Source organism: Cherax quadricarinatus, chromosome 26, assembly GCF_038502225.1.
Source record: "Cherax quadricarinatus isolate ZL_2023a chromosome 26, ASM3850222v1, whole genome shotgun sequence".
NCBI classification, from domain to species: domain Eukaryota; kingdom Metazoa; phylum Arthropoda; class Malacostraca; order Decapoda; family Parastacidae; genus Cherax; species Cherax quadricarinatus.
The window spans coordinates 34233224-34377402 of record NC_091317.1 but is presented as its reverse complement, the minus strand read 5'-3'; the positions used below and the strand labels follow the sequence as shown (position 1 = coordinate 34377402).

General features: G+C 45.0%; 2 protein-coding genes across 4 annotated transcripts in view; both read right to left on the bottom strand.

Moving 5' to 3' along the window:
* LOC128691730 (bestrophin-2) overlaps nucleotides 1–19106 on the bottom strand; it is a 64410-nt gene extending 45304 nt beyond the window's left edge. The window contains exon 1 of one of the 2 annotated variants that reach the window (XM_053780631.2): nucleotides 18866–19106. The gene's annotated coding sequence lies outside the window, so the exon portion shown is untranslated. The remainder of the gene's footprint in view (nucleotides 1–18865) is intronic. The other variant, XM_053780632.2, reaches the window with a different exon arrangement.
* A 17823-nt stretch (nucleotides 19107–36929) lies between these two features.
* On the bottom strand, nucleotides 36930–143572 carry LOC128691729 (bestrophin-1). 2 transcript variants are annotated; one of them, XM_053780629.1, is made up of 9 exons: nucleotides 143468–143572; nucleotides 143111–143158; nucleotides 51488–51898; nucleotides 51268–51378; nucleotides 47986–48157; nucleotides 46260–46389; nucleotides 42779–43017; nucleotides 41448–41681; nucleotides 36930–40662 (listed from the first exon to the last, which is right to left on the bottom strand). In XM_053780629.1, exons 3-9 carry the CDS (start codon nucleotides 51547–51549, stop codon nucleotides 40492–40494), a joined length of 1119 nt encoding a protein of 372 aa, XP_053636604.1. In that variant the 5' UTR covers nucleotides 51550–51898; nucleotides 143111–143158; nucleotides 143468–143572; the 3' UTR covers nucleotides 36930–40491. The 2 variants fall into 2 exon arrangements, with proteins under 2 accessions (XP_053636604.1, XP_053636605.1); XM_053780630.2 differs by lacking the exon at nucleotides 143111–143158 and having other exon boundaries at nucleotides 143468–143555.
* Between the last annotated feature and the right edge of the window lie 607 nt (nucleotides 143573–144179).

Genomic DNA, 144179 nt, shown 5'->3' with positions numbered 1-144179 from the left:
AATGTTAGGTCAAGAGGGGTAGTAAGTGTACAGTGCGTTACTATCCTATATCTTGTCTTACACAGTAACACTCATATACCCACACCCACACACACACCACTACCCACACCCACACTCACGCACCGCTACTCACAGCCACACTCATACACCGCTACCCACACCCACACTCATACACCGCTACCCACACCCACACACACACCACTACCCACACCCACACTCATACACCGCTACCCACACCCACACTCATACACCGCTACCCACACCCACACACACACCACTACCCACACCCACACTCATACACCGCTACCCACACCCACACTCATACACCGCTACCCACACCCACACACACACCACTACCCACACCCACACTCATACACCGCTACCCACACCCACACTCATACACCGCTACCCACACCCACACACACACCACTACCCACACCCACACTCATACACCGCTACCCACACCCACACTCATACACCGCTACCCACACCCACACTCATACACCGCTACCCACACCCACACTCACACACCGCTACCCACACCCACACTCTCACACCGCTACCCACACCCACACTCATACACCGCTACCCACACCCACACTCATACACCGCTACCCACACCCACACTCATACACCACTACCCACACCCACACTCACACACCGCTACCCACACCCACACTCATACACCGCTACCCACACCCACACTCACACACCGCTACCCACACCCACACTCATACACCGCTACCCACACCCACACTCATACACCACTACCCACACCCACACTCACACACCACTACCCACACCCACACTCACACACCACTACACATACCCACACTCACACACCGCTACCCACACCCACACTCACACACCGCTACCCACACCCACACTCACACACCGCTACCCACACCCACACTCATACACCGCTACCCACACCCACACTCACACACCACTACACATACCCACACTCACACACCGCTACCCACACCCACACTCACACACCGCTACCCACACCCACACTCACACACCGCTACCCACACCCACACTCACACACCGCTACCCACACCCACACTCATACACCGCTACCCACACCCACACTCACACACCACTACACATACCCACACTCACACACCGCTACCCACACCCACACTCATACACCGCTACCCACACCCACACTCACACACCGCTACCTACACCGACACTCACACACCGCTACACAGCCACACACACACACCGCTACCCACACCCACACTCACGCACCGCTACTCACAGCCACATTCATACACCGCTACCCACACCCACACACACCGCTACGCACAGCCACACTCACACACCGCTACCCACACCCACACTCACGCACCGCTACTCACAGCCACACTCACACACCGCTACTCACAGCCACACTCACACACCGCTACCCACACCCACACTCACACACCACTACACACACCCACACTCACACACCGCTACACACATCCACACACCTCTACCTACATCCACACACTATACCCACACCCCCACACTCACGCACCTCTAACCACACCCACACACCACTACCCACACTCACACACCTCTAACAACACCCACACACCACTACTCGCACTCACACACCTCTAACCACACCCACACACAACTACCCACACCCATACACCTTTACCTACCCCCCACACCATACCCACACCCGCGAAACTCACCTCTAACCACACCCACACACCACTACCCACACCCAAATACCTATACCTACTCCCACACACCACTACCCACACCCAAATACCTCTACCTACTCCCACACACTGCCATCCACACCCACACTCAAACACATCTATCCACACCCACACAACATTACCCACACTTACATATCACTACTTATATCCACACACCACTACCCACACCCACACACCGCTACCCACACACACATATAGCTACCCTCACACACCGGTACCCATACTCACACACAACTACCCACACCCACACACCGCTACCCACACTCACATATAGCTACCCTCACACACCGGTACCCATACTCACACACCACTACCCACACCGACACAACAGTACCCACATCCGTACACCATTACCCACACCCACTCCCACACAATACTACCCATATCCACACCCACACAACACTACCCACAGCCACAAAACACTACTCAAATCCACACAACATTACTCACACCCACACAACACTACTCACACCCATACAACACTATTCACACCCACACAACACTACTCACACCCACACATCACTACTCACACCCATGCATCACTACCCACACCCACACAACATTACTCACACCCACACAACACTACTCACACCCATACAACACTACTCACACCCACACAACACTACTCATACCCACACATCACTACTCACACCCATGCATCACTACCCACACCCACACAACATTACTCACACCCACACAACATTACTCACACCCACACAACACTACCCACACCCACACAACACTACTCACACCCACACAACACTACTTACATCCACACTACACTACCCATACCCACACAACACTACCCACACCCACACAACACTACCCATACCCACAAAACACTACCCATACCCACACAACACTACCCACACCCACACAATACTACCCACACCCACACAACACTACCCACACCCACACAACACTACCCACACCCACACAACACTACCCACACCCAAACAACACTACCCATACCCACACAACACTACCCACACCCACACAACACTACCCATACCCACACAACACTACCCACACCCACACAACACTACCCATACCCACACAACACTACCCACACCCACACAACACTACCCATATCCACACAACACTACCCACACCCACACAACACTACCCATATCCACACAACACTACCCACACCCACACAACACTACCCATACCCACACAACACTACCCACACCCACACAACACTACCCACACCCACACAACACTACCCACACCCACACATCACTACCCACACCCACACAACACTACCCACACCCATACAACATTACCCATACCCACACAACACTACCCACACCCACACAACACTACCCATGCCCACACAACACTACCCATGCCCACACAACACTTCCCACACCCACACAACACTACCCATACCCACACAACACTACCCACACCCACACAACACTACCCATACCCACTCAACACTACCCACACCCACACAACACTACCCACACCCACATAACACTACCCATACCCACACAACACTACCCACACCCACACATCACTAACCACACCCACACAACACTACCCATACCCACACAACACTACCCACACCCACACAACACTACCCATACCCACACAACACTACCCACACTCACACAACACTATCCACACCCATACAACACTACCCACACCCACACAACACTACCCACACCCACACAACACTACCCACACCCACACAACACTACCTACACCCACACAACACTACCCACACCCACACAACACTACCCACACCCACACAACACTACCCACACCCACACAACACTACCCACACCCACACAACACTACCCACACCCATACAACACTACCCACACCCACACAACACTACCCACACCCACACAACACTACCCACACCCACACAACACTACCCACACCCACATAACACTACCCACACCCACACGACACTACCCACACCCACACAACACTAACCACACCCACACAACACTACCCACACCCACACAACACTACCCACACCCACATAACACTACCCACACCCACACGACACTACCCACACCCACACAACACTAACCACACCCACACAACACTAACCACTCCCACACAACACTACCGACACCCACACAACACTACCCACACCCACACAACACTACCCACACCCACACAACACTACCCACACCCACACAACACTACCCACACCCACACAACACCACCCACACCCACACAACACCACCCACACCTACACAACACCACCCACACCCACACAACACTAACCACACCCACACAACACTAACCACTCCCACACAACACTACCCACACCCACACAACACTACCCACACCCACACAACACTACCCACACCCACACAACACTACCCACACCCACACAACACTACCCACACCCACACAACACCACCCACACCCACACAACACCACCCACACCCACACAACACCACCCACACCACACAACACTACCCACACCCACACAACACTACCCACACCCACACAACACTACCCACACCCACACAACACTACCCACACCCACACAACACTACCCACACCCACACAACACTACCCACACCCACACAACACCACCCACACCCACACAACACCACCCACACCCACACAACACCACCCACACCACACAACTATCTCACTGGTATATTACAAGAACTTCCGGACAGTGAGACTGGTGAGTGGAATGGTGTTTTAGTGAAGGTGACTCCAAACATGTGTTCAGAAATAGACATGAGTGTTGAATCACGTCAGTCAGTCCAACGTAAGCAAACCCGGTGAGGTTTACACCCCCACGACCCCTTCACTCACCCCCACCCGATAACCACCCCCTCCCCTTCAACCTCCACCACTCGCAGCGCACACTGAAATAGGTAACCTTATACAACCGTCACCAACAACATGGGGCAGGGAGAGGACCTAGTAGCAATCAGCGAAGAGGCGGGGCCAGGAGCTGTGAATCGACCCCTGCAACCACAAATAGGTGAGTACATACACACAATAAACATACAGAAAGGTCTCGAACAAACCGGAATTGTGGGGTGCACCAACAAGTGCTGGACACAATACACACCTCCGAGGAGGAGGTGAAGAACCTGCTAGTGAGCAAGATACCTCAAAGGGGGTGGGACTGGTCAATATCTCTCCGTGGGTCCTGAGATAGGGAGCAGAGGCACTCTGTGTACCACTAACAACAATATTCAACTCATCTGTCTAAACAGGGCGACTACCTGAGGTGTGAAAGACACCAAATGTAGTTCCATTCTTTAAGAGAGCAGGTAATTATAACAGGAAAGGCACTACAATATATCAGAGAATACCTGACAGGAAGGAAACAACAAGTCATGGTACGTGACGAGATGTCAGAGTGGGCACCTGTGACGAACAAGGTTTCACAAGGGGTCAGTTCTAGGGCTGGTGTTGTTTCTGGTATATGTGAACGACATGACGGAAGGGATAGATTCAGAGGTATCCCTGTTTGCAGACGATGTGAAGCTAATGAAAAGAACTGAAGCGGATGAGGATCATGAAGAACTACAAAGGGTTCTGGACAAGCTAAAAGCCTGCTCCAGCAATTGGCTCCAGGAGTTTAACCCCGCCAAGTGTAAAGTCATGAAGATTTGGGTAAGTCAAAGAAGACCGCAGACGGAGCACAGGCTAAAGGGCTAAAGGCTGAAAACCTCCCTCAAGAGAAAGGATCTTGGGGTGAGTATAATACCGAGCACATCTCCTGAAGCGCACATCAACCAAATAACTGCCGCAGCAAATGGGCGTCTGGAAAACTTAAGAACAGCTTTCCGATACCACAGTAAGGAATCGTTCAAGACACTGTACACCGTGTACGTCAGGTCCATATTGGAGTATGCAGCACCAGTTTGGAACCCACACCTGGTCAAGCACATCAAGAAATTAGATTAACTGCAAAGGTTTGCAATAAGACTAGTCCCTGAGCTAAAGGGTTAAGGGAAATCAACCTGACGACACTGGAGGACAGGTTAAGTCATGCTAGGAATTGGCAAGGTGAATAGGGCTAGAATGTTTCAGAGATTTGACACAGTAACAAGAGGTCACAATTGGAAGTTGAAGACACAGATGAGTCATAGGGATGTTAAGAAGTATTTCTTCAGTCATTGAGTTGTCAGGAAGTGGAACAATCTGGAGAGTGATGTAGTGGATGCAGGATCCATACATAGCTTTAAGAAGAAGTACGATAAAGCTCGTGGAGCACGGAGAGATTGGACCTAGTAGCGGCCAGCTAAGAGGCGGGGCCAAGAGCTGTGAATCGACCCTTAAAAAAAATAGGTCACAATACACACACACACACACACACACACACACACACACACACACACACACACACACACAGTACTGATCTTCCAATACCATGTGCAAGTATACACTGAGTGATGGACACCAGGCACAGCAGGTGGGGTACACCAGGAACAACAGCAGGGGTACACCAGGAACAGCAGGTGGGGGACACCAGGAACAGCAGGTGGGGTACACCAGGAACAACAGCAGGGGTACACCAGGAACAGCAGGTGGGGGACACCAGGAACAGCAGGTGGGGTACACCAGGAACAGCAGGTGGGGTACACCAGGAACAGCAGGTGGGGGACACCAGGAACAGCAGGTGGGGTACACCAGGAACAGCAGGTGGGGGACACCAGGAACAGCAGGTGGGGGACACCAGGAACAGCAGGTGGGGTACACCAGGAACAACAGCAGGGGTACACCAGGAACAGCAGGTGGGGGACACCAGGAACAGCAGGTGGGGTACACCAGGAACAGCAGGTGGGGTACACCAGGAACAGCAGGTGGGGGACACCAGGAACAGCAGGTGGGGTACACCAGGAACAGCAGGTGGGGGACACCAGGAACAGCAGGTGGGGTACACCAAGAACAGCAGGTGGAGGACACCAGGAACAGCAGGTGGGGTACACCAGGAACAGCAGGTGGGGGACACCAGGAACAGCAGGTGGGGTACACCAGGAACAGCAGGTGGGGACACCAGGAAGAGCAGGTGGGGTACACCAGGAACAGCAGGTGGGGGACACCAGGAAGAGCAGGTGGGGTACACCAGGAACAGCAGGTGGGGGACACCAGGAACAGCAGGTGGGGACACCAGGAAGAGCAGGTGGGGTACACCAGGAACAGCAGGTGGGGGACACCAGGAAGAGCAGGTGGGGTACACCAGGAACAGCAGGTGGGGTACACCAGGAACAGCAGGTGGGGGACACCAGGAACAGCAGGTGGGGGACACCAGGAAGAGCAGGTGGGGTACACCAGGAACAGCAGGTGGGGTACACCAGGAACAGCAGGTGGGGTACACCAGGAACAGCAGGTGGGGTACACCAGGAACAGCAGGTGGGGTACACCAGGAAGAGCAGGTGGGGTACACCAGGAACAGCAGGTGGGGTACACCAGGAACAGCAGGTGGGGGACACCAGGAAGAGCAGGTGGGGGACACCAGGAAGAGCAGGTGGGGTACACCAGGAACAGCAGGTGGGGTACACCAGGAACAGCAGGTGGGGGACACCAGGAACAGCAGGTGGGGTACACCAGGAAGAGCAGGTGGGGTACACCAGGAACAGCAGGTGGGGTACACCAGGAACAGCAGGTGGGGGACACCAGGAACAGCAGGTGGGGGACACCAGGAACAGCAGGTGGGGGACACCAGGAAGAGCAGGTGGGGGACACCAGGAACAGCAGGTGGGGTACACCAGGAACAGCAGGTGGGGTACACCAGGAACAGCAGGTGGGGTACACCAGGAACAGCAGGTGGGGTACACCAGGAAGAGCAGGTGGGGGACACCAGGAACAGCAGGTGGGGTACACCAGGAACAGCAGGTGGGGTACACCAGGAAGAGCAGGTGGGGGACACCAGGAACAGCAGGTGGGGGACACCAGGAACAGCAGGTGGGGGACACCAGGAAGAGCAGGTGGGGGTTGTTAAAGTGGTATTGTGTATTGTTCCAGTGATGGTATTGTTCCAGTGATGGTGTTGTTCCAGTGATGGCATTGTTCCAGTGATGGTATTGTTCCAGTGATGGTATTGTTCCAGTGATGGTATTGTTCCAGTGATGGTATTGTTCCAGTGATGGTATTGTTCCAGTGATGGTATTGTTCCAGTGATGGTATTGTTCCAGTGATGGTATTGTTCCAGTGATGGTATTGTTCCAGTGATGGTATTGTTCCAGTGATGGTATTGTTCCAGTGATGGTATTGTTCCAGTGATGGTATTGTGCCGTCTTGGTCTTTAAGAAAGAGGCTGTGAGGGAACCATGGAAGCAGAGACAACAAATTAGAAACGCTAAAAAAGCAATGAAGAACTAGAGGAAGTGAAGGAGAGAAGGAAGCAGAGGCAAGAGAGAGGAAGTGAAGGAGAGAAGGAAGCAGAGGCAAGAGAGAGGAAGAGCCAGACACCAAAATGCAAAGCAGAGGAGAGAAGGTGAGTCGTAGTTTGACCATAACAAACTGTAGCAACAATAACATAAGTCTGTACCAAGAGTGTTTTACTGTCACATCAGATAGAGACGACTAAACAATTAGGAAGAGAGAGAGTTTACGATAAACAACAAGAAAGTGTGTGAGGAGTTGAACACGATCTAAACAAGTGAACTCAGGGAACACCAGGAAAACATTAGAGTCAAAGAATGGGTGCATCAACAGGTACTGAACATCATACATACAATAGGGATACAGGTGAAAGAGCGTTTAAGTGAGCTGATGCATAAGAAGGCCATGATCATTATCAAGGTGTCACCACCTAGTGTGTGAGGCAGCAACAACATTATCAACACGACTACAGAATACCTTCAACAAGTCAGTGAACACGTTATAGTTGCTATAGATCTGGAAGATAATGAATGTAGTCCCAATACTGAAGAAACAGGACGGACAAGGAGAATTAAACTACAGACCAGTTTCACTGACATGCATTATCAGAGAGCGATAGAGCACTTACAGAGAGGTGCTTTAATAAACAATAACACGGGTTTAGAGAGAGCAAAACTTGTCTCCTAAACCTGCTGGAGTTTTGTGACACAGTAACAGAACTGAGACAGGGGAGAGGGATGGGTGGACTGCATATTCTCAGACTGCAAGAAGGCATTTCATACCACACCTCACATTATAATGGGATAAAAAAAAAACTTGAACATCAGACAAGAATACCAGGAAATACGCTACACAGGGTCACAGAATACCTTACAGGAAGGAGACAAAGAGTGTTTATCTGAGAAGGGTTGCCAGAACGGAGAAGTGCAGCAAGTGTTGCTCTACAGAGCATTAATATTTGAAGAAGTAATGTTTCTGGAATATGTGAGTGACATACTCTGTGAGAGAGACTGTCAGGTGTACCCCTGTTTGTAGATGATGTGAAATTAGTAAAGAAAATTAAAATAGATGAGGACAGGGTAAGGCTACAAATGAACCAGGACACACAGCAAAATTGGTCAGACTGTGTCCTCTCTTCCACGAGTACACACTCTTGGGAAAGTGGCTACAAATCTCACTCAGCAGTAAAGGCCTGGAGGTGAGCATAATGCCGAATATATCACTAGAGGTATACACCACCCACACCACCTACCACCCACTCACACACCACCCACCACCACTCACACACACACACCACCCACCACCACTCACACACACACACACACCACCCACCACCACTCACACACACACACACACCACCCACCACCACTCACACACACACACACACACACCACCACCCACACACACATACACATACACCACCACCACACACACACCACCACCCCCACACACATACACACACATACACACACACACCACCACCCACACACACATACACACACACACCACCACCCACACACACATACACACACATCAGGAGGAAGACAACAGTCAAAGACCAGGTGATCAGATTAAGAACAGAAGGTGGAGAACTCACAAGAAATGATCAGGAGGTATGTGAGGAGCTGAACAGGAGATTTAAGGAAGTTTTTACAGTAGAGACAGGAAGGGCTGTGGGAAGACAGCACAGAAGGGAACATCAAGAGGGAATATACCAACAAGTGTTGGATGACATACGAACAACTGAGGAGGAGGGGAAGAAGCTCTTAAGTGACCTTGACACCTCAAAGGCGATGGGACCGGACAACATCTCCCCATGGGTCCTTAGAGAAGGAGCAGAGATGCTGTGTGTGCCTCTAACCACAATCTTCAACACATCCCTTGAAACTGGGCAACTACCTGAGAAATGGAAGACAGCTAATGTAGTCCCCATATTTAAGAAAGGAAACAGAAACGAGGCACTAAACTACAGACCTGTGTCTCTGACATGTATCGTGTGCAAAGTCATGGAGAAGATTATCAGGAGGAGAGTGGTCGAACACCTGGAAAGGAACAAGATTATAAATGAAAACCAGCATGGGTTCATGGAAGGCAAATCTTGTATCACAAACCTCCTGGAGTTTTATGACAAGGTAACAGAAGTAAGACACGAGAGAGAGGGTTGGGTAGATTGCGTTTTCCTAGACTGCAGGAAGGCCTTTGACACAGTTCCCCACAAGAGATTAGTGCAGAAGCTGGAGGATCAGGCGCATATAAAAGGGAGGGCACTGCAATGGATAAGGGAATACCTGACAGGGAGGCAACAACGAGTCATGGTACGTGAAGAGGTATCACAGTGGGCGCCTGTTACGAGCGGGGTCCCACAGGGGTCAGTTCTAGGACCAGTGCTATTTTTGATATATGAGAACGACATGATGGAAGGAATAGACTCTGAAGTGTCCCTGTTCGCAGATGACGTGAAGTTGGTGAGAAGAATTAAATCGGACGAGGATGAGGCAGGACTGCAAAGAGACCTGGAGAGGCTGGACATGTGGTCCAGTAACTGGCTTCTCGAATTCAGTCCAGCCAAATGCAAAGTCATGAAGATTGGGGAGGGGCAAAGAAGACCGCAGACAGAGTATAGGCTAGGTGGACAAAGACTACAGACCTCACTCAGGGAGAAAGACCTTGGGGTGACCATAACACCGAACACATCACCGGAGGCACACATCAACCAAATAACCGCTGCAGCATACGGGCGCCTGGCAAACCTGAGAATAGCGTTCCGATACCTTAATAAGGAATCGTTCAAGACACTGTACACTGTGTATGTTAGGCCCATACTGGAGTATGCAGCACCAGTCTGGAACCCACACCTGGTCAAGCACGTCAAGAAGTTAGAGAAAGTACAAAGGTTTGCAACAAGGCTAGTCCCAGAGCTCAAGGGAATGTTGTACGAGGAAAGGTTAAGGGAAATCGGACTGACGACACTGGAGGACAGAAGGGTCAGGGGAGACATGATAACGACATACAAGATACTGCGGGAAATAGACAAGGTGGACAGAGATAGGATGTTCCAGAGAGGGGACACAGGGACAAGGGGTCACAACTGGAAGCTGAAGACTCAGACGAGTCACAGGGACGTTAGGAAGTATTTCTTCAGTCATAGAGTTGTCAGCAAGTGGAATAGCCTAGCAAGTGAAGTAGTGGAGGCAGGAACCATACATAGTTTTAAGAAGAGGTATGACAAAGCTCAGGAAGCAGAGAGAGAGGATCCAGTAGCGATCAGTGAAGAGGCGGGGCCAGGAGCTGAGTCTCGACCGCTGCAACCACAATTAGGTGAGTACAATTAGGTGAGTACACCACCACCCACACACACATACACACACACACACACACCACCACCCACACACACATACACACACACACACCACCACCCACACATACATACAACCCCCATATCACAAACCTCACCCCAACAGCTGTCCCTTATGGGCATTCTGACCCCACCCCCATCAACACATACCCCACCTACACCACAGCCCCATATAGGCCCCCACCAAGGCTCTCCCTCCCTCAACCCCAATATACTTGCATGACCACAATGATAGAAAAGAAACTAAAGGTTTGGTACACAAATGTGGATGGAATAATGAATAAACATGAGGAGTGGAATGAAAGAATCAGTGAAAAATCCCCAGACATCATAGCAGTCACAGAAACAAAACTCGCTGAGATAATAACAGACACAATCTTCCCAACAGGATATCAGATCCTGAGGAAAGATAGAAGGAGTAGAGGGGGAGGAGGGGTTGCACTGCTCATAAAACACCAATGGGGATTTGAGGAAATGGAAGGCATGGACATGATTGGAGAAAGAGACTACATTGTAGGTACAATTCAGTCCGGAGAACATAAAGTAGTCATTGGAGTGATGTATAACCCACCACAGAACTGCAGGAGGCCAAGAGAGGAGTACGAAGAAAACAACAGGGTGATGGTGGACACACTGGCTGAGGTGGCAAGAAGAGCTCACTCGAGCAGAGCAAAGTTACTGGTAATGGGCGATTTCAACCACAGGGAGATCGACTGGGAAAACCTGGAGCCACATGGGGGTCCCGAAACATGGAGAGCAAAGATGATGGATGTGGTACTTGAAAACCTCATGCATCAACATGTCAGGGACACAACCAGAGAGAGAGGGGAGGATGAGCCAGCAAGACTGGATCTTGTGTTCACCCTGAGCAGTTCAGACATCGAGGACATCACTTACGAGAGGCCCCTTGGAGCTAGCGATCATGTGGTTCTGAGTTTTGACTATATAGTAGAGTTACAAGTGGAGAAGGTAACAGGAACTGAAGGGGACAGGCCAAACTATAAAAGGGGGGACTACACAGGTATGAGAAACTTCCTGCAGGAGGTTCAGTGGGACAGAGAAATGGTAGGAAAATCAGTAAACGAGATGATGGAATATGTGGCAACAAAGTGCAAGGAGGCAGAGGAAAGTTTTGTTCCCAAGGGAAACAGAAATAATAGGAAGACCAAGACGAGTCCTTGGTTTACCCGAAGGTGTAGGGAGGCAAAAGCTAAGTGCAACAGAGAATGGAAAAGGTACAGGAGGCATAGGACCCAGGAAAACAAGGAGATTAGTAGAAGAGCCAGAAACGAGTATGCGCAGATAAGGAGGGAGGCCCAGAGACAGTATGAAAACGACATAGCATCGAAAGTCAAATCTGACCCGAAACTGCTGTATAGCCACATTAGGAAGAAGACAACAGTCAAGGACCAGGTGATAAGGCTGAGGAAAGAAGGTGGGGAACTCACAAGAAACGATCAAGAGGTATGTGAGGAGCTCAACACGAGATTTAAGGAAGTATTTACAGTAGAGACAGGAAGGACTCTGGGGGGACAGACCAGATGGGGACACCAACAAGGAATACACCAACAAGTGTTGGACGACATACATACAGATGAGGAGGAGGTGAAGAAACTGCTAAGGGACATCGATACCTCAAAGGCAATGGGACCGGACAACATCTCTCCATGGGTCCTTAGAGAGGGAGCAGATATGTTGTGCGTACCACTTACCACAATCTTCAACACATCCCTGGAAACTGGGCAACTACCTGAGGTATGGAAGACAGCAAATGTAGTTCCCATTTTCAAAAAAGGAGACAGAAAAGAGGCACTAAACTATAGACCTGTGTCATTGACGTGTATAGTATGCAAAATTATGGAGAAGATTATCAGGAGGAGAGTGGTGGAGCACCTGGAACGGAACAGGAGTATAAATGCCAACCAGCACGGATTCACGGAAGGCAAATCCTGTGTCACAAACCTTCTGGAGTTTTATGATAAAATAACAGAAGTAAGACAAGAGAGAGAGGGGTGGGTTGATTGCATCTTCTTGGACTGCAAGAAGGCCTTTGACACAGTTCCTCACAAGAGATTAGTGCAGAAGCTAGAGCATCAGGCGCATATAACAGGAAGGGCACTGCAATGGATCAGAGAATACCTGACAGGGAGGCAACAACGAGTCATGGTACGTAATGATGTATCACAGTGGGCACCTGTGACGAGCGGGGTCCCACAGGGGTCGGTCCTAGGACCAGTGCTATTTTTGGTATATGTGAACGACATGATGGAAGGGTTAGACTCAGAAGTGTCCCTGTTTGCAGATGATGTGAAGTTAATGAGGAGAATTAAATCTGATGAGGACCAGGCAGGACTTCAAAGAGACCTGGACAGACTGGACACCTGGTCCAGCAAATGGCTTCTCGAATTTAATCCTGCCAAATGCAAAGTCATGAAGATAGGGGAAGGGCACAGAAGACCACAGACAGAGTATAGGCTAGGTGGCCAAAGACTGCAAACCTCACTCAAGGAGAAAGATCTTGGGGTGAGTATAACACCGAGCATGTCTCCGGAAGCACACATCAATCAGATAACTGCTGCAGCATATGGGCGCCTGGCAAACCTGAGAACAGCATTCCGACACCTTAGTAAGGAATCATTCAAGACACTGTACACCGTGTATGTCAGGCCCATACTGGAGTATGCAGCACCTGTTTGGAACCCGCACTTGATAAAGCACGTCAAGAAACTAGAGAAAGTACAAAGGTTTGCAACAAGGTTAGTTCCAGAGCTAAGGGGAATGTCCTATGAAGAAAGATTAAGGGAAATCGGCCTGACGACACTGGAGGACAGGAGGGTCAGGGGAGACATGATAACGACATATAAAATACTGCGTGGAATAGACAAGGTGGACAAGGACAGGATGTTCCAGGGAGGGGACACAGAAACAAGAGGCCACAATTGGAAGTTGAAGACACAAATGAGTCAGAGAGATAGTAGGAAGTATTTCTTCAGTCATAGAGTTGTAAGGCAGTGGAATAGCCTAGAAAAAGACGTAGTGGAGGCAGGAACCATACACAGTTTTAAGACGAGGTTTGATAAAGCTCATGGAGCGGGGAGAGAGAGGGTCTAGTAGCAACCGGTGAAGAGGCGGGGCCAGGAGCTAGGACTCGACCCCTGCAACCACAAATAGGCGAGTACAAATAGGTGAGTACACACACACACACCACCACCCACACACACATACACACACACACACCACCACCCACACACACATACACACACACACACCACCCACTCACACACATACACACACACACCACCACCCACACACACATACACACACACACCACCACCCACACACACATACACACACACACACCACCACCCACACACACATACACACACACACACCACCACTCACACACACATACACACACACACCACCACCCACACACACATACACACACACACCACCACCCACACACACACATACTCACACACACCACCCACTCACACACACATACACACACACACACACACACACACACACACACACACACACACACACACACACACACACACACACACACACACACACACACACATACACACACACACACCACCACCCACACACACATACACACACACACACCACCACCCACACACACATACACACACACACACACACACACACACACACACACACACACACACACACACAAAAACCAAGTGTGCTAGGGAATGGAAGAAATATAGAAGGCAAAGGACCCAGGAGAATAAGGAGAACAGTCGTAGAGCCAGAAATGAATATGCACAGATAAGAAGGGAGGCCCAAAGACAATATGAAAATGACATAGCAGCGAAAGCCAAATCTGACCCGAAACTGTTGTACAGCCACATCAGGAGGAAAACAACAGTCAAGGACCAGGTAATCAGGCTAAGGAAGGAAGGAGGAGAGACAACAGGAAATGACCGGGAAGTATGTGAAGAACTCAACAAGAGATTCAAAGAAGTGTTCACAGAGGAGACAGAAGGGACTCCAGAAAGACGGAGAGGTGGGGCACACCACCAAGTGCTGGACACAGTGCACACAACCGAGGAAGAAGTGAAGAGGCTTCTGAGTGAGCTAGATACCTCAAAGGCAATGGGGCCAGATAACATCTCCCCATGGGTATTGAGAGAGGGAGCAGAGGCGCTATGTGTACCCCTAACAACAATATTCAATACATCTATCGAAACCGGGAGATTGCCTGAGGCATGGAAGACAGCAAATGTAGTCCCAATCTTTAAAAAAGGAGACAGACATGAAGCATTAAACTACAGACCAGTGTCACTGACATGTATAGTATGCAAAATCATGGAGAAGATTATCAGGAGAAGAGTGGTGGAACACCTAGAAAGGAATGATCTCATCAACAGCAGCCAGCATGGTTTCAGGGACGGGAAATCCTGTGTCACAAACCTACTGGAGTTCTATGACATGGTGACAGCAGTAAGACAAGAGAGAGAGGGGTGGGTGGATTGCATTTTCTTGGACTGCAAGAAGGCGTTTGACACAGTTCCACACAAGAGATTGGTGCAAAAACTGGAGGACCAAGCAGGGATAACAGGGAAGGCACTACAATGGATCAGGGAATACTTGTCAGGAAGACAGCAGCGAGTCATGGTACGTGGCGAGGTGTCAGAGTGGGCACCTGTGACCAGCGGGGTCCCGCAGGGGTCAGTCCTAGGACCAGTGCTGTTTCTGGTATTTGTGAACGACATGACGGAAGGAATAGACTCTGAGGTGTCCCTGTTTGCAGATGACGTGAAGTTGATGAGAAGAATACACTCGATCGAAGACCAGGCAGAACTACAAAGGGATCTGGACAGGCTGCAGAACTGGTCCAGCAATTGGCTCCTGGAGTTCAATCCCACCAAGTGCAAAGTCATGAAGATTGGGGAAGGGCAAAGAAGGCCGCAGACGGAGTACAGTCTAGGGGGTCAGAGACTACAAACCTCACTCAAGGAAAAAGATCTTGGGGTGAGTATAACACCAGGCACATCTCCTGAAGCGCACATCAACCAAATAACTGCTGCAGCATATGGGCGCCTAGCAAACCTCAGAACAGCATTCCGACATCTTAATAAGGAATCGTTCAGGACCCTGTACACCGTATACGTTAGGCCCATATTGGAGTATGCGGCACCAGTTTGGAACCCACACCTAGCCAAGCACGTAAAGAAACTAGAGAAAGTGCAAAGGTTTGCAACAAGACTAGTCCCAGAGCTAAGAGGTATGTCCTACGAGGAGAGGTTAAGGGAAATCAACCTGACGACACTGGAGGACAGGAGAGATAGGGGGGACATGATAACGACATACAAAATACTGAGAGGAATTGACAAGGTGGACAAAAACAGGATGTTCCAGAGATTGGACACAGTAACAAGGGGACACAGTTGGAAGCTAAAGACACAGATGAATCACAGGGATGTTAGGAAGTATTTCTTCAGCCACAGAGTAGTCAGTAAGTGGAATAGTTTGGGAAGCGATGTAGTGGAGGCAGGATCCATACATAGCTTTAAGCAGAGGTACGATAAAGCTCACGGCTCAGGGAGAGTGACCTAGTAGCGATCAGTGAAGAGGCGGGGCCAGGAGCTCGGACTCGACCCCCGCAACCTCAACTAGGTGAGTACAACTAGGTGAGTACACACACACACCACCACAATTAGGTGAGTACAATTAGGTGAGTACACCACCACCCACACACACACATACTCACACACACCACCCACTCACACACACATACACACACACACACACACACACACACACACACACACACACACACACACACACACACACACACACACACACACCACCACAATTAGGTGAGTACAATTAGGTGAGTACACCACCACCCACACACACACACATACACACACACACACCACCACCCACACACACATACACACACACACCACCACCCACACACACATACACACACACACACCACCACCCACACACACAGACACACACACACACCACCACCCACACACACACATACTCACACACACCACCCACTCACACACACATACACACACACACCACCACCCACACACACATACACACACACACCACCACCCACACACACACATACTCACACACACCACCCACTCACACACACACACACACACACACACACACACACACACACACACACACACACCACCACAATTAGGTGAGTACACCACCACCCACACACACACACATACACACACACACACCCACACACACACACATACACACACACACACCACCACCCACACACACATACACACACACACACCACCACCCACACACACATACACACACACACACACACACACACACACACACACACACACACACACACACACCACCACAATTAGGTGAGTACAATTAGGTGAGTACACCACCACCCACACACACACATACTCACACACACCACCACACACACACACATACACACACACACACCCACACACACACACATACACACACACACACCACCACCCACACACACATACACACACACACACCACCACCCACACACACATACACACACACACACCACCACCCACACACACATACACACACACACCACCACCCACACACACATACACACACACCACCACCCACACACACATACACACACACACCACCACCCACACACACACACACCACCACCCACTCACATACTATATCTGTCCGTCCAGCATCATCACCCAGACACACCCACCCAGCACTCACACACATTCTAGTATAATTATTGGTCTAGTATAGTCACTGGTCTAGTATAGTCACTGGTCTAGTATAGTCACTGGTCTAGTATAGTCACTGGTCTAGTATAGTCACTGGTCTAGTATAGTCACTAGTCTAGTATAGTCACTGGTCTAGTATAGTCACTGGTCTAGTATAGTCACTGGTCTAGTATAGTCACTAGTCTAGTATAGTCACTGGTCTAGTATAGTCACTAGTCTAGTATAGTCACTGGTCTAGTATAGTCACTGGTCTAGTATAGTCACTAGTCTAGTATAGTCACTGGTCTAGTATAGTCACTAGTCTAGTATAGTCACTGGTCTAGTATAGTCACTGGTCTAGTATAGTCACTAGTCTAGTATAGTCACTAGTCTAGTATAGTCACTGGTCTAGTATAGTCACTGGTCTAGTATAGTCACTGGTCTAGTATAGTCACTGGTCTAGTATAGTCACTGGTCTAGTATAGTCACTGGTCTAGTATAGTCACTGGTCTAGTATAGTCACTGGTCTAGTATAGTCACTGGTCTAGTATAGTCACTGGTCTAGTATAGTCACTGGTCTAGTATAGTCACTGGTCTAGTGTAGTCACTGGTCTAGTATAGTCACTGGTCTAGTATAGTCACTGGTCTAGTATAGTCACTGGTGCATTAACATTACTACAACACTCCAACAATACCTTCACAGTGATGGTGTCTCAACTTACGGAAATACTCCTGTATATCTCAGTGCCTCACCTCCGGTCTATACTCTTGTGCTTCACCTTTCTTCACATTGTTGCACGTCTCTAGTGTAGCGTAATGTTGACTTCAAGACATTGCAGGGCACACCAAGCCAAGAAACTGTGCAGAGGGAAGCAGTTGCAAGTTGCAAGAGTTGCTCTCCCTATATGACTCAAGGTACACTTGAGGGCTTCCACTTGCATCAAGCGTCTTGGCAACTCTGTGAAGCCTCAGCCAGTAAGAACCTCAATACTCTGCCAACACAACCTTCAAGCCAATGAAAAGAACAGGGACTCACAGCGTGTTCTTAGAATGTTATTTCTCAGTCACCATATTCCATCTTCCTGTCTATGCAGATTAGTTACTAGATGAATGACGCACTAGAATATCTAATTATATTTTTCTTCCATTCATTATGGGTCTGGTGTACAATACTTTGTGGTCTGGTGGCTAAAACTCCCGCTTCACACACGGAGGGCCCGGGTTCGATTCCCGGCGGGTGGAAACATTTCGACACGTTTCCTTACACCTGTTGTCCTGTTCACCTAGCAGCAAATAGGTACCTGGGTGTTAGTCGACTGGTGTGGGTCGCATCCTGGGGGACAAGATTAAGGACCCCAATGGAAATAAGTTAGACAGTCCTCGATGACGCACTGACTTTCTTGGGTTATCCTGGGTGGCTAACCCTCCGGGGTTAAAAATCCGAACGAAATCTCTCTCTCTTAAGGTAAATATCGTCTTCTGTTACGTAGGAATATGTTTGGATCAGCAAGGTTCACTTGAGGCTTCCATGACTGGTCATTAAAAGTGGTCTAGGGCCGTGGTCCAGTACAGGTTATGAGAAGCTGTAGCAGCTGTGGCAGCTGTGGCAGCTGTAGCAGCTGTAGCAGCTGTGGCAGATGAAGGATGTAAAGACAACTGACCTATCGCACTCTGAACGATACTTATGGTAAGACTGTAATGGAAGCGACGAAAACGTGAATCTTAGTTTATCTGTGACAAGTAGAGGAGGTAGGAGTGGCCAGCCATGTGCCCTGCCTACCCTGCTGATGCTGTTGTTGCTGCTGCTGTTTCTCCTGTTGTTGCTGCTGCTGTTACTGTTACTGCTACTGTTGTTGTTGCTTCTAATGCCACTACTTCATCTACATATCTACACTAAGGATGTATTGCAAAATAACTTGTGTCTCGGCTGTTTATCTATATTATTTAGATTTGCGTAAACTTAACTAAAAACGTATCACTAAAAATTTTCACAAGAAAGGTAGTAAGAAACATTGAAATAAATGACAACAAGAACAGTACAGTGAAGTCTGTGTGTTTACCAGCTGACATTAATACTGTAAGTGTTGCTGTTGCTTGACTGGCAACAGTAACAGTAACACAGGAACACATCATGTATTCTCGGCTTGGAGAACAATTATGGAACATTACGAGGGAAACAATGAGCTAGAGGATGAGTTGAGTCATGTAAGGGAACACTGTACTTGACAACAAGTTTACCTGGAGTTTACCTGGAGAGAGTTCCGGGGGTCAACGCCCCCGCGGCCCGGTCCGTGACCAGGCCTCCTCAAGTAGTGATAGTCACGTCAGGAAACACTGTACATAACAACAAGCAGTGATAGTCACGTCAGGAAACACTGTACATAACAACAAGCAGTGATAGTCACGTCAGGAAACACTGTACATAACAACAAGCAGTGATAGTCACGTCAGGAAACACTGTACATAACAACAAGCAGTGATAGTCACGTCAGGAAACACTGTACATAACAACAAGCAGTGATAGTCACGTCAGGAAACACTGTACATGACAACAAGCAGTGATAGTCACGTCAGGAAACACTGTACATAACAACAAGCAGTGATAGTCACGTCAGGAAACACTGTACATAACAACAAGTAGTGATAGTCACGTCAGGAAACACTGTACATAACAACAAGCAGTGATAGTCACGTCAGGAAACACTGTACATAACAACAAGCAGTGATAGTCACGTCAGGAAACACTGTACATAACAACAAGCAGTGATAGTCACGTCAGGAAACACTGTACATAACAACAAGCAGTGACAGTCACGTCAGGAAACACTGTACATAACAACAAGCAGTGATAGTCACGTCAGGAAACACTGTACATAACAACAAGCAGTGATAGTCACGTCAGGAAACACTGTACATAACAACAAGCAGTGACAGTCACGTCAGGAAACACTGTACATAACAACAAGCAGTGATAGTCACGTCAGGAAACACTGTACATAACAACAAGCAGTGATAGTCACGTCAGGAAACACTGTACATAACAACAAGCAGTGACAGTCACGTCAGGAAACACTGTACATAACAACAAGCAGTGATAGTCACGTCAGGAAACACTGTACATAACAACAAGCAGTGATAGTCACGTCAGGAAACACTGTACATAACAACAAGCAGTGATAGTCACGTCAGGAAACACTGTACATAACAACAAGCAGTGATAGTCACGTCAGGAAACACTGTACATAACAACAAGCAGTGATAGTCACGTCAGGAAACACTGTACATAACAACAAGCAGTGATAGTCACGTCAGGAAACACTGTACATAACAACAAGCAGTGACAGTCACGTCAGGAAACACTGTACATAACAACAAGCAGTGATAGTCACGTCAGGAAACACTGTACATAACAACAAGCAGTGATAGTCACGTCAGGAAACACTGTACATAACAACAAGCAGTGACAGTCACGTCAGGAAACACTGTACATAACAACAAGCAGTGACAGTCACGTCAGGAAACACTGTACAACATAACTCTGGTTATGCTACATGAAGTGTAGAGTGATTGTGGCAGTAGAGTGAAGAGGACGGTAGCCAGCAGTGATCCACCTTACCTGTCTATGTAACTACTGACTGTAACAACTCTCTCAGCTTGGTAAGATTATGTACTGGAGGATAAACACATTCTTTTGTCTCAGTTTATATATATATATATATATATATATATATATATATATATATATATATATATATATATATATATATTGTGTTGAAGGCTCTCTACTACGTCTCCAGAAACTAGAATGATCAGCAAAAATATAGATAAACTAAGAAATATTTATATTCAATATCATAAATTATTGTGTACTAGTTCTATTGTGTACTAGAAATATCGTGTATGGAAGGGAAATTAATTCACTGTTCTGTGTAATTCTGTTATCTATTTTATGTATTATCTTGTACAGCATGGAGAGTGCGAGCACTAACAGCCTGGCTGGTCACACATAGTTCCCTAACCGATGCCTCTGGCACTCTCTGCTGAATGACTTCCCCACTCGGGTTTAGCTGTCTTTGATTACAGATGAGGGTTCAGAGAGCTAAACCCTCACGGGTCATCAAGGCCAGCTTGTTACACCCTTTTGTTCATTTTAAGTACTGTTTATCACAATGGTATACTTTTACATGTTATTTTTGCTATTTCATTTAATATTATATTCAGGAGTAATTCCATTAGTAGCTAAAATGGATTTACTCGACTTTATAATATTATCTGGTCGTATTACTTAGTTTTGTATTTAGGTAGGTCGTTTAATTAGTGTCAACTGCTGGTGACCTGGCCAAGCACCAGTAGGTGTTTCGAGCTGCTCAACCCCTGTTCCGACCGAGACAAAGTGGGCTGGTAAAGCCTCACACAGTTCAGTTCATACCTTCCTTTGGACCAGGAAGGGTCGAGGGAAGTATCCACCTCTAAATCACCATTCGCCTCCCTAGAAAATCCCAGGAATTTTCGGGAGCTTACTGCTGAGACTTATCTCGGTTGGAGAAGGCGGTTGAGAAGCTCTTAGAGAAAGTGTAGCCAAGTGAGCAAGCCTCTGTAGTGTATGAGGACTTATTGTAAAGTGAACCCTATCATAAGAAATCTATTAATGTGTTCGAGTTTTTAAGCAACGCCTGTGCATGTGCCTATACTAATATTTCGTGACTCACTCAGAGCCATTTGTAAATACTAAACCCAGTACTGTGTTGTTTTAATGAGGAATGGTAAAAGTATTCTACTCATAGTGCAAAATATGAGAAGGTGAATTTAAGTGATTATTATGATTATTAATAAATTAAATAGAAACTAAGAAAATTCATTTTCCTCTGAAGTGAGTACCCAGACGTACTAAGTTTTTGTTACGAAAAGCACTGTAACCCAGGGACCAACTGACTATGTTCGTAACAAAGTGGGGGCCCGTCCGCGATTTGCTCTCTGATCCAAGGTGCTGGAGGAAATATCAGCCCTAGGAAGTAAGTGCCAATCCCATGAAAGTGAGCTGCTGTTCAGGTACCCATAAAATTAACTATGGAGGCTCAAATACAACAGTTAATATGTGAGTTAACCTTGGAGGATTTGAAGTCTTTAAAACTTCAGAAGTGCTGGCAAATTGCCGTACGATTAGGAGTGAAGTATAACAAATATTACACCGCCGAGACCACTCGATCTATTTTGAGCAACATGTTGTTTCCGGAACAAGGGGAGGTGGATGACATTGACGATACTGATGAGGCAAGTCTAATATCTCAATTTGAACACTTGGACCGACCGCTTGGAGCACAAGGACTTGATCTTGGTGGCCTTCCAACTTCCCTACCCTCTGGTGATGTGGCTTAGCCAGAATCAAAGGGAGCTGCTGGTGAGCAGACATCTCTGGGAGAGGTGCCTGAAATTGGGGCATCTAATCGCCCAGTTTCCGACCCTGGTTCACAAGAAGCACCCAGCGCAGGTGCTCGACCCAAGGAAAGACGGGAAAACTTGTATCCTCCAACTCCTCCACTACCGATTGGGCCCATATCACAGAGCCAGTTCGAAAGAATGGAGCGCCTTATTACTTTACAAATGGCCCAAATAGAAGCCCAAAGGAGGCTGAATGCAGAAGAGTTCGAGAGGGACACCATACTCTACGAACGTCAGCGGCAAAGGGAAGGAGTTGTGAGGTCCGAGGCCCCCAGAAATATTTTCGACATTCATAAAGCAGCATCTTTGGTGCCCAAGTTTTGCGAGTCTGATCTGGACACGTACTTCGATACGTTCGAAAATCAGGCTCGAGCTATGCAGTGACCCCAAAATTTCTGGGCTGTCTTGTTGCATACGACGCTGACTGGTAAAGCTCGAGAATGTACCGCGGCTTTGCCTTACGAAAAGTACATACAATATGACTCCGTCAAAAAGGTCATACTGGAGACCTATGATCTACTCCCTTTGAGCTACCAGCAAGCCTTCCGTACTCTGCAAAGGTTACCAGGGCAAACTTGGGTGGACTTCGCCAGGCAGAAGAAGGTAGCTTTCGAGAGGTGGCAAAGAGCCTCACAAAGCAACACCGTAAGCAGCTTAACCCAATTAATACTACAAGAGGACTTCTATAATTCTATATCTGGGGATTTGCGGAAGTTCCTGATCGACCGTCCAACACCTGATGTGATGGAGACCGCTGCACTGGCCGATCGCTACGAGATCTCCAGCCAGCTGATCCGTGATAGAACATCCAGAGAAGAAGCAGTAAAATTGGGCCAGAAGGTTCGACCAGTTAAGTCAAGAACAGAGCCTCGCCAAAAGTTTCCTTCAGAAGCAGTGACCTCTCGAACCCTGGATAAGCCATGCAATGGTGACCGGTTTCAACCACGACAGAACCGGGAGGTGTATAAAGTCAGGAAGAACTTGTCCTGTTCATATTGCCAAAAGAGAGGTCATGTGAGAAACCAATGTTATCAGCTGGAAAGGGATAGGAAATATAAGTATCGAGAAGGTGCTCCTGTGCAGATGGTGTCTTCAGTAGCCCACACGCAGGGATGTTTACAGGCGGATCTAGAGCCGGCAGGACCGAAGACTGCTTTACTGAGATGACCAGAGACGAGGGCCATCTCGGGGCAAGAAATTGTAAAGGCAATGAGCCCATATTTTTCAAAAGGAAAAGCTGGTATTGACGAGTGTCAAGTGGTGCCTGTTAAAACCTATAGGGATACGGGGAGTTACTTGACATTGTTAAAAAAGGGAATCCTCTCTTTGTCTGACCGCACTTATACGAAGATAGATGCACTTCTGGAGGCTTATGGAGGAGCCGTTTCTAGAGTTCCCCTCCATAGGATATACCTAGACCTGGGTTGCTATAAAGGATATGCGACTGTCGGTATATCAGATGAAGGATTTCCTATTAAGTCTGCTGACCTACTGATAGGAAATGACCTAAGCTGCGAAGGAATCAAGAAAGAACCTCTGGTAATAGAAAATACCTCGGGAGAGGATTACGTGATTGAGGCTCATAGGAAGGACCTATCATTATTTCCGCTGGGAGTTGTCACTAGGTCCATGGCAACGACCAGGTTACCTCCTGAATCAACAGAGGAAGAAGAGGACAAAGCTGATCTGGGTTTGAACCTATTGTTTAGTGCGACCCACTGGCCCGAGGATGCGATGTCTGTGTCTGCAGGGCTAGACTCAACTTTAGATTCTTTAGGTGCTAAAAAGTTTAGACCTGAAGATCTAATCCAAGCACAGATGGAAGACCCCTCGTTGGAGAAAGTAAGAAAGCTGTTGATAACGGAAGAAGAGGCCGAGAAACTAGAGGACTGTGTTTATTCTAGTAGGGGTATACTTATGAAGAAATCCACCAGAAGACATTCTCTAGGGGCACCTTTTGCCAAGGCCAAGCATGTATTAATCCTGCCTAGGATTTATCGTGAGCTTGCATTGAAGGTCGCCCATAATAGTCCAATGGGAGGACATCTGGGAGTAAGGAAAACAATGGTAAAGTTGTCAAAATACTTTTTTAGGCCTAGAATGCGGGAAACCGTGGTGGAACATCTTCGCAGTTGCCGGGTCTGTCAGACCATCGGTAAACCTGCTCATACCCCGCCTCCAGCTCCTCTCTGCTCTATCACCTCAGATGGCGAGCCTTTTTCCCGTTTAATCATCGATTGCGTAGGTCCACTCCCCAGGACCAAGGCGGGGAATCAGTACCTATTCACTATAATGGATTCTGCCACCCGTTACCCCGAGGCCATCCCCATGAGGAAAATAAATGCTCGCGCAATAGTCCGCGCTTTAATAAAGTTTTTCTCACAGGTAGGGCTGCCTCGTGAGATCCAGTCTGATCAAGGATCAAACTTCACTTCAAAAATCTTCAAGGAGGCCATGTCACGCCTTGGTGTAAGATCTATCCTCGCTACGAGCTATAGGCCCCAGTCCCAAGGAGCATTGGAACGGTTTCATCAAACATTGAAGGTGATGATGCGTTCCTACTGTGAACAATTCAGTAAAGACTGGGACGAGGGCATTCCTTTCCTTCTCCTGGCCGTAAGGGAAAGCGAGCAGGAAAGTCTAGGGTATAGCCCTTTTGAGTTGATATATAGTTATACGGTACGTGGACCCCTCGCAGTATTGAAAGATGTATGGACCGGAAGATGTACTCCGTCAGTTCAGGTATGCCCGGCTTTGATGCAGGAACACCTCACTTTCACGAGGAACCTAGCCGCAGAGAACTTGAAGAAAGCCCAGGCTAAAATGAAACTACGACATGATGAACATGCGGCCTCTCGCTCTTTCAACATCGGAGATAAAGTATTGGCTCAAAAATTCATGCCCGGACATGCACTGAAACCAAGATATGAAGGACCTTTGGAAGTCATTAAAAAACTAAGTGAAGTGAATTACCTGGTTCGTACCCCAGGGAAAAAGAAATCAGACCATACATACCACGTTAACCAATTGAAGAAATATTATGGAGGGTTAGCCCCGACCGCAGCCATTCTTCTAGAGTCCCAGCAAGACGCAGAGGATTTGGAGGACTGCTCCAAAGGAATAGAAGTCCGTCTTAGAAACACTCTAAGTTCTACGATCCCTGGACGATTTTTTAAAAGATCTGGCCTGTGACCGAGCCAAAGAAGTGAAAAATGTGATTTTGAAGTACCCATCATTGTTTGGCGATATACCTAAGCATTGCACGTTGGGGACACACGACGTGGATGTCCAAGGAGCTGCACCCATCAAGCAGTCCCCTTATCGCTTAAGCCCTATTAAACACCAAGCTCTAAAGGAGGAAATCGACTTTTTGCTGACCCATGGACTAATTGAATGAAGCAAAAGCCCATGGGCCTCACCTTGTGTGTTAGTCCCAAAGTCAGATGAAACCTATCGTATGTGTACGGATTATAGGAAGGTGAATTCCGTCACAGTTCCTGATGGTTACCCTTTGCCTAGGGTAGATGATTTAATCGATATGGTTGCCGGAGCCAAGTATGTGAGCCGGCTGGACTTACTGCGAGGCTACTATCAAGTGCCCCTGACGGACAGAGCTCGGGACATATCAGCGTTTACAGTGCATGGAGGCTTGTTCAACTACTCGGTTACCCCATTCGGGTTGTGCAACGCAGCATCCACGTTCCAGCGACTTATGAATGACCTTACTTATAACCTTGAGGGGGTTGAAGCCTACCTCGACGACCTTGTAGTCTTTAGTGACGAGTGGAGTTCACATTTAGTCCGTCTGGAGGCTCTTTTTAAGAAATTAGATACTTATAATTTTACCATCAATTTAGCCAAATGCAAATTTGGACAAGCAATGATTAAGTATTTGGGCTTCAATATAGGTCAGGGGACGGTGGCACCCATCAGTGCAAAAGTGAGAGCCATTGCAGACTTTCCTATACCAAGAGACAGAAAAGGGGTGCAGAGATTTTTGGGAATGGCTGGGTATTATAGACGATTCTGCCCTAACTTTTCACACATAGCCGCCCCCCTTTTCGCGCTAACTAGTTCTAAAATTAAATTCGCTTGGTCTGAGGAATGTAATATGACTTTTAATAGGTTAAAGCGATTATTGAACTCCTCTCCAGTATTGAAAAGCCCTGATTTTAACTTTCCCTTCCTGTTACATATAGATGCAAGCAGTTATGCTGTTGGATCAGTACTACTGCAGTCCTCCCACTCCTCTGATATTCTACATCCGATATGTTATTATTCCTCCACCTTAAAGCCACACCAAAAGAATTATGCAACCGTAGAAAAAGAAGCTCTAGCCCTGGTTATCTCTCTCGAGCATTTTGAAGTTTACTTGGGAACATCACCTCATCAGATTACAGTATACTCAGATCACAACCCTTTGACATTCATTAATACCATGAAGGCTAAGAATACCAGAATACAGAGGTGGGCCCTTAGAATTCAACCTTTTTCTATTAAAATCCTACATATAAAGGGCAAACATAATGTAATTGCGGATGTTTTGTCCCGCCCTTAAACCAGTTGCACCAATATGCCCTTGTTCTAACTTACGCCTAATATTTCCTTTTTTGCCTACAGTTATGTGAACGAGTGGTACTGTTTACAGTTTAGTTATGGAGGATGAAGCTTGGAGACCAGTTGCTGTGTCCTTACATTTTACTTGAGAGACAGCATTCGTGTCACCAAAGGCCAAGAGAGAAAACCCAATTCTGTTGAGGCAGATGTCTGTCGTCTCAACAATATCCTCCTTGAATACCTTCAGAACACATGAAGAAGATTGTCTGGGACGAATTGGCGGTGAAATGTATATCAGTCTTGCTATATTGGTATTTCAGTTCTTCTACTGTATCTTAAAGATTCAGGATTATTTTTGTCCTATTGTCAGTGCGACATTTGGTCGTGGGGAGGGGATGTTACACCCTTTTGTTCATTTTAAGTACTGTTTCTTATCACAATGGTATACTTTTACATGTTATTTTTGCTATTTCACTTAATATTATATTCAGGAGTAATTCCATTAGTAGCTAAAATGGATTTACTCGACTTTATAATATTATCTGGTCGTATTACTTAGCTTTGTATTTAGGTAGGTCATTTAATTAGTGTCAACTGCTGGTGACCTGGCCAAGCACCAGTAGGTGTTTCGAGCTGCTCAACCCCTGTTCCGACCGAGACAAAGTGGGCTGGTAAAGCCTCACAGAGTTCAGTTCATACCTTCCTCTGGACCAGGAAGGGTCGAGGGAAGTATCCACCTCTAAACCACCATTCGCCTCCCTAGAAAATCCCAGGAATTTTCGGGAGCTTACTGCTGAGACTTATCTCGGTTGGAGAAGGCGGTTGAGAAGCTCTTAGAGAAAGTGAAGCCAAGTGAGCAAGCCTCTGTAGTGTATGAGGACTTATTGTAAAGTGAACCCTATCATAAGAAATCTATTAATGTGTTCAAGTTTTTAGGCAACGCCTGTGCATGTGCCTATACTAATATTTCGTGGCTCACTCAGAGCCATTTGTAAATACTAAACCCAGTACTGTGTTGTTTTAATGAGGAATGGTAAAAGTATTCTACTCATAGTGCAAAATATGAGAAGGTGAATTTAAGTGATTATTATGATTATTAATAAATTCAATAGAAACTAAGAAAATTCCTTTTCCTCTGAAGTGAGTACCTAGACGTACTAAGTTTTAGTTACGAAAAACACTATAACCCAGGGACCAACTGACTATGTTCGTAACACTGCTCAAGGCTCGATCCTTCGTCCATAGACAAAGATCCTTGATTACGAGGATCGTTCGAGAATGACACACTTGTGCAACGTTTTTGGGATCCTCACTGAGGAGACGTTTCAGCCGCCAGTTGCTTCCTCAGTTCAAAACTGAGAATAACGGTTTCAGATGAGGTGGAGAAGATTGAGGTAATCAGTCCCAGAGCTGGAGTCCATCTGTCCTGTCCAGTTTTCAACATTTTAGAAAATTAAGCACTGAAGGCTCGATCCTACGTCAGGATATTGATTTTTGAACCTACCAGGCCACACTGTAGTGTAGGACCCTGCTATAACGACCGTGTAGTAGAAGTGAAGTGAGGAAAACATGATATAAGGTAGAAGTGAGTCTCAGGGTTGCCAGAAACTGCCTTTAAAATCTTATAAGGATCAAGTGGTAGCTGCCTCGGCTCACACACTGAGGGACCGGGGTTCGATACCCGGACGAGGCGAAGCATGATTCCTTACACCTGTTACTCCCTGTTCACCTAGCAGCAAGTAGGTACCTGGGTGCTAGGTGACTGGTGTGGGTCGCATCCTGGGGGACAGTATTAAAGAAAGGTAATAAAGAGTCGGGTAATCTGGCTTAGCTGGCTTATCCTGGGATACTTACTAACCCAGCGGGTTAATAATCCTAACCTGATTGCTAGGAAGTGAAACGAGATGGACTAGGAAGAAGTGAAAGAAAATTCCATACACAGTTTCAAGAGCAGATATGACAAGAGCCACAAGGCCAGTAATAGACCATGAAAGTTGGTGGCTATCTGAGAGGAGGAGACTCGACCCCCCACACTGAAGGGGAGAACACCACAACAACGAGACTCATCCCTGAGCCAGTACTGTGCCACCACTGTGCCACCACTGTGCCACCACTGTGCCGCCACTGTGCTGCCACTGTGCTACCACTGTGCTACCACTGTGCTGCCACTGTGCTGCCACTGTGCTGCCACTGTGCCACCACTGTGCTACCACTGTGCTACCACTGTGCTGCCACTGTGCTACCACTGTGCCACCACTGTGCTGCCACTGTGCTACCACTGTGCTGCCACTGTGCCACCACTGTGCCACCACTGTGCTGCCACTGTGCTGCCACTGTGCCACCACTGTGCTGCCACTGTGCTACCACTGTGCTGCCACTGTGCCACCACTGTGCCACCACTGTGCTGCCACTGTGCTGCCACTGTGCCACCACTGTGCTGCCACTGTGCTACCACTGTGCTGCCACTGTGCCACCACTGTGCCACCACTGTGCTGCCACTGTGCCACCACTGTGCCACCACTGTGCTACCACTGTGCCACCAGGACTCAAGTAGCACCAGGACTCAAGTAGCACCAGGACTCAAGTAGCACCAGGACTCAAGTAGCACCAGGACTCAAGTAGCGCCAGGACTCAAGTAGCGCCAGGACTCAAGTAGCACCAGGACTCAAGTAGCACCAGGACTCAAGTAGCACCAGGACTCAAGTAGCACCAGGACTCAAGTAGCGCCAGGACTCAAGTAGCGCCAGGACTCAAGTAGCACCAGGACTCAAGTAGCACCAGGACTCAAGTAGCACCAGGACTCAAGTAGCACCAGGACTCAAGTAGCGCCAGGACTCAAGTAGCGCCAGGACTCAAGTAGCACCAGGACTCAAGCAGCACCAGGACTCAAGCAGCATCAAGACTCAAGTAGCACCAGGACTCAAGTAGCACCAGAACTCAAGTAGCACCAGGACTCAAGTAGCACCAGGACTCAAGTAGCACCAGGACTCAAGTAGCACCAGAACTCAAGTAGCACCAGGACTCAAGTAGCACTAGAACTCAAGTAGCACCAGGACTCAAGTAGCACCAGGACTCAAGTAGCACCAGGACTCAAGTAGCACCAGGACTCAAGTAGCGCCAGGACTCAAGTAGCGCCAGGACTCAAGTAGCGCCAGGACTCAAGTAGCGCCAGGACTCAAGTAGCACCAGGACTCAAGTAGCACCAGGACTCAAGTAGTACCAGGACTCAAGTAGCACCAGGACTCAAGTAGCACCAAGACTCATGTAGCACCAGGACTCAAGTAGCGCCAGGACTCAAGTAGCGCCAGGACTCAAGTAGCACCAGGACTCAAGTAGCGCCAGGACTCAAGTAGCACCAGGACTCAAGTAGCACCAGGACTCAAGTAGCACCAGGACTCAAGTTGCACCAGGACTCAAGTAGCACCAGGACTCAAGTTGCACCAGGACTCAAGTTGCACCAGGACTCAAGTAGCACCAGGACTCAAGTAGCACCAGGACTCAAGTAGCACCAGGACTCAAGTAGCGCCAAGACTCAAGTAGCACCAGGACTCAAGTTGCACCAGGACTCAAGTAGCACCAGGGCTCAAGTAGCACCAGGACTCAAGTAGCACCAGAACTCAAGTAGCATCAGGACTCAAGTAGCACCATGTCTCAAGTAGCACCGGGACTCAAGTAGCGCCGGGACCCAAGTAGCGCTAGGACTCAAGTAGCACCAGGACTCAAGTAGGAGCAGGACTCAAGTAGGAGCAGGACTCAAGTAGCACCAGAACTCAAGTAGCACCAGGACTCAAGTAGCACCAGGACTCAAGTAGCATCATGACTCATGTAGCACCATGTCTCAAGTAGCAGCAGGACTCAAGTAGCACCAGGACTCAAGTAGCAGCAGGACTCAATTAGCAGCAGGACTCAAGTAGCGCCAGGACTCAAGTAGCGCCAGGACTCAAGTAGCACCAGGACTCAAGTAGCACCAGAACTCAAGTAGCACCAGGACTCAAGTAGCACCAGGACTCAAGTAGCGCCAGGACTCAAGTAGCACCAGGACTCAAGTAGCACCAGGACTCAAGTAGCGCCAGGACTCAAGCAGCATCAAGACTCAAGTAGCACCAGGACTCAAGTAGCACCAGAACTCAAGTAGCACCAGGACTCAAGTAGCACCAGGACTCAAGTAGCACCAGGACTCAAGTAGCACCAGAACTCAAGTAGCACCAGGACTCAAGTAGCACTAGGACTCGAGTAGCACCAGGACTCAAGTAGCACCAGGACTCAAGTAGCATCAGGACTCAAGTAGCACCAGGACTCAAGTAGCACCAGGACTCAAGTAGCGCCAGGACTCAAGTAGCGCCTGGACTCAAGTAGCGCCAGGACTCAAGTAGCGCCAGGACTCAAGTAGCACCAGGACTCAAGTAGCACCAGGACTCAAGTAGCACCAGGACTCAAGTAGCACCAGGACTCAAGTAGCACCAGGACTCATGTAGCACCAGGACTCAAGTAGCGCCAGGACTCAAGTAGCGCCAGGACTCAAGTAGCACCAGGACTCAAGTAGCACCAGGACTCAAGTTGCACCAGGACTCAAGTAGCACCAGGACTCAAGTTGCACCAGGACTCAAGTTGCACCAGGACTCAAGTAGCACCAGGACTCAAGTAGCACCAGGACTCAAGTAGCGCCAGGACTCAAGTTGCACCAGGACTCAAGTAGCACCAGGGCTCAAGTAGCACCAGGACTCAAGTAGCACCAGAACTCAAGTAGCACCAGGACTCAAGTAGGAGCAGGACTCAAGTAGGAGCAGGACTCAAGTAGCACCAGAACTCAAGTAGCACCAGGACTCAAGTAGCACCAGGACTCAAGTAGCATCATGACTCATGTAGCACCATGTCTCAAGTAGCAGCAGGACTCAAGTAGCACCAGGACTCAAGTAGCAGCAGGACTCAATTAGCAGCAGGACTCAAGTAGCGCCAGGACTCAAGTAGCGCCAGGACTCAAGTAGCGCCAGGACTCAAGTAGCACCAGAACTCAAGTAGCACCAGGACTCAAGTAGCACCAGGACTCAAGTAGCGCCAGGACTCAAGTAGCACCAGGACTCAAGTAGCACCAGGACTCAAGTAGCGCCAGGACTCAAGTAGCACCAGGACTCAAGTAGCACCAGGACTCAAGTAGCACCAGAACTCAAGTAGCACAAGGACTCAAGTACCACCAGGACTCAAGTAGCACCAGGACTCAAGTAGCGCCAGGACTCAAGTAGCACCAGGACTCAAGTAGCATCAGGACTCAAGTAGCACCAGGACTCAAGTAGCACCAGGACTCAAGTAGCACGAGGACTCAAGTAGCGCCTGGACTCAAGTAGCGCCAGGACTCAAGTAGCACCAGGACTCAAGTAGCACCAGGACTCAAGTAGCACCAGGACTCAAGTAGCACCAGAACTCAAGTAGCACCAGGACTCAAGTAGCACCAGGACTCGAGTAGCACCAGGACTCAAGTAGCACCAGGACTCAAGTAGCACCAGGACTCAAGTAGCACCAGGACTCAAGTAGCGCCAGGACTCAAGTAGCACCAGGACTCAAGTAGCGCCAGGACTCAAGTAGCACCAGGACTCAAGTAGCACCAGGACTCAAGTAGCACCAGGACTCAAGTAGCACCAGGACTCAAGTAGCACCAGGACTCAAGTAGCACCAGGACTCAAGTAGCACCAGGACTCAAGTAACACCAGGACTCAAGTAGCACCAGGACTCAAGTAGCACCAGGACTCAAGTAGCACCAGGACTCAAGTAGCACCAGATCTCAAGTAGCACCAGGACTCAAGTAGCACCAGGACTCAAGTAGCACCAGGACTCAAGTAGCACCAGAACTCAAGTAGCACCAGGACTCAAGTAGCACCAGGACTCAAGTAGCACCAGATCTCAAGTAGCACCAGGACTCAAGTAGCACCAGGACTCAAGTAGCACCAGAACTCAAGTAGCACCAGGACTCAAGTAGCACCAGGACTCAAGTAGCACCAGATCTCAAGTAGCACCAGGACTCAAGTAGCACCAGATCTCAAGTAGCACCAGGACTCAAGTAGCACCAGGACTCAAGTAGCACCAGAACTCAAGTAGCACCAGGACTCAAGTAGCACCAGGACTCAAGTAGCACCAGATCTCAAGTAGCACCAGGACTCAAGTAGCACCAGGACTCAAGTAGCACCAGATCTCAAGTAGCACCAGGACTCAAGTAGCACCAGGACTCAAGTAGCACCAGAACTCAAGTAGCACCAGGACTCAAGTAGCACCAGGACTCAAGTAGCACCAGATCTCAAGTAGCACCAGGACTCAAGTAGCACCAGGACTCAAGTAGCACCAGGACTCAAGTAGCACCAGAACTCAAGTAGCACCAGGACTCAAGTAGCACCAGGACTCAAGTAGCACCAGATCTCAAGTAGCACCAGGACTCAAGTAGCACCAGGACTCAAGTAGCACCAGGACTCAAGTAGCACCAGGACTCAAGGAACACGTCACTTCTCATGTCTACCAACAACATATAATTTTCCCAGTATAATCCACCTTGTCCATAATTATTATCGTATTAAGTTTGTTTCGTAAGGTGACGTCCACGATGTTGACTTAATTCATGGTATAACTTAATAAATCTATGACACTTAAGATAAGATAAGATAAGATAAGATTTCGTTCGGATTTTTAACCCCGGAGGGTTAGCCACCCAGGATAACCCAAGAAAGTCAGTGCGTCATCGAGGACTGTCTAACTTATTTCCATTGGGGTCCTTAATCTTGTCCCCCAGGATGCGACCCACACCAGTCGACTAACACCCAGGTACCTATTTGCTGCTAGGTGAACAGGACAACAGGTGTAAGGAAACGTGTCGAAATGTTTCCACCCGCCGGGAATCGAACCCGGGCCCTCCGTGTGTGAAGCGGGAGCTTTAGCCACCAGGCCACCGGGCCACCTGTGTTGTAGAACTCTTACCTTTGCTCACACCTCTACAAGTTATTGATATTAACATGACAGTTATATTAGTTATATTAACATAATATAAAAATTCATTTCTCTGAAACGGGTTGTTACTAGTGAACGGAAAAGTTAGGAGGTAGCCAGGAAGTTGTCAGTCCTCACTGGTGACTCCTCTCTGTCGTGCCCAGAATTGTTGGGGACTTTGTCTTTCTGGAGGTAATAGTGTGTTTTGCTTGTTTCTGTGTTTCTTCTATGTCTAAGGAGCGTCTTACTAGAACTTTGACCTAACCTAGTGGAAACATTTAAAATAACGGAAGGGACGGAGCTTCAGGAATGGGTACGACACTTATAACATTTTACTATGACATGTGGTGCTGTACATTCTATTTTTTTTATAATGATCATTTATTAGGTTTTTCTCAAAATTCCTTTGCGAGTTAAATTAATTTGTGTTTCTCAGGTTGTGATGATGTTGAGGACAGTGCCACTTAGTGCCACTTAGTGCCACTTAGTGCCACTTAGTGCCACTTAGTGCCACTTAGTGCCAGACTATGACTGTTGTAAGTTGTGAGTCAAACAGGATAGATGGGTGCTTAATGGAGTTTAAAACCCTACTATACGAGGGTCAATAAGACTGTATGTCACATGTATATCACCAGTCACTACACCAGGGTGATTAACCGGTAGTGTGTTACCTGTACACCACCAGTCACTACACCAGGGTGATTAACCGGTAGTGTGTTACCTGTACACCACCAGTCACTACACCAGGGTGATTAACCGGTAGTGTGTTACCTGTACACCACCAGTCACTACACCAGGGTGATTAACCGGTAGTGTGTTACCTGTACGCCACCAGTCACTACACCAGGGTGATTAACCGGTAGTGTGTTACCTGTACGCCACCAGTCACTACACCAGGGTGATTAAGACTGTGTTACCTGTACACCACCAGTCACTACACCAGGGTGATTAAGACTGTGTTACCTGTACACCACCAGTCACTACACCAGGGTGATTAAGACTGTGTTACCTGTACACCACCAGTCACTACACCAGGGTGATTAAGACTGTGTTACCTGTACACCACCAGTCACTACACCAGGGTGATTAACCGGTAGCACATAGATCCTTCGCTCACTGTCTGACACCGTGGCTGTGTCCTGGCTGTGTCCTGGCTGTGTGCTGGCTGTGTGCTAGCTGTGTCCTGGCTGTGTCCTGGCTGTGTGCTGGCTGTGTGCTAGCTGTGTGCTGGCTGTGTCCTGGCTGTGTGCTGGCTGTGTGCTAGCTGTGTGCTGGCTGTGTCCTGGCTGTGTCCTGGCTGTGTCCTGGCTGTGTGCTGGCTGTGTGCTAGCTGTGTCCTGGCTGTGTCCTGGCTGTGTGCTGGCTGTGTGCTAGCTGTGTGCTGGCTGTGTCCTGGCTGTGTGCTGGCTGTGTGCTAGCTGTGTGCTGGCTGTGTCCTGGCTGTGTCCTGGCTGTGTCCTGGCTGTGTGCTGGCTGTGTGCTAGCTGTGTCCTGGCTGTGTGCTGGCTGTGTGCTAGCTGTGTGCTGGCTGTGTCCTGGCTGTGTGCTAGCTGTGTCCTGGCTGTGTCCTGGCTGTGTGCTGGCTGTGTGCTAGCTGTGTGCTGGCTGTGTCCTGGCTGTGTCCTGGCTGTGTGCTGGCTGTGTGCTAGCTGTGTGCTGGCTGTGTCCTGGCTGTGTGCTAGCTGTGTCCTGGCTGTGTCCTGCCTGTGTGCTGGCTGTGTGCTAGCTGTGTGCTAGCTGTGTCCTGGCTGTGTCCTGGCTGTGTCCTGGTCGACTCAGTGACCAGCAGTGTGTGTGGAGGTTTGGATAAATGATACACAGGTGTGATAGTCACAGTTTATTACCACTGTCAGCTACATGTGTGGTAGACAGCGAGTGTTGCCTGAGTGGACAAGCGTCTCAGGCATCAGCAGGCACCTCCCTCCCTCTCCTACCAAATACCATGTAGCCAGATATTAACAAAACATAGAATAATCAGAACTGAATAATCAGAGCTGAAATTATAGGGAATTATCACAAGAAATAATTTGTTAATAATTTAAAAACAGACTTTTGTAGAGTTTAAATCAAATATTTTTCCTTTGTAGTTACTGAACCTTTTCGACTCTTCAGGAGGAAAGGGTTGAGTTGTATCTCTTGGTTCTCCCTCTAACGTCGCACAGCTTGAATTACAACAACAGTCGTACCTAGCCTTTAACCCCTGAAGGGAGTTTACTCTCTCAATGTTATTGTTACATTATTCTGCTGCTCCCACAACATGTTAACTACGTATTACCTAATATTCCTCTGGTTACTTTGGGTACGTTATGTTGAGTCATGTTCACTCTCCCTTGTCTCGTTGTATCTGTTCAGAATCTAGCCTGACTGTGCTCCATAGGATTTGTGTCTTATTCTCGCAGTATCTGTTCATATCTCAGGCATCAGTCTTAATGTTCTCCTGTGTCTTCTTGAGTACTTAGAAGTGTGTTATGGAGCCCTCGTCTGACGTCCACAATGGCGCTACGTGATCCAGTATGGGAGTCACTCTTCGGTAAAGTATTTAGGCGAACCTCTCGATGTTGTCAGGGAAGATAGGCCTTGGTTATTCCAAGGAATTTTCTTTATCTATTTCCACGGCCAGTTTTTCTTCCTAGGGAGTGTTCTCTCTCCTGTCTCCTTCATTATCCTCCGATTAAATCGTAATAACCAATTTTTCGACCACTGCTGTAGACTGTCCATTACTTTCAACAACCTTCTTTCACATTCTCTAGTTTATATTCTCCTCATTGTTTTGGCATCATTTGCAAAGAAATTTATGTAGAAGTGAACTTCTATAAGCAGCTACTATAATATTTCATTCCTATTACGAACACAGGTAGCAATTCATGGTCCGTTGCACCTGACCTTAACCACAGTCAGCAATACCGGAAGGAACCGGGCAAGACCTGGAGCATACCTGGCAAGGACTAGGCAGACACAGCAGGAGTTGTCTTTTCTGTAACCGTATATTCCTTCATCACTATGTACAATATTTACACAGTTATTAAGTTAGCAGCATAAATAATAAGACAGAGGAGAGAGCCACTCAGACCAGGAGTGGATTCAACCAGAGTAAGCTAGTGTCTTCCTCACAGCCAGGCAGGCAAGTGTGATGTCAACTTGGCTACAGAGCAGGCTCTCTCCTGATTGGTGGGTTAAACTGGACAATTAATACAGTAGTGGGGCCCCAGAACTGCTATACTCTAAATTATCAGTTGGGTGGCGGAGAGGGCGTGTCTATGGTTGTATTGAACGTCGAATGAAGTGTAACATACTCGACACAAGACACAATTCCTTATAGTGACTTTGTTTTCTAAAGTTTTTTTTTCCCTGTTCCATTCTAATACCTCTCTAGTTAACCTGTTTTCTCTCCAGTTTGCTAAGTAGTTTTCCATGTGTCACTGTATTAAAAGTATTCTTGCTGTTTAGAAACATGCAGTCTGCCTCTCTTTCTATTCCTTGATTGAGTTTCTGGTCTTCTTATCATCACAGTCATGTCTGGAGGACTACACTCTCCCGCCTACATATCGGACACTCACGTCTCACTCACAGGTATCTCATGGAAAAACGCTCAGCGCTACTCTGTGAGAAGTACCAAGTTCCGTTGTTATTTCACTATCTCTTAACAGACTGTCCTGTCTATCAGGTGGCACGCACAATACCTCAGACGTCGTCACCGACCTGACGCACTTACTTTACCTCACCTTCTCGCTGATACTCCCATCTTTAACGCAGACTTCTTTGACTCTTTTGTCAGCAATAGCTTTATTATATCGATTTCAATTATATTTTACCGTCAGCGCTGCCCACTACCCTTACTGACTCTGTCTCTTGCATTTCCTTTCAGTGTTCCGCCTTCTTTGTGTTTATGCTTGATCCTTTATTTCTCTTATTCTCACATGGCTCAAAATGTAGTTTTGATTCCGTTGTTGACTTCGTTGCAATGTCTGTTGCAAAGTGTTATCCACTTCCTTTCATGCGAGGATAATTGTTTGTGACTTCCCTGGCAGCTTCTCTGTTCCATGGCGTTAGGTACTCTTCGTACTTCTCCATGTTTCTGGTGAAGAACAGACGAGGTAAAGGAACTGTGAACTGTGTTCCTTAGTTTACTAAGACGTTTCTTGTCACCTGTGAACCTGTGTTTACAGAGTTTCTTCACTTCTTGTATGTACAATGTCCAGTTCGTACACCTTAAAATACCTCATTCCTTGCTAGTCACATTTCCTGTGCACAAATCTCTTGGATTCTGTAATTCTTCATCTGTTCTTTGGTTTCAGTGTCTACCAGGAAGCAAAGTGTCAACATAAGGTGATCGACCGCTGTGAGGTGTGCTGTATTATCAGTTTTCTCTATGTTGGTCTAGTTGTGGGCGAAAACAAGGTCCAGCCTCGCCAGTTTGGTATCACAGTGTGTGTAGTCGTAAGATTGTTTCTGTTATTATAAACTGTGTGTAGCCAGTCTGCAGACAGTCATTACAAAGTGTGTAGTGTGTGTATCACAAAGCGAGTGTACTGAGTAAAAATTTTGCAAAATCACGAAATAATAGAAAAAAATTGCACAGAATGAGGGATCTCTGGAACAAACCTAAAAAGTGTTTACATGAATCTTTTTAAATATATATGACACGAGATACCTGTGACACACGTCCTGTACACCACAATAGACTGCCTGTGATTTAAAACAGTATTCATATATATATATAAGAACAAGTCTACCAGTCGTGTTGCTTATTTGGTATCGATCCTGAGATGTTTATCTCTCATTAGTCACCTAAAATTACATTTAATGTAACAATATAGTCTACTACTCGTATTACTTATTTGGTATCGATCCTAAGATGCATTTATCTTTTATTCGTCAACTAAACTTATACTTATTATAATAATATAATTTAATATAAATATAATTTATTTCCAGTATCAAGGAGACACAACATTTCCTTGATAGATTTAGTTTGTTGGTTGTAAAGTGTATAGGGAGCACGACGGCCATTAACATTTCCCTCGTACATCTAAAATACAGAGTAAACACTATGTATTTGTATTAACGTTGATAGTATTACCAACAATATATCGCATTAGTTGCACTTGTGTCCTTTTGCTTAACAGTACAGTATTTGCACTAAGAGATATATATTCTAGATATTAACAAAGTGTGAGTGTGGAGGTGCTGTTGAGTTACACTGAAGACTAATCTCGGCGTCACCAGCTACATATCACTATGTGTCTCTTGGCTTCTCTTATTAATGGATTAATGGCCACAGTATCACTATTTTTTCTCATTTTGGCATCAACACCAAATATTCGTCTATATTTCACTATACTATAATGATAAAAATAACTGTATATCAGGTCTTTGGTAAGTTTCATTAGATAAGAGAATTTTTGAAGCGATCTTTGGCTGCCATGTTGTCGTTCCCTGAGGATCGGTTGGTCGACACGCCCTTCACAACGAACACTTTTCCGCTGGCGATGTTCTCTGCTTCCTCCATATCCGGGGGAAGGTCGCTGGGCATGGCATCACACAGCAACTTCGACATCTGCAACATTAACACAGGTGTGCAACATTAGACTCAGTGCAAGAGATAGTAACCCAACACAGTGTTGTAATCCTCATTAACACAAACGTAGATTACGTTTGTTAGCAGCCTCACAAACATACTCTACGTTTGTGAGGCTGCCAACAAGAACGACGCGAAGAAAACAACGTTCTTAAACAAGCCTTCATTGTAAATGGTGTTTTTCTCACCATTAGCAAGAGTCTACATTTAGACAGAGGTTCCCAAACTTTTTTATTTTGTTTGATATTTTCGTAGACACGTTACGTCCCATTACGCCCAAAGTTACGTAGGTGAAGGGGGAGGTACGACACTCAGGGGTGTTCCTACACACTCTTGTCAAGACGTTAGTCAAGACGCAAGACACTGGTCAAGACTTGTCAAGACGCTAGTCAACATATAAGACATCACAGACATACATTGTTGATGTCAACTTGATTATCTTACATCTTGATGTTTCAAAGTTATGAAAGTGGACAAGTGTACTATATTTAAGAGGTTCTGAACCAGGGTTCGCTTTGTTCTTTATTCCTGCCTTAATATTAACGTGATTTATGAATAAACACAAATTATGTGAATAATTTATTGTAATAAAACTAAAGAAAGTATCACACACACACACACACAAACACAGAGGAACCAGGAGCTGTGAATCGACCCCCGCAACCACGACTAGGTGAATACACACACACATAAAGTAACAGTTAACTAAACGAAGCAAGTAAAGCAAGGTTAAGACAGGTCAATTACCTTAGCCTAAGACCTACTTTAATGTTTCTTTCCAAATATGAGAGAAACTCGAAGTCGTGGTCATCATCGCCGAAGGGATTGAGTAGAGCCTCGGCCACCTTGAGCCAACCCAAGTAGAAGAAGAGTTGCAGCAGAGCGAAGATGGGGACGTAGAAGTCGACCAGTTGACCGTCGTAACCCTTGGTGGTGTCCAGGAACTGCTCACCCAGCAGTGAGAAGGTGAAGTAAGCGTACACTGCTATGGTCACCACCTGTAACAACCAGGTAACTTTTAGCTCTCAGCGTACACTGCTATGGTCACTACCTGTAACAACCAGGTAACTTTTAGCTCTCAGCGTACACTGCTATGGTCACTACCTGTAACAACCAGGTAACTTTTAGCTCTCAGCGTACACTGCTATGGTCACTACCTGTAACAACCAGGTAACTTTTAGCTCTCAGCGTACACTGCTATGGTCACCACCTGTAACAACAGAGAGTAATATAAAATTTAGTTGTCTATGACTGAATAGTAAACAACATCGACAAGATGAATAACTAGATACATGTACAACATCTGGGTATCTTATTTGTAGACGTTTCGCCATCCAATGGCTTTATCAGTACAAATTCAAGGACATAATAGGAAGACTGTAGAAGTATACACAAAAGACTAGGTAATCAGTCCCTCAGCCTTGGGGTTCTGTACGCCTTTTCTTTTCCCCTTGTTGGTTTTTGGTAATTTGATATGAAAGGTCAACTGAATTAAGATCTTTAGACAAAGTAGTACGAGCTACTGTGTTACATAAACTATGAACAGGACCACTGTCGGGATGGGAGGTGGTTCCTGGACTGGTAGTGTACGGATTTGTATATGACAAATATAAACCATCCACTAGTGGATGGGAACCATCCACTGGTGGATGAGAACCATCCACTAGTGGACAAGAACCATGCACTGGTGGACGGGAACCATGCACTGGTGGACAGGAACCATCCACTGGCGGACAGGAACCATCCACTGGTGAACAGGAACCATCCACTGGTGGACAGGAACCATCCACTGGTGAACAGCAACCAACCACTGGTGGACAGGAACCATCCACTGGTGGACAGGAACCATCCACTGGTGGACAGGAACCATCCACTGGTGGACAGGAACCATCCGTCTTCTTACTGTCTCGTAGGATCGGGAGGCACAGACGATCTCTCACCCACTAACACACATCACAAACGGTCTACGATAGGCTGGCTTAGGCTCTAAACCACTTGTAACCTCCTCCATTGAGAGTTGTTAGTGAGGTACCCTATTAACCTCGACTCTAGGGAGGCTGAGAGACTATGGACAAAATAAGGTGTTAAGTCTGACCTGTGTGTAGACGAGAGGAATGTTGTTGCCATAATAACCCAGGAGGCTCCCACACTTCAGTCTCAGGCTGAGAATTTCTTCGACGAGGGTTTGTAGTGCAATGTCTGAAGCGATGAGACCGTCCTGCCTGGCCTGTTGAAGTGTCTTGGTGGCCCACATGATGGGTACCCAGGCCTTGTGTTGGTCAGTCTGCTCATCCAGACGACGTAGTATCTGCATTTCTTTATCTGTTACGTAGCCTACCAACACAACAACACTGGTCAGTACACTTGATAAATGTTATTAGAGACATATACATTGACAGCACACACACACACACAGTGTGTGTGTGTACTCACCTAGTTGTACTCACCTAGTTGAGATTGCAGGGATCGAGTCCGAGCTCCTGGCCCCGCCTCTTACTGGTCGCTACTAGGTCACTCTCCCTGAACCATGAGCTTTATCGTACCTCTACTTAAAGCTATGTATGGATCCTGCCTCCACTACATCGCCTCCCAAACTATTCCACTTCCTGACTACTCTGTGGCTGAAGAAATACTTCCTAACATCCCTGTGTGTGTGGATTTAAGGGGGTAGATGTGTGGCTTTAAGGGGTAGATGTGTGTCTTTAAGGGGATAGATATGAACTTTGAGGGGGTAGATGTGTTGCTTTAAGGGGATAGATGTGTGGCTTTAAGGGGGTAGATGTGTGGCTTTAAGGAGGTAGATGTGTGGCTTTAAGGGGGTAGATGTGTGGCTTTAAAGGGGTAGATGTGTGGCTTTATGGGGGTAGATGTGTGGCTTTAAGGGGGTAGATGTGTGGCTTTAAGGGGGTAGATGTGTGGCCTTACATTAAGGAGCAGATGTGTGTAGCGCTGCAGTCAGTGTGGAAGCAGGAAGTTCATACTTGGTGCACCAGTTCACTTGTGTTCACATACTGTAGAAAGATTGTGCACTAAAGGCGGAACCTTGGCAAAAAAAGTCAGTAGAAGTGTGTACTAGTGTGTGTGCACTAGAGTGTGCACTAGTGTGTGCACTTGTCATGTGGGTTTTCGATACGGGATGGGTAAAAATACTCACGTAGGCTGGTAGTACGTATAATATATATCGGGAAGTATGGAAAGCGCCAACAGCCGACCTGTCTCTCTCTGCTGCCTACTACGACTGACCCATAGTGCCTACGGGTGAGGGTGTTTGAAATCCTGCTATGGTCAGCAGCAATATGAATACAGTCAATGATTCACACAGACGGTTGGTAGTGAGTCATCTACTGGTACACTGGTTACTGGTAACTGGTTGCTAGGAACTGGTACTACTACTGAGACAATAGTGTGTGCACTAGTGTGTGCACTAGTGTGTGTACTAGTGTGTGCACTAGTGTGTGCACTAGTGTGTGCACTAGTGTGTGTACTAGTGTGTGCACTAGTGTGTGCACTAGTGTGTGCACTAGTGTGTGCACTAGTGTGTGCACTAGTGTGTGCACTAGTGTGTGCACTAGTGTGTGCACTAGTGTGTGTACTAGTGTGTGCACTAGTGTGTGCACTAGTGTTTGCACTAGTGAATGCACTAGTGTGTGCACTAGTGTGTGCACTTGTGTGTGCACTAGTGTGTGCACTAGTGTGTGCACTAGTGTGTGCACTAGTGTGTGCACTAGTGTGTGCACTAGTGTGTGCACTAGTGTGTGTACTAGTGTGTGCACTAATGTGTGCACTAGTGAATGCACTAGTGTGTGCACTTGTGTATGCACTAGTGTGTGCACTAGTGTGTGCACTAGTGTGTGCACTAGTGTGTGCACTAGAGTTTGCGATCATGTTTTCATTTCTTCATCAGTTTGTTTCAAGTCGTGCCAATTTAAGATTTTGTAAGGTCTTAGGTGCCTTAATTGACACTGGTCACTTCCAGGTACACAGATATGTCAACCAGGTACAGAGGTAACACAGCCAGGTACCGCCACGTCTGAGGTCCTGGATGATAAACAAACGTACCTTCACGTCTGAGGTCCTGGATGATAAACAAACGTACCTTCACGTCTGAGGTCCTGGATGATAAACAAACGTACCTTCACGTCTGAAGTCCTGGATGATAAACAAACGTACCTTCACGTCTGAGGTCCTGGATGATAAACAAACGTACCTTCACGTCTGAGGTCCTGGATGATAAACAAACGTACCTTCACGTCTGAGGTCCTGGATGATAAACAAACGTACCTTCACGTCTGAGGTCCTGGATGATAAACAAACGTACCTTCACGTCTGAGGTTCTGGATGATAAACAAACGTACCTTCACGTCTGAGGTCCTGGATGATAAACAAACGTACCTTCACGTCTGAGGTCCTGGATGATAAACAAACGTACCTTCACGTCTGAGGTCCTGGATGATAAACAAACGTACCTTCACGTCTGAGGTCCTGGATGATAAACAAACGTACCTTCACGTCTGAGGTCCTGGATGATAAACAAACGTACCTTCACGTCTGAGGTCCTGGATGATAAACAAACGTACCTTCACGTCTGAGGTCCTGGATGATAAACAAACGTACCTTCACGTCTGAGGTCCTGGATGATAAACAAACGTACCTTCACGTCTGAGGTCCTGGATGATAAACAAACGTACCTTCACGTCTGAGGTCCTGGATGATAAACAAACGTACCTTCACGTCTGAGGTTCTGGATGATAAACAAACGTACCTTCACGTCTGAGGTCCTGGATGATAAACAAACGTACCTTCACGTCTGAGGTCCTGGATGATAAACAAACGTACCTTCACGTCTGAGGTCCTGGATGATAAACAAACGTACCTTCACGTCTGAGGTCCTGGATGATAAACAAACGTACCTTCACGTCTGAGGTCCTGGATGATAAACAAACGTACCTTCACGTCTGAGGTCCTGGATGATAAACAAACGTACCTTCACGTCTGAGGTCCTGGATGATAAACAAACGTACCTTCACGTCTGAGGTCCTGGATGATAAACAAACGTACCTTCACGTCTGAGGTCCTGGATGATAAACAAACGTACCTTCACGTCTGAGGTCCTGGATGATAAACAAACGTACCTTCACGTCTGAGGTCCTGGATGATAAACAAACGTACCTTCACGTCTGAGGTCCTGGATGATAAACAAACGTACCTTCACGTCTGAGGTCCTGGATGATAAACAAACGTACCTTCACGTCTGAGGTCCTGGATGATAAACAAACGTACCTTCACGTCTGAGGTCCTGGATGATAAACAAACGTACCTTCACGTCTGAGGTTCTGGATGATAAACAAACGTACCTTCACGTCTGAGGTCCTGGATGATAAACAAACGTACCTTCACGTCTGAGGTCCTGGATGATAAACAAACGTACCTTCTCGTCTGAGGTCCTGGATGATAAACAAACGTACCTTCACGTCTGAGGTCCTGGATGATAAACAAACGTACCTTCACGTCTGAGGTCCTGGATGATAAACAAACGTACCTTCACGTCTGAGGTCCTGGATGATAAACAAACGTACCTTCACGTCTGAGGTCCTGGATGGTGGAGAGTTTGTCCTTGACGACGGGAGAGACAGTGGCGAAAGTGATAGCAATACCGAGGTTGATGTAACGAAGAACACTATTCCTTACAGTCCGTGATCCCCTGTTCTGAAACACAGACACAGTCACTCTACTAGCTAGTATCACAGACACTACTAGCTAGCATCACACACACTACTAGCTAGCATCACACACACTACTAGCTAGTATCACAGACACTACTAGCTAGTATCTCAGACACTATTAGCTAGGATCACAGACACTACCAGCTAGCATCACAGACACTACTAGCTAGCATCACAGACACTACTAGCTAGCATCACACACACTACTAGCTAGTATCACAGACACTACTAGCTAGTATCTCAGACACTATTAGCTAGGATCACAGACACTACCAGCTAGCATCACAGACACTACTAGCTAGCATCACAGACACTACTAGCTAGGATCACAGACACTACCAGCTAGCATCACAGACACTACTAGCTAGCATCACAGACACTACTAGCTAGGATCACAGACACTACCAGCTAGCATCACAGACACTACCAGTTAGCGTCACAGACACTACCAGCTAGCATCACAGACACTACTAGCTAGCATCACAGACACTACCAGCTAGCATCACAGACACTACCAGCTAGCATCACAGACACTACCAGCTAGCGTTACAGACACTACTAGCTAGCATCACAGACACTACTAGCTAGCATCACAGACACTACCTGCTAGCATCACAGACACTACCAGCTAGCATCACAGACACTACTAGCTAGCATCACAGACACTACTAGCTAGCATCACAGACACTGCTAGCTAGCATCACAGACACTACTAGCTAGCATCACAGACACTGCTAGCTAGCATCACAGACACTACCAGCTAGCATCACAGACACTACTAGCTAGCATCACAGACACTACCAGCTAGCATCACAGACACTACCAGCTAGCATCACAGACACTACCAGCTAGCATCACAGACACTACTAGCTAGCATCACAGACACTACCAGCTAGCATCACAGACACTACTAGCTAGCATCACAGACACTGAAGAACATCAAAATGGTATACAATACCGACAGGTTGTTAGGTAAGACACATATGCAACAGTTAGACATCTTTATTCCGAAACGTTTCGCCTACACAGTAGGCGAAACTATCAGTTAGCATCACAGACACTACCAGCTAGCATCACAGACACTACTAGCTAGCATCACAGACACTACCAGTTAGCATCACAGATACTACCAGCTAGCATCACAGACACTACTAGCTAGCATCACAGACACTACCAGTTAGCATCACAGATACTACCAGCTAGCGTTACAGACACTACTAGCTAGCATCACAGACCCTACTGGCTAGCATCACAGACACTACCAGCTAGCATCACAGACACTACTAGCTAGCATCACAGACACTACCAGCTAGCATCATAGATGATACATCTATACTCAGTAAACATCAAATAATGTCTAACTAGAAGCAACACGGTAATGTAAACATCACAGACACCGAGTCTAACATCACGTACTGACTTTCTCTTGATAAATTAACCCTTATTCAACTAGAGAGAAAAATAATTTATAACATTCTTATATGGATATTTTCCAAACTATAATGTGTATATTACTTAGATAAGGTGAACAGAATATAATATTCAGCGTCTCGTATACAATAAGTTATAGGGGACTGACCGAGCCTGGTATATATGTGGAGGCGAGTATAGCCAGTGTGTCAGGCCATGGCATACTGCGGTATATATCCCACCAGCGACTGACCACCAGAGCTACGTAGAAACCCAGCACGAACGACACAGGGATGAGTGTCCGGTAGCGAGTGAAGCTTATCACTACTTTCTCAAACAATCTGTAACAAACAGGTGTGTTGTTAGATTTTAGAAGACCTGCCTCACGATCACAAACACACACACACACACACACACACACACACACACACACACACACACACACACGTCAGGCCCATATTGCAGTATGCAGCATCAGTATGGAACCCACGTATGGTGAAGAAATTGAAAAAAGTGCAAAAGTTTGCAACAAGACTAGTCCTGGCGCTAAGAGGTATGTCCTACCAGGAGAGGTTAAGGGAACTCAACCTGACAACACTGGAGGACAGGAGTGATAGGAGGAACATGATAACGACATATAAAATACTAAGAGGAATTGACAAGGTGGACAGAGCTACAATATTTCAGAGTTGTGACGCAGTAACAAGAGGACACAAGTGTAATTTGAAAGCTCAGATGAATCATAGGGATGTTAGGAAGTATTTCTTCAGCCTTAGAGTTGTCTTTAAGTGGAACAATCTGGAGAGTGATGCTGTGGAGGGAATATCTATACATAGCTTTAAGAAGAGGTACAATAACGCTCATGGAGCAGTGAGTGGACCTAGTATCGGCCAGTAAAGAGGCGGGGCCAGGAGCTGTGAATCGACCCCTGCAACCAGTTATGGGTAAGTACATATAAATTAGTGATCGCCTGTGTATTCTCCTGTGTACTCTCATATGTAATTTCATGTGTACTTTCATGTGTTCTTGCATGTGTACTCTCATGTGTACTCTCATGTGTACTCATACACATGCACACACGTTTCTCTATCATAATTAATGAACCACAACACCACCTGTGGGGACCCACCTGTGGGGACAACCTGTGGGGACAACCTGTGGGGACCACCTGTGGGGACAACCTGTGGGGACCCACCTGTGGGGACCCACCTGTGGGGACAACCTGTGGGGACAACCTGTGGGGACCACCTGTGGGGACCCACCTGTGGGGACCCACCTGTGGGGACCCACCTGTGGGGACCCACCTGTGGGGACCCACCTGTGGGGACAACCTGTGGGGACAACCTGTGGGGACCACCTGTGGGGACCCACCTGTGGAGACCCACCTGTGGGGACCCACCTGTGGGGACCCACCTGTGGGGACAACCTGTGGGGACAACCTGTGGGGACCCACCTGTGGGGACCCACCTGTGGGGACCCACCTGTGGGGACCCACCTGTGGGGACACACCTGTGGGGACCCACCTGTGGGGACCCACCTGTGGGGACCCACCTGTGGGGACACACCTGTGGGGACCCACCTGTGGGGACCCACCTGTGGGGACCCACCTGTGGGGGACAACCTGTGGGGACCCACCTGTGGGGACCCACCTGTGGGGACACACCTGTGGGGACCCACCTGTGGGGACCCACCTGTGGAGACCCACCTGTGGGGACCCACCTGTGGAGACCCACCTGTGGGGACCCACCTGTGGGGACACACCTGTGGGGACCCACCTGTGGGGACCCACCTGTGGGGACCCACCTGTGGGGACCCACAGCCTTTCTTTAATTATATAAATCTACACAACCTGGTATTGCAAGAACCATCTACACACCTTCGTAATTATTCTCTCAAAGTTCTCCTCAGCTTCCAGAGAAGAACACTGGAAGGAGGGTGATGGAGGGGCTGGAATAGCAGCTTTAGCAACATTCTTACTGGAAAAATAACTCCAACTCCTGTGACACAGACTATGCGGTATTATCTAACACAATAATGTCTGGCAAAACGTAATTATAAACAATAGTCTTTTTTCTCAGCAGTAACATTGTAAGTCATAGTTTTAGCCACGTGATCATCCGAAATTTACGAAAAATGGATTTACAATGATAAGAAAATACTTGACATCAGACTTTAATCTGACTGACATCATACTTTCAGTGGACTGGATGATGCATTGCTTAAGGTGAATGAGAAAAAAGTTTGGGTTTGGTGAATGCTGTCATTGCAAAAAAAAAAAAAATCTGGAAGAGATAAGTCCTGGGTAGAGAGTGAACTTACTGAGGTTCAAGATATTAAAAATTACAAGGTTCATGTTCAAGGTTTTGGAAGCATTGTGTGGAAAGTTATGCACATCAACTTTGGCAAAGATTTATAGATAATTTTGAGCAGTCGTATCCTCGTCAGTTTCTAAACCTGAACCTGAACGTGCTTCCTAGAATATGGAGTGAACCCCTTCTGGCTGAGTAATATTATCTATCAGGGTTCATCATGGTAATATTTGCTTCACAATATTTTAAAACTACCAGCGGATGTAAGTGTGTGTGGTAGGAGCGCTAATGACCGATTCCCAGATAGAGTGGACCTAGTTACGACCAGCGAAGAAGCTGGGGCAAGAGCTAGAACTCAACCCCTGCAACCACAAATAGGTGAGCACCGCCTCTCAGATACTGCCTCTCTCTCCGACGTTCAGCACGGCCAGCCAAGCCTCCAGACAGCCTACACTCGTAGCCGTGAAGGCTGTTTACATCACCAACCTTGTGCTTGTTTATCTGGAACTGTAACCCACATTTTGTTAACATAAAGTAATTTAAGAGTGAAGGAATGCAGGTTACCACACAAGACCCCAGAGACGATAGAGAAGACCCCAGAGACGATAGAGAAGACCCCAGATGTCATGTGGGAGTTCGAACATGTGGATTGGGTAAAGTAATACTCACGTAGGCTGGTAGTACGTATATTACGGATAATGTGGGGAGCGCCCTTACAGCCGTAACCTTGTCTCTCTTGCTCACTCTCGTAAACTGACTGGCCGCCCACAGTACCCATATGTGAGGGGGTCTTTGAATAGTGCTATGGTCAGCACAATATGAGTTCAGACAGTGACTCAGGCAGAGACGGTTGGTAGTGAGTCAACTACTGGTACACTGGTTACTGGTAACTGGTTACTACTACTGAGAGCTCGGCGACGCAAGAGAGACAAGGTTACGGCTGTAAGGGCGCTCCCCACATTATCCGTAATATACGTACTACCAGCCTACGTGAGTATTACTTTACCCAATCCACGTGTTCGAACTCCCACATGATACAGAGACGATAGAGAAGACCCCAGAGACGATAGAGAAGACCCCAGACGCTCATAACAATGACTAAAATCTAGATTACACAATAGCTGAGACGCGTCTAACCTCACCTTCGTTCAGAGTCGTTGAGAGCGAAGCGGTAGATGAAGGAGATAACGTAGAAGAATATGAGATAAACTACTATGTCCTGCCACACAGTCTTGTAGACGCTCCCTCGCCACCTGCCACAATATCATCATCATTCGTCATCTCTGAAGAAATACGTATATATACATATGACAGTATTCGACAATAATGTATACTGAACTGAGTCGAAGTTCTTAAACCCACCTGATGAGGAGTTTGAAAAAACCTCCTTGACTTGCCACTAAGTCAGTGTACTGGACAGTCATTGCTGTTGCTGTGTGGCCAGGTGGCCACTAGCTGTGTTGCAGCACGGCTCTGGTGGCCTAGAACCCCGGGGTGGCCAACAACGCCGGGGTGGCCAAGGATGTCTGGGTGGCCAAGGACGCCAGAGATGGCCAAGGATGCCGGGAGTGGCCAAGAACGGCTGTGCTTCTGGTCTACGGTGGTGGAGAGCTATGGTGGTGGTGGTGATAAACAGCTGTGGTGGTGGTGGTGATGGTGGTGGTGGTGGTGGTGGTGTTGGTGGACGGCAGTACAGTACAGGTATGGTACTGAACGACGATAACACTCACGTACACGTACAGGTACACTAACTAACGTACGTGCCTAAACAAGCTGCAAAAATAAAGACTAATTAGAAAAAAGTGAACAAGAACAACAATTATGTTTGGTTTATATGAGTCAAACACCGTGTTTGGTTTATATGAGTCAAACACCGTGTTTGGTTTATATGAGTCAAACACCGTGTTTGGTTTATATGAGTCAAACACCGTGTTTGGTTTATATGAGTCAAACACCGTGTTTGGTTTATATGAGTCAAACACCGTGTTTGGTTTATATGAGTCAAACACCGTGTTTGGTTTATATGAGTCAAACACCGTGTTTGGTTTATATGAGTCAAACACCGTGTTTGGTTTATATCTGAGTCAAACACCGTGTTTGGTTTATATGAGTCAAACACCGTGTTTGGTTTATATCTGAGTCAAACACCGTGTTAGGTTTATATGAGTCAAACACCGTGTTTGGTTTATATGAGTCAAACACCGTGTTTGGTTTATATATGAGTCAAATACCGTGTTTGGTTTATATGAGTCAAACACCGTGTTTGGTTTATATGAGTCAAACACCGTGTTTGGTTTATATGAGTCAAACACCGTGTTTGGTTTATATGAGTCAAACACCGTGTTTGGTTTATATGAGTCAAACACCGTGTTTGGTTTATATCTGAGTCAAACACCGTGTTTGGTTTATATGAGTCAAACACCGTGTTTGGTTTATATCTGAGTCAAACACCGTGTTAGGTTTATATGAGTCAAACACCGTGTTTGGTTTATATGAGTCAAACACCGTGTTTGGTTTATATATGAGTCAAATACCGTGTTTGGTTTATATGAGTCAAACACCGTGTTTGGTTTATATGAGTCAAACACCGTGTTTGGTTTATATGAGTCAAACACCGTGTTTGGTTTATATATGAGTCAAATACCGTGTTTGGTTTATATGAGTCAAACACCGTGTTTGTTTTATATGAGTCAAACACCTTGTTTGGTTTATATGAGTCAAACACCGTGTTTGGTTTATATATGAGTCAAACACCGTGTTTGGTTTATATGAGTCAAACACCGTGTTTGGTTTATATATGAGTCAAACACCGTGTTTGGTTTATATATGAGTCAAACACCGTGTTTGGTTTATATATGAGTCAAACACCGTGTCTGGTTTATATCTGAGTCAAACACAGTGTTTGGTTTATATTTGAGTAAAACACTGTGTTTGGTTTATATCTGAGTCAAACACCGTGTTTGGTTTATATTTGAGTAAAACACTGTGTTTGGTTTACATCTGAGTCAAACACCGTGTTTGGTTTATATTTGAGTAAAACACTGTGTTTGGTTTATATCTGAGTCAAACACCGTGTTTGGTTTATATTTGAGTTAAACACCGTGTTTGGTTTATATCTGAGAAAACACCGTGTTTAGTTTATATTTGAGTAAAACACTGTGTTTGGTTTATATTTGAGTAAAACACCGTGTTTGGTTTATATCTGAGTCAAACACCGTGTTTGGTTTATATTTGAGTAAAACACTGTTTGGTTTATATTTGAATTGAACACCGTGTTTGGTTTATATCTGAGTCACACACCGTGTTTGGTTTATATTTGAGTAAAACACTGTGTTTGGTTTATATCTGAGTCAAACACCGTGTTTGGTTTATATCTGAGTCAAACACTGTGATTGGTTTATATTTGAGTCAAACACTGTGATTGGTTTATATTTGAGTAAAGAACCGTGTTTGGTTTATATTTGAGTAAAACACCGTGTTTGGTTTATAATAAACGGTACTATGTTAAGATGGGGTCGTGGCTTCGTCTAGATACTAAACATTTTCAAAGCCCGATGAGAGTGAGTACATGTTGAGTACGAGTGTATGCTGAGTACCATGTGAGCCACCTTGAGTACGACAGTGTGTGCTGAGTACCATGTGAGTCACCTTGAGTACGACAGTGTGTGCTGAGTACCATGTGAGCCACCTTGAGTACGATAGTGTGTGCTGAGTACCATGTGAGCCACCTTGAGTACGACAGTGTGTGCTGAGTACCATGTGAGCCACCTTGAGTACGACAGTGTGTGCTGAGTACCATGTGAGCCACCTTGAGTACGACAGTGTGTGCTGAGTACCATGTGAGCCACCTTGAGTACGACAGTGTGTGCTGAGTACCATGTGAGCCACCTTGAGTACGACAGTGTGTGCTGAGTACCATGTGAGCCACCTTGAGTACGACAGTGTGTGCTGAGTACCATGTGAGCCACCTTGAGTACGACAGTGTGTGCTGAGTACCATGTGAGCCACCTTGAGTACGACAGTGTGTGCTGAGTACCATGTGAGCCACCTTGAGTACGATAGTGTGTGCTGAGTACCATGTGAGCCACCTTGAGTACGATAGTGTGTGCTGAGTACCATGTGAGCCACCTTGAGTACGACAGTGTGTGCTGAGTACCATGTGAGCCACCTTGAGTACGATAGTGTGTGCTGAGTACCATGTGAGCCACCTTGAGTGCGATAGTGTATGCTGAGTACCATGTGAGCCACCTTGAGTACGACAGTGTGTGCTGAGTACCATGTGAGCCACCTTGAGTACGACAGTGTGTGCTGAGTACCATGTGAGCCACCTTGAGTACGACAGTGTGTGCTGAGTACCATGTGAGCCACCTTGAGTACGACAGTGTGTGCTGAGTACCATGTGAGCCACCTTGAGTACTACAGTGTGTGCTGAGTACCATGTGAGCCACCTTGAGTACGACAGTGTGTGCTGAGTACCATGTGAGCCACCTTGAGTACGATAGTGTGTGCTGAGTACCATGTGAGCCACCTTGAGTGCGATAGTGTATGCTGAGTACCATGTGAGCCACCTTGAGTACGACAGTGTGTGCTGAGTACCATGTGAGCCACCTTGAGTACGACAGTGTGTGCTGAGTACCATGTGAGCCACCTTGAGTACGACAGTGTGTGCTGAGTACCATGTGAGTCACCTTGAGTACGACAGTGTGTGCTGAGTACCATGTGAGCCACCTTGAGTACGACAGTGTGTGCTGAGTACCATGTGAGCCACCTTGAGTACGACAGTGTGTGCTGAGTACCATGTGAGCCACCTTGAGTACGACAGTGTGTGCTGAGTACCATGTGAGTCACCTTGAGTACGACAGTGTGTGCTGAGTACCATGTGAGCCACCTTGAGTACGACAGTGTGTGCTGAGTACCATGTGAGCCACCTTGAGTACGACAGTGTGTGCTGAGTACCCTGTGAGCCACCTTGAGTACGACAGTGTGTGCTGAGTACCATGTGAGCCACCTTGAGTACGACAGTGTGTGCTGAGTACCATGTGAGCCACCTTGAGTACGACAGTGTGTGCTGAGTACCATGTGAGCCACCTTGAGTACGACAGTGTGTGCTGAGTACCATGTGAGCCACCTTGAGTACGATAGTGTGTGCTGAGTACCATGTGAGCCACCTTGAGTACGATAGTGTGTGCTGAGTACCATGTGAGCCACCTTGAGTACGACAGTGTGTGCTGAGTACCATGTGAGCCACCTTGAGTACTACAGTGTGTGCTGAGTACCATGTGAGTCACCTTGAGTACGACAGTGTGTGCTGAGTACCATGTGAGCCACCTTGAGTACTACAGTGTGTGCTGAGTACCATGTGAGCCAGGGGGGGTTCTGTTTCCGGGGCTCTATCTCCCACACAGCCCGGCCAGAGTACAGGCTTCCCTCTTGAGAGCTTGGTCAAGCAAGCTGTTTCTGCTAGTGTCCCGCAGTTTCACACATGCATCATAACCCGGTTGATCCACCACATATAGAGAGTATCTCCAACTATCTTCGTTCCAGCAATATTTATGACATTTGCTGGTAGTAGACTACCATGGTACCATGATTGTTGAACCCTGGATGTTGACACAGTGTACGACTGTATCATGGTACCATGATTGTTGAACCATGGATGTTGACACAGTGTACGACTGTGTCATGGTACCATGACTGTTGAACCATGGATGTTGATACAGTGTACGACTGTGTCATGGTACCATGATTGTTGAACCCTGGATGTTGACACAGCACAGTGTACGACTGTGTCATGGTACCATGACTGTTCAACCATGGATGTTGACACAGTGTACGACTGTGTCATGATACCATGATTGCTGAACCCTGGATGTTGACACAGTGTACGACTGTGTCATGGTACCATGATTGTTGAACCCTGCATGTTGACACAGTGTACGACTGTCATGGTACCAAGATTGTTGAACCCTAGATGTTGACACAGTGTACGATTGTGTCATGGTACCATGACTGTTGAACCCTGGATGTTGACACAGTGTACGACTGTCATGGTACCATCATTGCTGAACCCTGGATGTTGACACAGTGTACGACTGTGTCATGGTACCATGACTGTTGAACCCTGGATGTTGACACAGTGTACGACTGTGTCATGGTACCATGATTGTTGAACCATGGATGTTGACACAGTGTACGACTGTGTCATGGTACCATGATTGTTGAACCCTGGATGTTGACACAGTGTACGACTGTGTCACGGTACCATGACTGTTCAACTATGGATGTTGACACAGTGTACGACTGTGTCATGGTACCATGACTGTTGAACCATGGATGTTGACACAGTGTACGACTGTGTCATGATACCATGACTGTTGAACCCTGGACGTTGACACAGTGTACGACTGTGTCATGGTACCATGATTATTGAACCATGGATGTTGACACAGTGTACGACTGTGTCATGGTACCATGATTGTTGAACCCTGGATGTTGACACAGTGTACGACTGTGTCATGGTACCATGACTGTTGAACCCTGGATGTTGACACAGTGTACGACTGTGTCATGGTACCATGATTGTTGAACCATGGATGTTGACACAGTGTACGACTGTGTCATGGTACCATGATTGTTGAACCCTGGATGTTGACACAGTGTACGACTGTGTCATGGTACCATGACTGTTGAACCATGGATGTTGACACAGTGTACGACTGTGTCATGGTACCATGACTGTTGAACCCTGGATGTTGACACAGTGTACGACTGTGTCATGATACCATGACTGTTGAACCCTGGATGTTGACACAGTGTACGACTGTGTCATGGTACCATGATTGTTGAACTCTGGATGTTGACACAGTGTACGACTGTGTCATGGTACCATGATTGTTGAACCCTGGATGTTGACACAGTGTACGACTGTGTCATGGTACCATGATTGTTGAACCATGGATGTTGACACAGTGTACGACTGTGTCATGGTACCATGATTGTTGAACCCTGGATGTTGACACAGTCTACGACTGTCATGGTACCATGATTGTTGAACCATGGATGTTGATACAGTGTACGACAGTGTCATGGTACCATGATTGTTGAACCCTGGATGTTGACACAGTGTACGACAGTGTCATGGTACCATGATTGTTGAACCCTGGATGTTGACACAGTGTACGACAGTGTCATGGCACCATGATTGTTGAACCCTGGATGTTGACACAGTGTACGACTGTCATGGTACCATGATTGTTGAACCATTGATGTTGACACAGTGTACGACAGTGTCATGGTACCATGATTGTTGAACCATGGATGTTGACACAGTGTACGACTGTCATGGTACCATGATTGTTGAACCATTGATGTTGACACAGTGTACGACAGTGTCATGGTAAAATGATTGTTGAACCATGGATGTTGAACCAGTGTACGACAGTGTCATGGTACCATGATTGTTGAACCATGGAAGTTGACACAGTGTACGACAGTGTCATGGTACCATGATTGTTGAACCATGGATGTTGACACAGTGTACGACTGTGCCATGATACCATGATTGTTGAACCATGGATGTTGACACAGTGTACGACAGTGTCATGGTACCATGATTGTTGAACCATGGATGTTGACACAGTGTACGACTGTGTCATGGTACCATGATTGTTGAACCCTGCATGTTGACACAGTGTACGACTGTCATGGTACCATGATTGTTGAACCCTGGATGTTGACACAGTGTACGACTGTGTCATGGTACCATGATTGTTGAACCATTAATGTTGACACAGTGTACGACTGTGTCATGGTACCATGATTGTTGAACCATGGATGCTGACACAGTGTGCGACTGTGTCATGGTACCATGATTGTTGATCCCTGGATGTTGACACAGTGTACGACTGTCATGGTACCATGATTGTTGAACCCTGGATGTTGACACAGTGTACGACTGTGTCATGGTACCATGATTGTTGAACCATGGATGTTGACACAGTGTACGACTGTGTCATGGTACCATGATTGTTGAACCATTGATGTTGACTCAGTGTACAACAGTGTCATGGTAAAATGATTGTTGAACCATAGATGTTGAACCAGTGTACGACAGTGTTATGGTACCATGATTGTTGAACCATGGAAGTTGACACAGTGTACGACTGTGTCATGGTACCATGATTGTTGAACCATGGATGTTGACACAGTGTACGACTGTGTCATGGTACCATGATTGTTGAACCCTGGATGTTGACACAGTGTACGACTGTCATGGTACCATGATTGTTGAACCATGGATGTTGACACAGTGTACGACTGTGTCATGGTACCATGATTGTTGAACCCTGGATGTTGACACAGTGTACGACTGTCATGGTACCATGATTGTTGAACCATGGATGTTGACACAGTGTACGACTGTGTCATGGTACCATGATTGTTGAACCCTGGATGTTGACACAGTGTACGACTGTCATGGTACCATGATTGTTGAACCCTGGATGTTGACACAGTGTACGACAGTGTCATGGTACCATGATTGTTGAACCATGGATGTTGACACAGTGTACGACAGTGTCATGGTACCATGATTGTTGAACCATGGATGTTGACACAGTGTACGACAGTGTCATGATGACCTGCAGGATTAACACTGAGTAAACACAAACTGGGTTTAATTTAATCCAAGTCTCTGGGATGACAGTGTCCTGGTAATGGTATGTGGGTGGATGACAGTGTCCTGGTAATGGTATGTGGGTGGATGGCAGTGTCCTGGTAATGGTATGTGGGTGGATGACAGTGTCCTGGTAATGGTATGTGGGTGGATGACAGTGTCCTGGTAATGGTATGTGGGTGGATGGCAGTGTCCTGGTAATGGTATGTGGGTGGATGACAGTGTCCTGGTAATGGTATGTGGGTGGATGACAGTGTCCTGGTAATGGTATGTGGGTGGATGGCAGTGTCCTGGTAATGGTATGTGAGTGGATGGCAGTGTCCTGGTAATGGTATGTGAGTGGATTGCAGTGTCCTGGTAATGGTAAGTGGGTGGATGGCAGTGTCCTGGTAATGGTATGTGGGCGGATGGCAGTGTCCTGGTAATGGTATGTGGGTGGATGAGTGTCCTGGTAATGGTATGTGGGTGGATGGCAGTGTCCTGGTATGGTATGTGGGTGGATGACAGTGTCCTGGTAAGGTATGTGGGTGGATGGCAGTGTCCGGGTATGGTATGTAGGTGGATGGCAGTGTCCTGGTATGGTATGTGGGGTGGATGGCAGTGTCCTGGTATGGTATATGGGTGGATGGCAGTGTCCTGGTATGGTATGTGGTTGGATGGCAGTGTCCTGGTAATGGTATGTAGGTGGATGGCAGTGTCCTGGTATGGTATGTGGTTGGATGGCAGTGTCCTGGTAATGGTATGTAGGTGGATGGCAGTGTCCTGGTATGGTATGTAGGTGGATGGCAGTGTCCTGGTATGGTATGTGGGGTGGATGGCAGTGTCCTGGTATGGTATGTGGGTGGATGGCAGTGTCCTGGTATGGTATATGGGTGGATGGCAGTGTCCTGGTATGGTATGTAGGTGGATGGCAGTGTCCTGGTATGGTTTGTGGGGTGGATGGCAGTGTCCTGGTATGGTATGTGGGTGGATGGCAGTCCTGATATGGTATATGGGTGGATGGCAGTGTCTTGGTATGGTATGTGGGTGTATGGCAGTGTCCTGGTATGGTATGTGGGTGGATGGCAGTGTCCTGGTATGGTATGTAGGTGGATGGCAGTGTCCTGGTATGGTATGTGGGTGGATGGCAGTGTCCTGATATGGTATATGGGTGGATGGCAGTGTCTTGGTATGGTATGTGGGTGTATGGCAGTGTCCTGGTATGGTATGTGGGTGGATGGCAGTGTCCTGGTATGGTATGTGGGTGTATGGCAGTATCATGGTAGTGGTATGTGGATCATGGCGCTAACCCTCATGTAGTCGATAGATTGTAAACACCATTAACTGGACCAGCCGTAAATCAATGAATCATTCTTTCTCCCCTAATTATATGCATAAGTTGTTCGTAACTCACCCTACAATATACATGAGAGAGAGAGAGAGAGTAATCCCAAATATAATAATAATAATAATAATAATAATGATAATAATAATAATAATAATAATAATAATAATAATAATAATAATAATAATAATAATAATCTTTATTTCTATAGGTACATGATACAACTTATACAGACCATAGCTGACACCAACGACATACTATATAGAAAGCCCCTGGTTGTACAAAGCATTTCACGCAACTTAGGTTAATCTTGTCCCCCAGAATGCGACCAACACCAGTCTGTTAACACTCAGGTACCTACTCACATCTTTTCCTTTTCTTTTTCCAGTTCATTACATGGTAGTGGTGTGTGTCCGGCCCAGCAGCTACTGTGGCTTTCAACCCTCGCTTTCAATGTATATCATCTAACTTTAGCACCAATAATATAGCTCATTTACGGAAAAAAAAAATACGGACCCAGCACCACTGCCTGGAGTACACCTGGAAGGTGTTCCGGGGGGTCAACACCCCCGCAGCCCGGTCCTTGATCAGGTCTCGCTGTATATTCCATTTTTTGTCAAATTTATGATGTGGCAGTGAGAGAGAGTCAGTTTAGAGCAATAACAAACCACTGTCAGAGATCTAATGTGAAATAAACAATGCTAATAAGACACCCACCAGTACAGGTGTCTACATCACCTGGAGGCTGTGATGAACAGCAAGTAGGGGAAAAACAGCGAGATTCCTGGTAGTAACAAAACGTAACCTAAACTGCCTGCAGCAACAACCATCAGAAAAATGCTTGTGTCCGACAAAGCAGCAAGGAGAGCCACCTGTGTCCAACACAGAAGCAAACAGGGCCACCTGTGTCCAACACAGAAGCAAACAGGGCCACCTGTGTCCAACACAGAAGCAAACAGGGCCACCTGTGTCCAACACAACTTTTCTGTACTCGACTGAAGAAGCCTACTGTGTAGGCGAAACGTTTCGAAATAAAGATACCTAACTGTTGCATATGTGTCTTACCTAACAATCTGTCGGTATTTTATACCATTTTAATGTTCACGTAATGTCCTTGAATTTGTATTGATGAAGCCACTGGAGGGCGAAACGTCTACATATAAAGACACATAGATGTTGCACTTGTGTCAGTTAATAACTTTCAGAATAACTATTATTTTTTTTGTTAGGGATGATCAAGGGAATTACTTTTAAAGTTGAGGATTATTTGGGAAAAATAATCCTCAATAAATAATCCATTTTCCAAAATTATTTTCGGTTATCATTTGTATTTTAGAAAATATACGATTTAATAGAGAAATTTGCCTTTGATGAGTTCCCATAGTTTTCTACTCTCGGAGCCCCGCCTTAGGCTAGGCTCTCCTGGTACTTTACCTGGTCAACCAGGCTGTTGCTGCTGGTGGCCCACTGGCCCAAATATCCATCACAGCCTGGTTCATCTGGCACCTGGTGAAGATACTTGTCTAGTTTCCTCTTAAAGACTTCTACACTTGTTCCAGTAGTATTTCTGATATCTTCTGGTAAGATTTTGAATAGTCTAGGGCCACGGATGTTGATACAGTGTTCCCTTATTGTGCCCACCGCACCCCTGCTTTTCACTGGGTTTATTTTGCACTTCCTCCCACATCTCTCGCTCCAGTATGTTGTGCAAATATGGGACCAGGCCCTCAACTGCTTTCCAAGTATATATATATATATATTATATCATGTATCTCTGCCCTCCGCTCCAGTGATAGTTCTCCTGCCTTGGATGGAGCCGTCAACACTGAGCAATAAACCAAATGAAAGACCACAAATAATTTGAAATGTGTCACCACTGGCATTATTTCCCTTGTTTTGAAAGTTCTTATTATTCATCCTGTCATCTTCCTGGCTGTCATGACCTTGTTCTTGCTGTGTTCTTCGGAAGATCAGCTGACAAAATTATTCGCAAGTTTTTCACGTGTTCCTTTCATTCTGTCTGATAACCCTCTTGAGCTGTGTATACAGTGTTTCATTTGAGTTCTTATTTCTTTCCATACCTAAGCTGCTGGAACTCATTACCAATGAACCTCATTCTCAGTCATTCTCTTTGGCACGAAACATAAACTGAGAAGGGTAAATAATTTTAATGTCCAGTGTAATTGGGAACACATTACCAGTAAAATATCTGGGAATCCCCTTTGACCCATGCAAGTCAGGAGAATTGATAGGGAACAGTGTAGTAAAGAAAGCGAATACCAGACTGAAGTTCCTCTACAGACAAGCACAGTGTCTATCTACTGAGGCACAGTGTCTACCTACTGAGGCACCGTATCTACCTACTGAGGCTCGCAGGACCCTATGTCTAGCCCTTATACAATGTCATATGGACTACGATTTCTCTTCCTGGTACTCTGCCTTGACAAAAAAAACTGATAGACTGCAAATCACCCAGAACAAAATCGTAAGATTCATCCTGGGGCTGGGACCAAGAGAACATGTAGGCCAGGATGAATTACAGCAGTTGGATATGCTGAATGTTGAAGACAGAGTAAAACAACTGAAGCTAAATCAAGTTTATAAAATTGCTCACAAACAGTGTCCAGAATATCTTGCTGTCAATTTTGTCAAGGTTGGGAACCGCAGCAATCATAGTACTAGGGGGAGAGAGCACAACTTTGTAGTACCCACAGTCAGTGGCCAGGCTTCAAACACCTTTTATTGTACAGCAATAAAGGAATGGAACAGACTGCCCGCACATGTCAAAGCCAGTCATAGCATGAACCAGTTCAAGAAGACTGCCAAAAGGTGTCTGATGAATGTAGCTACAGAAAGGGAGGGGAATGATTTTCTATTTTTTAGCTAACACACGTGTAAATTTTACCTTATTCCTAGTAATGACCCTCGTGTAGTAGATAGTCTTAATGACCCTCGTGTAGTAGATAGTCTTAATGACCCTCGTGTAGTAGATAGTCTTAATGACCCTCGTGTAGTAGATAGTCTTAATGACCCTCGTGTAGTAGATAGTCTTTTTAGTATGATAATAAGATGTTATCTTCATTATAGAATAATAAGAAAATATTATAACCTTTATATTATAATAATAAGGTAAAAGGACCACAATGGAAATAAGTCACTCTGTCTGACTTTTTTGGGTTATCCCAGGTTCTCTACTCATATGCTGCTATGTATGATAATTCTATGTAACTGTATTTGTGTATACCTGAATAAACTTACTAACTTACTAACTTCACGTTGTTCTCCACTACTAAGGTCAATATTTGTCTGTGTTATACGGCAGTTGTTGTCGCTGTTGTCCCAGGACTCCATAATGGACCAAAAATTACGTGACTTTATTGAGGAATTCTGTTCTGAGTCGTCGTTATTTTGAAACATTATGACAATAGTAATGTTTGGATGTTAACATATGTTCAGATTTATAACAGTAGTCCCCTCAAAAATATAGGAATAAATCTTACTTCGATTAAGTAAAGCTGAAGACAGAGGTTCATACCACTTAGACAGAGGTTCATACTACTTAGACAGAGGTTCATACCACTTAGACAGAGGTTCATACCACTTAGACAGAGGTTCATACCACTTAGACAGAGGTTCATACCACTTAGACAGAGGTTAATACCACTTAGACAGAGGTTCATACCACTTAGACTGAGGTTCATACCACTTAGACAGAGGTTCATACCACTTAGAGGTTCATGCCACTTAGACAGAGGTTCATACCACTTAGACAGAGGTTCATGCCACTTAGACAGAGGTTCATACCACTTAGACTGAGGTTCATACCACTTAGACAGAGGTTCATACCACTTAGACAGAGGTTCATACCACTTAGACAGAGGTTCATACCACTTAGACAGAGGTTCATACCACTTAGACAGAGGTTAATACCACTTAGACAGAGGTTCATACCACTTAGACTGAGGTTCATACCACTTAGACAGAGGTTCATACCACTTAGAGGTTCATGCCACTTAGACAGAGGTTCATACCACTTAGACAGAGGTTCATGCCACTTAGACAGAGGTTCATACCACTTAGACTGAGGTTCATACCACTTAGACAGAGGTTCATACCACTTAGACAGAGGTTCATACCACTTAGACAGAGGTTAATACCACTTAGACAGAGGTTCATACCACTTAGACTGAGGTTCATACCACTTAGACAGAGGTTCATACCACTTAGACAGAGGTTCATGCCACTTAGACAGAGGTTCATACCACTTAGACAGAGGCTCATACCACTTAGACAGAGGCTCGTACCACTTAGACAGCGGCTCATACCACTTAGACTGAGGCTCATACCACTTAGACAGAGGCTCATACCACTTAGACAGAGGCTCATACCACTTAGACAGAGGTTCATACCACTTAGACAGAGGCTCATACCACTTAGACAGAGGCTCATACCACTTAGACAGAGGCTCATACCACTTAGACTGAGGCTCATACCACTTAGACAGAGGCTCATACCACTTAGACAGAGGCTCATACCACTTAGACAGAGGCTCATACCACTTAGACAGAGGCTCATACCACTTAGACAGCGGCTCATAACACTTAGACAGCGGCTCATACCACTTAGACAGCGGCTCATACCACTTAGACTGAGGTTCATGCCACTTACTCCAGGTCTCCACAAACTCTTCAACTCATCGACCCCCAAATATATATAATATAAAAATAATTCAGTATTGCTTTAATAGTACTGCGAATAATAATAATAATAATAATAATAATAATAATAATAATAATAATAATAATAATAATAATAATAATAATAATAATAATAATAATTTCGTAAAAAATAGGTAATATTCAAATTATGAAAAATATACGATTTAACATACCGTTTTCTTAACGAAATTCATGATATTATTAATGGGAAGGATGAATCTGATGAAGGTTAACAAGGTCATTGATGTTAGGTTGGTGACTGGTGAGTTTTAGTGGTAAGTCACATGGCTCTTCCAGTCACCAGGCTCTTCCAGTCACCAGGCTCTTCCAGTCACCAGGTTCTTCCAGTCACCAGGCTCTTCCAGTCACCAGGTTCTTCCAGTCACCAGGCTCTTCCAGTCACCAGGTTCTTCCAGTCACCAGGCTCTTCCAGTCACCAGGTTCTTCCAGTCACCAGGTTCTTCCAGTCACCAGGCTCTTCCAGTCACCAGGCTCTTCCAGTCACCAGGTTCTTCCAGTCACCAGGTTCTTCCAGTCACCAGGCTCTTCCAGTCACCAGGCTCTTCCAGTCACCAGGTTCTTCCAGTCACCAGGTTCTTCCAGTCACCAGGCTCTTCCAGTCACCAGGTTCTTCCAGTCACCAGGCTCTTCCAGTCACCAGGTTCTTCCAGTCACCAGGTTCTTCCAGTCACCAGGCTCTTCCAGTCACCAGGCTCTTCCAGTCACCAGGTTCTTCCAGTCACCAGGTTCTTCCAGTCACCAGGCTCTTCCAGTCACCAGGCTCTTCCAGTCACCAGGCTCTTCCAGTCACCAGGCTCTTCCAGTCACCAGGCTCTTCCAGTCACCAGGTTCTTCCAGTCACCAGGCTCTTCCAGTCACCAGGTTCTTCCAGGTTCACTCTTTTCTTCTGCTTAGTTAGAACTGCATCTGCATGACTACAACCAGCTTTAACCATGTATAAACTTGGGGAAGCCAGTGATGATGGTTCAGCAAGTGCACACAGGCGAGGGTATTGAGCAACAGCTGATGGAGTGCTCAGTATAGGCAACAAACAGGAATACTACACGTATGTTCTTCCCGGGACCGGAGAGATGAGAGAGATAAGGGAGGGGGGGAGGGTCACAGATACACAACCAGACATTTACTGACCCCCTTTTGACCCTAAGCCATTTATCGTCACCCTTCGATAGTCCCATTGACCCTTAGGGGTCGATATTGACCACTTTGGATAACCTTGAAGTCTTACATTAAGACTCATACCATTTACTCTCTCTGCACTCTTGCCAGAATATTTTTTTATGAATTTTCTGATAAACAAATCATAACTGGCACAATTCAATATTGTTTCACCTGAGAACACTGATCAACACCAGAGAAAGTTGTTAATGGCACTTAAAGAGGCGAGTCACTGCAGGTGGAGGATAACAGACTGTTAGTCCCTCACAAGACAGAACATAGTGGTGACCCCAGCACTGAACTACTCTGATTTACGACCCCTTCACTGCAGCTGCTGGTCCTGTGACCGAGACCTTCCGCTGGCTGGTCTGGTAATCACACAACGCGTCCAAGGCTCACGAAATCTTAATGATAACACAACTGCAAGCAAAACACGGAAAGGCGGAGATTTGAAACCATGGCAAATGAGATTTAAGACTACTGTGCCATGGGATCAAATTCCTTCTTCCCTCCCTCGTTCTCTGATTTGATTCTGATTAAAGATTTCAGAAGCTTCTTGCACTAACGGAGGTGAAGCTTGAGAGAGAGCAATATAGCTGGCTTCTTGGACAGTGTCTTAGACGCGAGTGAGAGGTTGCACACTCACAGTACCGTGGCTCCGGTGAAGACTTGGTGCACAGAGCAAGTGTTTCGTGGTGAGTCAGGACCATCATCACCCGGAAGGAACCAGCAACAACTAGTCAATATGATTGCAAGACAGCAGAGCCAGAAATTTCAGTGGGCTGTCGTTACGGTTGCCAGGAGATTAGTGATCATTCTCTGTGCTACACTGTGTGGTTCATACTCCCACTGTTGTGTCTGTGCTACACTGTGTGGTTCATACTCCCACTACTGTGTCTGTGTCACACTGTGTTGTTCATATTCCCACTGCTGTGTCTGTGCTACACTGTGTGGCTCATACACCCACTACTGTGTCTGTGTCACACTGTGTTGTTCATATTCCCACTGCTGTGTCTGTGCTACACTGTGTGGCTCATACACCCACTACTGTGTCTGTGTCACACTGTGTGGTTCAACACCTACTACTGTCTCTCTTCGTGTATATACTCCCACAGGTATTTATCTCACTGTATATACGCCAACTGTTGTATATCTTAACTTTATATACACTCAGAGGTGTCCTTCCACACCCCGAGACCTTTCTCGCTCTATATACCTCCAGAAATTTTGATATCCTTGAGTATATACCTCCAGAAATGTTGATATCCTGGAGTATATACGACCTGAAATGTAGATATCCAACCACACAATAGAGCAAAAAACTAACATCAAAAACCTGGGAGTGATCATGTCGGAGGATCTCACCTTCAAGGACCATAACATTGTATCAATCGCATCTGCTAGAAAAATGACAGGATGGATAATGAGAACCTTCAAAACTAGGGATGCCAAGCCCATGATGACACTCTTCAGGTCACTTGTTCTATCTAGGCTGGAATATTGCTGCACACTAACAGCACCTTTCAAGGCAGGTGAAATTGCTGACCTAGAAAATGTACAGAGAACTTTCACGGCGCGCATAACGGAGATAAAACACCTCAATTACTGGGAGCGCTTAAAGTTCATGAACCTGTATTCCCTGGAACGCAGGAGGGAAGAGATGCATGGAAAATCCTAGAGGGACTAGTACCGAATTTGAACAAGAAAATCACTCCCAGTAAAAGCAAAAGACTTGGCAGACGATGCAACATCCCTCCAATGAAAAGCAGGGGTGTCACTAGCACGTTAAGAGACAATAAGTGTCAGGGGCCCCAGACTGTTCAACTGCCTCCCAGCATACATAAGGGGGATTACAAATAGACCCCTGGCAGTCTTCAAGCTGGCACTGGAGAAGCACCTAAAGTCGGTTCCTGACTAGCCGGGCTGTGGTTCGTACGTTGGATTGCGTTCGGCCAGCAGAAACAGCCTGGTTGATCAGGCCCTGATCCACCATGAGGCCTGGTCACAGACCGGGCCGCGGGGGGTTGACCCCCGGAGCTCTCTCCAGGTAAACTCCAGTATATAGTCCAGAAATAATAACATCTGGGAGTATATACACCCAGAAATGCGTCATCACGACACTGTCATTTCGTTCATGTCTATTTTTTTTCATTCCTACTCTAAGGTTTTTTTTCGTAAATTATCAACGACTCTTGGGATCGGCTTGAAACTTTTAACGCAGTGATAACTTACTTAAAACAAAGCCTTCTAGGATTGTTTTGTGCTCTCAGTGTTTTGTTAATACAGTATTACAATACCTGACCTTACAATACCTGACCTATCATACAACACCTGACCTTACAATACCTGACCTATCATACAACACCTGACCTTACAATACCTGACCTATCATACAACACCTGACCTTACAATACCTGACCTATCATACAACACCTGACCTTACAATACCTGACCTATCATACAACACCTGACCTTACAATACCTGACCTATCATACAACACCTGACCTTACAATACCTGACCTATCATACAACACCTGACCTTACAATACCTGACCTATCATACAACACCTGACCTTACAATACCTGACCTATCATACAACACCTGACCTTACAATACCTGACCTATCATACAACACCTGACCTTACAATACCTGACCTATCATACAACACCTGACCTTACAATACCTGACCTATCATACAACACCTGACCTTACAATACCTGACCTATCATACAACACCTGACCTTACAATACCTGACCTATCATACAACACCTGACCTTACAATACCTGACCTATCATACAACACCTGACCTTACAATACCTGACCTATCATACAACACCTGACCTTACAATACCTGACCTATCATACAACACCTGACCTTACAATACCTGACCTATCATACAACACCTGACCTTACAATACCTGACCTATCATACAACACCTGACCTTACAATACCTTACCTATCATACAACACCTGACTTTATAATACCTGACCTATCATACAACACCTGACCTTACAATACCTGACCTATCATACAACACCTGACCTTACAATACCTGACCTATCATACAACACCTGACTTTACAATACCTGACCTATCATACAACACCTGACCTTACAATACCTGACCTATCATACAACACCTGACCTTACAATACCTAACCTATCATACAACACCTGACCTTACAATACCTGACCTATCATACAACACCTGACCTTACAATACCTGACCTATCATACAACACCTGACCTTACAATACCTGACCTATCATACAACACCTGACCTTACAATACCTGACCTATCATACAACACCTGACCTTACAATACCTGACCTATCATACAACACCTGACCTTACAATACCTGACCTATCATACAACACCTGACCTTACAATACCTGACCTATCATACAACACCTGACCTTACAATACCTGACCTATCATACAACACCTGACCTTACAATACCTGACCTATCATACAACACCTGACCTTACAATACCTGACCTATCATACAACACCTGACCTTACAATACCTGACCTATCATACAACACCTGACCTTACAATACCTGACCTATCATACAACACCTGACCTTACAATACCTGACCTATCATACAACACCTGACCTTACAATACCTTACCTATCATACAACACCTGACCTTACAATACCTGACCTATCATACAACACCTGACCTTACAATACCTGACCTATCATACAACACCTGACCTTACAATACCTGACCTATCATACAACACCTGACCTTACAATACCTGACCTATCATACAACACCTGACCTTACAATACCTGACCTATCATACAACACCTGACCTTACAATACCTGACCTATCATACAACACCTGACCTTACAATACCTGACCTATCATACAACATCTGACTTTACAATACCTGACCTATCATACTACACCTGGCCTTACAATACCTGACCTATCATACAACACCTGACCTTACAATACCTGACCTATCATACAACACCTGACCTTACAATACCTGACCTATCATACAACACCTGACCTTACAATACCTGACCTATCATACAACACCTGACCTTACAATACCTGACCTATCATACAACATCTGACTTTACAATACCTGACCTATCATACTACACCTGGCCTTACAATACCTTACCTTACAATACCCGACCTATCATACAACACCTGACCTTACAATACCTGACCTATCATACTACACCTGACCTTACAATACCTTACCTTACAATACCCGACCTATCATACAACACCTGGCCTTACAATACCTTACCTTACAATACCCGACCTATCATACAACACCTGGCCTTACAATACCTTACCTTACAATACCTTACCTTACAATACCCGACCTATCATACAACACCTGACCTTACAATACCCGACCTATCATACAACACCTGACCTTACAATACCTTACCTTACAATACGCAACCTATCATACAACACCTGAGCACACAGGTGGTGTGTATAAACTTGCACCAGTGTTGTGATGCCAGGGACGAGGATAAGGAACCTGGCAGGACACTCTGTAAGAGCTGTGTTATTAGTGAGAGTATTGTTGTTGTGTGTGTGGTTGTGTAGGTGGACGGTGAACTGTGTCACTGACACTCAAGTCTCCAGACGTTACGTCACTTGCTGTATAATATTTGTAGTTGTATAAACCCTGGTGGTAATACACCCAGATATGTTTAACACATTTACCGACATTTTTTAAAGTTTGTGTATAGGCTTATAGCAACCGGGGGCTACTCCCCCCTTAAGAGTCTCTGTGTACAGGTTTGCTGCTCCTCAGATCTACAGAGATTTCTGACCATCCATGTTTCTCCTGTTCTTTTATTTTCCGTGTTTGTCTTACTCCTTCCTAGCCCTCTGGGAATATTGTAATTTGTAAGAGCTATAATATCAGGGTTAAGATTAAGATTTGTTTGGATTTTTTACCCGGGGTAAGGAAGGTTAGCCACCCAGGATAACCCGGGGTAAGGAGTGCTATCCATCCAGGATAACTAGGGGTAAGGAGTGCTATCCATCCAGGATAACCCAAGAAAGTCAGGTCGTCATCCAGGACTGTCTGTCTTATTTCCATTTGGTCCTTCAATCTTGGTGGCCCGTGGCCTGGTGGCAAAAGCTCTTGTCTCACACGGTGAGGGGTCCGAGTTCGATTCCCGGTGAAAGGGTGGAAACATCGGACGTGTTTCCTTACACCGGTTGTCTATGCTCACCTATCAGTAAAATAGATACCTGGGTACTAGTCAGACTGGTGTAGGTCGCATCCTGGGTTAAAACTGTCCTAATTTGCCCGAAATGCTCAGCATAACAAGTGACTTTCTATATAGAAGTATGTCATTGATGTCAGCTATGGTCTGTATAAGTTGCATCATGTACTTGTAGTCAGTAAAGATAGTATTATATTATAATTATTCTCCCCCAGGATGCCACCCACACTAGTCCACTAACAACAGGTACCTACTAACTGTTAGGTGAGCAGAGACAGCAGGTGTAATGAAACGTACCTAACATTTCCACCAGTGCCGGGGACTGAACCGCGGACACCCAGCGTGTGATGCGAGTGTCTTGCCAGCCGAGCCACAAGTTCTCTTCCCTTACTTGCCCTCTCATAACCTCACATTTGCTGGTGACTCCAGTTACGTTCGAACACTACTGTGAGTGTTCCTGTTTGAGGAGCATGTGTGTGTGTATCATCACCTGATTCACAGTGATGCTGGACCTGGCGTCTCTGGAGTGCTGTGATTCACAGTGATGCTGGACCTGGCGTCTCTGGAGTGCTGTGATTCACAGTGATGCTGGACCTGGCGTCTCTGGAGTGCTGTGATTCACAGTGATGCTGGACCTGGCGTCTCTGGAGTCCTGTGATTCACAGTGATGCTGGACCTGACGTCTCTGGAGTCCTGTGACTCACAGTGATGCTGGACCTGGCGTCTCTGGAGTCCTGTGACTCACAGTGATGCTGGACCTGGCGTCTCTGGAGTGCTGTGATTCACAGTGATGCTGGACCTGACGTCTCTGGAGTCCTGTGACTCACAGTGATGCTGGACCTGACGTCTCTGGAGTCCTGCGACTCACAGTGATGCTGGACCTGACGTCTCTGGAGTCCTGCGACTCACAGTGATGCTGGACCTGACGTCTCTGGAGTCCTGTGACTCACAGTTTCCTTGACCTTCTGCTTCCTTCTCCCTTCTCCATATCTCCCTTTATATCTTCCATTCCTCCTCCGTCCAGTATACAAGTTGTGTGGAGTGTATGGTATACATTATTAATACAACCGATACAGAACTATGCGCTGTATTACGTACTGGTTTCAAAAGCTCTCTTTGCTCAATATTTCATTACTGATATTGAATGACTTGGCATGTGGCGTGAACTGGTGTTAACCACTGGCTCCTGACCCCTGGGTGACAGTGATGTGACCTCTGGTGCCAGTGATGTGACCCCCTGAGTGCCAGTGATATGACCTTATTTGCAGTGGCATGACCTCTGGTGCCAGTGATATGGCCCCTGGGTGCTAGTGATGTGACCTCTGGGTGCCAGTGATATGACCCCACGGGTGCCAGTGATGCGACCCCTGGGTGATAGTAGTATGGTCCCTAGGTGCCAGAGATGTGACCCCTGGTGCCAGGAATGTGACTGAGTGATATAACCTCAGGGTGACAGTGACATGAGCTCAGATTGCCACAATCTTTAACGTGGGCTGAAGATTGTGGCAACACAATATATTTTCAACATGATTTAAACGTGTCTTCCACCTTAATTACTGCGAACGGTTGAAGTCCCTTGATTTGTACTCCCTGGAACGCAGGCGAGAGGGATACATAATAATATACACTTGAAAAATCCTAGAGGGACAAGTTCCAAATCTACTCATGAAAATCACTCCCTGTTTGAAAGGAGATGCAGCATTCCCCTTCAGTTGAAAAGCAGAGATGCCACTAGAACGATAAGAGACAACACAAAAAGTGTCAGGAGCACAAGACTGTTCAGCTGCCTACCAGCATACATAAAGGGGATTTTCCAATAGACCTCTGGCTGTCTTCAAGAAGGCACTGGACAAGCACCTAAAGTCAGTACCTGACCAGCCGGGCTGTGGTTCGTGCATCGGGTTGCGTGCGGTCAGCCGTAACAGCCTGGTTGATCAGGCTCTGATCCACCGCAAGGCCTGGTCTCAGACCGGGCCGCGGGGGCGTTGACCGTCGAACCACCCTCCAGGTATACTCTAGATAACTAGACAGGACAACAATAAGAAGAAAACATTAATATCAAAACAGTAAACACCAGTATCATGACAGTAAACACCAGTATCAAGACAGTAAACACCAGTATCAAGACAGTAAACACCAGTATCATGACAGTAAACACCAGTATCATGACAGTAAACACCAGTATCAAGACAGTAAACACCAGTATCATGACAGTAAACACCAGTATCATGACAGTAAACACCAGTATCAAGACAGTAAACACCAGTATCATGACAGTAAACACCAGTATCAAGACAGTAAACACCAGTATCAAAACAGTAAACACCAGTATCAAGACAGTAAACACCAGTATCATGACAGTAAACACCAGTATCAAGACAGTAAACACCAGTATCATGACAGTAAACACCAGTATCAAGACAGTAAACACCAGTATCAAAACAGTAAACACCAGTATCAAGACAGTAAACACCAGTATCATGACAGTAAACACCAGTATCAAGACAGTAAACACCAGTATCATGACAGTAAACACCAGTATCAAGACAGTAAACACCAGTATCATGACAGTAAACACCAGTATCATGACAGTAAACACCAGTATCAAGACAGTAAACACCAGTATCATGACAGTAAACACTAGTATCATGACAGTAAACACCAGTATCATGACAGTAAACACTAGTATCATGACAGTAAACACCAGTATCATGACAGTAAACACTAGTACCATGACAGTAAACACAAGTATCATGACAGTAAACACCAGTATCATGACAGTAAACACCAGTATCATGACAGTAAACACTAGTATCATGACAGTAAACACCAGTATCATGACAGTAAACACTAGTATCATGACAGTAAACACCAGTATCATGACAGTAAACACCAGTATCATGACAGTAAACACCAGTATCATGACAGTAAACACCAGTATCAAGACAGTAAACACAAGTATCATGACAGTAAACACCAGTATCATGACAGTAAACACCAGTATCATGGCAGTAAACACTAGTATCATGACAGTAAACACCAGTATCATGACAGTAAACACTAGTATCATGACAGTAAACACCAGTATCATGACAGTAAACACTAGTATCATGACAGTAAACACCAGTATCATGACAGTAAACACCAGTATCATGACAGTAAACACCAGTATCATGACAGTAAACACCAGTATCATGACAGTAAACACTAGTATCATGACAGTAAACACCAGTATCATGACAGTAAACACTAGTATCATGACAGTAAACACCAGTATCATGACAGTAAACACCAGTATCATGACAGTAAACACCAGTATCAAGACAGTAAACACCAGTATCATGACAGTAAACACCAGTATCATGACAGTAAACACCAGTATCATGACAGTAAACACCAGTATCATGAGAGTAAACACTAGTATCATGACAGTAAACACCAGTATCATGACAGTAAACACCAGTATCATGACAGTGAACACCAGTATCATGACAGTAAACACTAGTATCATGACAGTAAACACCAGTATCATGACAGTAAACACTAGTATCATGACAGTAAACACTAGTATCAAGACAGTAAACACCAGTATCATGACAGTAAACACTAGTATCAAGACAGTAAACACCAGTATCATGACAGTAAACACCAGTATCATGACAGTAAACACTAGTATCAAGACAGTAAACACCAGTATCATGACAGTAAACACTAGTATCATGACAGTAAACGCCAGTATCATGACAGTAAACACCAGTATCATGACCTTAAACACCAGTATCATGACAGTAAACACCAGTATCATGACCTTAAACACCAGTATCATGACAGTAAACACCAGTATCATGACAGTAAACACCAGTATCATGACAGTAAACACCAGTATCATGACCTTAAACACCAGTATCATGACAGTAAACACCAGTATCATGACAGTAAACACCAGTATCATGACAGTAAACACCAGTATCATGACAGTAAACACCAGTATCATGACAGTAAACACCAGTATCATGACCTTAAACACCAGTATCATGACAGTAAACACCAGTATCATGACCTTAAACACCAGTATCAAGACAGTAAACACCAGTATCATGACAGTAAACACTAGTATCAAGACAGTAAACACCAGTATCATGACAGTAAACACCAGTATCATGACAGTAAACACTAGTATCAAGACAGTAAACACCAGTATCATGACAGTAAACACTAGTATCATGACAGTAAACACCAGTATCATGACAGTAAACACCAGTATCATGACAGTAAACACCAGTATCATGACAGTAAACACCAGTATCATGACAGTAAACACTAGTATCATGACAGTAAACACCAGTATCAAGACAGTAAACACTAGTATCATGACAGTAAACACCAGTATCATGACAGTAAACACCAGTATCATGACAGTAAACACCAGTATCAAGACAGTAAACACTAGTATCATGACAGTAAACACCAGTATCATGACAGTAAACACTAGTATCATGACAGTAAACACTAGTATCAAGACAGTAAACACCAGTATCATGACAGTAAACACTAGTATCATGACAGTAAACACCAGTATCATGACAGTAAACACCAGTATCATGACAGTAAACACCAGTATCATGACAGTAAACACTAGTATCATGACAGTAAACACCAGTATCAAGTCAGTAAACACTAGTATCATGACAGTAAACACCAGTATCAAGACAGTAAACACTAGTATCATGACAGTAAACACCAGTATCATGACAGTAAACACCAGTATCATGACAGTAAACACCAGTATCATGACAGTAAACACCAGTATCATGACAGTAAACACCAGTATCAAGACAGTAAACACCAGTATCATGACCTTAAACACCAGTATCATGACAGTAAACACCAGTATCATGACAGTAAACACCAGTATCATGACAGTAAACACTAGTATCATGACAGTAAACACCAGTATCAAGACAGTAAACACTAGTATCATGACAGTAAACACCAGTATCAAGACAGTAAACACTAGTATCATGACAGTAAACACCAGTATCATGACAGTAAACACCAGTATCATGACAGTAAACACCAGTATCATGACAGTAAACACTAGTATCATGACATTAAACACCAGTATCATGACAGTAAACACCAGTATCATGACAGTAAACACTAGTATCATGACAGTAAACACCAGTATCATGACAGTAAACACTAGTATCATGACAGTAAACACCAGTATCATGACAGTAAACACTAGTATCATGACAGTAAACACCAGTATCATGACAGTAAACACTAGTATCATGACAGTAAACACTAGTATCATGACAGTAAACACCAGTATCATGACAGTAAACACCAGTATCATGACAGTAAACACCAGTATCATGACAGTAAACACCAGTATCATGACAGTAAACACCAGTATCATGACAGTAAACACCAGTATCATGACAGTAAACACCAGTATCAAGACAGTAAACACCAGTATCATGACAGTAAACTCTAGTATCATGACAGTAAACACAAGTATCATGACAGTAAACACCAGTATCATGACAGTAAACACCAGTATCATGACAGTAAACACCAGTATCATGACAGTAAACACCAGTATCATGACAGTAAACACCAGTATCATGACAGTAAACACCAGTATCATGACAGTAAACACCAGTATCAAGACAGTAAACACCAGTATGAACACAGAAAACACTAGTATCAAGACAGTAAACACCAGTATCAACACAGAAAACACTAGTATCAAGACAGTAAACACCAGTATCAACACAGAAAACACTAGTATCAAGACAGTAAACACCAGTATCAACACAGAAAAACACTAGTATCATGACAGTAAACACCAGTATCAAGACAGTAAACACCAGTATCATGACAGTAAACACCAGTATCAAGACAGTAAACACCAGTATCAACACAGAAAACACTAGTATCAAGACAGTAAACACCAGTATCAAGACAGTAAACACCAGTATCAACAGAGAAAACACTAGTATCATGACAGTAAACACCAGTATCAAGACAGTAAACACCAGTATCAACACAGAAAACACTAGTATCAAGACAGTAAACACCAGTATCAACACAGAAAACACTAGTATCAAGACAGAAAACACCAGTATCAACACAGAAAACAGCAGTATCAACACAGAAAACAGCAGTATCAACACAGAAAACAGCAGTATCAACACAGAAAACAGCAGTATCAAGACAGTAAACACCAGTATCAACACAGAAAACAGCAGTATCAACACAGAAAACAGCAGTATCAAGACAGTAAACACCAGTATCAACACAGTAAACACCAGTATCAACACAGAAAACAGCAGTATCAACACAGAAAACAGCAGTATCAAGACAGTAAACACCAGTATCAACACAGAAAACAGCAGTATCAACACAGAAAACAGCAGTATCAACACAGAAAACACCAGTATCAACACAGAAAACAGCAGTATCAACACAGAAAACAGCAGTATCAAGACAGTAAACACCAGTATCAACACAGAAAACAGCAGTATCAACACAGAAAACAGCAGTATCAACACAGAAAACAGCAGTATCAAGACAGTAAACACCAGTATCAACACAGAAAACAGCAGTATCAAGACAGTAAACACCAGTATCAAGACAGTAAACACCAGTATCAACACAGTAAACACCAGTATCAACACAGAAAACAGCAGTATCAACACAGAAAACAGCAGTATCAACACAGAAAACAGCAGTATCAACACAGAAAACAGCAGTATCAAGACTGTAAACACCAGTATCAACACAGAAAACAGCAGTATCAAGACAGTAAACACCAGTATCAACACCGTAAACATCAGTATCAAACAGAAAACATCAGTATCAAACAGAAAACATCAATATCAAACAGAAAACATCAGTATCAAACAGAAAACATCAGTATCAAACAGAAAACATCAATACCAAACAGAAAACATCAATACCAAACAGAAAACATCAATACCAAACAGTAAACACCAGTATCAACACAGTAAACAGCAGTATCAACACAGAAAACAGCAGTATCAAGACAGTAAACACCAGTATCAACACAGTAAACACCAGTATCAACACAGAAAACAGCAGTATCAAGACAGTAAACACCAGTATCAACACAGAAAACAGCAGTATCAAGACAGTAAACACCAGTATCAACACAGTAAACACCAGTATCAACACAGTAAACACCAGTATCAAGAGAGTAAACAGCAGTATCAAGACAGTAAACACCAGTATCAACACAGTAAACACCAGTATCAAGACAGAAAACACCAGTATCATGACAGTAAACAGCAGTATCATGACAGTAAACACCAGTATCAAGACAGAAAACACCAGTATCATGACAGTAAACACCAGTATCATGACAGTAAACACCAGTATCAAGACAGTAAACAGCAGTATCAACACAGTAAACACCAGTATCAACACAGTAAACACCAGTATCAACACAGTAAACACCAGTATCAACACAGTAAACACCAGTATCAACACAGTAAACACCAGTATCAAGACAGTAAACACCAGTATCATGACAGTAAACAGCAGTATCATGACAGTAAACACCAGTATCAAGACAGAAAACACCAGTATCATGACAGTAAACACCAGTATCATGACAGTAAACACCAGTATCAAGACAGTAAACAGCAGTATCAACACAGAAAACAGCAGTATCAAGACAGTAAACAGCAGTATCAACACAGAAAACAGCAGTATCAAGACAGTAAACACCAGTATCAAGACAGTAAACAGCAGTATCAACACAGAAAACAGCAGTATCAAGAGACAAAACACCAGTATCAAGACAGTAAACAGCAGTATCAAGACAGTAAACACCAGTATTAAGTCAGAAATGCAGAGCTGAATCATTGTCACATTTCTTAATGGGATACTTGAAGTGGTGGGTCGTGACGAACAGCTCTCTTATTTATAATGGCTTCATTTATAATATTTAATGGAGAAGCTCACAGAGGCCAGTTAAAGAGAGTGTTGGTAGACGGTGCTGGATCCTCACTGCTGGATCCTCGCTGCTGGATGCTCACTGCTGGATCCTCACTGCTGGATCCTCGCTGCTGGATGCTCACTGCTGGATCCTCACTGCTGGATCCTCGCTGCTGGATGCTCACTGCTGGATCCTCACTGCTGGATCCTCGCTGCTGGATGCTCACTGCTGGATCCTCACTGCCGGATCCTCACTGCTGGATCCTCGCTGCTGGATGCTCACTGCTGGATCCTCACTGCCGGATCCTCACTGCTGGATCCTCACTGCTGGATCCTCACTGCTGGATCCTCACTGCTGGATCCTCACTGCTGGATCCTCACTGCCGGATCCTCACTGCTGGATCCTCACTGCTGGATCCTCACTGCCGGATCCTCACTGCTGGATCCTCACTGCTGGATCCTCACTGCTGGATCCTCACTGCTGGATCCTCACTGCCGGATCCTCACTGCTGGATCCTCACTGCTGGATCCTCGCTGCTGGATGCTCACTGCTGGATCCTCACTGCCGGATCCTCACTGCTGGATCCTCACTGTTGAATCCTCACTGCTGGATCCTCACTGCTGGATCCTCACTGCTGGATCCTCACTGCTGGATCCTCACTGCTGGATCCTCACTGCTGGATCCTCACTGCCGGATCCTCACTGCTGGATCCTCACTGCTGGATCCTCGCTGCTGGATGCTCACTGCTGGATCCTCACTGCCGGATCCTCACTGATGGATCCTCACTGTTGAATCCTCACTGCTGGATCCTCACTGCTGGATCCTCACTGCTGGATCCTCACTGCTGGATCCTCACTGCTGGATCCTCACTGCCGGATCCTCACTGCTGGATCCTCAATGCTGGATCCTTGCTGCTGGATGCTCACTGCTGGATCCTCACTGCCGGATCCTCACTGCTGGATCCTCACTGTTGAATCCTCACTGCTGGATCCTCACTGCTGGATCCTCACTGCTGGATCCTCACTGCTGGATCCTCACTGCTGGATCCTCACTGCCGGATCCTCACTGCTGGATCCTCAATGCTGGATCCTCGCTGCTGGATGCTCACTGCTGGATCCTCACTGCCGGATCCTCACTGCTGGATCCTCACTGCTGGATCCTCACTGCTGGATCCTCACTGCTGGATCCTCACTGCTGGATCCTCACTGCTGGATCCTCACTGCTGGATCCTCACTTCTGGATCCTCACTGCTGGATCCTCACTGCTGGATCCTCACTGCTGGATCCTCACTGCTGGATCCTCACTGCTGGATCCTCACTGCTGGATCCTCACTGCTGGATCCTCACTGCTGGGCCACTATGATGGTTAGAAACTGACATTAGTAGTGAGGAATCTAAGTCTGGGTGGGTTAAGAGGAGCGATTCACATGGGTCACTGTGACGCTACTTGTTCCTCACATGGGTCACTGTGACGCTACTTGTTCCTCACATGGGTCACTGTGACACTACTTGTTCCTCACATGGGTCACTGTGACGCTACTTGTTCCTCACATGGGTCACTGTGACGCTACTTGTTCCTCACATGGGTCACTGTGACGCTTTTGTTCCTCAAATGGTCACTGTGACGCTGCTTGTCCCTCACATGGGTCACTGTGACACTACTTGTCCCTCACATGGGTCACTGTGACACTACTTGTCCCTCACATGGGTCACTGTGACACTACTTGTCCCTCACATGGGTCACTGTGATGCTACTTGTCCCTCACATGGGTCACTGTGACACTACTTGTCCCTCACATGGGTCACTGTGACACTACTTGTCCCTCACATGGGTCACTGTGACACTACTTGTCCCTCACATGGGTCACTGTGACACTACTTGTCCCTCACATGGGTCACTGTGACGCTACTTGTCCCTCACATGGGTCACTGTGACGCTACTTGTCCCTCACATGGGTCACTGTGACGCTACTTGTCCCTCACATGGGTCACTGTGACGCTACTTGTTCCTCACATGGGTCACTGTGACGCTACTTGTTCCTCACATGGGTCACTGTGACGCTACTTGTTCCTCACATGGGTCACTGTGACGCTACTTGTTCCTCACATGGGTCACTGTGACGCTACTTGTTCCTCACATGGGTCACTGTGACGCTACTTGTTCCTCACATGGGTCACTGTGACGCTTCTTGTTCCTCACATGGGTCACTGTGACGCTACTTGTTCCTCACATGGGTCATTGTAAAGATCATTGTTCTTCACATGGGTAATTTATAATTTCTGAGGATGGCACCAGGGAGGTGGCACTATAATCTCTGATGATGGCACCAGGGAGGTGGCACTATAATCTCTGATGATGGCACCAGGGAGGTGGCACTATAATCTCTGAGGATGGCACCAGGGAGGTGGCACTGTAATCTCTGATGATGGCACCAGGGAGGTGGCACTATAATCTCTGAGGATGGCACCAGGGAGGTGGCACTATAATCTCTGAGGATGGCACCAAGGAGGTGGCACTATAATCTCTGATGATGGCACCAGGGAGGTGGCACTGTAATCTCTGATGATGGCACCAGGGAGGTGGCACTATAATCTCTGATGATGGCACCAGGGAGGTGGCACTATAATCTCTGATGATGGCACCAGGGAGGTGGCACTGTAATCTCTGATGATGGCACCAGGGAGGTGGCACTATAATCTCTGATGATGGCACCAGGGAGGTGGCACTATAATCTCTGATGATGGCACCAGGGAGGTGGCACTATAATCTCTGATGATGGCACCAGGGAGGTGGCACTGTAATCTCTGAGCATGGCACCAGGGAGGTGGCACTATAATCTCTGATGATGGCACCAGGGAGGTGGCACTATAATCTCTGATGATGGCACCAGGGAGGTGGCACTATAATCTCTGATGATGGCACCAGGGAGGTGGCACTGTAATCTCTGAGGATGGCACCAGGGAGGTGGCACTATAATCTCTGATGATGGCACCAGGGAGGTGGCACTGTAATCTCTGATGATGGCACCAGGGAGGTGGCACTATAATCTCTGATGATGGCACCAGGGAGGTGGCACTGTAATCTCTGAGGATGGCACCAGGGAGGTGGCACTGTAATCTCTGAGGATGGCCCCAGGGAGGTGGCACTATAATTTCTGATGATGGCACCAGGGATGTGGCACTGTAATCTCTGAGGATGGCACCAGGGAGGTGGCACTGAAATCTCTGATGATGGCACCAGGGAGGTGGCACTATAATCTATGATGATGGCACCAGGGAGGTGGCACTGTAATCTCTGAGAATGGCACCAGGGAGATGGCACTATAATCTCTGAGGATAGCACCAGGGAGATGGCACTATAATATCTGAGGATGGCACCAGGGAGGTGGCACTATAATCTCTGAGGATGGCACCAGGAAGGTGGCACTATAATCTCTGATTATGGCACCAGGGAGGTGGCACTATAATCTATGATGATGGCACCAGGTAGGTGGCACTGTAATCTCTGAGAATGGCACCAGGGAGATGGCACTATAATCTCTGAGGATAGCACCAGGGAGATGGCACTATAATCTCTGAGGATGACACCAGGAAGGTTGCACTATAATCTCTGAGGATGGCACCAGGAAGGTGGCACTATAATCTCTGATGATGGCACCAGGTAGGTGGCACTATAATCTCTGATGATGGCACCAGGGAGGTGGCACCATATCGTGAGCAAATTTCAGATTGTAATCCTGGGAGATGGTATTAACCTGGGCACTTATAAACTAATAATGTTAATGAAACTTAACTAAGTTTAGAGTTAATTGACGACTGTGTTAGGATGGTGTTAAGTGGCGACTGTGTTAGTTAAGTGACGACTGTGTTAGTTAAGTGACGACTGCGTTAGTTAAGTGGCGACTGTGTTAGTTAATAGACGACTGTCTTAGTTAAGTGGCGACTGTGTTAGTTAATTGACGACTGTGTTAGTTAATTGACGACTGTGTTAGTTAAGTGACGACTGTGTTAGTTAAGTGGCGACTGTGTTAGTTAAATCACGACTGTGTTAGTTAAGTCACGACTGTGTTAGTTAAGTCACGACTGTGTTAGTTAAGTGACGACTGTGTTAGTTAAGTCACGACTGTGTTAGTTAAGTCATGACTGTGTTAGTTAAGTGATCACTGTGTTAGTTAAGTGGCGACTGTGTTAGTTAAGTCACGACTGTGTTAGTTAAATCACGACTGTGTTAGTTAAGTAACGACTGAGTTAGTTAAGTCACGACTCTGTTAGTTAAGTGGTGACTGTGTTAGTTAAGTGACGACTGTGTTAGTTAAGTAACGACTGTGTTAGTTAAGTAACGACTGTGTTAGTTAAGTAACGACTGTGTTAGTTAACTCACGACTGTGTTAGCTAAGTGACGACTGTGTTAGTTAAGTGACGACTGTTAGTTAAGTGACGACTGTTAGTTAAGTGACGACTGTTAGTTAAGTGACGACTGTTAGTTAAGTGACGACTGTGTTAGTTAAGTGAGGACTGTGTTAGTTAAGTAACGACTATGTTAGATAAGTGACGACTGTGTTAGTTAAGTCACGACTGTGTTAGTTAAGTCACGACTGTGTTAGTTAAGTGAGAACTGTGTTAGTTAAGTAACGACTATGTTAATTAAGTGACGACTGTGTTAGTTAAGTGACGACTGTGTTAGTTAAGTGACGATTGTGTTAGTTAAGTCACGACTGTGTTAGTTAAGTCACGACTGTGTTAGTTAAGTGACGGCTGTGTTAGTTAAGTCACTACTATGTTAGTTAAGTGACGACTGTGTTAATTAAGTGACGACTGTGTTAGTTAAGTGACGACTGTGTTAGTTAAGTCACGACTATGTTAGTTAAGTGACGACTGTGTTAGTTAAGTGACGACTGTGTTTGTTAAGTCACGACTGTGTTGTCATGTGGGTTTTCGATACGTGGATGGGGTAAGAATACTCAGTAGTACGTATAATATGTAATGGGAAGTATGGAAAGCGCCAACAGCCGACCTGTCTCTCTCTGCTGCCTACTACGACTGACCCATAGTGCCTACGGGTGAGGGTGTTTGAAATCCTGCTATGGTCAGCAGCAATATGAATACAGTCAATGATTCACACAGACGGTTGGTAGTGAGTCATCTACTGGTACACTGGTTACTGGTAACTGGTTACTAGGAACTGGTACTACTACTGAGAGCTCGGCGACGCTAACGTATGTCGTCCCGACATACAACTAATACAAACTAGAGACGGCAGGTGTACGGCTTGGGCTGATTCTATACAATGTCAAAGTACACAACAATTGAACATTATAACATACATAAGTAGAATATAGGAATGGAAGCTTACATAACTGAAACTGCAATGAAACTGTATGCAATACAAGGTATAATATAGCACAACTCATCGAATGAAACTCAACGTTGAGATTACACAATAGAAGTGATAAAAAAAATTTGATCGATCGATCTGTATTCATGTGATCTACGGATTCTGAGGAAGGAATATATACAAAGAAAGAAGTGTTTAACAGAAAGGCAGATTCGGTGCACTCAAATCTAGACTGTTAACTCTCAGAATTCGGAGAGAATGTGAACACAAAAAAAAAATTCTTGAATACTGATAAGTTGATACTGTAATTATTCATCTATACAGGTTATTTACATTTAACCCCAACTCTGCTAGGGTGAGATTGATATTTGCAGAATGGGTGTCATCTCTGGGAGGATCAAACTCTGTTGCACTGGCTAACTCATGCTGTATTTGAGGCAAATCTGAATTGGAAGTAACAAATGATACTTGAGGATTTCTCAATACCTGTCGTGTACGTAGGGAATAACGACATTCAGGTTGATCGTCTGACTGAGTATCAGAGGTAGAGAGTACAGGATCAGGAGGATTGTCAGAGTCTGTCACATTAGTCTGGGTTGGAGCATCATTATCATCACATACTAACTTCATATGATCTAAATGCGATTCTTTATACTGACCAGTACTAATTTCTCTAACCTTATACTTATTTCCAGTGATATGTTCAACTACTCGATAAGGACCAACAAACTTTTGATCAAGCTTTGGCATTGCAGACGTTTTGTTAAAGTTAGTCAGCATAATTCTCGAACCTACTTTGATTTTGGATGGCTTTGCTCGAGTGTTTGCGACTCTTGTAAATTCTGCTGTTGATTTATGAAGTGTTTCACGGATTCTTCTAAAAACACTTTGAGCTAAGCTGGTACGAGTTGCTATGAAATCATCAGGGTTGTAATTTGGTTTCGGATTAGAATATAACAACTCATAAGGCAAACGTTTATCTACACCGTACAATGCATAATGTGGAGTGTCACCTATGGAAACATTGTAAGCGGAATTTATAGCACACTGCACATCAGGTATAACTTCATCCCAAGTTTCACTGTTGGGATTGATAGTGGCTCTCAAGACATCAAGTACTTTCTTATTGGTACGTTCCGCTAACCCATTACTGGCAGGATGATGAGGAACAATGGTGGATTTAGAGATCTTGTACAAGGTGCACAAATTTTCAAGAATCTCATTACAGAATTCACCTCCATTATCTGTTAGTAGGGACTTAGGGGTGGTATGCCTGCAGATAATGTGTTCTTTAAACGCTTTAGCTACTGTCTCGGCAGTCTTATCTGCAATAGGAACTAACTCACAATATCTGGTGAAATGGTCTACCATAACACACAGATGTTTGTTGCCTTGGAGGAAACATTGGAAATTAGTTAACAAATCTAGCGCAACTCTTTCCCACGGTTCGCTAGTGGTTGGATATACTTGGATTGGATTAGGGCCATTAGCATTACCTTTATGTTGCATGCAGACACTACATTTCTTAACATACTCAGAAATATCAGTTGCCATACGAGGCCAAAAGTATTTCAATCTGGCTTGTTTTACTGAACGATCCATACCAGGGTGTGCAACACCTGGTACATCGTGAACTAGCTGTAAGGCTACATTCACTAGTGACTGTGGAATTACTAACTGGTATACTCTTCTGCTAGGAATACCCAACTCGGCTGTTCGATACAGTAATTCCTGGTTCATGACAAAGTCGCTGATGGGTGCTGGTGGCTTCACAGTCAGAATAAGATCTTCCTGGAGCAGGAATCGAATCACACCAGATCACATGGGATCTGTTCGTTGAGCATTCTTTACATCTTCAGCACTAAATGGAGGGTCTGCAGTTACTATACTAACATGTCGCGATAAGGCATCTGCGACTACATTTGACTTGCCAGGTAAGTGTTCAAAGGTGGGATTGAACTCTTGGATAGTCAAGGTCCATCTGGCTAACCTTCCAGTAGGTTGTTTGTTCTGGAATAAAGGTATCAGTGGAGCATGGTCTGTCAAGACATGAACAGAGTACTGATAAATAATGTCTCGGAAGTGCTTTAAAGACCATACTATTGCTAAAGCTTCTTGCTCAGTTACTGTATAATTACGTTCAGCCTTCATAAGGACTCGGCTAGCAAATGCAACTGCGTTGTACTTGCCATCAGTCTTCTGAGCTAGTACGGCACCTATGCCAATAGAACTAGCATCAGTTGTCAGATAGAAGGGCTTAGAAAAATCTGGAAATTTCAAAATTGGAGCAGATGTTAGCTTTTCTTTTAAAGTTTAGAATGCTCTTTCTTGATGGAAGGTCCAAACAAAAGGAGCATCTTTCTTAAGCAACTCAGTTAGAGGAGCAGCTATGGAAGAAAAATTGGCAATGAAAGATCTATAAAAACCTGCTAAGCCCACAAAGGATCTTATGGCATCAGCAGTTGTGGGAGTTGGAAAATTTAGTACTGCAGTTACTTTACTTTGGTCAGTCGTAACCCCTCTAGGAGTGACTACGTGACCAAGAAACTTAATTTCTGATCTGAAAAATTGACATTTAGACAGTTTGATCTTTAAATTGGCTTCTTCAAGCTTACCAAGTACTACATCAAGTCTTTTCAAGTGTGTATCCACGTCTTTAGACATGACGATTACGTCATCTAAGTACACCATAAGTGCATTACCTATGAGACCTCTGAAGATATTAGTCACGAGCCTTGAGAACGTGATAGGGGAGGATCGTAATCCAAACGCCATACGGAGGAAGTGATAATGACCTGTAGGAGTGGAGAATGCAGTTAGCTCTTGGCTGTCCTCGTGAAGAGGGACTTGCCAAAACCCTTGTAACAAATCCAGGGTTGAAAAGACTTTGTTATCTCCGATGCTACGTAAAAGATCACCCAGTACAGGAAGTGGGAAGCGATCTGGGATAGTTTTCGCATTTAACTTCCTAAAGTCAATCACTGGGCGCCAAGTACCATCTTTCTTAGGTACTAGGATCAAGGGTGCATTCCAAGGTGAATTGCTAGGTGCAATAACTCCATCATCAAGCATTTGATTGATCAATTCTTCTGCGACAGCAACTTGTGAATGAGGCATTCTGTACGCAGGTATATAGATAGGTCTAGTACCAGGTTCAAGTGGAATACGATGGGACAATAAGTTCGTTATACCCATCTTCTCACCTGGTAAGGCAATGGCTTTACGACGTTTGTTCAACAGAGTCATCAAACGCTTGGCTTCATCTGGGAAGTCAGTGGGAGCTATGTCTTTCTCCTCAACTGGTGGAACAGATTGATCCGGTGAAGTGGATGAGGTCTCCCTGGTAGAAATAGCACCGACCCACTGGTCAGGTGACAACTCATCCTCTACCTGAACAGGGTAAGGATAGTGAACAAGGTCAACAAGATTGGTATTTGCTCTGAGACGAACACTGTGACCAGAAGTGTTGGCTAGGAAGAAATGGATCTTACTATCTCTTACAACATGTAAGGATGGTTCAACAAATAGACCTTTTACTTTGCAAGAATCACTGTCAACTAGAACGTTATCACCATCTGGAACACTAGGAACAACAACAGACACTCTAGTGAGGGCACTAGCTGCGACAGAAACGTCTTTCTGCAGACGGCATGTGACATCAACAAGAGATGGCATTACTAGTTGCAAGTAATTGTTTTCCGACAAGGCGTCCCCTGTGGAGAAACTACTACTTGAACTAGCAGACATTGCAGGGATAGGCTCAGCACTCAAGGTAGTCAGAGCGTCCTCGGACACTTGAGGTAACTGGACACTATCTTGCAAGTCTGAAGTTGCAGGAACACAGACAGAAGTGACAGGATCATCAGTGCCTGACCGCTTGGGTACGCTACTGGAAAGTGCACTGGCCTGTAAGGACTTAATTCGAATGTCGTACTCTGCGGCAGTATGGCAGATCTCGAATCCAAGCTGGTAACCCCAAAATGGTACGATCAAGTCATCAATTTGGGCATGCCATCGATAAGGGTCGAGCACAATGCGTAAGTCTCGCATGGAAGCAAATCCCAGTAGAAGGTCACCAGGGAAAGTAATCTGGTCGACAACAAGGAAGGAAGCAGTGAAGTCTCTACCTTGGATAGAAAAAGTGAGGGAAGTCCGACCTCGGACACGCAGGTGAGAACCAGCTACTCAACTAAGGGAGGACACATGAGTCGGTTCTACGAGAAGGACATGTCGTAACTGCTTATCCCTAAACAAACTATACCTGATAATATTGACTTGCGCACCAGAGTCCATGAACAAATGAACGGGCGCATTATGAACAGATGCTTTCACTATAGGGCCTATGGTTGCATTGGAAGTTATGTGCAAATATAGTCAATGATTCACACAGACGGTTGGTAGTGAGTCATCTACTGGTACACTGGTTACTGGTAACTGGTTGCTAGGAACTGGTACTACAATGAGAGTGTTAGTTAAGTAACGACTGTGTTAGTTAAGTAACGACTGTGTTAGTTAAGTAACGACTGTGTTAGTTAAGTGACGATTGTGTTAGTTAAGTCACCACTGTGTTAGTTAAGTGAGGACTGTGTTAGTTAAGTAACGACTATGTTAGTTAAGTGACGACTGTGTTAGTTAAGTGACGACTGTGTTAGTTAAGTGACGTCTATGTTAGTTAAGTCACGACTCCGTTAGTTAAGTGACGACTGTGGTAGTTAAGTGACGACTGTGTTAGTTAAGTCACGACTATGTTAGTTAAGTGACGACTGTGTTAGTTAGGTGACGACAGTTAGTTAAGTGACGACTGTGTTAGTTAAGTGACGACTGTGTTAGTTAAGTCACGACTCTGTTAGTTAAGTGGCGACTGTGTTAGTTAATTGACGACTGTTAGTTAAGTTACGACTGTGTTAGTTAAGTGACGACTGTGTTAGTTAAGTGACGACTGTGTTAGTTAAGTGACGACTGTGTTAGTTAAGTACCGACTGTGTTAGTTAAGTAACGACTGTGTTAGTTAAGTAACGACTGTGTTAGGATGGTGTTAAGTGACGACTGTGTTAGTTAAGTCACGACTGTGTTAGTTAAGTAACGACTGTGTTAGTTAAGTAATGACTGTGTTATTTAAGTGACGACTGTGTTAGTTAAGTGACGACTGTGTTAGTTAAGTAACGACTGTGTTAGTTAAGTGACGACTGTGTTAGTTAAGTGACGACTTCGTTAGTTAAGTGACGACTGTTAGTTAAGTAACAACTGTGTTAGTTAAGTGACGACTGTGTTAGTTAAGTAACGACTGTGTTAATTAAGTAACGACTGTGTTAGTTAAGTAACGACTGTGTTAGTTAAGTAACGACTGTGTTACTTAAGTGACGACTGTTAAGTCACGACTGTGTTAGTTAAGTGACGACTGTGTTATTTATGTGACGACTGTGTTAGTTAAGCCACGACTGTGTTAGTTAAGTAACGACTGTGTTAGTTAAGTAACGACTGTGTTAGTTAAGTAACGACTGTGTTAGTTAAGTAACGACTGTGTTAGTTAAGTAACGACTGTGTTAGTTAAGTGACGACTGTGTTAGTTAAGTAACGACTGTGTTAGTTAAGTAACGACTGTGTTAGTTAAGTAACGACTGTGTTAGTTAAGTAACGACTGTGTTAGTTAAGTGACGACTGTGTTAGTTAAGTAACGACTGTATTAGTTAAGTAACGACTGTGTTAGTTATGTGACGACTGTGTTAGTTAAGTGACGACTGTGTTAGTTAAGCCACGACTGTGTTAGCTAAGTAACGACTGTGTCAGTTATGTCACGACTGCGTTAGTTAAGTGACGACTGTGTTAGTTAAGAAACGACTGTGTTAGTTAAGTGACGACTGTGTTAGATAAGTGACGACTGTGTTAGTAAAGTGACGACTGTGTTAGTTAAGTGACGACTGTGTCAGTTAAGTGACGACTGTGTTAGTTAAGTAACGACTGTGTTAGTTAAGTAACGACTGTGTTAGTCAAGTAACTACTGTGTTAGTTAAGTGGCGACTGTGTTAGTTAAGTGGCGACTGTGTTAGTTAAGTCATGACTGTGTTAGTTAAGTGACTACTCTGTTAGTTAAGTGACGACTGTGTTAGTTAAGTGGCGACTGTGTTAGTTAAGTCATGTCTGTGTTAGTTAAGTGACGACTTTGTTAGTTAAGTGAGGACTGTGTTACTTAAGTGACGACTGTGTCAGTTAAGTGACGACTGTGTTAGTTAAGTCACGACTGTGTTAGTTAAGTGACGACTGTGTTAGTTAGGTCATGACTGTGTTAGTTAAGTGATTACTGTGTTAGTTAAGTCACGACTGTGTTAGTTAAGAGACGACTGTGTTAGTTAAGTCATGACTGTGTTAGTTAAGTGACTACTGTGCTAGTTAAGTGACGACTGTGTTAGTTAAGTGACGACTGTTAGTTCAGTGGCGACTGTGTTAGTTAAGTCAGGAATCTGTTAGTTAAGTGGCAACTGTGTTAGTTAAGTGACGACTGTTAGTTAAGTGATGACTGTGTTAGTTAAGTGACGACTGAGTTAGTTAAGTGGCGACTGTGTTAGTTAAGTGACGACTGTGTTAGTTAAGTGACGACTGTGTTAGTTAAGTCACGACTCTGTTAGTTAAGTGGCGACTGTGTTAGTTAAGTGACGACTGTTAGTTAAGTTACGACTGTGTTAGTTAAGTGACGACTGTGTTAGTTAAGTAACGACTGTGTTAGTTAAGTAACGACTATGTTAGTTAAGTGACGACTGTGTTAGTTAAGTGACGACTGTGTTAGTTAAGTCACGACTGTGTTAGTTAAGTGACGACTGTGTTAATTAAGTAAGGACTGTGTTAGTTAAGTGACGACTGTGCTAGTTAAGTAACGACTGTGTTCGTTAAGTCACGACTGTGTTAGTTAAGTCACGACTGTGTTAGTTAAGTGACGACTGTGTTAGTTAAGTCACGACTCTGTTAGTTAAGTGGCGACTGTGTTAGTTAAGTGACGACTGTGTTAGTTAAGTGGCGACTGTGTTAGTTAAGTGGCGACTGTGCTGGTTAAGTGACGACTGTGTTAGTTAAGTCACGACTGAGTTAGTTAAGTAACGACTGTGTTAGTTAAGTAACGACTTTGTTAGTTAAGTAACGACTGTGTTAGTTAAGTGACGATTGTGTTAGTTAAGTCACGACTGTGTTAGTTAAGTGAGGACTGTGTTAGTTAAGTAACGACTATGTTAGTTAATTGACGACTGTGTTAGTTAAGTGACGACTGTGTTAGTTAAGTGGCGATTGTGTTAGTTAAGTAACGACTGTGTTAGTTAAGTAACGACTGTGTTAGTTAAGTAGCGACTGTGTTGGGATGGTGTTAAGTGATGACTGTGTTCGTTAAGTCACGACTGTGTTAGTTAAATAACGACTGTGTTAGTTAAGTAACGACTGTGTTAGTTAAGTGACGACTGTGTTAGTTAAGTGACGACTGTGTTAGTTAAGTGACGACTGTGTTAGTTAAGTAACGACTGTGTTAATTAATTGACGACTGTGTTAGGATGGTATTAAGTGGCGACTGTGTTAGTTATGTGGCGACTGTGTTAGTTAAGTGACGACTGTGTTAATTAAGTGACGACTGTGTTAGTTAAGTAACGACTGTGTTAGTTAAGTGACGACTGTGTGAGGATGGTATTAAGTGGCGACTGTGTTAGTTAAGTGGCGACTGTGTTAGTTAAGTAACGACTGTGTTAGTTAAGTGTCGACTGTGTTAGTTAAGTGGCGACTGTGTTAGTTAAGTGACGACTGTGTTAGTTAAGTGAAGACTGTGTTAGTTAAGTGACGACTGTATTAGTTAAGTAACGACTGTGTTAGTTAAGTAACGACTGTGTTAGGATGGTGTTAAGTGACGACTGTGTTAGTTAAGTGACGACTGTGTTAGTTAAGTAACGATTGTGTTAGTTAAGTGACGACTGTGTTAGTTAAGTAACGACTGTGTTAGTTAAGTAACGGCTGTGTTAGTTGAGTAACGACTGTGTTAGTTAAGTGACGACTGTGTTAGGATGGTGTTAAGTGACGACTGAGTTAGTTAAGTAACGACTGTGTTAGTTAAGTGACGACTCTGTTAGATAAGTAACGACTGTGTTAGTTAAGTAACGACTGTGTTAGTTAAGTAACGACTGTGTTAGGATGGTGTTAAGTGACGACTGTGTTAGTTAAGTGACGACTGTGTTAGTTAAGTAACGATTGTGTTAGTTAAGTGACGACTGTGTTAGTTAAGTAACGACTGTGTTAGTTAAGTAACGGCTGTGTTAGTTGAGTAACGACTGTGTTAGTTAAGTGACGACTGTGTTAGGATGGTGTTAAGTGACGACTGAGTTAGTTAAGTAACGACTGTGTTAGTTAAGTGACGACTCTGTTAGTTAAGTAACGACTGTGTTAGTTAAGTAACGACTGTGTTAGTTAAGTGACGACTGTGTTAGGATGGTGTTAAGTGACGACTGTGTTAGTTAAGTAACGACTGTGTTAGTTAAGTGACGACTCTGTAGGTTAAGTAACGACTGTGTTAGTTAAGTAACAACTGTGTTAGTTAAGTGACGACTCTGTTAGTTAAGTGACGACTGTGTTTAAGTTACGACTGTGTTAGTTAAGTAACGACTGTGTTAGGATGGTGTTAAGTGACGACTGTGTTAGGATGGTGTTAAGTGACGACTGTGTTAGGATGGTGTTAGGTGACGACTGTGTTAGTTAAGTGACGACTGTGTTAGTTAAGTGACGACTGTGTTAGTTAAGTGACGACTGTGTTAGTTAAGTAACGACTGTGTTAGGATGGTGTTAAGTGGCGACTGTGCTAGTTAAGTGACGACTGTGTTATTTAAGTAACGACTGTGTTAGGATGGTGTTAAGTTACGACTGCGTTAGTTAAGTGACGATTGTGTTAGTTAAAGAACGACTGTGTTAGGATGGTGTTACGTGACGACTGTGTTAGTTAAGTAACGACTGTGTTAGGATGGTGTTAAGTTACGACTGCGTTAGTTAAGTGACGATTGTGTTAGTTAAAGAACGACTGTGTTAGGATGGTGTTAAGTGACGACTGTGTTAGTTAAGTAACGACTGTGTTAATTAAGTGACGACTGTGTTAGTTAAGTAGCGACTGTATTAGGATGGTGTTAAGTAACGACTGTGTTAGTTAAGTAACGACTGTGTTAGTTAAGTGACGACTGTGCTAGTTAAGTGACGACTGTGTTAGTTAAGTAACGACTGTGTTAGGATGGTGTTAAGTGACGACTGTGTTAGTTAAGTAACAACTGTGTTAGTTAAGTAACGACTGTGTTAGTTAAGTGACGATTGTGCTAGTTAAGTAACGACTGTGTTAGGATGGTGTTAAGTAACGACTGTGTTAGTTAAGTAACGACTGTGTTAGGATGGTGTTAAGTTACGACTGTGTTAGTTAAGTAACGACTGTGTTAGTTAAGTAACGACTGTGTTAGTTAAGTGACGACTGTGTTAGGATGGTGTTAAGTTACGACTGTGTTAGTTAAGTGACGACTGTGTTAGTCAAGTAACGACTGTGTTAGTTAAGTAACGACTGTGTTAGGATGGTGTTAAGTTACGACTGTGTTAGTTAAGTAACGACTGTGTTAGGATGGTGTTAAGTGGCGACTGTGTTAGTTAAGTATCGACTGTGTTAGTTAAGTGACGACTGTGTTATTTAAGTGACGACTGTGTTAGTTAAGTGACGACTGTGTTAGTTAAGTAACGACTGTGTTAGTTAAGTGACGACTGTGTTAGTTAAGTAACGACTGTGTTAGTTAAGTGACGACTGTGTTAGTTAAGTAACGACTGTGTTAGTTAAGTGACGACTGTGTTAGTTAAGTAACGACTCTGTTAGGATGGTGTTAAGTTACGACTGTGTTAGTTAAGTGACGACTGTGTTAGTTAAGTAACGACTGTGTTAGTTAAGTGACGACTGTGTAAGATAAGTAACTACTGTGTTAGGATGGTGTTAAGTGACGACTGTGTTAGTTAATTGACGACTGTGTTAGTTAAGTAATGACTGTGTTAGTTAAGTGACGACTGTGTTAGTTAAGTAACGACTGTGTTAGGATGGTGTTAAGTGACGACTGTGTTAGTTAAGTCATGACTGTGTTAGTTAAGTCATGACTGTGTTAGTTAAGTGATGACTGTGTTAGTTAAGTCATGACTGTGTTAGTTAAGTGACGACTGTGTTAGTTAAGTAAAGACTGTGTTAGGATGGTGTTAAATGACGATTGTGTTAGTTAAGTAACGACTGTGTTAGTTAAGTGACGACTGTGTTAGTTAAGTGACGACTGTGTTAGGATGGTGTTAAGTGACGACTGTGTTAGTTAAGTCACGACTGTGTTAGTTAAGTGACGACTGTGTTAGTTAAGTCATGACTGTGTTAGGATGGTGTTAAGTGACGACTGTTAGGATGGTGTTAAGTAATGGCTGTTAGTATGGTGTTAAGTAACGACTGTTAGGATGGTGTTAAGTAACGACTGTTTGGATGGTGTTAAGTAACGACTGTTAGGATGGTGTTAAGTAACGACTGTTTGGATGGTGTTAAGTAACGACTGTTAGGATGGTGTTAAGTAACGACTGTTTGGATGGTGTTAAGTAACGACTGTTAGGATGGTGTTAAGTAGCGACTGTTAGGATGGTGTTAAGTAACGACTGTGTTAGTTAAGTAACGAATGTGTTAGTTAAGTAACGACTGTGTTAGGATGGTGTTAAGTAACGACTGTGTTAGTTAAGTAACGAATGTGTTAGGATGGTGTTAAGTAACGACTGTTAGGATGGTTTTAAGTAACGACTGTGTTAGTTAAGTCACGACTGTGTTAGGATGGTGTTAAGTAACGACTGTGTTAGGATGGTGTTAAGTAACGACTGTTAGGATGGTGTTAAGTAACGACTGTGTTAGTTAAGTAACGACTGTGTTAGGATGGTGTTAAGTAACGACTGTGTTAGTTAAGTAACGACTGTTAGGATGGTGTTAAGTAACGACTGTGTTAGTTATGTAACGACTGTGTTAGGATGGTTTTAAGTAACGACTGTTAGGATGGTGTTAAGTAATGACTGTTAGGATGGTGTTAAGTAATGACTGTGTTAGGATGGTGTTAAGTAACGACTGTTAGGATGGTGTTAAGTAATGACTGTGTTAGTTAAGTAACGACTGTGTTAGGATGGTGTTAAGTAATGACTGTGTTAGTTAAGTAACGACTGTGTTAGGATGGTGTTAAGTAATGACTGTGTTAGTTAAGTAATGACTGTGTTAGGATGGTGTTAAGTAACGACTGTTAGGATGGTGTTAAGTAACGACTGTGTTAGGATGGTGTTAAGTAACAACTGTTAGGATGGTGTTAAGTAACAACTGTTAGGATGGTGTTAAGTAATGACTGTGTTAGTAAGTGAATTGTTTAAATACCGACATGTTGAAGGAAGAATTAGACACTTGTGCAACATCTGGATATCTTTATTGCAGACGTTTCGCCATCCAGCGGATTTATCAGTACAAAGTCATGGACATAAAATGAAGACTGTAGAACTACATGCGAGAAACGAGGTAATCAGTCCCTCAGCCTTGATGTTGGTGAAGATCACCGTAGTCTTGAGGAGTCTGAAGAAGAGGAATGAATACTTTCGCTTATATACTGGCGTCAGGTGAGGGACGTGTAGGCGGGATACCCCAATGGAAGCAGGTCACACCCGAGGGACGGGCCAGTAGTAGGTACGAAGGTTGTGGAGACGTCCTCTGAGCCAAGGTTCCATGATGTTGTTGTGTCTGACATTATCACAACCTTCTTAATTATTACTGGCCCGTCCCTCGGGTGTGACCTACTCCCACTGGGGTATTCCGCCTACACGTCCCTCACCTGACGCCAGTATATAAGCGTAAGTATTCATTCCTCTTCTTCAGACTCCTCAAGACTACGGTGATCTTCACCAACTCCAAGACTGAGGGACTGATTACCACGTCTTTTGTATATTGTTCTGCAGTCTTCACATTATGTCGTTGAATTTGTACTGATAAATCCACTGGCGGCGAAACGTCTATAGATAAAGAAACCCAGGTGGTGCACATGTGTCTAATTCTTCACGGCTGTGTTAGGTTGAGAGTGCTGGCTGTGTTAGGTTGAGAGTGCTGGCTGTGTAAGGTTGGGGTTAAGTGCTGGCTGTGTTAGGTTGAGAGTGACGGCTGTGTTAGGGTGTGGCTAAGTGACGGCTGTGTTAGACTAGGTAGGGTGGGTCACGAAAGAGCATTTACAGTAGTAAAACAGTCGGAAGCGTGTTATGGTACTGGCAATGGTAATACCAGGAGGTTCTAAGCAGCACATGTGGCTCTTTTTAACTTTCCTTGATAACACACTTGTCGTCTCTGATGTTCAGGAGATGACTGTGGAAGCCACTGTCTCTCCCTGAAGACGCTGCTTAAATCATAATAACAAGAATGGAGGAACGCTGCAACAGGACTACTGGCCCATACATTTCAGGTCTTTATCAAAAACCACCCATTCCCACCCACTTATTTGTCCAAAACCCAAACCTACCCAAGAATTTGCTACAGTACCTAAGGTACTAGTCAAACCCAGCCCATTTCACTCATTTATTTGGCCAGTCTCTTTTGAAAGTTGCCTAAAGTCTTCGCCTCTCTTGCCCTACTCGACAGATTGTTCCACGCATCGACAGCTCTGTCTGACTTGTGTATTTGTGTTTGGCCTTGTGACGGGGAGGTCTAAACCTTGGTAACAGATACCGACAAATTAAATTCGAAAGACACGTGAGTAAACACTAGGACATATTTATGAGAAAACGTTTCGGTCCTGGGACCTTGATCACTTCTAACATACAGAAGTTAAAAAGATAGAATATATAGGCGGAGAGTGAGGTGTAAGTGACGCATGGTGACCTGAGTGAGGTGTGAGTGACGCATGGTGACCTGAAGAATGACATATTGGGATGAGAACAGGTAGACAAGGGGATCATGTGACTCCTGCGTTGTTAGATAGGTAAGTGGTTATGTACGTTTATGTTTTTTAAATTTTGAAGTTTTCAGCATATGTTTTATGGTGTCGGTGACGGCGATTAGCGAGGCTTATAGACAATGCCGGCATCGAAGATCTTGTTCTGTGAGGACGAGCTGTACCTCATTCCAATTCATCAAATGCCCCATGGAGTCCCTGTGGAGGACACAGGTATACCTTAAGTTGTCTCTGTTGCTGGACTTTCGATGTTCGTTCAGGCGGACTGGAAGATTTCTGCCAGTTTCTCCTACATATTCAGTGGGACAGTATCCACAGGGGATGGTGTAGAACTTAGAAGTTAGAAGTGGAACTTAGAGTTGTGGGGCTACGTTGCATAGTGAGGTCTTTGAGAGATGATTTGTTTATGGTGCGAATTTCTCGAATTTCTTGTCGGGGTTCCAACGAGTGCTCGTAGTGCACCTTGCCATAACTTTCCTGCAAGCACTGCTCTACTTTGATCTTTGATTTGCTGTTCACTCAGGTATATACTTTCCCAAATTTACAATCGTATTTTCTTGCATGGAACTGAGAAACCTTTTGATCTTTGAGCTCAGCATTGACTTCCTGATACAAGTGACTGACTCACTCATACCAACTTCAGATGACTCGTACCGCTTATATCATTTTGAGATGACTTATACCATAATGAGATGACTTATACCACCTTGGGATGACTTATACCACCTTGAGATGACTTATACCATCTTCAGACGACTTATGCCACCTTACCTGGAGTCTAACTAGGCGGTATTCCGGGGATCAACGCCCCCTAGGCCCGGTCTACGACCAGGTCTCCCGGCGGATCAGGGCCTGATCAACCAGGCTGTTACTGCTGGCCGAATGTAGTCCAACATACGACCCACAGGCCGGCTGATCCGGCACCAACTTTAAGTATCTGTCCCTCTCGCAGACAGCCAGGTCTATTGGTAATTCCACTTATGCCTGGTGGGAGGTTGTTGAACAGTCTTGGGCCTCGGACACTTATTGTGTTTTCTCTTAGTATACCAGTGGCGCCCCTATTTTTCAATAGGGGTATTTTGCACTGCCTGCCCAGTCTTTTGCTTTCGTAGAGATTGATTTCTGTGTGCACATTAGGGACCATTCCTTCTAGGATTTTCCAAGTGTAGATTATGATGTATCTCTCTCGCCTGCGTTCCAGCGAGTACAAGTCAAGTGCTTCCAAGCGTTCCCAGTAGTTAAGGTGTTTGATGGAATTTATATGTGCAGTAAAGGTTCTCCGTACGCTCTCTAGATCTGCAATTTCACCTGCTTTGAATGGGGATGTTAATGTACAGCAGTATTCCAGCCTAGAGAGAACAAGTGATTTAATAAGGATCATCATTGGCTTGGCATCTCTTGTTTTGAACGTTCTCATTATCCATCCTATCAGTTTCTTCGCACTTGTGATCGTGGCACTGTTATGATCCTTGAAAGTGAGATCTTCAGACATTACCACTCCCAGGTCCTTCACATTACTTTTCTGCTCTATTGTGTGACTAGAGATTGTAGTATACTCTGTTCTAGTTATTATCTCCTCCAGTTTTCCATAACGGAGTAGTTGGAATTTGTCCTCATTGAACATCATATTGTTTACCGTTGCCCACTGGAAAACTTTGTTTATATCTTCTTGGAGGTTAACCGCGTCCTCAGCAGATGACAGCCTCATGCAGATCCTAGTATCATCCGCAAAGGATGACACGATGCTGTGGATTACATCTCTGTCTAATGTGACGATGAGGAACAGGATGGGGACTAGTACTGTGCCTTGTGGAACAGAGCTTTTCACTATGGCAGCTTCCGATTTAACTCTGTTTACCTTTACTTTTTGTGCTCGGTTGGTTAGAAAATTAAAAATGCATCTCCCCACTTTGCCAGTTATCCCTCTAACACGCTTTTTGTGCGCTGTTACACCATGATCATACTTGTCGAAGTTGTATTTAGCTTCATGCATTTTGCTGGTAAGGATTCCTATGCATATAAGTCTGGACTTCGATTAGACTGTGATCGGAATTAGTCGTTTTTTGTATTGTTTCTTACCAGGTCATCATTATTTGTGAAAATAAGGTCAAGAATATTTTCCAGCCTTGTTGGCTCCACTATGTGCTAACTTAGGGTGTGTTTATTGCAGAGATTTAGCAGCTCCTGTGTATGTGACTTTGCATCTACGCTGCCTCCAGGTATTGTTTCTCCTTGAGATGACTTATACCACCTTGAGATGATTTATACCATATTCAGATGACTTATACCATCTTAAGATTACTTATACCATCTTGAGATGACTTATACCACCTTGAGATGATTTATACCACCTTCAGAAAACTTATACCATCTTAAGATGATTTATACCATCTTGAGATGACTTATACCATTATACCACCTTATGATGACTTATACCACCTTGAGATGACTTACACCATCTTAAGATGACTTATACCATCTTGAAATGATTTATTCCACCCTAACCTAACTTATAACACAATAAAACAACCGTCATCACCACAACATAACACAGACATAGACAGATTTCGTGATGTTAGGTTAGGTTAGGTTAGGTTAGGTTAGGTTAGGTTAGGTTAGGTTAGGTTAGGTTAGGTTATGTTAGGTTCGGTTAGGTTCGGTTAGGTTCGGTTAGGTTAGGTTAGGTTAGGTTAGGTTTGTCAGGAAACAGGACAAGTGTTTCCTGACATAAGGGGGATTACCAATAAACTCGTGTCTGTCTTGAAGAAAAAGCTGGACAGGCACCTGAAGTCAGTACCTGACCAGCCGGGCTGTGATTCGTACGCCGGTTTGCGTGTAGCCAGCAGTAACAGCCTGGTTGATCAGGCCCTGATCCACCGCGAGGCCTGGTCATAGGCCGGGCCGCGGAGGCGTTGACCCCCTCACAACCCTCTTCAGGTATACTCCAGGTATTAGTGATATTTACATATTGTCGGTAATTCTACCAACTTTATTAGTGATATGAGGACTCGCAGATGGAGCTTTCGGTCAACTGACCGTGACCTTCCACTGGCTTACCCTCCACCCTTTAAATGATAATTATTACGAGATTTTTTTGTCGTGAAGTGTTGGGAGGTACAGTGGAACCTGCTTGAGCAGTCCAGCCTTGAATGATACAACAATAGAAGGACACAAGGGTCAATCAGGAGGGGAATGTATATATATAACTAGTTTAGAATAAACGTGAGTAAACACCAGGACATATTGGGAAACGATATGAAGCTGAATTATGAGAACAGAATCTTAAATGGTGTGGAAGGTGAGCTGGAAGATCTGGAAGACGTTGTAGTGGACGGGATCCATCATAGGAAGTAAGAACGCGGCGCCATCTGGAATCCAACCTTACTGACTCATAACTGGTAGATACGCTATGAAGACTGGAACATGTCCACTGTACCAAGGTACCGCTGTACTGCAGTGTCTGACACTATTGTCAACTTGAACATTAACACAATTCTACAACAATGTAATCAGTCCCTCAACAGAGGTACTGATTCAGTCTTATTAAAGATTAGCCGGTATTCTCCCGGCCCGGGCCTTGTCCAAGTGGTGGCCCGGCCTTGGCTCCCTCTTTAGGGAGTGTCGGAGACCTAAGTCTCCCATGGAGGCACAAGCACTTCCTCATCTTTGGGACCAACTGTCCCCAGGCCTAGCCACAAGCTAGGCCTCTCTGGTCTGTCATCCCCGCCCCAAGGGGGCTAATGGGAATGACAGTCTTATGAGCTAAAGGCTCGGGCTCAGGCACCTACCCTACCCTAGAAGGGTTAGGCATGGTGTCGATCTGATTAAGTCTTCAACTTGTCGGGATTTTATATTATTTTATATTATTTTATATTATTTTATATTATTTTATATTATTTTATATTATTTTATATTATTTTATATTATTTTATATTATTTTATATTATTTTCAACAATTATTATAAGTTGCAAGTGAGTCAGTTTTTATCTTGACGGGTCACCAAGCCTTTGATCACCATTCCAGTGTGACCTGTTAGCACCTTCCAGTGTGACCTGTTAACACCATCCAGTGTGACCTGTTAGCACCTTCCAGTGTGACCTGTTAGCACCTTCCAGTGTGACCTGTTAGCACCTTCCAGTGTGACCTGTTAACACCATCCAGTGTGACCTGTTAGCACCTTCCAGTGTGACCTGTTAGCACCTTCCAGTGTGACCTGTTAACACCATCCAGTGTGACCTGTTAACACCATCCAGTGTGACCTGTTAGCACCTTCCAGTGTGACCTGTTAGCACCTTCCAGTGTGACCTGTTAACACCATCCAGTGTGACCTGTTAACACCATCCAGTGTGACCTGTTAGCACCTTCCAGTGTGACCTGTTAAAACCTTCCAGTGTGAGCAGTTAGCACCTTCCAGTGTGACCTGTTAGCACATTCCAGTGTGACCTGTTAGCACCTTCCAGTGTGACCTGTTAGCACCGTCCAGTGTGACCTGTTAGCACCTTCCAGTGTGACCAGTTAACACCATCCAGTGTGACCAGTTAGCACCTTCCAGTGTGACCAGTTAGCACCTTCCAGTGTGACCAGTCAGCACCTTCCAGTGTGACCTGTTAGCACCTTCCAGTGTGACCAGACAGCACCTTCCAGTGTGACCAGTCAGCACCTTCCAGTGTGACCTGTTAACACCTTCCAGTGTGAGCAGTTAACACCATCCAGTGTGACCTGTTAGCACCTTCCAGTGTGACCTGTTAGCACCTTCCAGTGTGACCTGTTAGCACCTTCCAGTGTGAACAGTTAACACCATCCAGTGTGACCAGTTAGCACCTTCCAGTGTGACCTGTTAGCACCTTCCAGTGTGACCTGTTAGCACCTTCCAGTGTGACCTGTTAGCACCTTTCAGTGTAACCAGTTAGCACCTTCCAGTGTGACCTGTTAGCACCCTCCAGGGTGACCAGTCAGCACCTTCCAGTGTGACCTGTTAGCACCTTCCAGTGTGACCAGTCAGCACCTTCCAGTGTGACCTGTCAGCACCTTCCAGTGTGACCAGTTAGCACCTGCCAGTGTGACCAGTTAGCACCTTCCAGTATGACCTGTCAGCACCTTCAAGTGTGACCAGTCAGCACCTTCCAGTGTGACCTGTCAGCACCTTCCAGTGTGACCAGTTAGCACCTACCAGCGTGACAAGTCAGCACCTTCCAGTGTGACCTGTCAGCACCTTCCAGTGTGACCAGTCAGCACCTTCCAATGTGACCAGTTAGTACCTTTCAGTGTGACCTGTCAGCACCTTCCAGTGTGACCTATCAGCACCTTCCAGTGTGAACAGTCAGCACCTTCCAATGTGACTCGTGAGCACCTTCCATTGTGACCAGTCAGCACTTTCCAGTGTGACCTGTTAGCACCTTCCAGTGTGACCAGACAGCACCTTCCAGTGTGACCAGTCAGCACCTTCCAGTGTGACCTGTTAACACCTTCCAGTGTGAGCAGTTAACACCATCCAGTGTGACCTGTTAGCACCTTCCAGTGTGACCTGTTAGCACCTTCCAGTGTGACCTGTTAGCACCTTCCAGTGTGAACAGTTAACACCATCCAGTGTGACCAGTTAGCACCTTCCAGTGTGACCTGTTAGCACCTTCCAGTGTGACCTGTTAGCACCTTCCAGTGTGACCTGTTAGCACCTTTCAGTGTAACCAGTTAGCACCTTCCAGTGTGACCTGTTAGCACCTTCCAGGGTGACCAGTCAGCACCTTCCAGTGTGACCTGTTAGCACCTTCCAGTGTGACCAGACAGCACCTTCCAGTGTGACCTGTCAGCACCTTCCAGTGTGACCAGTTAGCACCTGCCAGTGTGACCAGTTAGCACCTTCCAGTATGACCTGTCAGCACCTTCAAGTGTGACCAGTCAGCACCTTCCAGTGTGACCTGTCAGCACCTTCCAGTGTGACCAGTTAGCACCTACCAGTGTGACAAGTCAGCACCTTCCAGTGTGACCTGTCAGCACCTTCCAGTGTGACCAGTCAGCACCGTCCAATGTGACCAGTTAGTACCTTTCAGTGTGACCTATCAGCACCTTCCAGTGTGAACAGTCAGCACCTTCCAATGTGACTCGTGAGCACCTTCCATTGTGACCAGTCAGCACCTTCCAGTGTCACCTGTCAGCACCTTCCAGTGTGACCTGTCAGCACTTTCCATTATGATCAGTCAGCACTTTCCAGTGTGACCTGTCAGCACCTTCCAGTGTGACTAGTTAACACTTTCCAATGTGACCAGTTAGCACGTTCCAGTGTGACCAATCAGCACCTTCCAGTGTGACCTGTCAGCACCTTCCAGTGTGACCAATCAGCACCTTCCAGTGTGACCTGTCAGCACCTTCCAGTGTGACCAATCAGCACCTTCCAGTGTGACCTGTCAGCACCTTCCAGTGTCACCAGCCAACATCGTCCAGTGTAACCTGACAGCTCCTTCCAGTGTGACCAGTCAGCACCTTCCAGTGTGACCTGTCAACACCTTCCAGTGTGACCAGTCAACACCTTCCAGTGTGACCAGTCAGCACCTTCCAGTGTGACCAGTCAGCACCTTCCAGTGTCACCAGTCAGCACCTTCCAGTGTCACCAGTCAGCACCTTCCAGTGTCACCAGTCAGCACCTTCCAGTGTCACCAGTCAGCACCTTCCAGTGTCACCAGTCAGCACCTTCCAGTGTCACCAGTCAGCACCTTCCAGTGTCACCAGTCAGCACCTTCCAGTGTCACTAGTCAGCACCTTCCAGTGTCACCAGTCAGCACCTTCCAGTGTCACCAGTCAGCACCTTCCAGTGTCACCAGTCAGCACCTTCCAGTGTCACCAGTCAGCACCTTCCAGTGTCACCAGTCAGCACCTTCCAGTGTCACCAGTCAGCACCTTCCAGTGTCACCAGTCAGCACCTTCCAGTGTCACCAGTCAGCACCTTCCAGTGTCACCAGTCAGCACCTTCCAGTGTCACCAGTCAGCACCTTCCAGTGTGACCAGTCAGCACCTTCCAGTGTGACCAGTCAGCACCTTCCAGTGTGACCAGTCAGCACCTTCCAGTGTCACCAGTCAGCACCTTCCAGTGTCACCAGTCAGCACCTTCCAGTGTCACCAGTCACCACCTTCCAGTGTCACCAGTCAACACCTTCCAGTGTCACCAGTCAGCACCTTCCAGTGTCACCAGTCAGCACCTTCCAGTGTCACCAGTCAGCACCTTCCAGTGTGACCAGTCAGCACCTTCCAGTGTCACCAGTCAGCACCTTCCAGTGTCACCAGTCAGCACCTTCCAGTGTCACCAGTCAACACCTTCCAGTGTCACCAGTCAACACCTTCCAGTGTCACCAGTCAGCACCTTCCAGTGTCACCAGTCAACACCTTCCAGTGTCACCAGTCAGCACCTTCCAGTGTCACCAGTCAGCACCTTCCAGTGTGACCAGTCAGCACCTTCCAGTGTGACCAGTCAGCACCTTCCAGTGTCACCAGTCAGCACCTTCCAGTGTCACCAGTCAGCACCTTCCAGTGTCACCAGTCAACACCTTCCAGTGTCACCAGTCAGCACCTTCCAGTGTCACCAGTCAGCACCTTCCAGTGTCACCAGTCAGCACCTTCCAGTGTGACCAGTCAACACCTTCCAGTGTCACCAGTCAGCACCTTCCAGTGTCACCAGTCAGCACCTTCCAGTGTGACCAGTCAGCACCTTCCAGTGTCACCAGTCAACACCTTCCAGTGTCACCAGTCAGCACCTTCCAGTGTCACCAGTCAGCACCTTCCAGTGTCACCAGTCAGCACCTTCCAGTGTCACCAGTCAGCACCTTCCAGTGTGGTCAATCTATCACATCTTGAGTCGATTTTCCATCACAATGCTTGTAATGTCGGACTCCAGCGAACAATACAACACCAGTTGTGTCTTGATCGGAAATCGACTCAAGACGTGTGTGTGTGTGTGTGTGTGTGTGTGTGTGTGTGTGTGTGTGTGTGTGTGTGTGTGTGTGTGTGTGACTGTCTGTCTGTCTGTATGTACTCATAAGTTTGTACTCATGTATTCATGGTTGTAGGGGTCGAGTCTCAGCTCCAGAAAACAAGCCAGTTAATACACCAAGAACTACAACAACACGAGCAGGAATCACCCAACTACTAACACAAGTTTCGCCAGACAATAGTGAAGAAGATGCAACAACAGAATTATTAGCCTACACAATTGTTAATCATATTGTTAATACACTCACGACAAAGAGAAAAGTTAGACCCCATGTGAGGTCAATAAATGCTGAATTATTGGTCAATCATAAATAAATGCTGAATGAAAAACTATAGCTGTTGACGAAGGCGTCTACAGTCAATTGCACAGCCAGGTCAAATTATGACCGTGAGTAACTGAAGATAAACTGTCGAACAGTTGTTGAAGAAAGTGAAAATACTGCCTGGATCATGGATAACTGGATGTTCAAGGAGCACTGCAATTACTGCCTGGATCATGGGTAACTGGATGTTCCAGGAGCACTGCAATTACTGCCTGGATCATGGATAACTGGATGTTCCAGGAGCACTGCAATTACTGCCTGCATCATGGATAACTGGATGTTCCAGGAGCACTGCAATTACTGCCTGGATCATGGATAACTGGATGTTCCAGGAGGGCCACAATATCTTCAAGGCAGTTCCTTGGTGCTGGTGAAGAACTCTTGATTCAGAGAACCAGAACTCTCCTTCCCTTTGACTTCTACTTGGAAAGTCTCACTCGTCCATATATAACTTTCGAACCCCCAGAGGTTCAATCAATTATCCTGTCTTAATCTACTTCTCCCTGTCCACAGTCTATCCTTATCTCTTTTATATCCTATTCTGAGCCTATCCTGGCTGTCCTTGGCAGTCTTCTCGTTACTCACTCATTACACACTCATCATTCTCCTTGGATACATTCCTACCTTGATCATTCCTCTCACAGAGTACAGGCACTGTACTTCCCCACCTCCAGGGCTGTAACATTCTCACAGTTCTTTCAGAGTACAGGCACTGTACTTCCCCACCTCCAGGGCTGTAACATTCTCACCGTTCCTTCAGAGTACAGGCACTGTACTTCCCCACCTCCAGGACTGTAACATCCCCACCCTTCCTTCAGAGTACAGGCACTGTACTTCCCCACTTCCAGGACTGTAACATCCCCACCCTTCCTTCAGAGTACAGACACTGTACTTCCCCACCTCCAGGACTGTAACATCCCCACCCATCCTTCAGAATACAGGCACTGTACTTCCCCACCTCCAGCACTGTAACATCGCAACCCATCCTTCAGAGTACAGGCATTGTACTTCCCCTTCTCCAGGACTGTAACATCCCCACCCATCCTTCAGAGTACAGGCACTGCACTTCCCACCTCCAGGACTGTAACATCCCCACCCATCCTTCAGAGTACAGGCACTGTACTTCACACCTCCAGGACTGTAACATCCCCACCCATCCTTCAGAGTACAGGCACTGTACTTCCCACCTCCAGTACTGTAACATCCCCACCCATCCTTCAGAGTACAGGCATTGGACTTCCCCACCTCCAGGACTGTAACATCCCCACCCATCCTTCAGAGTACAGGCACTGTAATTCCCACCTCCAGGACTGTAACATCCCCACCCATCCTTCAGAGTACAGGCACTGTACTTTCCACCTCCAGGACTGTAACATCCCCACCCATCCTTCAGAGTACAGGCACTGTACTTCCCACCTCCAGTACTGTAACATCCCCACCCATCCTTCAGAGTACAGGCATTGGACTTCCCCACCTCCAGGACTGTAACATCCCCACCCATCCTTCAGAGTACAGGCACTGTAATTCCCACCTCCAGGACTGTAACATCCCCACCCATCCTTCAGAGTACAGGCACTGCACTTCCCACCTCCAGGACTGTAACATCCCCACCCATCCTTCAGAGTACAGGCATTGTACTTCCCACCTCCAGTACTGTAACATCCCCACCCATCCTTCAGAGTACAGGCACTGTAATTCCCACCTCCAGGACTGTAACATCCCCACCCATCCTTCAGAGTACAGGCACTGTACTTCCCACCTCCAGGACTGTAACATCCTCATCCATCCTTCAGAGTACAGGCACTGTACTTCCCCACCTCCAGGACTGTAGCATCCCCACCCATCCATCAGAGTACAGGCACTGTACTTCCCACCTCCAGGACTGTAACATCCGCACCCATCCTTCAGAGTACAGGCATTGTACTTCCCACCTCCAGGACTGTAACATCCCCACCCATCCTTCAGAGTACAGGCACTGTACTTCCCACCTCCAGGACTGTAACATCCCCACCCATCCTTCAGAGTACAGGCACTGTACTTCCCACCTCCAGGACTGTAACATCCCAAACCATCCTTCAGAGTACAGGCATTGTACTTCCCACCTCCAGGACTGTAACATCCCCACCCATCCTTCAGAGTACAGGCACTGTACTTCCCACCTCCAGGACTGTAACATCCCCACCCATCCTTCAGAGTACAGGCACTGTATTTCCCACCTCCAGTACTGTAACATCCCAACCCATCCTTCAGAGTACAGGCATTGTACTTCCCACCTCCAGGACTGTAACATCCCCACCCATCCTTCAGAGTACAGGCACTGTACTTCCCACCTCCAGGACTGTAACATCCCCACCCATCCTTCAGAGTACAGGCACTGCACTTCCCACCTCCAGGACTGTAACATCCCCACCCATCCTTCAGAGTACAGGCACTGCACTTCCCACCTCCAGGACTGTAACATCCCCACCCATCCTTCAGAGTACAGGCACTGTACTTCCCACCTCCAGGACTGTAACATCCCCACCCATCCTTCAGAGTACAGGCACTGTACTTCCCACCTCCAGGACTGTAACATCCCCACCCATCCTTCAGAGTACAGGCACTGTACTTCCCACCTCCAGCACTGTAACATCCCCACCCATCCTTCAGAGTACAGGCACTGTACTTCCCACCTCCAGGACTGTAACATCCCCACCCATCCTTCAGAGTACAGGCACTGTACTTCCCACCTCCAGGACTGTAACATCCCCACCCATCCTTCAGAGTACAGGCACTGTACTTCCCACCTCCAGGACTGTAACATCCCCACCCATCCTTCAGAGTACAGGCACTGTACTTCCCACCTCCAGGACTGTAACATCCCCACCCATCCTTCAGAGTACAGGCACTGTACTTCCCACCTCCAGGACTGTAACATCCCCACCCATCCTTCAGAGTACAGGCACTGTACTTCCCACCTCCAGCACTGTAACATCCCCACCCATCCTTCAGAGTACAGGCACTGTACTTCCCCACCTCCAGCACTGTAACATCCCCACCCATCCTTCAGAGTACAGGCACTGTACTTCCCACCTCCAGGACTGTAACATCCCCACCCATCCTTCAGAGTACAGGCACTGTACTTCCCCACCTCCAGGACTGTAACATCCCCACCCATCCTTCAGAGTACAGGCACTGTACTTCCCCACCTCCAGCACTGTAACATCCCCACCCATCCTTCAGAGTACAGGCACTGTACTTCCCCACCTCCAGCACTGTAACATCCCCACCCATCCTTCAGAGTACAGGCACTGTACTTCCCCACCTCCAGGACTGTAACATCCCCACCCATCCTTCAGAGTACAGGCACTGTACTTCCCACCTCCAGGACTCAAGTCTGGCTAACATAGTCTCACCATCATAATCCTCTCCCAAACATCTATTCACGTATGATAGTATACCTCTATATGAAATATATTTCCCATAAATCTTCCTCTCTCTATGTATAACAAGAGTATGATCGGCCCGAAATATATTACGACTTGACATATTGTATTACCCTGATATAGGCTACCCCACGTTATAGATTACCCCGATAAATATTGGATAGGAAATCACTATACCGTGGCTGGAACAAATCACCAAAAATTGTTCTCTGATGAATTGTTCCAGCCACGGAACTGTGATTTTTATTGTTCAGGAACTCCTTGGTAAACATCTTGTTTAGTGAACCCGATAAATATTACTCCCATAAATATATATTAAAATATTTTATATACAATACGGGGAATTATTTTTTTTTATATAGGGTAAAACTAGTTGCTGGAGTCTACCTGGAGGGTATTCCGGGGGTCACCGCCCCCGCTGCCCAGTTCTTGACCAGGTCTCCCGGTGAACCAGGGCTTGATCAACCAGGCTGTCACTGTGTAATAGACAGTTACTTGGTATCTTACCTTTGATACCTTTGAAGAGTTTCGAGAGTTTGTCTACTCTCTGAGCCCGGCCATGGGCCAGGCTCGTCTGGTGCTTGCCTGGTCAACCAGGCTGTTGCTACTACAGGCCCCCTGCCCCCACATATCCATCACAGCCTGGTTGATCAGGCACCTGGTGAAGATACTTGTCCAGTTTCCTCTTGAAGGCTTCCACACTTGTTCCAACAGTGTTTCTGATATCTTCTGGTAAGATGTTGAATAGTCTGGGACCCCGGATGTTGATACAGTGTTCTCTTATTGTGCCCACAGCACCCCTGCTCCTCACTGGGTTTATTTTACACTTCTTCCCATATCTCTCACTCCAGTATGTTGTTATGGCAGTGTGCAGATCTGGGACAACGCTGGCAGTGTCATAGTAGATAGTAAGGAAATAGATGGTATAGGAAGAGGCAGACGGTAAGGAAATAGTTGTTGAGCATAGCAAATCTAGCCCAGCAAAAATTTCTTTTCAGCTTGATGAGTCCTGTGATGTAGCCAATTTTTCACATCTTATATATGTGGAAAACAACTAAAAAATGAATTTCTCTTTTGTGAACCTCTCGAACGAACCACAAAAGCTACTGATATAATGCAGAAAATACAAGACTTCTTTGGCAAGAACGAACTGACATCGTTGGTTCAGTCTGTAGTGACGGTGATGCAGCCATGATGGGAGTGAGATCAGACTTCACTGCAGCCATGATGGGAGTGAGATCAGACTCCACTGCAGTCAAGATGGGAGTGAGATCAGGCTTCACTGCAGTCATGATGGGAGTGAGATCAGGCTTCACTGCAGCCATGATGGGAGTGAGATCAGACTTCACTGCAGCCATGATGGGAGTGAGATCAGACTCCACTGCAGTCATGATGGGAGTGAGATCAGGCTTCACTGCAGTCATGATGGGAGTGAGATCAGACTCCACTGCAGTCATGATGGGAGTGAGATCAGACTTCACTGCAGTCAAGATGGGAGTGAGATCAGGCTCCACTGCAGTCATGATGGGAGTGAGATCAGACTTCACTGCAGTCATGATGGGAGTGAGATCAGGCTCCACTGCAGTCATGATGGGAGTGAGATCAGACTTCACTGCAGTCATGATGGGAGTGAGATCAGGCTCCACTGCAGTCATGATGGGAGTGAGATCAGACTTCACTGCAGTCATGATGGGAGTGAGATCAGGCTCCACTGCAGTCATGATGGGAGTGAGATCAGACTTCACTGCAGTCATGATGGGAGTGAGATCAGGCTCCACTGCAGCCATGATGGGAGTGAGATCAGACTTCACTGCAACCATGATGGGAGTGAGATCAGACTTCACTGCAACCATGATGGGAGTGAGATCAGACTTCACTGCAACCATGATGGGAGTGAGATCAGACTTCACTGCAACCATGATGGGAGTGAGATCAAGCTCCACTGCAGCCATGATGGGAGTGAGATCAGACTTCACTGCAGCCATGATGGGAGTGAGATCAGGGTCCACTGCAGCCATGATGGGAGTGAGATCAGACTTCACTGCAGCCATGATGGGAGTGAGATCAGACTTCACTGCAACCATGATGGGAGTGAGATCAGGCTCCACTGCAGCCATGATGGGAGTGAGATCAGACTTCACTGCAACCATGATGGGAGTGAGATCAGGCTCCACTGCAGCCATGATGGGAGTGAGATCAGACTTCACTGCAGCCATGATGGGAGTGAGATAAGGCTCCACTGCAGCCATGATGGGAGTGAGATCAGGCTTCACTGCAGCCATGATGGGAGTGAGATCAGGCTCCACTGCAGCCATGATGGGGTGAGATCAGGCTTCACTGCAGTCATGATGGGAGTGAGATCAGGCTTCACTGCAGCCATGATGGGAGTGAGATCATGCTTCACTGCAGCCATGATGGGGGTGAGATCTGGCTCCACTGCAGCCATGATGGGAGTGAGATCAGGCTCCACTGCAGTCATGATGGGAGTGAGATCAGGCTTCACTGCAGTCATGTTGGGAGTGAGATCAGGCTCCACTGCAGCCATGATGGGGATGAGATCAGGCTTCACTGCAGTCATGATGGGAGTGAGATCAGGCTCCACTGCATCCATGATGGGGGTGAGATCAGGCTTCACTGCAGCAATGATGGGAGTTAGATCATGCTTCACTGCAGCCATGATGGGAGTGAGATCAGGCTCCACTGCAGCCATGATGGGAGTGAGATCAGACTTCACTGCAGCCATGATGGGAGTGAGATCAGGCTTCACTGCAGCCATGATGGGAGTGAGATCAGGCTTCACTGCAGTCATGATGGGAGTGAGATCAGGCTTCACTGCAGCCATGATGGGAGTGAGATCAGGCTCCCCTGCACCCATGATGGGAGTGAGATCAGGCTTCACTGCAGCCATTATAGGGGTGAGATCAGGCTTCACTGCAGCCATGATGGGAATGAGATCAGGCTTCACTGCAGTCATGATGGGAGTGAGATCAGGCTTCACTGCAACCATGATGGGGTGAGATCAGGCTTCACTGCAGTCATGATGGGAGTGAGATCAGGCTTCACTGCAGCCATGATGGGAGTGAGATCAGGCTCCCCTGCACCCATGATGGGAGTGAGATCAGGCTTCACTGCAGCCATTATAGGGGTGAGATCAGGCTTCACTGCAGCCATGATGGGAGTGAGATCAGGCTTCACTGCAGTCATGATGGGAGTGAGATCAGGCTTCACTGCAACCATGATGGGGGTGAGATCAGGCTTCACTGCAGTCATGATGGGAGTGAGATCATGCTTCACTGCAGCCATGATGGGAGTGAGATCAGGCTTCACTGCAGCCATGATGGGAGTGAGATCAGGCTTCACTGCAGCCATGATGGGAGTGAGATCAGGCTCCACTGCAGCCATGATGGGAGTGAGATCAGGCTCCACTGCAGCCATGATGGGAATGAGATCAGGCTCCACTGCAGCCATGATGGGAGTGAGATCGGGCTCCACTGCAGCCATGATGGGAGTGAGATCAGGCTCCACTGCAGCCATGATGGGAGTGAGATCAGGCTTCACTGCAGCCATGATGGGAGTGAGATCAGGCTACACTGCAGCCATGATGGGAGTGAGATCAGGCTCCACTGCAGCATGATGGGAGTGAGATCAGGCTCCACTGCAGCCATAATGGGAGTGAGATCAGGCTCCACTGCAGCCATGATGGGAGTGAGATCAGGCTCCACTGCAGCATGATGGGAGTGAGATCAGGCTCCACTGCAGCATGATGGGAGTGAGATCAGGCTCCACTGCAGTCATGATGGGAGTGAGATCAGGCTCCACTGCAGCCATGATGGGAGTGAGATCAGGCTCCACTGCAGCATGATGGGAGTGAGATCAGGCTCCACTGCAGCCATGATGGGAGTGAGATCAGGCTCCACTGCAGCATGATGGGAGTGAGATCAGGCTCCACTGCAGCATGATGGGAGTGAGATCAGGCTCCACTGCAGCATGATGGGAGTGAGATCAGGCTCCACTGCAGCCATGATGGGAGTGAGATCAGGCTCCACTGCAGTCATGATGGGAGTGAGATCAGGCTCCACTGCAGCCATGATGGGAGTGAGATCAGGCTCCACTGCAGCATGATGGGAGTGAGATCAGGCTCCACTGCAGCATGATGGGAGTGAGATCAGGCTCCACTGCAGCATGATGGGAGTGAGATCAGGCTCCACTGCAGCATGATGGGAGTGAGATCAGGCTCCACTGCAGCATGATGGGAGTGAGATCAGGCTCCACTGCAGCATGATGGGAGTGAGATCAGGCTCCACTGCAGCATGATGGGAGTGAGATCAGGCTCCACTGCAGTCATGATGGGAGTGAGATCAGGATCCACTGCAGCCATGATGGGAGTGAGATCAGGCTCCACTGCAGCATGATGGGAGTGAGATCAGGCTCCATTGCAGCCATGATGGGAGTGAGATCAGGCTCCACTGCAGCCATGATGGGAGTGAGATCAGGCTCCACTGCAGCCATGATGGGAGTGAGATCAGGCTCCACTGCAGCCATGATGGGAGTGAGATCAGGCTCCACTGCAGCATGATGGGAGTGAGATCAGGCTCCACTGCAGCATGATGGGAGTGAGATCAGGCTCCACTGCAGCGTGATGGGAGTGAGATCAGGCTCCACTGCAGCATGATGGGAGTGAGATCAGGCTCCACTGCAGCATGATGGGAGTGAGATCAGGCTCCACTGCAGCCATGATGGGAGTGAGATCAGGCTCCACTGCACTTGTATAACACAAAGCACCCACTATGGTAATAACACACTATGTTCTTCACACACAAGTATTACCTGCAAAAACTCTTCCTGAGAACCTGAAAATTGTTTTCCATAAAGTTGTTTAGGCTGTTAACATCACTCGGGCCCGAGCTTTGAATCACCGGTTGCTCAAAACTTTTTGTGATGCGATGGGCTCTGAGCATTCCATTCTTTTACTGCATACTGATGTGAGGTGGCTTTCTCGTGGACGCATTTTAAATCGTGTGTTTGAGCTCCGTACTGAGGTAGAGACTTGTCTTTGTGGGAAGACTTTGCTGATCCGAAGTTCATCACTTGTTTGTTAAGAAACAACTCCAGGAAACGTTGGTAACCATCGCAGACAAAGCTGAACTTATGGACTCGGAGAGTTCACCAAAGTAACTTATTGAATTTTTCAAAGTTGGATGAGGTCATTAGTGAAAGATCTGGAGTATTACCTGAGATAAATGAAGACATCACAAGGCATTTGAAATTCTTGAAGAATCACTTCACTGGCTACTTGTCAAAAGACATGATTCCAAGAGAGAGATGGATACTAAGACCTTTAGCCACTGAAATGTCAGAAATGAAAGATGATGACCTAGCAATAGAGGAGTTGATTGATCTTCAATCCTCAGCTTCTCTTAGAGAAGAGTTTGAAAAGGTTGGTGTTCATTTCTGGGTAAAACTCGCAGATTAATTTCCACTCTTTACTCAGCGTGTCTTCCAAGTGCTTGTTCCTTTTGTCACTAATTACTTATGTTAATCAGAGTTCTCAAGTTTAGTAGCAGTGACGACAAAGTCCAGGAACCGACTGACAGCCGATGGTGATATCAGAGTAACATTGTCATCAGCAGCTCCTGGCATGAACTAACTCATCGACCCACTGATAATGTTTCTCGTTTTATTGTTTGGTTTAACTTTTGTGATAAAAATAGACTGTATAATTGTTTCTTTATTAGAGAATATTTTATTTTTGGTGATACAAATGTATATTGCTATTTTAGTGCAAAACTTGAATAATTTATTTTTTCCTGATCTTGCTTTTCTGCTCCTTTATGATGGAGACAACTTTTTGTATGGAAGTGAGGGGGTAAATGGAGAAATATATCAAGCAGAGGGAGTTAATGATGGAGGAAAAGTTAAGAATCCGTGAGATTGAGCCTTCCTGTCTGCACCTGACTGAGCCTTTGTGATCACTCAGCCTCACAACAAGGTCACATGTGATCACTCAGCCTCACAACAAGGTCACATGTGATCACTCAGCCTGACAACAAGGTCACATGTGATCACTCAGCCTCACAACAAGGTCACATGTGATCACTCAGCCTGACAACAAGGTCACATGTGATCACTCAGCCTCACAACAAGGTCACATGTGATCACTCAGCCTGACAACAAGGTCACATGTGATCACTCAGCCTCACAACAAGGTCACATGTGATCACTCAGCCTCACAACAAGGTCACATGTGATCACTCAGCCTGACAACAAGGTCACATGTGATCACTCAGCCTGACAACAAGGTCACATGTGATCACTCAGCCTCACAACAAGGTCACATGTGATCACTCAGCCTCACAACAAGGTCACATGTGATCACTCAGCCTGACAACAAGGTCACATGTGATCACTCAGCCTCACAACAAGGTCACATGTGATCACTCAGCCTCACAACAAGGTCACATGTGATCACTCAGCCTCACAACAAGGTCACATGTGATCACTCAGCCTCACAACAAGGTCACATGTGATCACTCAGCCTGACAACAAGGTCACATGTGATCACTCAGCCTGACAACAAGGTCACATGTGATCACTCAGCCTCACAACAAGGTCACATGTGATCACTCAGCCTCACAACAAGGTCACATGTGATCACTCAGCCTCACAACAAGGTCACATGTGATCACTCAGCCTCACAACAAGGTCACATGTGATCACTCAGCCTCACAACAAGGTCACATGTGATCACTCAGCCTGACAACAAGGTCACATGTGATCACTCAGCCTCACAACAAGGTCACATGTGATCACTCAGCCTCACAACAAGGTCACATGTGATCACTCAGCCTGACAACAAGGTCACATGTGATCACTCAGCCTCACAACAAGGTCACATGTGATCACTCAGCCTCACAACAAGGTCACATGTGATCACTCAGCCTCACAACAAGGTCACATGTGATCACTCAGCCTCACAACAAGGTCACATGTGATCACTCAGCCTCACAACAAGGTCACATGTGATCACTCAGCCTCACAACAAGGTCACATGTGATCACTCAGCCTCACAACAAGGTCACATGTGATCACTCAGCCTCACAACAAGGTCACATGTGATCACTCAGCCTCACAACAAGGTCACATGTGATCACTCAGCCTCACAACAAGGTCACATGTGATCACTCAGCCTGACAACAAGGTCACATGTGATCACTCAGCCTGACAACAAGGTCACATGTGATCACTCAGCCTGACAACAAGGTCACATGTGATCACTCAGCCTGACAACAAGGTCACATGTGATCACTCAGCCTGACAACAAGGTCACATGTGATCACTCAGCCTCACAACAAGGTCACATGTGATCACTCAGCCTCACAACAAGGTCACATGTGATCACTCAGCCTGACAACAAGGTCACATGTGATCACTCAGCCTCACAACAAGGTCACATGTGATCACTCAGCCTCACAACAAGGTCACATGTGATCACACAGCCTGACAACAAGGTCACATGTGATCACTCAGCCTCACAACAAGGTCACATGTGATCACTCAGCCTGACAACAAGGTCACATGTGATCACTCAGCCTGACAACAAGGTCACATGTGATCACTCAGCCTCACAACAAGGTCACATGTGATCACTCAGCCTGACAACAAGGTCACATGTGATCACTCAGCCTCACAACAAGGTCACATGTGATCACTCAGCCTCACAACAAGGTCACATGTGATCACTCAGCCTCACAACAAGGTCACATGTGATCACTCAGCCTCACAACAAGGTCACATGTGATCACTCAGCCTCACAACAAGGTCACATGTGATCACTCAGCCTCACAACAAGGTCACATGTGATCACTCAGCCTCACAACAAGGTCACATGTGATCACTCAGCCTGACAACAAGGTCACATGTGATCACTCAGCATCACAACAAGGTCACATGTGATCACTCAGCCTCACAACAAGGTCACATGTGATCACACAGCCTGACAACAAGGTCACATGTGATCACTCAGCCTCACAACAAGGTCACATGTGATCACTCAGCCTGACAACAAGGTCACATGTGATCACTCAGCCTCACAACAAGGTCACATGTGATCACTCAGCCTGACAACAAGGTCACATGTGATCACTCAGCCTCACAACAAGGTCACATATGATCACTCAGCCTGACAACAAGGTCACATGTGATCACTCAGCCTCACAACAAGGTCACATGTGATCACTCAGCCTGACAACAAGGTCGCATATGATCACTCAGCCTGACAACAAGGTCACATGTGATCACTCAGCCTCACAACAAGGTCACACATACTTCCTCTTACATACACTAAATTACAACTGCTGTGCACGATTTCTTATACTCATTGTGTCTCACTTGATGTACTCATTGTGTCTCACTTGATGTACTCACTGTGTCTCACTTGATGTACTCACTGTGTCTCACTTGATGTACTCACTGTGTCTCACTTGATGTACTCACTGTGTCTCACTTGATGTACTCATTGTGTCTCACTTGATGTACTCACTGTGTCTCACTTGATGTACTCACTGTGTCTCACTTGATGTACTCACTGTGTCTCACTTGATGTACTCACTGTGTCTCACTTGATGTACTCACTGTGTCTCACTTGATGTACTCACTGTGTCTCACTTGATGTACTCACTGTGTCTCACTTGAAACTGCATAATTTGCTCGGGGAGAAAAATGTTGGTAATATCTTTGTTTTTTGCCAGAAGCGACTTGATGTTGTCATCACCTGTATGCGGTTTCAGGGGTCGATTCACAGCTCCTGGCCCCGCTTCTTTGCTTTTCGCTGCTAGGTCCACTCTTTCTCTTCTCCAGGAGCTTTATTGTATCACTTCTTAAAGTTATATATGGATCCTGCCTCCACTACGTCACTCTCCAGACGATGTGTGTCTGCATGTACTCACCTAATTTTGGTTGCAGGGGTTGATTTATAGCTCTTGGGCTAGCCTCTTCCTTGGTTTCTACTAGGTCCACTCTCTCCCTCCTCCATGAGTGTGTGTGTGTGTGTGTGTGTGTGTGTGTGTGTGTGTGTGTGTGTTTCCGAACGCTATAAATTACAGACTTTATTCCAGGCATTGTTCCAGGTGTTCCAGACGTTGTTCCAGTTGTTCCAAACGTTGTTCTAGGTGTTCCAGACGGTGTTCTAGATGTTGTTCCAGACGTTATTTCAGGCGTTCCAGACTTTGTTCTAGGTGTTCCAGACGTTGTTCCATAATGTTCCATAATGTGACCAGGAGGCCTGGTCACAGACCAGGCCGCGGGGGCGTTGACCCCCGGAACTCTCTCCAGGTAAACATAGTCCATGTTTTCTAAACGGTGTTCCAGGTGTCCCATACGTTCCAGATATTGTTCCAAGTGTTCTAGACATTGTTCCAGGTGTTTGAAAACTGGTTCCAGGTGTTTCAGAAGTGTTACAAGTGTTCCAGACATTGTTTCAGGCGCTCCAGACTTCGTTCCAGGTGTTCCAGACGTTGTTACATGATGTTCCACACATAGTCCAGATCTTCCAGATTCTGTTCCAGGTTTTCCAGCTGTTGTTCTAGGTATCTCAGACTTTATTCCAACTCTTCCAGACATTGTTGCAAGTGTTCCACACTTTGCTAAAGGTGTTCCAGGCGTTGTTCCAGGTATTCAAGACTTTGTTCCAAGCTTTATTCGTGTCTGACTAATACAGAAAGGCCCCACTTATACAGCAGGTCAGGTTCTAGGCTACCGCCGTAAAGTGAATCACATCCCCCCTTTTTCTCACTTTTAAATGCACATAATAGACTGGTAACATGTTTATGCTATTATATTTTAAGTGAACAGTTTTGCAGTACACATATTACTTAACTTAAAATATTTTCGTCCTCAGTTTACAGTGAATGGTGTGTATATTTATTGTAGGAAGTCTGAATAAATTAATAATGGATATAATTGAAAACTGTTGTGTCAGAGAGACGCTGTAATGCGAAGTGCTGTAAAGCGGAGTGCTGTAAAGTGGAGTGCTGTAAAGTGGAGTGCTGTAAAGTGGAGTGCTGTAAAGTGGAGTGCTGTAAAGTGGAGTGCTGTAGAGTGCTGTAAAGCAGAGTGCTGTAAAGTGGAGTGCTGTAAAGTGAAGTGCTGTAAAGTGGAGTGCTGTAAAGTGAAGTGCTATAAAGTGAAGTGCTGTAAAGCAGAGTGCTATAAAGTGAAGTGCTGTAAAGTGAAGTGCTGTAAAAGTGGAGTGCTGTAAAGTAGAGTGCTGTAAAGCAGAGTGCTGTAGAGTGCTGTAAAGCAGAGTGCTGTAGAGCAAAGTGTTATAAAGTAGAGTGTTGTAGAGCGGAGCGCCTAAAAGAGAAACAGTGTAAAGGGGAAGTTAGCTGCCTGTACACCGAGGTAAGGTTGTTGATAGTGTTTTCTAGCATGATACTAGAAATATAATAGATGTCACTAGTTGGTCAAGATCGTTGAAAAATGTAATGAAATCACTGCATCGTCAAAAACTGTAAATATATATCCCACGTAACAATCGTATCATACCTTCTACCTGGCTTCATATATATATATATATATATATATATATATATATATATATATATATATATATATATATATATATATATATATATATATATCTGAGGTAATCAGTCCCTCAACCTGGAGAAAAGTTCAGCTTCAGTGTCTGGAACCGTCTTGTTCCAGAGTATAATGTAAGGATAGTATAATGTAAGGAGAGTAAAATGTATGGAGAGTATAATGTAAGAAGAGTATAATGTAAGGATAGTATAATGTAAGGAGAGTATAATGTAAGGAGAGTATAATGTATGGAGAGTATAATGTAAGAAGAGTATAATGTAAGGATAGTATAATGTAAGGAGAGTATAATGTAAGGAGAGTATAATGTATGGAGAGTATAATGTATGGAGAGTATAATGTAAGGAGAGTATAATGTAAGGAGAGTATAATGTAAGGAGAGTATAATGTATGGAGAGCATAATGTATGGAGAGTATAATGTAAGGAGAGTATAATGTAAGGAGAGTATAATGTATGGAGAGTATAATGTATGGAGAGTATAATGTAAGGAGAGTATAATGTAAGGAGAGTATAATGTAAGGAGAGTATAATGTAAGGAGAGTATAATGTAAGGAGAGTATAATGTATGGAGAGTATAATGTAAGGAGAGTATAATGTAAGGAGAGTATAATGTAAGGAGAGTATAATGTATGGAGAGCATAATGTATGGAGAGTATAATGTAAGGAGAGTATAATGTTAGGACAGTATAATGTAAGGACAGTATAATGTATGGAAAGTATAATGTAAGGACATTATAATGTAAGGAGAGTATAATGTAAGGAGAGTATAATGTAACGAGAGTATAATGTAAGGAGAGTATAATGTATGGAGAGTATAATGTATGGAGAGTATAATGCAAAAAGAGTGTAATGTAAGGAGAGTATAATGTATGGAGAGTATAATGTAAGGACAGTATAATGTGAGGAGAGTATAATGTAAGGAGAGTAAAATGTATGGAGAGTATAATGTAAGAAGAGTATAATGTAAGGATAGTATAATGTAAGGAGAGTATAATGTAAGGAGAGTATAATGTATGGAGAGTATAATGTAAGAAGAGTATAATGTAAGGATAGTATAATGTAAGGAGAGTATAATGTAAGGAGAGTATAATGTATGGAGAGTATAATGTATGGAGAGTATAATGTAAGGAGAGTATAATGTAAGGAGAGTATAATGTAAGGAGAGTATAATGTATGGAGAGCATAATGTATGGAGAGTATAATGTAAGGAGAGTATAATGTAAGGAGAGTATAATGTATGGAGAGTATAATGTATGGAGAGTATAATGTAAGGAGAGTATAATGTAAGGAGAGTATAATGTAAGGAGAGTATAATGTAAGGAGAGTATAATGTAAGGAGAGTATAATGTATGGAGAGTATAATGTAAGGAGAGTATAATGTAAGGAGAGTATAATGTAAGGAGAGTATAATGTATGGAGAGCATAATGTATGGAGAGTATAATGTAAGGAGAGTATAATGTTAGGACAGTATAATGTAAGGACAGTATAATGTATGGAAAGTATAATGTAAGGACATTATAATGTAAGGAGAGTATAATGTAAGGAGAGTATAATGTAACGAGAGTATAATGTAAGGAGAGTATAATGTATGGAGAGTATAATGTATGGAGAGTATAATGCAAAAAGAGTGTAATGTAAGGAGAGTATAATGTATGGAGAGTATAATGTAAGGACAGTATAATGTGAGGAGAGTATAATGTAAGGAGAGTATAATGTAAGAAGAGCATAATGTATGGAGAGTATAATGTATGGAGAGTATAATGTATGGAGAGTATAATGTAAGGAGAGTATTAATGTAAGGAGAGTATAATGTAAGGAGAGTATAATGTAAGGAGAGTATAATGTGAGGAGAGTATAATGTAAGGAGAGTATAATGTAAGGAGAGTATAATGTATGGAGAGTATAATGTAAGGAGAGTATAATGTAAGGAAAGTATAATGTAAGGAGAGTATAATGTAAGGAGAGTATAATGTATGGAGAGTATAATGTATGGAGAGTATAATGTAAGGAGAGTATAATGTAAGGAGAGTATAATGTAAGGACAGTATAATGTAAGGAGAGTATAATGTAAGGAGAGTATAATGTATGGAGAGTATAATGCATGGACAGTATAATGTAAGGAGAGTATTAATGTAAGGAGAGTATAATGTAAGGAGAGTATAATGTAAGGAGAGTATAATGTGAGGAGAGTATAATGTGAGGAGAGTATAATGTAAGGAGAGTATAATGTAAGGAGAGTATAATGTGAGGAGAGTATAATGTAAGGAGAGTATAATGTAAGGAGAGTATAATGTATGGAGAGTATAATGTAAGGAGAGTATTAATGTAAGGAGAGTATAATGTAAGGAGAGTATAATGTAAGGAGAGTATAATGTGAGGAGAGTATAATGTAAGGAGAGTATAATGTAAGGAGAGTATAATGTATGGAGAGTATAATGTAGGGAGAGTATAATGTAAGGAGAGTATAATGTATGGAGAGTATAATGTATGGAGAGTATAATGTAAGGAGAGTATAATGTAAGGAGAGTATAATGTATGGAGAGTATAATGTATGGAGAGTATAATGTAAGGAGAGTATAATGTAAGGAGAGTATAATGTATGGAGAGTATAATGTAAGGAGAGTATAATGTAAGGAGAGTATAATGTAAGGAGAGTATAATGTAAGGAGAGTAAAATGTATGGAGAGTATAATGTATGGAGAGCATAATGTAAGGAGAGTATAATGTAAGAAGAGTATAATGTATGGAGACTATAATGTAAGGAGAGCATAATGTAAGGAGAGTATAATGTAAGAAGAGTATAATGCATGGAGAGTATAATGTATGGAGAGTATTAATGTAAGGAGAGTATAATGTAAGGAGAGTATAATGTAAGGAGAGTATAATGTGAGGAGACTATAATGAAAGGAGAGTATAATGTAAGGAGAGTATAATGTAAGGAGAGTATAATATGAGGAGAGTATAATGAAAGGAGAGTATAATGTAAGGAGAGTATAATGTAAGGAGAGTATAATGTAAGGAGAGTATAATGTAAGGAGAGTATAATGTAAGGAGAGTATAATGTGAGGAGAGTATAATGAAAGGAGAGTATAATGTAAGGAGAGTATAATGTATGGAGAGTATAATGTAAGGAGAGTATAATGTAAGGAGAGTATAATGTAAGGAGAGTATAATGTATGGAGAGTATAATGTATGGAGAGTATAATGTAAGGAGAGTATAATGTGAGGAGAGTATAATGAAAGGAGAGTATAATGTAAGGAGAGTATAATGTATGGAGAGTATAATGTAAGGAGAGTATAATGTAAGGAGAGTATAATGTAAGGAGAGTATAATGTATGGAGAGTATAATGTATGGAGAGTATAATGTAAGGAGAGTATAATGTGAGGAGAGTATAATGAAAGGAGAGTATAATGTAAGGAGAGTATAATGTAAGGATAGTATTAATGTAAGGAGAGTATAATGTAAGGAGAGTATAATGTAAGGAGAGTATAATGTGAGAAGAGTATAATGTAAGGAGAGTATAATGTAAGAAGAGTATAATGTATTGAAACTATAAAGTATGGAGAGTATAATGTAAGGAGAGTATAATGTAAGAAGAGTATAATGTATTGAGACTATAAAGTATGGAGAGTATAATGTAAGGACAGCATAATGTAAGGAGAGTATGTATGGAGAGTACAATGTATGGAGAGTATAATGTAAGGAGAGTATAATGTATGGAGAGTATAATGTAAGGAGAGTATAATGTAAGAAGAGTATAATGTATTGAGACTATAAAGTATGGAGAGTATAATGTAAGGACAGTATAATGTAAGGAGAGTATAATGTATGGAGAGTATAATGTATGGAGAGTATAATGTAAGGAGAGTATAATGTATGGAGAGTATAATGTAAGGAGAGTATAATGTAAGGAGAGTATAATGTAAGGAGAGTATAATATATGGAGAGTATAATGTAAGGAGAGTATAATGTATGGAGAATATAATGTAAGGAGAGTATAATGTATGGAGAGTATAATGTATGGAGAACATAATGTAAGGAGAGTATAATGTAAGGAGAGTATAATGTATGGAGAGTATAATGTAAGGAGAGTATAATGTAAGGACAGTATAATGTAAGGAGAGTATAATGTATGGAGAGTATAATGTATGGAGAGTATAATGTAAGGAGAGTATAATGTAAGGAGAGTATAATGTATGGAGAGTATAATGTATGGAGAGTATAATGTATGGAGAGTATAATGTAAGGAGAGTATAATGTATGGAGAGTATAATGTATGGAGGGTATAATGTATGGAGAGTATAATGTAAGGAGAGTATAATGTAAGGAGAGTATAATGTATGGAGAGTATAATGTAAGGAGAGTATAATGTATGGAGAGTATAATGTATGGAGAGTATAATGTAAGGAGAGTATAATGTAAGGAGAGTATAATGTATGGAGAGTATAATGTAAGGAGAGTATAATGTAAGGAGAGTATAATGTATGTAGAGTATAATGTATGGATCGTATAATGTATGGAGAGTATAATGTATGGAGAGTATAATGTATGGAGAGTATAATGTAAGGAGAGTATAATGTATGGAGAGTATAATGTATGGAGAGTATAATGTATGGAGAGTATAATGTATGGAGAGTATAATGTATGGAGAGTATAATGTATGGAGAGTATAATGTATGGAGAGTATAATGTAAGGAGAGTATAATGTATGGAGAGTATAATGTATGGAGAGTATAATGTATGGAGAGTATAATGTATGGAGAGTATAATGTATGGAGAGTATAATGTATGGAGAGTATAATGTATGGAGAGTATAATGTAAGGAGAGTATAATGTATGGAGAGTATAATGTATGGAGAGTATAATGTATGGAGAGTATAATGTATGGAGAGTATAATGTATGGAGAGTATAATGTATGGAGAGTATAATGTATGGAGAGTATAATGTATGGAGAGTATAATGTAAGGAGAGTATAATGTATGGAGAGTATAATGTATGGAGAGTATAATGTAAGGAGAGTATAATGTAAGGAGAGTATAATGTATGGAGAGTATAATGTATGGAGAGTATAATGTAAGGAGAGTATAATGTATGGAGAGTATAATGTATGGAGAGTATAATGTAAGGAGAGTATAATGTATTGAGAGTATAATGTATGGAGAGTATAATGTATGGAGAGTATAATGTAAGGAGAGTATAATGTATGGAGAGTATAATGTATGGAGAGTATAATGTAAGGAGAGTATAATGTATGGAGAGTATAATGTATGGAGAGTATAATGTAAGGAGAGTATAATGTAAGGAGAGTATAATGTATGGAGAGTATAATGTATGGAGAGTATAATGTAAGGAGAGTATAATGTATGGAGAGTATAATGTATGGAGAGTATAATGTGAGGAGAGTATAATGTAAGGAGAGTATAATGTATGGAGAGTATAATGTAAGGAGAGTATAATGTATGGAGAGTATAATGTAAGGAGAGTATAATGTATGGAGAGTATAATGTAAGGAGAGTATAATGTATGGAGAGTATAATGTATGGAGAGTATAATGTATGGAGAGTATAATGTAAGGAGAGTATAATGTATGGAGAGTATAATGTATGGAGAGTATAATGTAAGGAGAGTATAATGTATGGAGAGTATAATGTAAGGAGAGTATAATGTATGGAGAGTATAATGTAAGGAGAGTATAATGTATGGAGAGTATAATGTATGGAGAGTATAATGTAAGGAGAGTATAATGTAAGGAGAGTATAATGTAAGGAGAGTATAATGTATGGAGAGTATAATGTAAGGAGAGTATAATGTATGGAGAGTATAATGTAAGGAGAGTATAATGTAAGGAGAGTATAATGTATGGAGAGTATAATGTAAGGAGAGTATAATGTATGGAGAGTATAATGTATGGAGAGTATAATGTATGGAGAGTATAATGTAAGGAGAGTATAATGTATGGAGAGTATAATGTATGGAGAGTATAGTGCAGCAGACACTACACTTGAGCAAGGTGTATACAGGTTGGAAGTTGTATAAAGGTCGTGTCTTAGATCAATGCTGACAGTCAATATTATGCAAAGGAATAAAAGAGAAATATTTCAGACGTTGTAATGTTATCGAATATATTATTTAGCGAGTGAAAGATTGTTGAAATTGTTTGTTCAAGTAACCGGAAGAGAAGAAAGTAGGTCACTCCAGAAGGTTTACTAAATACGAGGAGATGCGAGGAGGGAGTGGAGGTATTGCAAGGTATGGGGCTTGAACATCCTGCAGGCTGGTGTGTGTGTGTGTGATACAGTACCTGTCTGAGATACAGTACCTGTACTCTGAGGTACAGTGTCTGTACTCTGAGGTACATTACCAGTACTCTGAGATACAGTACCTGCACTCTGAAGTACAGCGCCTGTACTCTGACATACAGTACCTGTTCTGAGATACAGTACCTGTACTCTGAGGTACAGTACTTGTACTCTGAGGTACAGTGTCTGTACTCTGATGCACAGTAGCTGTACTCTGAGTTACAGTACCTTCACTCTGAAGTAAAGTGTCTGCACTCTGTCGGGTGTGGATAGGTGAAGAATAGGAAGAGAGGGGTGTTGATGAGTGAAGAATAGGGAGTTAGATTCTCCTCATTGACCACAAGTATTGATCCAGTCCAGATTTTACCCAGAATTATCTTTAATTTATACTTCCACACCCGCGTCTTCACTCGGAACCCAGAGCGAGATTTCGTGCAGTTCTTGACACTTTTTCTGATGATCACTCATTTACTGAGACGTCAGTGTGGCATGCAACAATTGAGCAACGATGATGTCGTTTACTGGGTTGAAGTATGTGACTGTGAGAGATGTGGTATTGAGAGATGTGATACTGTGTGACGTGAAGGTGGGAGATGAGGTCAAATGTCTTGCTCTGTGAGTGATGCTCGATACTTCAATGTTAAAGTACACAGATGCGAAAGACGAGGTCAGAAAGCTCGTGTAGGAACCAAGATCAGATGGGAGGTCACTGGGACCAGGTCAAGTGTCACTCTGGGTAGTGATGGAGAGGTCACTGATGCTATGGCAGCAAGTACCAAGCAAGTACAACAAATTACCGGAGACAGGAGACCTGTCAGTAAGATGGACAACAGGAAATGTGTCATCGTCCAGAACAACAAGAAAGATAACAGTATGACCAACGTGATAACTCTGCACAGTATTGTAGATTATACAAAATTAATACACCGCCTGGAACCTTCACACATTGCTATAAAGGGCGGGAGAGATTGCTTAAGATTGATGGACTGAAGACATCGACTCCAGACTGGGGGACTGATTAACTCAAACTTCTCATCTTCCGTCGTTTTTCTCTGTATTGGACTAAAGAACCAACTGGCTGGCGAAACGTTTCCCCAATAAAGTTTCGTAAATGTTGCAAAAGTGTCTCAATCTTCAACTTGTCTGTTTTCTAAATCAATTACATCACAACAAGAGAAACATCACAGGGATCAGCTCCTGGATGTCTACTGTTGGTGGTACAAGAAGGTCACCTGCGCCCTGGAACACAGTCATCTGTGTCAGTGTCTGCGGATGACGCAACACTGCAGAGAAAGAACACAAATAACCCTCAGAATGAAACTTATGACAGCGTTTGGGCCCGACCTGGACCATTAAGTAGTCGCAGAGAAGGGCGAAGGGAAGGGAACCAGTACATATACGAGAGGAAAATAAAGCCAGGAGGAGTCAGCAACACCTCACAGGGAAACTTAAACAAGCTACGAAAATGATCCAATAACTGGCTCGGCCAGTTCACTATCATCAAACACTTGATTACGAAAATGGGATGAGGAAGTGAGAGACGAGAGGAAGAACAAGGCAGAAGAGAGAAGCAAGAACACAATCTGCAAGACATGATGGGCAGGGCAACACATCACACCAGACATCTTGCTTGAGAAATATTGCATGTAAACATGATAACATCGACTGGCAGATGCAAATGTTGTAAGAATAAAACTGTCCTGAAAGACTTTGAATAAGAGATCGTTCACATCACTTCACATAACATTCATAACACTAGTGTTGGAGTACCCAGCGCCAGCATGGAACCCTCCTAAGTTCATCACCAAAAGAAGGAACTTGAGAAAGTTCAAAGATGAGCTGAGAGACTTGTCTCAGACCTTACGAGACCAGATATTAAGATCACTAAGGAATGTGTGTGTGTGTGTGTGTGTGTGTGTGTGTGTGTGTGTGTACTCACCTATTTGTACTCACCTATTTGTGGTTGCAGGGGTCGAGTCTTAGCTCCTGGCCCCGCCTCTTCACCGGTTGCTACTGGGCCCTCTCTCTCCCTGCTCCATGAGCTTTATCAAACCTCGTCTTAAAACTGTGTATGGTTCCTGCCTCCACTACGTCATTTTCTAGGCTGTTCCACTGCCTGACAACTCTATGACTGAAGAAATACTTCCTAATAACTCTCTGACTCATTTGTGTCTTCAACTTCTAATTGTGGCCTCTTGTTTCTGTGTCCCCTCCCTGGAACATCCTGTCTCTGTCCACCTTGTCTATTCCGCGCAATATTTTATATGTCGTTATCATGTCTCCCCTGACTCTCCTGTCCTCCAGTGTCGTCAGGCCGATTTCCCTTAACCTTTCTTCATAGGACATTCCCCTTAGCTCTGGGACTAACCTTGTCGCAAACCTTTGTACTTTCTCTAGTTTCTTGACGTGCTTTATCAAGTACGGGTTCCAAACAAGTGCTGCATACTCCAGTATGGGCCTGACATACACGGTATACAGTGTCTTGAACGATTCCTTACTAAGGTATCGGAATGCTGTTCTCAGGTTTGCCAGGCGCCCATATGCTGCAGCAGTTATCTGGTTGATGTGTGCTTCCGGAGACATGCTCGGTGTTATACTCACCCCAAGATCTCTCTCTTTGAGTGAGGTTTACAGTCTTTGGCCACCTAGCCTATACTCTGTCTGTGGTCTTCTGTGCCCTTCCCCTATCTTCATGACTTTGCATTTGGCGGGATTAAATTCGAGAAGCCATTTGCTGGACCAGGTGTCAAGTCTGTCCAGGTCTCTTTGAAGTCCTGCCTGGTCCTCATCTGATTTAATTCTCCTCATTAACTTCACATCATCTGCAAACAGGGACACTTCTGAGTCTAACCCTTCCATCATGTCGTTCACATATACCAAAAATAGCACTGGTCCTAGGACCGACCCCTGTGGGACCCCGCTCGTCACAGGTGCCCACTGTGATGCATCGTTACGTACCATGACTCGTTGTTGCCTCCCTGTCAGGTATTCTCTGATCCATTGCAGTGCCCTTCCTGTTATATGCGCCTGATCCTCTAGCTTCTGCACTAATCTCTTGTGAGGAACTGTGTCAAAGGCCTTCTTGCAGTCCAAGAAGATGCAATCAACCCACCCCTATCTCTCGTGTCTTACTTCTGTTACTTTATCGTAAAACTCCAGAAGGTTTGTGACACAGGATTTTCCTTCCATGAATCCGTGCTGGTTGGCATTTATACTCTTGTTCCGCTCCAGGTGCTCCACCACTCTCCTCCTGATAATCTTCTCCATAACTTTGCATACTATACACGTCAATGACACAGGTCTATAGTTTAGTGCCTCTTTTCTGTCTCCTTTTTTAAAAATGGGAACTGCATTTGCCGTCTTCCATACCTCAGGTAGTTGCCCAGTTTCCAGGGACGTGTTGAAGATTGTGGTAAGTGGCACGCACAGCATATCTGCTCCCTCTCTAAGGACCCATGGGGAGATGTCCGGTCCCATTGCCTTTGAGGTCTCTATGTCCCTTAGCAGTTTCTTCACCTCCTCCTCATCTGTATGTATGTCGTCCAACACTTGTTGGTGTATTCCTTGCTGGTGTCCCCATCTGGTCTGTCCCCCCAGAGGCCTTCCTGTCTCCACTGTAAATACTTCCTTAAATCTCATGTTGAGCTCCTCACATACCTCTTGATCGTTTCTTGTGAGTTCTCCACCTTCTTTCCTCAGCCTTATCACCTGGTCCTTGACTGTTGTCTTCCTCCTAATATGGCTATACAGCAGTTTTGGGTCAGATTTGACTTTCGATGCTATGTCGTTTTCGTACTGTCGCTGGGCCTCCCTCCTTATCTGTGCATACTCGTTTCTGGCTCTTCTACTAATCTCCTTGTTTTCCTGAGTCCTATGCCTCCTGTACCTTTTCCATTCTCTGTTTCACTTAGTTTTTGCCTCCCTACACCTTCGGGTAAACCAAGGACTCGTTTTGGTCTTCCTATTATTTCTGTTTCCCTTGGGAACAAACCTTTCCTCTGCCTCCTTGCACTTTGTTGCCACATATTCCATCATCTCGTTTACTGATTTTCCTACCATTTCTCTGTCCCACTGAACCTCCTGCAGGAAGTTTCTCATACCTGTGTAGTCGCCCCTTTTATAGTTTGGCCTGTCCCCTTCAATTCCTGTTACCTTCTCCACTTGTAACTCTACTATATAATCAAAACTCAGAACCACGTGATCGCTAGCTCCAAGGGGCCTCTTGTAAATGATGTCCTCAATGTCTGAACTGCTCAGGGTGAACACAAGATCCAGTCTTGCTGGCTCATCCTCCCCTCTCTCTCTGGTAATGTCCCTGACATGTTGATGCATGAGGTTTTCAAGTACCGCATCCATCATCTTGGCTCTCCATGTTTCGGGACCCCCATGTGGCTCCAGGTTTTCCCAGTCGATCTCCCTGTGGTTGAAATCGCCCATTACCAGTAACTTTGCTCTGCTCGAGTGAGCTCTTCTTGCCACCTCAGCCAGTGTGTCCACCATCACCCTGTTGTTTTCTTCGTACTCCTCTCTTGGCCTCCTGCAGTTCTGTGGTGGGTTATACATCACTCCAATGACTACTTTATGTTCTCCGGACTGAATTGTACCTACAATGTAGTCTCTTTCTCCAATCATGTCCATGCCTTCCATTTCCTCAAATCCCCATCGGTGTTTTATGAGTAGTGCAACCCCTCCTCCCCCTCTACTCCTTCTATCTTTCCTCTGGATCTGATATCCCGTTGGGAAGATTGTGACTGTTATTGTCTCAGCGAGTTTTGTTTCTGTGACTGCTATGATGTCTGGGGATTCCTCACTGATTCTTTCGTTCCACTCCTCATGGTTATTCGTTATTCCATCCGCGTTTGTGTACCAAACTTTCAGTTTCTTTTCTATCATTGTGGTCCTGTAAGAATATTGGGGTTGGGGGAGCGAGAGCCTTGGTGGGGGCCCATGGGGGGCTGTGGGGTTTGTGATGATGGGGGTGGGGTCAGAATGCCCATAAGGGACAGCTGTTGGGGTGGGGTTTGTGATATGGGGGTTGGTGGCAGAGGGAACAGTGAGTGGGTTGCAGTATAGGTTGCTCAGTTGCGCTGGGAATGTCGCGGTTGGAGTCTTTCGGTGGGAGATTCTGTGGGGTATGTTTGCCCTTCCTCCTGTGTCTGGGTCCTGCTCATCTTCGTCATTGCCTCTCGTTCCTCCTTGCATCTCTGTACCCTCTCTTTCAGTGTAGTCCTTTCTTCTTGTGTTCTGTCGCGGTCGAGGTATACTCTCTGGTACCCCTGTTTGTCCCTCAGTCTTGCTTTCTCTTGCAGAATCCTGGTTCGAACTGATGCTTCCTTGAAAATTACTTTGACAGGCCGTATCCTTCCACTCGCAAACCACCCAATTCTCTGAAAATTTGTCACCTGGGTCATATCACCCTCACCTGTTGTTTTCATGATGCCTTCAATCATTTTTTCCTCCTCCTGTTTTATTTCTTGGAAGTTGTCCCCCTTGGCTTCTTGGAGCCCGTAGACAAAAACTGACCTTGCCCTTTCCTCCTCCCACTGAGTCTCCATCTGCTTCCTCTGAGGCATTTTATTTCCTTCCATTGAAATGTTCTTGCCTTCAGCCCCTGTCCTATCTGAAACTTCTATTCTCAGTTACCTGTCTTTCATGACCAGCTGTCCCTTGCTACTGCAGTTGGCTGTTAGAGTCTCTGCATATAGCATACCTTCATTGTCTTCGGACCCGTCATTTGATCTTAGTGTGCTCCTCGCCTTTTCCCTGGCCCCACGTGGGTCTGATAGGGCCTTCGCATACGGCATGTCTCCTTTGTTGCTTACCGTCCCCTTGTCTGTGCCTGACATTGAATTTTCTAATGTTGCATCTGAATTGTCATTTGTCTCTCTAATCTGTTTTAGGTTTTGCAGTTTCTCTTCTAAGCACTGTATCCTAGCTTCTGCTGCTAAGACCTGTAGTGTGTGTGTGTGTGTGTGCGAGTGCACAATAAACTGGGTTTAAGAAAGTTAGCTCTCAGCTCCTGGCCCCTCCTCTTAGGATACAATCGAATGGTTTTATGGTTTTATTTATTCCAAACATCTGTGACCGTATTACAGTTATTCTTGAGTTTGTTTATACACTTTACTTCTGCCACCTTCACTTGTTCCACTTTTACCAACCTTCGACCTGATACTTCCGAGTTATTAACGAGATTGTTTAGATTCCTTATACACTGAGGTGGTATAAACCTTGGTGATAGATACCGGCAAGTTGGTCTAGATAAATACGTAAACAAACACTAGGAAAAACACTGAGGTGTTACCGCAGTATTCTCTCTTATGAAGGTGTTGTTCTATCTTTGCTCAGGATTATCAGCTGTGTTTATTTCTTAATTGTTTCTTCTGTTATCTAAACAATGCAGGTTTAATTGCTTTAGTTTGTCCTCATAATTCAGTGGCCAGAACTTCTGATTAATTAACAACCTTGAGGGAGGACGTTTGAACTTTGTTTAAGCGCTTGAACGTGTTTGTTCAGCTGTGTTCCACACTGCTGCTGCATACTTAATGACTGGCCTCTCATACGTTACTTTAAGCCTGGAACATTCTTTATTTAGGGCAGTGGTTCCCAAACTGGGGGTAAATTACCCCCTGGGGGTAATTGAACCATTTTTGGGGGGTAATGGAGGGGTGACAGAAAAAAAGTTATGAATTCTGAAAATCAAGAAAACAATGCGGTACCCGGTATGAGGATTATTGTTAACTTTGTCTTAGTATATAAAGTTGTAAAGTAAACCTATTATAAGTAAGTAATAAAGTTAAACCAAATAACAATAAACATCAAAAACTAATATACAGTATTAGAAAAGAAGAAATATATAGCTAAGTGTGTGGAAACCCAAAAGTATTTTGACAAGTATGCTTCAGGACAAAAGTCACTCAGTAGCCCAGATCGACCTGTCCAGTATGCGTCACTCACTTCCTGAGGCTGCCTCTATTTCACTCTGTCAGTTTATCTGTGAGCATCAGCCGAGGTAGACATAAGCTGGTATGTATGTGTACTGCCCTGTGCAGTATATAGTTAGTATTTACCCACTGTTACTGTGAATTTGTAGCTATTATTAATTTTATATATAATGTATGTGTGGTTCTTATGTTTTCAATGGTTTTGCTAGGATTAGCAGAGTATGCGAGGCTGTATACGTTCACGTTTAGCCATATATATCAATAATAACAACATTTTGTGAAAGGGGTAACATGCTTTATGTGGCATGTTAAATTGGATAACAAGCTGAAAAAGTTTGGGAACCACTGATTTAGGGCCTTGAAGGCTGAAATTACGTTTGGCAACCCCTCACACACACGTCATGTGACGGACCACACATCAAGTCGTTCTTGTAGCTTCTCTCACTCTTCCTGTTGTTTATTAGTGTCGTCCTGGCCAGTATCCTCATCACTATCGCGTCATATGCAAACATCAGCATTGAGGAGTCGATTCCCAGCTCTACGTCACTCACATATCATGGGTATTAGAGACTCCGAAGACACCACAAATGTGGTGGCCCGTGGCTTGGTGGGCAACACTCGCTTCACACACTGAGGGTCCGTAGCTTGATCCCCGGGAAGGGTTGAAACATTGGGTGTGTTTCCTTACACCTGCTGTCCCCGTTCACCTAAGCAAGCAAGTAGGTACCTGGGTATTAGGTGACTGATGAGGGTGGCATCCTGGGGGACAAGATTTAAGAACCACAATGGAAATAAGACGGACGCATTGACTTTCTTGGGTTATCCTGGGTGGCTAACCCTCCGAGGTTAGAAACCCGAACAAAATGTTATCTTGACTGTGCTTGTCATCCTGACACTCATAAAAACATAAGATAGGAGGAACACTGCAGCAGGCCTTCTGGCCCATACAAGGCAGGTCTTTCTCAAAACCAACCATTCCCACCCACGTATTTGTCCAACCTTTTCCCAGTCCTGTACTTTCTCTGGTATTTCCTCGCTCACTGAATCAACTTTCCCGCCACAACACTTACAATGTGAAAGTCTTTCTGGCAGTCTAGAATATACAGTCAACCCGCACATTATGTTCTCTCTGTCTTTAAGTTATCTTGGACTAAGATACGTCATGTCTTGCACGAGGCTGGTGTGAGGTGATGCATGTCACTGCTTAACATGCACCACTCAGTAGTAGTTGTAGTATACTGGATCCCTGACCTTATTGTGTTAGTGTCATTAATTAATGGTCCAAGTCGGACCGAAACGTCGTGGTAAACTGCTCTCTCCTGTGTGCGGGTTATTTGTGTATTGTTCTAGTCACGGTGTTGAGATTTTTTTATTTTTTATTATTATTATTATTATTATTATTATTATTATTATTAGTAGTAGTAGTAGTAGTAGTAGTAGTAGTAGTAGTAGTAGTAGTAGTAGTAGTAGTAGTAGTAGTAGTAGTGTGTGCTATCGTAAGTCTTCATTTCTTTAGAAGTTAAAGGTAGACGATAGACTTTAAGCCACACTGATATGACAGTTATCTATCGATTAAATTGTTGAGGTTGTAAACCCCAGGCTCTCATGGTTACCATTGTAGCTCATGGGTCAGGGATCAGGGGTGGGTGGGGACTAGGTTTTAACCTAGATAACAATGAACTTAAGTAACCCAGTGCTGGGTTCATTTAAGGTAACTCACTGGTGTCGGGTTCGTTAATGGAACTCGCTGCCCTGGGTTCGTTTAGGATTGCTCGCTGTCCTGGGTCCGTTTAGCACTGCTCATTACCTTGCGTTCGTTTAGCATTGCTAGTTGCTCTGGTTTCGTTTAGGATTGCTCGTTTCCCTGGGTTCGTTCAGGATTGCTTGTTGCCCTGGGCTCCTTTAGGATTGCTCGTTGTCCTGGGTTCGTTTAGCATTGCTCGTTGCCCTGGGTTCGTTTAGCTTTGCTCGCTGCCCTGGATATGCTTAGCATTGCTCGTTGCCCTGGGTTCGTTTAGCATTGCTCGTTGCCCTGGATCCGTTTAGGATTGCTCGCTGTCCTAGGTTTGTTTAGGATTGCTCTCTGCCCTGGATTCGTTTAGGATTGTTCGTTGACCTGGGTCCGTTTAGGATTGCTCGCTGTCCTGGATCCGTTTAAGATTGCTCATTGCCCTGGGCTCATTTAGGATTGTTGTACATGAATGGTATTGTATACCATTCTTGTACAACTTGTCAGACACTGCAACATCATGGAATCTTGATTCTGAGGACATGTACATAGCCTTCACGACTACGACAACTACTTCTACAACTAACTCATCTCTTTGGGTAGGACCTACTTCCACTGGGGAATCCCGCCTACCAGTGACTGTGCCCTCGTCTGCTGCCCGTCCCATTCCACCTGACGTTAGATATAAACGTCAGTCGCCTTGCTTCTGCTTCAGAATCTCCACGACTGCGGTGCTCTTCGCACCAACTCCAAGGTTGAGGGACTGATTACCTCATCTTTTGTATATAGTTCTACTGTCTTCAAGTTATGTCCTGGAATTTGTATTGATGGCGAAACGTCTACAATAAAGATACCCAGATGTTGCACATGTGTCTTAATTTCATTTAGGATTGTTCGTTGTCCTGGGTCCGTTAAGGATTGCTCTCTGTTCTTGGCTCGTTTAGGATTGCTCGCTGTTCTGGGTTCGTTTAGGATTGCTCGTTGTTCTTGGTTCGTTTAGCATTGCTCGTTGCCCTGGGTCCGTTTAGGATTACTCTCTACCTTGGGTTCGTTTAGGATTGCTTGTTTTCCTGGGTTCGTTTAGGATTGCTCGTTGTTCTGGGCTTGTTTAGGATTGCTCTCTGCCCTGGATTCGTTTAGGATTGCTCGTTTTCCTGGGTTCGTTTAGCATTGCTCGCTGCCCTGGGTTCGTTTAGCATTGCTCGCTGCCCTTGGTTCGTTTAGCATTGCTTGTTGCCCTGGATCCGTTTAGGATTGCTCTCTACCCTGGATTCGTTTAGGATTAATCGTTTTCCTGTGTTCGTTTAGGATTGCTCGTTGTCCTGGGTTTGTTTAGGATTGCTCGCTGTCCTGGGTCCGTCTAGGATTGTTCGTTGCATTGGGTCCGTTCAGGATTGCTCATTGCCATGGGCTCGTTTAGGATTGCTCGCTGTCCTGGGTTTATGATTGCTCGCTGTCCTGGGCTCGTTTAGGATTCTTCGTTGTCCTGGGTCCGTTTAGGATTGCTCTCTGTCCTCGGTTCATTTAGGATTGCTCGCTGTCCTGGGTTCGTTTAGGATTGCTCGTTGTCCTGGGTTCGTTTAGAATTGCTCGCTGTCCTGGGTCCGTTTAGGATTGCTCACTGCCCTGGGTTCGTTGAGGATTGCTTGTTGTCCTGGGTTCGTTTAGGATTGCTCGTTGTCCTGGGTTCGTTTAGGATTGCTCGCTGTCCTGAGTTTGTTTAGTATTGCTCGTTGTCCTGAGTCCATTTAGGATTACTCACTGCCCTGGGTTCGTTTAGGATTTCTCGCTGTCCTGGGTCCGTTTAGGATTGCTCGTTGTCCTGGGTTCGTTTAGGATTGCTCGCTGTCCTGGGTTTGTTTAGTATTGCTCGTTGTCCTAGGTTCCTTTATGTTCGTTGTTGTGCCACCTGAGTTGCTAGTTTATCAAGCACCTGGTGCTCATACAATGAGCGGTGGTGCAAAAAGTGTGTCACACTGGGTCTGTATCAGACACCACTAGGCTTAATTACAGCACATATTACAGTCTCTTAATATATCTCAGTTACTTCAACCAACTAATGTACACAGTATGAAGATGCAATCTCAAAAAAAAAAAATCTCATTACCACTAGTAACATTGGTCATAATTGTATTGCCGTCTCTTCAGAAGCAATTTATTCGTCTAGTCGATGCAAAATAGTATAGTTTCAAGACTTCGGATATATTACCATTAACAATGTAAAGATTTTCCATATTCCTTTATGATGGGTAAAGCATGGCTCAAAATTATCGTAACTCAAACCCATCGTAACTCAAGGGATCACTGTAATAGTATTAACAAAGAAGAGTTTTGCCAGATTTTGGAGAGTTTGTGTGAAGATGTCTCTGAAAGGTTGAATGTTGGAAACTACGATGTAGTGTTACAGTGTATAACCCTGTCTTTGTCCACACACCAGTGTATGACCCTGTCTTTGTCCACACACCAGTGTATAACCCTGTCTTTGTCCACACACCAGTGTATAACCCTGTCTTTGTCCACACACCAGTGTATAACCCTGTCTTTGTCCACACACCAGTGTATGACCCTGTCTTTGTCCACACACCAGTGTATAACCCTGTCTCTGTCCACACACCAGTGTATAACCCTGTCTTTGTCCACACACCAGTGTATAACCCTGTCTTTGTCCACACACCAGTGTATGACCCTGTCTTTGTCCACACACCAGTGTATAACCCTGTCTTTGTCCACACACCAGTGTATAACCCTGTCTTTGTCCACACACCAGTGTATGACCCTGTCTTTGTCCACACACCAGTGTATAACCCTGTCTCTGTCCACACATAAGAATATAAGAACATAAAGAAGGAACACTGCAACAGGCCTACTGACCCACGCGGAGCAGGTTCATGTCTTCCCTCCCGGATTAGCCCAATGCCCCTCCGGATTAGCTCAATGACCCCCTCCCCGGATTAGCCCAATGACGCACCCAGTCTGGTCAACTCCACTCAAGGAAGGAGCACGGCACCAGACCCAGCAGCACAAGCTAGTCAGGTCCAACTCACACCCACCCACACCCACTCATGTATTTATCTAACTTATTTTTAAAACTACACAACGTTTTAGCCTCAAACTTGGGAGTTTGTTCCACTCATCCACAACTCTATTACCAAACCAGTACTTTCCTATATCCTTCCTGAATCTGAATTTTTCCAACTTGAAACCATTGCTGTGAGTCCTGTCTTGGCTGGAAATTTTCAGCACGCTATTTACATCCCCTTTATTTTTTCCTGTTTTCCATTTATACACCTCGATCATATCCCCCCTAATTCTATCTCTGTCCACACACTAGTGTATGACCTTGTCTTTGTCCACATACTTTGCCTTTAACGTTACTGGCATCTAGTGACATACCCAAGGTATGGCACGTGCCCTGGGCACTACTTGAAGGGGGGCACCACTAGAAGGGGGCGCCACTTCAAGGGGGGCACCACTAGAAAGGGGCGCCACTTGAAGAGTCATGGAGGAATGAAAGGTTCCCTAGTTTGCCCGACACTGACGCCAAGTTTGGGTTCCTTCTCCATGCTGAGGGACTGTGTTACGACATCGACAGTAACCACCTAAAGAAGTGCGAAAATTTAAGCGAATTGTTGTCCATCAACAGTTGTGATGTTGATGGACAACAGCTATGAAGAAATTCTGGATTGCAAAATGTTAGTATCAAGTCAAGTCAACGTTAAAATATCAAAACCTGAACAGTTTCGCGAATTTATTTATTTATTGTTGATTTTATGGTAAAGTTATCTAAAAGATAGATATTAGATGTTAAGACAGAGGCGCCTCTGGTGGCAGCTCTATGTAAACTGTACTATCACAGGTACTTACAGCTTAGTCTAACAGTAACAATTTCTTCTTATCTACTGACATGTTTAACATGACACATTTCAATTTGATGGACAGTTGATCTGCTAGTTCCTATCTATATTGTTCTTTTCTCTTCCTATAGCTCGATTGGTAGCGCACTCAGCTCACACACTAAGGTTCGTGGTTCGATCCCCGGTACGGGTGGAAGCATTAGGACGTGTTTTCTTAAGACACCTGCTGTCCCTGTTCACCCATCAGTAAAATATGTACCTGGGTGTTAGTCGACTGGTATGAGTCGCATCCTGGGGACAAAATTGAAGATTTTAAGTGAAAGAGAAAATACTGCTATACCATTTCCAAATTATAACTCGCAAAATAATAATAATAATAATAATAATAATAATAATAATAATAATAATAATAATAATAATAATAATAATAATAATAATAATAATAATAATGATAATAATAATAAAAATATATAATATCTGTATAGAGAGGCCTGGTCACAGACCGGGCCGCGGGGGCGTTGACCCCCGAAACTCTCTCCAGGTAAACTCCAGATGGGTGAGATTTAGCGTGCAAGCAGAAAGCCCGTAGTTATGCAGAGTATTTCTGGCATATACACAGCACTGACAATGCTAGCATTCTTCTGGGTAGGATACCCAGGTGTTTGACGTTTGAAGCCGACTGGAAGAGGCATTTTAAGGTTATCACGTGGAAACCAAAAACCGGGAACGACCCATGTTAAACTGGACAGAAGTCACCTGCACACACCAAGTGTTCCATATACCTGATTATTGTTCACCTCGGCTGAAAATTTTAAACTGATCGGATATGATGTTCAGATGTTAATACTGAAAGCGTTGAACTGAAGTTAGTGGCAGACAAGAAGACTGCACTGGCAGTTAGTAACAGCTGCCACCAATAACTGGACAGTTAATAACTGCTGCCATCAACGGCGGTGGGACCAGACATCTCTCAGTGGGTCCTAAGAGAGGGATCAGAGATGCTGTTTGTGCCACTAACAAAGATCTTCAACACATCCATTGAAACTGGGCAACTACTCGAGATATGGAAGACGGCAAATGTAGTCCCAGTTTTTAAAAAAGGAGACGGACATGAGGCATTAAACTACAGACCTGTGTCACTAACGTGTATAGTATGCAAGGTCATGGAGAAGATCATCAGGAGGAGAGTGGTGGAGCACCTGGAAAGAAACAAGTGTATAATTGACAACCAGCACGGTTTCAGGGAAGGAAAATCCTGTGTCACAAACCTACTGGAGTTTTATGACAAGGTGACAGAAGTAAGACAAGAGAGAGAGGGATGGATAGACTGCATTTTCTTGGACTGCAAGAAGGCCTTCGACACAGTTCCTCACAAGAGGTTACTGCAAAAGCTAGAGGATCAGGCACACATAACAGGAAAAGCACTGCAATGGATCAGAGAATATCTGACAGGGAGGCAACAACGAGTCATGGTACGTGACGAGGTGTCAGAGTGGGCGCCTGTGACAAGCGGGGTTCCACAGGGGTCAGTCCTAGGACCTGTGCTGTTTTTGGTATATGTGCACGATATGACGGAAGGGATAGACTCAGAAGTGTCCTTGTTTGCAGATGATGTGAAGTTAATGAGGAGAATCAAATCGGTCGAGGATCAGGCAGGACTACAAAGAGACCTGGACAGGCTACAAGCCTGATCAAGCAACTGGCTCCTTGAATTTAGCCCTGCCAAATGCAAAGTCATGAAGACTGGGAAAGGGCAAAAGAAGACCGCAGACACAGTGTAGTCTAGGTGGCCAAAGACTGCAAACCTCACCCAAGGAAAAAGATCTGGGGGTGAGTATAACACCGAGCACATCTGAGGCTCACATCAATCAGATAACTGCTGCAGCATACGTGCGCCTGGCAAACCTAAGGATAGCGTTCCGGTACCTCAGTAAGGAATCGTTCAAGACTCTGTACACCATTTACGTCAGGCCCATACTGGAGTACGCAGCACCAGTTTGGAATCCACACTTGGTCAAGCACGTCAAGAAATTAGAGAAAGTGAAAAGGTTTGCAACAAGACTAGTTCCAGAGCTAAGGGGATTGTCCTACGAGGAAAGGTTAAGGGAAATCGGCCTGATGACACTGGAGGACAGGAGGGTTAGGGGAGACATGATAACGACATATAAAATACTGTGCGGAATAGACAAGGTGGACAAAGACAGGATGTTCCAGAGATGGGACACAGAAACAAGAGGTCACAATTGGAAGTTGAAGACACAGATGAATCAAAGGGATGTTAGGAAATATTTCTTCAGTCATAGAGTAGTCAGGCCATGGGATAGCCTAGAAAGTGAAGTAGTGGAGGCGGGAACCATACATAGTTTTAAGGCGAGGTATGACAAAGCTCATGGAGCAGGGAGAGAGAGGACCTAGTAGCAATCAGCAAAGAGGCGGGGCCAGGAGCTATGACTCGATCACTGCAACCACAAATAGGTGAGTACAACAATACAGCTAGCGCCTATCATACACAACAATACAGCTAGTATCACCTATCATACACAACAATGCAGCTAGTACCACCTATCATACACAACAATACAGCTAGTACCACCTATCATACACAGCAATACAGCTAGTACCACCTATCATACACAACAATACAGCTAGTATCACCTATCATACACAGCAATACAGCTAGTACCACCTATCATACACAACAATACAGCTAGTACCACCTATCATACACAGCAATACAGCTAGTACCACCTATCATACACAACAATACAGCTAGTACCACCTATCATACACAGCAATACAGCTAGTACCACCTATCATACACAACAATACAGCTAGTACCACCTATCATACACAACAATACAGCTAGTACCACCTATCATACACAACAATGCAGCTAGTACCACCTATCATACACAACAATACAGCTAGTACCACCTATCATACACAACAATACAGCTAGTACCACCTATCATACACAACAATACAGCTAGTACCACCTATCATACACAACAATATAGCTAGTACCACCTATCATACACAACAATACAGCTAGTACCACCTATCATACACAACAATGCAGCTAGTACCACCTATCATACACAACAATGCAGCTAGTACCACCTATCATACACAACAATATAGCTAGTACCACCTATCATACACAACAATGCAGCTAGTACCACTTACCATACACAACAATACAGCTAGTACCACCTATCATACACAACAATGCAGCTAGTACCACCTATCATACACAACAATGCAGCTAGTACCACCTATCATACACAACAATGCAGCTAGTACCACCTATCATACACAACAATACAGCTAGTACCACCTATCATACACAACAATGCAGCTAGTACCACCTATCATACACAACAATACAGCTAGTACCACCTATCATACACAACAATACAGCTAGTACCACCTATCATACACAACAATACAGCTAGTACCACCTATCATACACAACAATGCAGCTAGTACCACTTACCATAGAAGATCCTACCAGACAATATCGTCAGCATGGGAAAAATGAGGAACAGAGCACGAGGTCATATCGAACAGAGAATTTCTCAATAAATATTTGATTTGGCCTGCACGCTCTAGCTGTGTGATGGGGGAGGTAGTGGGTGCCTCACCCATCACTATATTGATTGTGCCTTAACACACAACACCACCACCTCCTCTATCCATTATAGTTGCAGTTTACAACCATTCTTCCTCTTCAACACCACCCCTCTTCTGTATAGCCAGTACGAGAGGCAGTCCACTTCATGTTACACAATGAACGACAGTAAATGTTGAATGACAGTAATAATTTGTAATGTGTGATTATATAATTCCTGAGAGCCTCTTCTTTCAGGAATTATCCACGTTTACAACGTCTCCAAAAATGATTTAAAGGAAAGGATATTATTTTTATATTGAAGTGCGAGAGAGTGATAACCAGCATCGTAAACTCTGGGAAAGAGATGTACTTTCTGGTACGACTCTCAGAGAGATCATCTCTCAAAGTGAATCTTCATAAGTGAGTTTATTTAGGTAGAGATGCACAAAGTACAACTATAGTGTAAATTACCCAGGATAAACTTAAAAAAAAGAGGCCAAAGTAACATATTTCTCTACATAACCTCTACAGCGTGATACGGAAATTCTCTCTACCAACACATATGTATATACAACACAATCCACTAATACACATATGTAATACAACAATCCACTAACACGTATACAATACACAATTGCAAAACCTACTCACATACACAATATACAAATTATTACTAAAGGTATTAAGACTATCGCAAACTGAGTAAGCTGACTGCTGATCATGATAACATGATCATGTTAACATGATCAACAGTCAGCTTACTCAGGGAGAGTACAAGTGCATTATTCTACTCTTAATTTCTGAGTAAATCAAAGTAAACATGATACTTACACCATTAAAAGTTTTGTCGAGAGAGAGATGGTAGGCAGAGGACAGGTCCTGGTCATGCCAGAGGTGAGAGACAAGGTTAACGTTAGTTATATAGAAGATGAGAGACGGGAGAGGGACATGAGAGATGAGAGACGGGAGAGGGACATGAGAGATGAGAGACGGGAGAGGGACATGAGAGATGAGAGACGGGAGAGGGACATGAGAGATGAGAGACGGGAGAGGGACATGAGAGATGAGAGACGGGGTGAGAGATGTGCCACCAGTCACTAAGATTGTCAATAAGACACAAGTGTAGCATTTAATAAGGAGAGTTTGGCTCACTAGAACCTTTGCTTCACTTGCGACTTATTCACGTACTTGCGGGAGTTTGGTACCATCTTGAAGGAGAGACAGGTGGTAGCAGCAGCAGATGGAGAGACAGCAGAGGTACGTTGATCTGCTACACCAGCTGGTGTGGGACTGACCGCCATCACTCTGGTACTCTACTAACCGGATACCACCGCACTCACACAATGCAATGCTAGTATCACCTCGTAACTCTTGATATAACGTGTCAATATATATTACACTCCACAACCTGCGCTACAATTAAAGGCTGAAAGAATAACACGAAATTCTCTTCGTATGTTTCTACACGTTTGAAATGTTACGGATATTTTTAAATTCGTTATTACCCTCGGTTAGCTTTGGTTTTTTGCTATATTAACGTATATTAATCTACACTGTCGTAAAATTACGTCTGGCAGCGTGGGTCAGTACCCTGACATTCGAAACGTCAACTTTATAACGAATAACACCAGGAGGCAACTCAGATGAAAACTCACCCACACACACGACCTTTTAAATCTCTGCACCAAATTCACCTTAAACCAGCAAATAATAGAACCAATAACACTGGAGAATACACTGGACCTCATCTTCACTAATGATGATATGAAATATTACCATATCAAAAACAATATATTCGGATCACAACATAATCGAGGTTCAGACATGTATGCGCGGAGCCCCAGACCGACATAATGAGATCAGTCACGAGGAAGCCTTCACTAAATTCAACTTCAATAAC

Coding starts and splice junctions, on each gene's coding strand:
- LOC128691729 (XM_053780629.1), bottom strand. CDS start 51,549: ATGACTGTCCAGTACACTGACTTAGTGGCAAGTCAAGGAGGTTTTTTC. Junction 46,390..47,985: donor CCACATATATACCAGGCTCG/GTCAGTCCCCTA, acceptor TCTGTGTTTCAG/AACAGGGGATCACGGACTGT. Junction 41,682..42,778: donor TTCCTCTCGTCTACACACAG/GTCAGACTTAAC, acceptor TGGTTGTTACAG/GTGGTGACCATAGCAGTGTA.